At 35.0% G+C, this 144,179-nt stretch overlaps 3 protein-coding genes and 2 long non-coding RNA genes across 9 annotated transcripts in view; 3 read left to right on the forward strand and 2 right to left on the reverse strand.

Moving 5' to 3' along the window:
• The first annotated feature begins 19,706 nt into the window (after positions 1–19,706).
• On the forward strand, positions 19,707–24,972 carry LOC127841822 (toll-like receptor 3). Its single transcript, XM_052370933.1, has one exon. The coding sequence runs from the start codon at positions 20,956–20,958 to the stop codon at positions 23,320–23,322; it is 2,367 nt and encodes a 788-aa protein (XP_052226893.1). The 5' UTR covers positions 19,707–20,955; the 3' UTR covers positions 23,323–24,972.
• A 23,156-nt stretch (positions 24,973–48,128) lies between these two features.
• Positions 48,129–63,561, reverse strand: LOC127841828 (uncharacterized). Of its 3 annotated transcripts, none has more exons than XR_008031344.1 (2): positions 63,418–63,561; positions 48,129–48,315 (listed from the first exon to the last, which is right to left on the reverse strand). It is a non-coding gene; the product is annotated as an uncharacterized LOC127841828 (long non-coding RNA). The 3 variants fall into 3 exon arrangements; XR_008031345.1 differs by lacking the exon at positions 63,418–63,561 and adding an exon at positions 62,887–62,994; XR_008031346.1 differs by lacking the exon at positions 63,418–63,561 and adding an exon at positions 61,894–62,036.
• A 1-nt stretch (position 63,562) lies between these two features.
• LOC127841823 (uncharacterized) lies at positions 63,563–99,526 on the forward strand. 3 transcript variants are annotated; one of them, XM_052370934.1, is made up of 6 exons: positions 63,563–63,679; positions 76,230–78,045; positions 79,918–79,995; positions 80,976–81,067; positions 91,392–91,493; positions 98,443–99,526. In XM_052370934.1, the coding sequence occupies exons 2-6, from the start codon at positions 76,296–76,298 to the stop codon at positions 98,665–98,667; spliced, it is 2,247 nt and encodes a 748-aa protein (XP_052226894.1). In that variant the 5' UTR covers positions 63,563–63,679; positions 76,230–76,295; the 3' UTR covers positions 98,668–99,526. The 3 variants fall into 3 exon arrangements, with proteins under 3 accessions (XP_052226894.1, XP_052226896.1, XP_052226895.1); XM_052370935.1 differs by having other exon boundaries at positions 63,581–63,718; XM_052370936.1 differs by lacking the exon at positions 79,918–79,995.
• An 8,905-nt stretch (positions 99,527–108,431) lies between these two features.
• LOC127841829 (uncharacterized) lies at positions 108,432–109,442 on the forward strand. The gene is made up of 2 exons (XR_008031347.1): positions 108,432–108,927; positions 108,966–109,442. It is a non-coding gene; the product is annotated as an uncharacterized LOC127841829 (long non-coding RNA).
• Positions 109,443–117,106: 7,664 nt separating this feature from the next.
• Positions 117,107–144,179, reverse strand: part of LOC127841821 (espin-like) — a 64,750-nt gene continuing 37,677 nt past the window's right edge. The window contains exons 8-12 of the mRNA XM_052370932.1: positions 141,848–142,403; positions 138,463–138,718; positions 137,095–137,244; positions 136,322–136,401; positions 117,107–118,910 (exon numbers count right to left, since the gene is read on the reverse strand). Coding sequence (XP_052226892.1) covers positions 118,769–118,910; positions 136,322–136,401; positions 137,095–137,244; positions 138,463–138,718; positions 141,848–142,403 — 1,184 coding nt within the window. The 3' untranslated portion in view covers positions 117,107–118,768. The remainder of the gene's footprint in view (positions 118,911–136,321; positions 136,402–137,094; positions 137,245–138,462; positions 138,719–141,847; positions 142,404–144,179) is intronic.

A 144,179-nucleotide genomic window follows, 5' to 3' on the forward strand; every position in this document is an offset into this window, starting at 1 on the left:
CATTGTAGCGCAGAGAACATTGAGTTCTGTTGATTTCGGTTAAAAGTTTCTTTGGTATTTTTAAACCCAATTATATCGCGAATAATTTGACATTTCCTTTAAATTAATTTCAAATCAATATCTTTATCGTTACGGTCTTTTAGATGAGTAATTATTGAAACAGTTATTGTACAGTATACTGATTAAAGAGAACATCTGGAAGAAACTGGATTTGTGTTGGGCGTTATGAACACACGCATAGCACGTCTACTGACCTATTGTGTTGACTGCGGTCTGCGGTGTTTTGACAGAAGGGATTAATATATGTGAATGCAACTGCCGATTTGGTCCATAATTACCGGTAATACATTGTTTTGATGTCATTATTTTGATCAATACATTTTTGTAAATATAATGGAAAAATAAATAAAGTGATGAAATGAATGTAGATGACTAAAACCCTTTCGATTCTATTTATCCTACCGGAAAACGGCAAAAAAAGTTTAGGGTCGCCATGGCCAATAAAAACTTGAGGGTCGGCGTATTTTTTTAGGTAGGGTCGGGTGACCGGAACCACAACATTTTTTTAGGCCATACTGCCTTTAAACTTTGTATATTACTTCTTTCCAAAATCGTTGTTTTTTCTGCTCTTATTTTGTTTTCAAAGTTCATTCAATAAAATTTTCAATAAATATATATATAAATATTTAATCGATAATCTCATATCAACCCAAATGAATTAAAATAATAATTATGCTGGCGAATATTGACGATGACTGTGTTTAAGAATTTCATAAACACTAAAGAATGCCATTTTTCCGAAGTGAATTGTATAGTAAATTACCTTTACTATTATGCTGATAAACTAATGATAAACAATACTTTGACAACACATAAAACAATGAACTTGTATTTCAAGATAAAACGAGTAATTTAATGATAAGCTGATGTAGTCTCTTTGATGTATTAATTTTAAAAGTTGTTTTTCAGGACAAAAGCTCATTACACTGGTAGACGGTATCATCAGGCTACGTGTAGCGGGAATGATTATTTTACATTAAGAAGTCTATTTTACAATCAAGTCTCCAGTCTAATTTTATCATGTAACCAGTCTTTCTAGTGTACTTAATTTGCTGACCATTTATTCCTCGTGGACTTTTTGGTGTTTAGTTACATAAATAGGAGGAGACCAGACGTCTATTTTTGTTTATGTTGAACATAATACATTAAACCTTTGATTATTGTAACTTTGTATTTCAAGTTAGGGCAGGGCCTCCATTGTGTTATTGCCTGTTAGGGTATATAAGCCAGTGATTTTTATGCAACTTTGCTTCTTCTCACACGAAAACTCAAGGCAGCACCTGCCAACATTCAAGGGAACAAGTCAGTTACACATTTTATTAGTTTAGATTATTGTTTTGAGTCAGTTTTATTATTCTTAAAAAGTTAGTTAAAATCATTTATGGTCAATAAGTGTAAATTAATATTTGTTCCGTTCTCTTCTCCAATTAGTCAATTAAAAAATTTAGTCTGTAGATGTGTGCTTTAGTGTAGTATTTGGCATATACTTTCACATAAACTGCATATAGTGGCATTTGTTTTATGTTTTATATTACAAGTGTAATTTAACCTGGGATAACAGGTGGTTAGGGAGAGAACAAATAATAAGCCTGTTACATTTTGGGGGCTCGTCCGTTCAAAAACAAATAAATTATATTGTCATAAAACTTTTTGTTTAATTGGAGGTACATGTAGGTTTACATATGGATACACGCTACAGGCGGGTTAGTGCATTCATATATGCACCGAGCTGTCTTGTTCTGTGTAATAGACACAAGTGAAGCGTAGCATCTGTTATAGATCTTTTGTGAATACAAAAACAACACTGGTTGGTTGATTAGTAAAAGTGAGGGTATACATAATTTGGAGTACCAATTGAAACTAGTAAATATACATAGCTATACAAGTTTATAATTATTAAATTTATACACTCTTAGTGAATTTTACATTTGACCAATAACAATTAAAGGAAGTCTTGCCTTCCTATTACACAAAGTGAATGGCAATGAGAGAGACTCTATGTCATGGAGGATCCCTTTGGGAGAAACAAGGGAAGTTAAATTCTCAGGGCTTACACAGTCAAAGGCGTCAATGAATGATGATAACATATCACTGTGTTCATTCAAGAAACTCCCACACACAATGGCTGCTACGCCGTCAATGCCGACAATGAATAGGCAAACACTAGCGTCAACTACATATCAACAAATACCTGCGTCAGACAATTTCCAACAAACATCGGTGTCAAACACTTACCAACAAACACCTGTGTCCACCACATATCATAGCAGGTTATTACGCCAACACAGCACACCGATTACACACACATATGCTCAAAGCTCTGATGCACACATGGATATGATGCATTACAATACAAACAATCCTCTCAGTAACACACATATGCATCCAATGCCTCACACACAACGCAGTAGACAATCGCATGCGGAACCACACGAAGAAACACAATTTCACCAAATGTATCACAAACAACACAGTGGATAAACACCTCTCATACAAAGCAACACGGTGTCTGATAATATGACATTTGGAAAGCTACACCCCAGGAACGCACATAGCTTACACATGGACACAGACATTGACCATATGTCACATACTCAATACAGTAGATTAAATCTTACTATGAGTGACTGTGGTCCTACTTATGCTACAGCTATGCTGAACAATCATGCACATGAATCAACACCTATCGCAAATCCCCAAATCATGTCTTTTTGCAAAAAAAAACCTCAGCACAAAAGATCAAGATCGCATGTCAAAGCAAACATATCACAGCATGCGAAAAGCTAAGGAACCCGAAAAATTTGATGGACAATCCACAGATTGGCAAAATTATTTTGTTCATTTTGAGAATGTAGCTCGTTAGAAAAATTGGTCAAACATTGAAAAAGCCCAACAACTAGTATTGAGTTTAAAGGGTAATGCACAACGGTTACTCAGTGAGTTCAATCCCATATATTTGGACAACTATGATTATATTGTTCGAGTTTTGAATAGAAGGTTTAATCCAGTTGAAAAAGAAACTGCATTTAGGTGTGAATTTCGAAATAGGAGACAAAATAGGTCTGAATCAGCAACAGAATTTGGTTATGCTCTTCAAAAATTGAGTACGAAGGCTTATCTGAATGTTCAATCTAATGCTAGGGAGATGTATGCAATCGATCAATTTGTGCATGGTCTCACTAGACCAGAACTGCGAAGTCATGTTCAATATAGACATCCTAGTACAATAGATGCTGCTATTGCCCTAGCAACAGAATTTAAAGCGTTTGAGGGTTCACAAGGAATAATGAGAAAACCACGGTTTGATTATGACAATGAGTCTTGTAATCAAATAAAGCAGAACCAACAAGAAGTAACACGGAAGGACATAGCAGATTTATTGAAAAACCTCACTCAAACGTTGAAAGTTAGAAATAGGTCAAATAGTCGTGAACGCACTAACATGTCTGATAGGGAATGCTTCACATGTCATGAAAAGGGAAATATTGCTCCTAATTGTCCAAGTAGAGATAAGGAAAACTAGCTATGACTGATGTTGCGCCCGATCAATCAGTCTGTTCACATCCAGGGCAACAAAACATTGTGATTAACTCTATCAAAAGGTCATGCTTGTTTGCAAAATTGATTATATTAGGTTACACATGCCAAGCGTTAATAGATTCCGGTTCTGCAGTTAGCATTCAGTCTACTGAATTTGTTAGAAAATGTGGTATTGATCTCAATAGTTTGAAAAAAAGCCAAACCTTATCCGCTGCCAATGGCAGTAATATTGTAGTTCATGGTGAAATCACAATTTGTTTTGAATTGGATAATGAGAACATTACATATGATTTCATAGTAGCTGATATTGATGAGGTCACAGCTATCTTAGGTAAGGATTTATTGGAAGATTTTGACGTTCAGCTAAAGTTTGGCAAATCTTTAATGCAAATCGGTAAGCACAAAATCAAGCTAATTAGGCATGAAAGCTCAAAAGTAGCACGCATTCGGCTGGGAAATACATGTACAATTCCCGCTGACTCTGAAATGACAATCAATGCAAATATAGATGGATTATTTTTTGAGCAACAAGGTATAGTTGAACCATACAAACTAGTACAAAACGAGGCTTATTTATGGCAAAAACGGTTATTGATGCTAACCGGGCCGAAATTCCAGTTACTTTTATAAACTTGACTAACAGAAGTATCAAAATGGACCGCAATTTGACAGTTGCCAGCTTACAGCCAATTTTGTCGGTGAATGAGTTAAATGAGCACGATCATACAATTGAAAACTCAATAACCTTGCCTACTCATATTCAGCCATTATTTGCTGATGCTTGCCAAAATCTTAATACTGACCAACACAATCAGCTTAAAAGCCTCCTGAATGAGTATAGTGACATATTTGACGACAACTCTGGAAAGGTCTCGCAGACAGACCTAGTAGAGCATACAATTGATGTTGGAAACGCAAAACCAGTTAAAATTCCACCAAGACGCGTTCCTCTGACTCAGAAAGGTATTATTGAAACTGAAATTAAAAAGATGCTTGATAATGATATCATTGAACCGAGTTCCAGTGCTTGGGCGGCACCAATTGTTTCAGTAAAAAAAAAAGATAACATTGTCCGATTTTGCATTGACTATCGCAAACTAAACGCATTAACGAGGAAAGATGCATATTCTTTACCTTAAATTAAATGATGCCCTTGATACTCTTGCAGGTGCAAAATACTTCTGTACACTAGATCTGACTAGTGGATATTGGCAGGTTAAGATGGCCGATAAACATTAACATATGACCGCATTTACCTCATATTGTGGGTTATATCAATTCAAGGTCATGCCCTTTGGCCTATGCACCGCACCCGCAACATTTGAACGGCTGGTAGAATTAGCTCTGCGTGGCATGCAATGGTCATTGGGTTTATAATGTTTCATTTTATTTATATTTTCTCTCTGATAGGCGTTTCTTGTTTGATTTAATTATTTTTAATTTGTTTAGCAGTCACATAAACAACCAAGCTATGTAATATGGAATTTTTACACCCATTATTGCTGCTTCTTCCTGTATTTGCGCGATGATTATCTGAGATATTAACTCTATGATTCTACATTCTCAAATCTTTTCTATAAAGAAGGAATGTAGTTGACAATTGTTAATAGTTTTATTTGATCGTTCGTCAAAAAGTTGTAATTCTGTTACTCTTGTATCTTCAATGCAATTGAGTAATTAAATAGTAATTAAATTGAATGCGTTTTAATTCCCTTTTATTATTGTTTAATTTGAGTTACAATGCTATGACGTTAAATTTTATTTACACTTAAATGTATTATGAATATTGCTGGGCCAAGTGTGAGGTTGAGCGCTCTATAACCAGGTTTAAACCCCCAATGCTTTGCATTGACCGTTCCAAGGCGGTGACCCCAGCTTTATTCATATTTTGTGTTTATGTTGGTTTGTATTGTGCTGTATTGTGCTGTTTTGTACTGTTTGGGCAATCGGTCACTTGCCTTAAATAAAGGACCAACTAATTGTTTTTAATGAAAATTCAATACTGCTCCAGCAGCTGGAGTTTCACTTCTTTATAATGCAATGGAAACAGTGTCTTTTCTATCTAGATGATATCATTGTGTTTGGAAGTACATTTGAAGCAACGTTTGTCAATTTATCTGAGGTTTTCTCTAGATTTCGTGCTGCAAAGTTATCTCTCAAACCAAAGAAATGCCATTTGTTCAAAAAGCAAGTTGAGTATCTAGGTAACATTGTTTCAGAAGAAGGAATTTCTTGTAACCCTTCAAAAATCGAGGCAGTTCAATCATGGCCTGTGCCCGAAATTAAGACTGAAATTAAAAGCTTCCTAGGTCTTTTGAATTACTACAGAAAAGTTATTCCCGATTGTGCAGAGATTGCTTTTCCATTGAACGAATTAACTCAGAAAAGAAAACTTTTTTTTTGGTCTCAAGAATGCCAATCAAGTTTTGAACAGCTAAAAAAAAGCTGATATCCCCTCCAATTTTAGGCTTTCCACAAAATACTGGGATGTTCATACTTGACACAGATGGGTCACAAACAGGAATTGGTGCAGTTCTTTCTCAAGTCCAGAAAGGTGATGAAAGAGTGATAGCGTATGCCAGTCGGTCACTTAAAGAAGTATTGTACTACAATGATTGAGCATCTAGCTGTAGTAACTTTTGTAAAACAATTTAGCCATTACTTATGGGGAAGGAAGTTTCTTGTTCGCACGAATCATGCTTCACTCACATGGTTACAAAACTTTAAAGAACCAGAGGGCATACTCGCTCGATGGTTAATCTTGTTAGACATCTACGACTTTACAGTTGAATATAGGAAAGGTGGTTTGCATGGTAATGCTGATACAATGTCTGAACATCCTTTTAGAAGCCGTCGGTGTAAATGTGAAAATTGTACTGATTGCCATAATTTAAGCTCAAAAGCCAACACTTTGCCTGGAACATTAGCTCCAGAATCTAGCGTGAGTACTCCATTTAGCCCAGATGATTGCAGTGATGAGTGTTCAGAACTTCGTGCTTTAAATCGTTGTCATTCCAGTAAAAAGGCATACTGATGCCTGAAGCACTCAGTGGAAAGGCACCTGCGGATGATGTACAATGTTCTTCGATTCAGTCTCCTGAGAATAGAATGTCGACGTAGCTCTCGGCAAATATATTTATGGTTCGTGTGAAGGGACTGTAATAATAACGCATAGCAATATATCAAAGATATATGTGATGTTTATGTTCTGGCGGTCAAGTGGCAAATGCCGACATTAATCACCATTATTAATTATACAACAATAACAGTAATAGCATTTATAAAAACATGGCAATATTGTAATACAATGAATACAATAAATACAGTTAATACAATACATACAATAAATATAATAAATACAATAAATACAATAAATACAATAAATACCTTACGTGGCATTAAATAAGAACAGAGATTACAACAATACAAAGGTTAAAGTTTATAAATTGATTTATCACTAACCTGTAATAATAACGCAGAACAATATATCAAAGATATATGTGATGTTTATGTTCTGGCGGTCAAGTGGCAAATGCGCGGTTACTTGCGCTTTCCGCTTGGCAACGCCGCGAACCAATAGGTTTAGGTGATAAAAACTGGTTAGGATTTTAGTTAAACTGTAGTAACTGTTTGGAAAGAATTAAGGTTAACAGTAAAATAGATATATATTGATTTCGTATGTTGAGATTTTGTACAGAAAAAAGGATTTTTAGCTCATCTATTTTTTGAAAAAAAATTATGAGCTATTGTCATCACCTTGGCGTCGGCGTCGGCGTTGGCGTTGGCGTTGGCGTTGGCGTTGGCGTCGGCGTCCGGTTAAGTTTTGCGTTTAGGTCCACTTTTCTCAGAAAGTATCAATGCTATTGCATTCAAACTTGGTACACTTACTTACTATCATGAGGGGACTAGGCAGGCAAAGTTAGATAACTCTGGCGTGCATTTTGACAGAATTATGTGCCCTTTTTATACTTAAAAAATTGCAAATTTTGGTTAAGTTTTGCGTTTAGTTCCACTTTTCTCAGTAAGTATCAATGCTATTGCATTCAAACTTGGTACACTTACTTACTATCATGAGGGGACTGGGCAGGCAAAGTTAGATAACTCTGGCATGCATTTTGACAGAATTATGTGCCCTTTTTATACTTAGAAAATTGACAATTTGGTTAAGTTTTGTGTTTAGGTCCATTTTATTCCTTAAGCATCAAAGCTATTGCTTTCATACTTGCAACACTTACTAACTATCATAAGGGGACTGTGCAGGCAAAGTAATGTAACTCTGACTGGCATTTTGACAGAATTATGTGCCCTTTTTATACTTAGAAAATTGAAAATTTGATTAAGTTTTGTGTTTAGGTCCACTTTATTCCTACAGTATCAAAGCTATTGCTTTCATACTTGCAAGATTTATGAACTATCATAAGGGGACGGTGCAGGCAAAGTTATGTAACTCTGACTGGCATTTGGACGGAATTATGGGCCCTTTATACTTAGAAAATTGAAAATTTGGTTAAGATTTATGTTTTGGTCACTTTACTCCTAAAGTATCATAGATATTGCTTTCATACTTGGAACACTCACAAACTATCATAAGGGTACAGTAAAAGGACAAGTTGCATAACTCTGGTTGTCATTGTTACGGAATTATGGCCCTTTTTTGACTTAGTAACTTTTAATATATGGTTAAATTTTGTGTTTCGATCCACTCGAAGTATCAAGGCTATTGCTTTCAAACTTCAAATACTTACATGCTATCATGAGGTTACTGTACCTGGCAACTTGAATTTTACTTTGACCTTTGAATGACCTTGACTCTCAAGGTCAAATTATTAAATTTTGCTAAAATTGCCATAACTTCTTTATTTATGATTAGATTTGATTGATACTTTGATGAAACTACTCTTACCTGACATACCACAATAGACTTCACCCAAACCATCCCCCGTGCCCTCCCCCCCCTCCCCCCCTCCCCCCCCCCCTAATTTTTTTTTTTTTTTTTTTTTTTTATAAGATCATCTCACAAATGACCACCACACCCTCACACTATACCCCCACCCCACCCCCCCCACCCCCCCCCCCAAATTTTTTTTTTGATTTTTTTTTTTTTTTTTTTTTTTTAAGATCATCTCACAAATTATCACCACACCCTCACACTATAACCCCCCCCCCCCCCCGATTTTTTTTTTTTTTTTTTTTTTTTTTCGCTTTTTTGGAAGATAATGTAATAAATGTCCACAACCCCACACTATACACCCCTCTTCACTCCACTCCTCCCTCCTTTGTGATTGAAAATGAGAGTCCCTTCACCTTTAAAAAGAAAATAGATGAGCGGTCTGCACCCGCAAGGCGGTGCTCTTGTTTAATTTACTCTATGACATACTTCCCCTGCCCATAAAATAAGTCTCCTGACTTATACTTAAACGCAACGCATATACCTCAATACTTCAACGCTAAAATATTATTTATTCATTTTAAATAATATTCATACATGAATAATAACATAACGATGTGTGCATCAATACGGCTACAGAATGCACGGTTAAGAAAGTATGTTTCGCGGTAATATCCTAAATATCACGAACGCTCACGAACATTGGACATTGCGGACTGCATAACAGTTTAACTGCAACATCTATCAAAATTATAATATTTGACTAACGACTACAAAAGCCATGTACTATTGCTACCACTACAGTCTTAACAATAGTAGTAACAATTACCACCTAGTGATATAATACTAATATAATTATACATAAATTTGATGAAAACAGCACTAAACTAATTACACAACTTATATATAAAAATAGAGTAATTTGCAGCTGAGAGCGTGTAATAAAACGATTGACTGGCATCCATAAATAACAACAGTCATAAGAACAATAAAGGCAAGTGGATGAATTCCAATAATGTTTAAAATCACATTAAAAATCGCAGTAAAAATAATTGTTCTTCAGTTATGCCACAAATTCGCCTGTCGTCATCCAAAGCGGCTTCTTCCGTTTCCGCTGTGGTCTGGCAACCTTCCCTTCTTCGACACCAGTGTCTGAACCGGTTCTATCTAGTGTTGACGGCGCCTGTTGCTCTCTTTGGTACGGTTCCGATGGCTCTGACATACTATCGTTTACTGTCATAAACGGTAGTAACAGATTCCGGTGTAGCCTTTTAGTTTTTGTAAATCTTGCTCCTTCCCGCTTAACCTCATAGACAGGGGTGTCTGGGTTGGGTAGCGCTACAATTACGTATGGCTGATGTTCCCAGCGATCGGCCAACTTCTGCTTTCCTCGGAGAGCAACGTTACGCACGAGGACGCCAGGTTAAAGTCGAGTAAATCTAGCTGATTTGTCATAGTGCTTCTTGTTCAACAGCCCCGATGACCTAGCATTCTGGCGCACCCTATCATAAGACTCGCTAAGTCGTTTTCTGAGCTTTGCAACATACTCCGTATGTTGTTTGTCGGCAATGTCCTCCGTAGGAAGCCCTAGAAATGCATCTATGGCCAAGCATGGATGCCTGCCAAACATCAAAAAGTGCGGAGAAAACCCCGTACTTTTGTGATGAGTTGATGAGTGGAATTATAGGCATGCACCAATGTTGGAATATAAGACTTCCGATCAGCTTTTTGATGCTCTTCCAAGGTGCCTAACATGCCTAGTAGAGTCTGGTTGAACCGCTCCGTTTCACCGTTGCCCATTGGATGATAGGGTGTTGTTCTGCTTTTGTCCATACCTGAAATTTGACACAATTCATTGATAAGAGCAGATGTAAAATTTGCGCCTTGGTCAGAATGCAACCTAGCAGGAAAACCATAGTGAACAATAAACTGATCAAACAACACTTTAGCTGTTGTTTTAGCCGTTTGATTGCGTGTTGGATACGCCTGTGCATACCGGCTAAAATGATCAGTAATGACAAGAACGTTTTCAAGCCCGCCTTTTGAACGCTCTAACGACAAATTATCGATGCGTACGATCTCTTATGGTGCTGTCGACTCAATAGGCTGAAGTTCAGCGCACTCTGGACGGCGTTTTCTACGAGTGCAGCAACCACACTGTTTCACCTTTTCGGCAACAAACACATCTAAACCAGGCCAGTAGAATCGCTCCTTCATCAGGCTATTGGTACGATCCCTACCCTGGTTTCCGAGGTCGTCATGGAGACATCTAAACAAATCGTCCCTGAGATGTTCGGGCACAACAATCTGTGTTCGGTCAACAGCATTGACCTTCGCCCTGCGATATAGTACACCGTTTTGTACAACCATTTTGTCCCACTCTCTAGCATAATGTTTGCAACTATCCTTCGAAGAAAGTCTATTGCCACTGAGAATGTGACAGACAAGTTCTTTCAGCTGTAGATCATCCGATTGAGCCTTGATCCAGTCCTTGGTAGAAATACTATATGATTGAAGAAGATCTTCCGGTATATCTTCAGTTGGATCATTCAAAGGTGGCTCATTTCCTGGCGAAACCAAGGTTTGGTAAATCGGAATGTTGACATCGGCAGATGTACATACGGCGTCCATGACCGATGGTGAAATGCGACTTAGTCCGTCCGCATCGTTGTTGTTCTTTCCCTTCCGATAACGAATGTTGAAGTCGTAATTTGCGAGATCCGCGATCCATCGTTGCCCCGTTGCGTCAAGCTTTACCGATGTCGTCACATAGGTGAGAGGGTTGTTATCCGTAACAACCTCAAATTTCCCGCCGTACAAGAAGTCGTGGAATTTTTCACACACGGACCACTTGACAGCAAGGAACTCGAGCCTGTGAGCTGGATAACTGCGCTCGGTCTTAGTGAGACTTCTGCTAGCGTATGCCACTACTCGGTCCTTTCCGTCTTGCTTCTGATACAGCACAGCTCCGAGTCCTGTACCAATGGCGTCTGTGTTCAGCTAGAATGGCAAGGTGTAGTCAGCATACGCAAGGATTGGTGGATTTGACAGCTTCTGTTTTAATGCATCAAACGCGTTTTGTTGGCTGGCTTCCCATCTGAACTTTGGTTTTGGATTTTACTTGACTGTCTTCTTAGTTGAAGTTCCCAGAAGCAAATCGTTCAGTGGTTTGGCAACATTTGAAAATCCTTTGATAAACCGCCGGTAGTAGCCAGCAAAGCCTAGAAATTTTCTGACATCTTTTAAACTTTTAGGGACAGGCCAGTTTTGGACGGCTTCAACTTTTTGTGCATCAGCCTGGATTCCTTCTGCTGACACCACATGACCAAGATAAATTGTTTTGGTCTTGAAAAATTCACACTTTTTAGGGTTAACTTTAAGATTGTATTGTGCAAAACGAGAAAACACGGAATCAAGTCTATCTAGATTGGAGTCTATGTCCGAAGAAAAAACAACGATATCGTCTAGGTAGATTAAGCACTCTTTCAGGTTCAGATCACCCATGCAACGTTCCATTAATCTCTGAAACGTTGCCGGGGCATTACAGAGTCCAAAAGGCATCCTGGTACATTGAAAGAAACCAACTCCTGGAACTTGGAACGCTGTTTTCACCTTATCATCGTCTTCCAATGCAATTTGCCAATATCCAGATATTAAATCAATCTTTGAAAAATATTTCGAGCCAGCAAGCATGTGTAGAGTATCCTTAACTTTTGGAATAGCATATGCATCTTTCTTAGTTCTTGAGTTTAATTTCCTAAAGTCTATACAACATCTTAGGGATCCGTCCTTCTTTCTCACAACAACTATATTCGACGACCAGGGCCTGTTCGATTCTTTGATGGCGCCGATTTCTATCATTTCCTCAAGATGTTCCTTTACTTCGTTGAACAGATGAGGTGGTACCCGCCGGTATGGTTCTTTGAATGGAGTTTCATCTGTCAACTCAATTTTATGTTTTACTTCAGCTGTATGTCCTAGGTCAACTTTCGACTTTGGAAAAATAGTTTCCTATTTTTTGAATAGGTTATACACTTTGCTTTTCTGCTCATCTGTTAAATCTGACTCGTCTATATCTGCCCAAAAATCACGATGTGGTTCGTCGTTTTGAATGTTATAAACGTTCACCTCTTCATTTTCAGCAACACTGTTCTCGCAAAGCGGAACGGACCGTAATACAGTCACCTCTTCAAGGTTACAAAGAACACTTTTACTTCCGATCATGATTGTCTTGGCCGATAAATTACAAACTCTAACAGGTGCCCTTGCTGTTTTTTTTTGGATTCTTTAGGCTCACTACTCTCGGACAAATGCTGAAAGCTGTAGGAAGGTCACCGGTTTCTGTAACCGCTGCTTCAATCGAATCTGACTTCCTTACAAAACCAGTGATGGTCTTAAGCTCCAATGGATGAAGAATGACGGTCTTCGTAGCCTTCACCTGACCTACTATTGGTGATAGCATGGCATCAAATGCTATTTTTCATGGCTTGGGAAACTCCCCTCTCTGTATTTCAAATTCTTGCCTGTACTCTCGCAACAGATTTGTTCCAATAATCGCTGGCACTTTAGCATTAAATTCAGTGTCTTTTACTATCAAAATGAGCATTGGACACTGTCGAAGTGAACACGGTAATTTCACAGCTACTTCTTTATAGCCTGTGTATATTATTGCCGTTCCATTGGCTCCTGTCAACTGGATTTTAAAATCGGTCAACGGTAGAAGTTCTGGCTTTAGATCCATTGTATTGTAATAACTTTCAGACAAAGTAGTGACCATTGTTCCCTAATCAATCAAAGCTTTCGTCTCTTTGCCTTCAATGATTACTACTCCTTCGTTTGAAGCGCCTATCAGCCTTTCTCTAAGGTTACTTGCTACTCTCGTAGGGCTGTTTAATTCTGCTTCGCTTCCATCTTGCCCTGCCGTGAAAGCGATTTCTCGTTTAAATGGCTATGTTTGTTTTCTGCTGTTGATTCATATTCTCGGTTATAATATCGACTCTGTCCTCTATTTGGATATCTACCTTTTTTGTAGCCTCCTCTATAATAACGCCCTCCATTGGTGTGTCTATTCTGTCTCCTTTCCTGGTCACTCGACTTTGTCGCTTCGTATGATTTATATTCTCTCTTCCCTTCCAGATTACGCTTCTTCATATTACTCATTTCAGCTTCAATGGTTTTAAGCCTATCAATCTATCAATGGTTTCAATCTATCATCCGTTGATTGCTGATTAACAAGTGTTTTTCCTGTTGCATTTACTGGATTATTTTCTTCCTCTTTTAGTCTCGTTTTTCTTTTTAACTTTTCAAAACTGTCACTCGATTCGTATGAAACTCTCGTTGCCGATTTCAGTTGTTCCAAGTTCAATCCCCTCCAAAATTTTTCCTTCAACTTGTTATCTCTCTTACGTTCTTCTATTTCCCCTTTGTTAACTGCCTGTTGAAAAAGAGCTTCTAGTCTTATTTCCCCATGCAGAGCATGATTCTGTTTCATGTTGTTTTGCTGAGTAAAAATCTTGTACTATTCTTTGACCAGACTTTACTTCTCCAAAATTCTCAGTCATTTTAGCGATAAGCTCCTCTGCTGACTCAGATGGTTTGATTGTTAATAGTATTCTACGAGTATCACCTTTCAATGAGTTCCTTATGGCTTGTGACACTGCGTAATCCGAATACAGTCCCGTCCTCATCATACAAACAGCTTCAAGCTTCCACTCTTCAAAGTTCTTGCCATCAAAGCTCGGCAATGTTGGAATTCTGGTACTTAACTTAATTCGATCATTTGTTGTAACTTCCCTTATCATATAATTATCATTCTTCTGTTGTACTTTATCTTTAAGCACACTTTCTTTCTGTTTCAACACCTCTAATCTTCTATTCATATCATCATCTTTCATTCTTCTTATAGCTATTTCTCGATCCAGTAGTTCATTTCTGCTCCGCTTGTGAAACAATTCCCTTTCCTGTAACTCATGTTGTTTTATGTTTCGTAGTAACTCTTTCTCAGCCTGACGTTTTCGTTCAAATTCATTTTCTAAAACAAGCCTCTGTTCAAGCATTATTCTGTGGCTCCTTTCCTCATCTTCTCGCATTTTCTGCAGCTGACTATTCTGTCTTTCATACTTCTCAGATTGGCTTCTTATTTCTGCATATTCATCATGTACTATCCTTATATCCTCTTTTAAAACATATGTATGTACACTCCCTGTCTCATTTCTACTCAATCTTTTGTCGATTTCTCTGTTACTAAAACGTTCTTCTATTCTTGAATTTCTATCCGCCACAAATGAAGAATTGTCCCTAATTCTTGTGTGTATGTGGTCTGCACTTGAGACATACGTTTTTATGTTTACCGTGTTCTAATTTCAATTCACGTAATGTTACATCAAGTTTTCTCATGTGCTCATCCAAGTAACGCAAAGAATCTGGCGTGTTACCATTTAATTGTGTTTCAAAACAATCTCTTGACTTTTCATTCATTAACATATGTTCAACGCCATTGATTGACTCTTCATGTAAATAATCATCGATCGTGTTCATATTTGAAACTATGCTGTCCTGTTCATCTGATAATTTACTCCGTAATTCTCTCTCAATCCTCTCTTTTATTCTCCTTTCCTTTAATTCTTGCTCCTCTTTTAAAATTTCTTCCCGTATACGCTCTCTCCTGATGCTGCGTAACTCTTTTTTACTTATTGCTTGTGCCATTCTCAATACAAAATATGTATACGAAGCAAATATTTGTTATATTTATAATGGTAAAACAAAATATAATTTAATGATTATAATATACAAGCAAATAAAAAATCACACAGTGAACAACCACTTTCAATATAACACTTTATTTTAATTCTGTGCTCAATTAAATACACAATATTTATATGGGATAATATGTAAGGGGCATAACCACAATCAATTGAGTCAAGGGAAACAACTGCCGCAAGACGTTCAAATGCACAATCACTCTATGCGCCCTACTCCTATTATACCAATTAATTTTCTTTTAACCAGTCCCGATAATAAACAACTATACTTATCTCACCTACTCGTCCTCTTTAGTAATAAAAATTTGTGACAAAACTAATCGACTTTCTTTTATACTCGATACGAACGACGATTGTAAACTAAATGCCGCACGCACCGATTGTAAACTTTTGAAATACTGCTCAGTATTTCAATTTGCTTGCGAACGCTTTCCGATTAAAATCGCGCGTAACCTTGTAAGGATTTCTTGAGCATAGTTTTTGTTCAATATTCAATGAACAATAGACATACAAACACGGACCAATAAAAACTAGAAATTTTAGAGGGGTTAATAATTAGTTTATGAGTAGTTATTATCGTGCAACACGACTTTATTAGTTGTGATTATACTAAGTTTATATATAGTAAAATATATAACACTTAAAATGACTATACACTTATATCTCTCTCTCTCTCTCTCTCTCTCTCTCTCTCCTCTCTCTCTCTCTCTCTCTCTCTCTCTCTCTCTCTCTCTCTCTCTCTCTCTCCTCTCTCTCTCTCTCTCTCTTCTCTCTCTCTCTCTCTCTCTCTATCTCTCTCTCTCTCTCTCTCTCTCTGATAAAACTAAAATGTATATTTCATTTATAGATCTAGTGAGAATTTTGTTTGCTTATATACTAAATTTTTGAAATTAAAACCAATACAATTTAATCAAAATGGAGTTACTTTAAAGCTGAGTGCAAATAAAATAAACAAAACTCTTACCAGTTCATCCAATTATCCGTCCACATATCTTAACACATGATAAAACAAAACAATAAAACAATGTTAAAACTCACGGCCGGGAACAGTTAGTGTTCACACTTCCAGCTAAGTTGGAAGCACATCAAAGTCACTGTCACAATCGACGGCGATCGACGATGCTGTTTAGGATCCTTTTGAAGAAAAAAAACGTTTAATACACTCGCGAGTGGAAAGTTCAGTTTGGGCCCTGGTAAACGATGTGTACACGTGACAATGTTTGTCAACAACACGGTTTCCCGTGCATGCGTGGATATAATATCCAATCAGACGCGTCTATGCGTGATGACGTAGTTGTACGCTGTAGTTAGGATATCCCGAGGAAATCCGTCCAGCTGGCATATGTGTAAACTAGATTGTTTACAAAGCTGTGTAAGTTAAATCGACAATATGTCGACGTCTGTGTTTAACAGCGGACCTTCACATCCCGAACGTTGGGCGCCATTGTCGACGTAGCTCTCGGCAAATATATTTATGGTTCGTGTGAAGGGACTGTAATAATAACGCATAACAATATATCAAAGATATATGTGATGTTTATGTTCTGGCGGTCAAGTGGCAAATGCCGACATTAATCACCATTATTAATTATACAACAATAACAGTAATAGCATTTATAAAAACATGGCAATATTGTAATACAATGAATACAATAAATACAGTTAATACAATACATACAATAAATATAATAAATACAATAAATACAATAAATACAATAAATACCTTACGTGGCATTTAATTAGAAAAGAGATTACAACAATTCAAAGGTTAAAGTTTATAAATTGATTTATCACTAACCTGTAATAATAACGCAGAACAATATATCAAAGATATATGTGATGTTTATGTTCTGGCGGTCAAGTGGCAAATGCGCGGCTACTTGCGCTTTCCACTTGGCCAACGCCGCGAACCAATCATGCGTGTAATAGGTTTAGGTGATAAAAACTGGTTAGGATGTTAGTTGTACTGTAGTTACTGTTTGGAAAGAATTAAGGTTAACAGTAAAATAGATATTTGTTGATTTCGTATGTTGAGATTTTGTAAAGAAATAAGGATTTGTTAATTTACTCTATGACAAGAATACATAATTCAAAGCAGAATTAAGTAGACAAAAATACTGTGTTGTGTTCCAACTGGATTGAAAATTGGTCATAAGAACAGTTAGAGGAGATGCAAAGTAGTGATTCTGACATTAAAACTTTATTACAGTTCAAGTCCGTTTCTTGTGAAAAAACATCAAAGAATGTGGTCAATGAATATAGCAAAAATGTAAGAATCTTGTGGAGTATATGGGCAACACTGACTGTAAAGGACAATTTGTTATGGAGAACAGGTGAAAACGGCTTAAGACTTGTACTTCCATCAACCTTAAGGTCTGAAATTTTTAAACAGTTGCATGAAAACAGATTGGCTGGACATTTAGGTAGAGACAAAACATTAGCTTCTATCAAGAAACGATTCTATTGGCCAAACAACTGTAGTGATATAAGACGATGGGTTAGTTCATGTGAAATGTGTTCACGCAGGAAACCTGGACCAGGTTGTGGCAAATCAGAACTAAAGCAAGATATCTCGTATCAACCTCTTGATCGCATAGCATTGGACATTTTAGGACCATTACCAATAACAAGTAATGAGAATCAGTATACATGTATTCTTGTGATCTCAGAGTATTACACAAAATTTACAGAAGCGTTCGCTCTCAAAGACCATACAGCACTTACTGTTGCTGATACACTTGTTACTCAGTTCATTTGTAGATATGGCGTTCCCACAATTATACATTCAGATCAAGGTCCCGAATTTGAATCCCGACTTTTTCAGCACATGTGCCTCCTTTTAGGAATACAAAAAACTAGAACTGTTCCTTACAATTCCCGTTCAGATGGTTTAGTGGAGAGGCATAATCGCACAATACAAGCAATGCTGGCCATTTATGTGAACGATAACAGAGATGATTCGGATGACCATTTACCATTAATTATGATGGCTTACAGAGCATCGTGTCACGAAAGTACAAAATGTAGTCCTAATTTACTTTTATTTGGATGGGAAATAACACTCCCTATCGACGTCATGTTAGGAAAAATCCCTGGAACAGTGGAATATTTATGTCCTTCAGAGTATGTAGAATGGCTCAAATTGTCTATGGCTATGTCTTTCAATCAGGTTAACGCTAATTTAAAAATAGCTGCGTGGAGACAAAAGAAATAATATTCTAAAGGCTTCAAACCTAGAACTTTTAGCGAAGGTGAGATGGTTTGGCGATGGAATCCACCTACTGCAAATCAGAAGTTGGGTCTGGCCTGGATAGGACCATATAAGGTGCAAAAAGGTTACATCTGTAACCTATAAAATTAAGCATCAAAGCTTAAACAAAATTTTAGTTGTACATGTAGACCATTTAAAAAAATGTCATTCTCAAATGTTACGTGTAGGTGACAAGTAAGTTTCACAAAATACTGGAATCGTAGGCGAAACAGATATAGAAACTGCAAATTTTCTAGATTCTGACACTGCATGTGAAACAGTACCAAGTCCCGTATTAAACGGACAACCATACCGTACACAAGTTGGACGCACGGTTAAGCCAAAGCAGATATTCGATCCTAGTGATTTGTAAATTTATTATCACATAAGGTAGTTCGGATAGTGTAAATATTATAGTGATGAACTTCAATTTTATTCGATCTTTGTGATTTGAAGATTTATGAGCACATAGGGTAGTTTGGTTAGTGTAAATATTATATTGATGATGTTTCAATTTTATTTGATCCTAACGAACTGTAAATTAAGTAAGAAGAGATGCTGTTTGTAGGTGATCGCAAAAGGAAGTGCTGTTAATGTAAATATATAATACTGACGTATCATTGCAATTACATAATGCAGTGCTATTAGTGTAAATACGTAATCATGATACTCAATTGCGGTTAAATAACGTAGTGGTGTACGTCAAATTCATAATGATGTAGTTGCATTGTGATAAAAAGAAGCATTTATGCATATACATATACACTATTATCTTCCTGTAAATGTACATACATTGACGTTTTATTGTGATCACACAAAATATTGACTTAAGTTTAAATGCTCAGTACAATTGTTACATTCTGATCACATCAGTGTATTACTGAAGTGTAAATATTATAAAGCATTAAATGTCAAACTTCAAAATATGCCACAATCTGTGAATAAGTCCCTTTAAACTAAACGAACACTATTGATGAGTTTTTTTTGGTACCAACGAGCATCAAATAAATGTGACTAGTCAATTCACATCAAAGACGCGGGTGTCTCAAATGTGTTAGTGATATTCATATATCAGTTTAGTATATCTTCAAATACAATATCGGTTTCAGGCGTGCTGCGTATTATAACTAGGACAAGATATTATAATCTTTTACAAACGACACGTTGAGGCGATGACGTGTTTCATCGTTGGGCCCCAAGGCCTTTTTTTGTAGACGCTAGGCATAAATAGGTTAAACAGCTTGCGGTCGTGGATAAAACCGCTGTTAGTTAACATCCGTGGTGATATTATGTCCACTGAAATTAAGGATAAAAGGACATGGGGATTGAAAGAGTTGGTGCTATTAATACATTTACATACATATATGTTTGAAGATGGATATGACAATGTGTGCAAAAACAAATTGTGTATGGATGATGACACATGTGTAGTTGTGCGTGAAACGTGTACCCAAACGATGGCTTTGAAGTGTTCTTAATAAAGTTTAAGTTGGTACACGCGAGTTTACTAACGGACAGTTAATGCTTCGTCGTCTGTAACTTTTTTTATTGATGTTGATGACACGGAAATATATGAACGCTATTTATGTAAACAATGCGTCATTTAGAAACTTGAACTGAATATTTATGCGAATTATTACGGACTTATATTGGATTGACTTAAAACTAGTAATTGGTTTAATCAAGTGAGTGTTCACTTCAAAACGCATGTTCTGCTATTGATGTCTCAATATATTGGATTATATTATACGATTGACAACCTTTACACAATATTAAACGTTTACACATAAACAAACATTTGGAGATCGTCACAAAATATTGACTTTGTATATAAACACACATTATTGAAAAACTCTTCACATACCCAGCGAAGCAAATCTCGCGTGACGCTTTAATTGCAGTCCAATAAAAGAAAACAAAGTTATGAAACCGCATGAAGAAATGCGCAAGCAGATAAGACCAATGTGCGTAGAGGCATTGAACCGGCAGTGTTACGTACGAAAAATATGAAGTCGGAGGTTTATTTAAATTGCTGATACAAAAATCATTTTTGGCGTTCTTAGTTTTGTTACAAATTTGGAGTTTCCATGTTTACCTGGGCGAAGAATTTATAGTGCAATTTGTCAAGTGTCCACATCGCACAGGAAATCTATAAAGTAAGGAAAATACACTCAGTCAAAATTAAATTGAAATGTGTAAGGATTCATACTCAAGAGGACACTCGGTTATTTTTTTAAGTCGGACATATATAATCGAGCCATCATGTATGTTAAATTATTATTCCTCCTCGCATGCTGTGGAAGTCCGCTTGTAGCTGGCAGTCATTGCCAGGTGTGGCCAAAGGACATAAAGACGCTTCCCTGGGCAACTGAAACAGTTTGTTTTGGTGACCTCGAAATACAACAGTGGTCTGCGATGGATATAACCGTGACGCCACATTGGATGACTTGGTGAACATGCCATGGTCTGTGAAAACGCTATATATTTACGGATTCAACTTAAATCTAAGCGCTGACATATTTCCAACAAATAACACACTTGAGAAATTGTACATTTGCAAAACAGTTTTTAACAAGTTAACAAATGACTCATTTACAGCGTTACATCATCTAGAGAAACTGGAGATTCAACAAACAGCGATGACTGACAAGCAGCACATGCAATTGTTCCAGGCTTTAGCTTATATAAATGTTCAAAAGATAAATCTTACATTGTCTGAAATAGGTCTTACGGAAGACACTCTGGGGAATTTTACCTTTATCAGAACCTCTGTATATAAGCTGAATATGGACTTTAATATAATTAGCTCGCTAAACCTGTCGTTGTTTGCTGGAATTCGTAATTTGACAATATTGGAAGCAAGGAATAATAGAATAGAAAATATAAACGGATTTGAAGTAATGGACAATTTATTATCCTTTGATGTTTCGAACAATTCAATCAGCGAACGTACGTTTAATTTCTGCAATGCAAGCAATCAAACGAGTCTCTTTCCGATGCTAACATATCTGGCATTGTCAAGAAACAGAATTGGAGAAATCAAAGATGATACAATGGGATGCTTGACAACACTAGTAGAGCTTAAACTGGACTACAACGTCTTAAAGGAGTTGAACGTTAGAAGCATTACCAATATGGTCAAACTTCACACGTTAAATCTGAGAGGTAACTGGTTACGTGATGTTATTGCTGCAGACTACATCATGTCTCTGGAAAAAATTGATATGAGTAGAAACGAGTTTAGTCCATTCTTGCCAAGGATGTGTAACAGTAGCTGCACAAGGAATAATATCAAGGAGTTGAATTTGGACTACAATCCGATCAGACGCATGACCGATAATTATACCGCATGTCTTACACAACTGGAAAAGTTATCATTGCACAAAACGTCTATACTTGAACTAAACAACAACTCGTTTGTACATTTCTCGGCTCTGCAATTTCTGGATTTGAGTCAGATGACAAGGGGTCTTCAGCGTATCGAAAGGGCTGCGTTTAATAGTTCAACTCTGAAGTACTTGGATCTAAGTAGGAACTACATCCAACTTTACTCAGATGATATGAAGTACATCTTCACGTTTACGCCTGAAATTAGAAATCTGACGTTATCGTACAATTTCAATGGCGAGATGAACGCGTCCGGTCTATGTGAAAATTTTTATCCGTTGGCAAACCTCGAACACTTGAGAATCGAACACATCGGTCTGCAACAGTTTCCATTGGAAATTTTCAACTTATCCATGAGGTTAATTAGTTTGAATGTAGACGATAACATTATCAGAGATACTGGTCAATTTGACGCTCACGTCCGATATAATACCAATATAAGTTATTTATCCGCTGCCAAAAACAAACTTGCATTTCTTTTCAACCAAATCTTTCCCGATGATGTGATGAGGTCGTTAAAAGTTTTGGATATTCAGGACAACGAATTCTCTTGCGACTGCTATGAAAATAGTTCCTGGTTAAGGGAACAAATCACAGAGAGAGACGGCAAGGGTTTCATTGGCAATATTCAACTGGTTGGATGGCCAGAGCACTTCAAGTGCCATTCGCCCGCATTAGAAAAAGCCAAAGGGACGCTATTCCGAGACTTTAACTGGGATCTACAGAAATGTGAGGACCCAGGTCGTTTTAAAATTATAATTGCATATAGCGCAATGGGTAGTATAATATTTGTGCTAGTCGTGTTGTCTACTGTAGGCTACTGGAATAGGTGGTATCTGCAATACTTTTGGCATAATATTAGGAAACGGTCTAAAGCTGGCACGGTGCCAGAGAGTGACTTCTTTGAGCAGTCGGAAGGACAGCCACTTCTGCCCGTGAAATTTGACGGGTACGTACTGTGTGACTCGAAGGGACTAGACAAACATGCGGTTACCAAGGTGATCGACATGTTTGAAAGGGAGCTCAACTACAAGTTACATTACGAACACCGCGACGGGAGCCTAGGTGGATCGGCGATTGACATGACATTCGAAGCAATGGACGAATCGAAAAACATCGTGGTGGTGGTAACAGAGAATCTCATGCGAGACAGCTACTGTAGGTTCCTCGTAGAAATAGCGTGCCTCAGTAAAAAGAAAGGTGGTAAAAACAGGTGGGACGTGGTGTTTATTCTTATGTCAGACATAAATCTTAGGTCCGTCAGCAAGTCGTGGTGTGTGTGGTTTACGAGGTACACAAGCGCAGACTGGACCGAGGAAACGGACAGCATCCAGAGGAAACTCTTAGAGACAAAAATATATTCAGTGTTTGGGGGCCCTATACCACAGAACGTCTTAAGGCGCAGGCATGTTCACGACCAAAATGAGAACGGCTAAGGTGGTTTTGTTTCTAACAAATGTAACATAACAATGGCGGACAGTGCCTTTAAGAGACTATTGAGAAGTTTTATGTTTTCAACAGATATCACATATATCAGAGAAAGCTTAAATATTAAGGACATTTGGCGACGTTGGTCAGATTATTCAAGGATGTCTTTGTTTGAAGCACGTTTGGATTACCGGAGTACAGTACTCATAACAAACTTACTAAGTCAGGGCAGTTGAGCAATGTTACAGTAATAACACAAAATACGTGGCTTAGATGGAAGACAATATTTATTGTTATGGAAATATTCATTTTATATCAACTGGTATGTATTTTAAATGTATTTTGAAGCAATGATTATATGTGGATACATTTATTAAAGCTAATTTATATGAAAAAAAAATCAGAAATTTACATTGGGAAATACAGCAGTCATGTTAAGAAAATTCTGTAAATATGTTCAACTAAAGAAATGAATAATTTCCCCCATTTTTGAAACAGTAAACAGTTTCTCTTACATAATTACCATATTTTAACATTACACTAAGATAACGTTTCTTTGGTTAAAACCTATTTATTTAAGGTCGATTGCATCGGAAGCCTAAGGCTTAATCAAACGCGTTCGAATTCGTTTCCTGGGTCACACCAGTCTTTGGCTTAAGTTTGTTTAAAAAAGATCCTACCACGAAAAGAAATTTGCATATAAATAAGATAAATGCATAGAAAAGTATTAATTCAAAAGGGTGGTCTGCTCAATGATGAATTTTGATGTTGCGTACGTGATTCGCATGATAATTTTTTATACATGTAAACGATGTTGTGTAACTGATATTTTTATTTGGTTGTTCTTTGTTATTTTCTTACATCAACTACCACACTCTGTTATATCAATGCTCACAATTTCATTTAAATTCATATACAATCAATTCAGCGCATTTTAAAAGCACATGCATTATAATCCGAAACGCTGTTTAACCAAAACTTCATATACTACATGCTGTATAATACTTTATGCTACATACACAAGGTACCGCCTACATTGCTAGGTAAAACGCAAAACTGATTTGTTTTAGTAAGTATTTTACTTTTGCTTATCAATAAGTTAACTCATTGATTCATTTTTGGGCTAGGGATTGTTTACTGATATTCTACAGTGTTCATCGAAACCATAAATTTAAATGCTGTTTGAATTGCGTTTGTTTTCAGATTGTTATTCAACTCAATAGCATGTTTTTGTTGTGTTTTTTAAACAATTAAGGAATCTGACATTTTTGGTGTAAGAATGTTTAAGTGTTAGTAAAAGCAACCTTTGCGTTTTTCACGAACTTCAGCATTATGTCTAGCTTGATGAAATGTACGATAATTTTTCATAAATGCCCCCCTCCCCCTCTTTCTTGCCAATCACGTTCTTGCTACTTACACATGTGACTAGTTAGATTACATTTTTCACTGTATTGTGGTGGGAAAAAAATCACTTTACTTTTATACTAGTCTAGTGATCTAGTCATTTGTGTCGTGTTCTGAGAAAACTGGGCATAATGATTGTGCGTAAATTGTCATCCCAGATTAGCTTGTGCAGTCCGCACAGGCTAATCAGGGACGACAATTTCCGTTTTTGTTTAATTTTTCGTTTAAATGATGTCTCTTCGTAGCGAACATCCAGTTAAAGTGGAAAGTGTCGTCCCGAATTAGCCTGTGCGAACTGCACAGGCTAATCTGGGACGACACTTTACGCATATGCATTTTGCCCAGTTTTCTCAGTCCGCAGTCAGCACAGACTAATCTGGGACGACACTTTCCGTCTTAACTGGATTTTTACTCAGAAGAGACATTATTAAAACGAAAAATTCCATTAAGGCAGAAATTTCCGTCCCTGATTAGCCTGTGCGGACTGCACAGGCTAATCTTGGACGACACTTTACGCACAAGCATTAAGCCCCGTTTTCTCAGAACACGACACATATGTTTAAGTATCGCATGGTGTGTAATTACTTCTATGAACCTGATGCAACAATAGTAACGATATCCGTTTAAAGATCCATGTATGCCCAGCGTCTAGAAAAAGGCCTTGGCAAACAGCGTAGAACTAGATGAGACGCCGCATGATGCGGCGTCTCATCAGGGTCTGCGCTGTTTGCTTTAAAGAATTTCTGTAAGAAATATTCTAAATATATAAATAAATATACTAGACATCCCTAATTTCGGAAATAAATTGATCCAATTTTGAAGGATGGGAGAGTCCACTAGGCATAAATGGGTTAACGGGCTCTTGTAATGTTTTAAGTGATGCGTGATTAAGTGATTAGTATTTAAAAGTTCATCAACAAGTGATAGCAAATATACGCTAAGAAGCTTTCCATTAAGGGCATACCCACCACTTCGTTATAGTTCAGGCGAAACCAGCTTATTCAATATATTGATCGAAAAGATAGCTTTATTCATTAAATAATGCGTGATTTTTCGACACCAATATAAACTAATTCACATCAATAAACAAGTTTTTTTACGATTACATCAGGGTGTGCCCTGTGCCACAGGGTGTGCCAGGGTGTGCCAATTTGAACGCGTGCGGGTCGGAGCTTATCCAGCAATCGGCAAATTGCGACAGTATAACTAACAAACCATGTTCATGTACATCGAAGTTGCATTTGAATAAACCCATCTCAAAAGGTCACAGTGACCTGAAACAGAAAGGTTGAATACGTTTGACTGATCTACCTACGGTGAATAAATTTCGAAGACGCTCAGCTACTCAATCACGTTTTAGTCGTTAATTATTTCACTGATCAATGAAATCAAGCGAGCGTGGTATCCACCCGATATACGTCATATCCAGCCCAATCAGAAAGGCAAAGTGCTTAAAGTTCATCTACACTATTGACAATCCATTTTAAGCGAATGTGCGGCACAAATGTGATATTTTAAGCAGATGAAACATTGTTGTGAAACTAATGAAGGCCGCTTCGTGGGGTCATTTGAGCCACGTTCTGGGAAAACTGGGCTTAATTCATCTGCGTAAATTGTTAACCCTTTCAGCGCTGGAACCAAATTTTGAAGGCCTTTGCAAACAGTTTGGATCCAGATGAAACGCCACAGAACGTGGCGTCTCATCAGGATCCAAACTGTTTGCTATTCTGATAATATTTTTTGAAAAAAATCGAAGAAAATGCTAATTTTAGAAATTCAGCAGACGACATTGTAGCAGACGACAAATTTCCCAGCATGCAAAGGGTTAAGCGTCGTCCCAGTCCGCACAAGCTAATCAGGGAGGTAAAGTTGAGCCTAGACTTGATTTTCGTTTAGATAAGACTGCCTTTAAACGAAAAATACCATGAAAGCAGAAAGTGTCGTCTCTGATAAGCCTACGCGGACGGAACAGCTTTCCCAGAACACGGCTTAGTTTTAGAATGATATTGTTTCACATATCATGAAAGATATGGATCCCGTTTTCAGTGTGCAAAATACGATCATAACAAAACGGACAATACGTGAAGATCTAAAAACAATATCACACATTATTGCATATCAAAAGCTATTTTCAGTCACAAAATTCTAAAGGAAAAAAAATAAACTTAACAAAATTGATGTATTGGGAAATATTGATAAATTGTCAATATCGACACCTACTTACGTTTAAGCATTTTCTGTTTTAAAAACGAGTTTGTTTGTTTTTGTATACATTTACAGTGGTCTCTCAGCTTCATTAGAATATCCCGTTTCCTATAGACCGGTATGGGTATAGCATTACCAAAACAGATATATTTAAGCGTATGCATGCACATGTACAGTGCATAATCTTAAACAATCTAGTTAACATGAGCCTCGCTCTGGGAAAACGGGGCTTAATGTACGTGCGAAAAGTGTCGTCCCAGATTAGCCCGTGCATTCCACACAGGCTTATCTGGGACGATACTTTCCGCCTTAACTATGTTCTTTTTGCTGAGCCTGTGCGTACTGTACAATAAATAAAACAAATGAAAATATAACGAACGAGATAACTGGATAATATGATAACATAAAAAATAGGCATTCACAGGATTTCGTTTTCTTCCCAAAAAATAGTTTTAGAGAATTACCCGGAGCACAACCACAATCAAGACTTTATGGCAAATTGTTGCTAACTTAACACACTTATACGGAATCCGGATAGTGCCATCTTTAATCTCGCCCTTCTTTCATCAAGGGCGACACACGAAGCGATACACGATATTTTGCGCGACACACGAAGCGACACACGATATTTTGCGCGATACTCAAAGCGACACACGATATTTTGCACGACACACGATATTTTGAACGATACACGAAGCGACGCGCGAAAATGTACCACGAAATATCGCCCTTGTGTAGGTAGCCCAAAAGGCGATATATCGTTGTAAATATCGCGTGTCGCTTCGTGTATCGCGCAAAATATCGTGTGTCGCTTCGTGTGACGCCCTTGATGAAAGAAAGGCGAGATTTAAGATGGCACTATCCGGATTCCGTACACTTAAATATCGTCGCCGTGGGTTAATGAATTGGCCTCAGATCAGATATCGAAGCGAACGACGCAAACCTAATATTGCCTTGTGGAACTTAAATGAAATAACCGTTTGCTAGTGTTCATGGTGTAACTTTATTGTACATGTTGTATGACAACTGGCAGAATGATTGGGGCATTTCCCCGCAAAGAACGCATGATGTATCATAGTTAAAAATAGATTTAGTGTACATGTATGTCTTTGTATTACAATGTGTACATGTATACCTGTACATTGGGCTATTACAAGGTTTACCCGTCACTAGATCACGTTAGTTAAAGGGACTTGTTCACAGATTTTGGCATGTTTTGAAGTTGTCATTCCATGCTTTCAATTGATAAATGTAAACATTGGAACTAAATAGCTCCATTATAAAAGAAGAATACAATTAAAGAAAGAAAAAAAGGTAATCCACACCGGGGTTCGAATCACTGACCCTTGGAGTAAAAGTCTAGTGCTTAAACCAATCGGCCATCCGTGCTGATAGTGTGAGGTGAATTTTATACTTTATATAAGCAATCCTCGTAATGTCACAAACCATAACGATAACACCAGAACTCTCCAAATTATTCAATCATTGCGAGTTTGTAACGCTTTATTATTTTCAGGTTTTTAAATCGTCAAGATGCATTATATAGATATATTAGAGAGTGGTAAATGTTCAGTATTACTGTTTCCTCGCAAATATCATTATTGCTACGATAATTTGCAAACCTGAAACATTTTTTTATTTTGTCAATTTACCAAAAAAACGTGAACGGGTTCCTTTAAAAAGGGGCGAACATGTATTATCAATTTCAATGTTTGTTCGCTTCAAAAACCATATTTGCATAATAATGGCCTACGCACATGAAAATCCATGTGCGTGAGAAAAACAACATTTAATATCCGAATTTATGTTTAAAAACTTGCATAAACGCCCTATTTCTAGTTATTTTGAAATAGCAAAATACTACGTGCGATTGTTAATTCAGTTTCTAGCTCGTATGCTTTAGGAGATATGTGTCGAGTTCTGAGACAACTGGGCATAATGCATATGCGTAAAGTGTCGTCCCAGATTAGCCTGTGCAGTCCGCACAGGCTAATCAGGGACGACAATTTCCGCTTTATGGATTTTTTTTGTTTAAATGATATCTCATCTTAGCGAAAATCCAGTTTAGGTGGAAAGTTTCGTCCCTGATTAGCCTGTGCGGTCTGCACAGGCTAATCTGGGACGACACTTTAAGCACATGCATTATGCCCAGTTATCTCAGAACGCGACACATATTATAAAAGTGACAACAACGTATGTGAAACTGTCAAATTGTCTATGGCTATGTCTTTCAATCAGGTTAGCGCTAATTTAAAAATAGCTGCGTCGAGACAAAAGAAATATTATTCTTAAGGCTTGAAACCTAGAACTTTTAGCGAAAGTGAGATGGTTTTGCGATGGTATCTACCTACTGCAAATCAGAAGTTGGGTCTGGCCTGGATAGGACCATATAAGGTGCAAAAAGGTTACATCTGTAACCTATAAAATTGAGCATCAAAGCTCAAACACAATTTTAGTTGTACATGTAGACCATTTAAAAAAATGTCATTCTCAAATGTTACGTGTAGGTGACAAGTAAGTTTCACAAAATACTGAAATCGTAGGCGAAACAGATATAGAATCTGCAAATTTTCTAGATTCTGACACTGCATGTGAAACAGTACCAGATCCCGTATTTAACGGACAAACATACCGTACACGAGTTAAGCCAAAGCAGATTTTCGATTCTAGTGATTTGTAAATTTATTATCACATAAGGTAGTTCGGATAGTGTAAATATTATAGTGATGATCTTCAATTTTATTCGATCTTTGTGATTTGAAGATTTATGAGCACATAGGGTAGTTTGGTTAGTGTAAATATTATATTGATGATGTTTGAATTTTATTTGATCCTAACGAACTGTAAATTAAGTTAGAAGAGATGCTGTTTGTAGGTGATCGCAAAAGGAAGTGCTGTTAATGTAAATATATAATACTGACGTATCATTGCAATTACATAATGCAGTGCTATTAGTGTAAATACTTAATCATGATACACAATTGCGGTTAAATAACGTAGTGGTGTACGTACAAATTCATAATGATCTAGTTGCATTGTGATAAAAAGAAGCATTTATACATATACATATACACTATTATCTTCCTGTAAATGTACATACATTGACGTTTTATTGTGATCACACAAAATATTGACTTAAGTTTAAATGCTCAGTACAATTGTTTCATTCTGATCACATAGTGTATTACTGAAGTGTAAATATTATATTGGCTATATTTCAATTCTGATCCCATATTTAAAAATAGTATCAAAAAGAAGGGTGTTTTGTAAATTATATTAACATAATGGTTGTTTGTAAAGCATAGCTGTTTTCGTTGTTGTGATCAAATCGACTATTTGGAATAATACGATGGCGTATTATCTAATATTGATCATCTCATCTGAATGGTCTTCCTATGCAAATAAATAACTAAAATCATTAATTGTAATTACATCATGTTTGATGTAACTGTTTCATTTCATCATGATAAAATTTGCCATTATATCAAAATGGTGTCTTATTATGATTATTTATTAGAAAAATTGGTATGTTAAATGGGCCCCGGCCTTAGGGGGTATAGAAATACTTTGGCTGCATGTTGCATGCAAAGGGATAGAAGTCCTCTAAAATGCATCAAATTTTTGTTTACTAAAAAATACATAAAGCCATTATATGCATGTTTAACATAATATATAATGAGATCATTATTTTGCGGAAAATATCACATATTGTAACTACCGTTTCTCTATCAAATCTAAATATGAGTTATCTATTGCTAGATTTAAACATAACATTTGTTTGTAATCAGGTTTTGTTAAATTTGAGTGTTAATGGATAAGAACGGATGCCATCATATTTCTGTGGAGTCTGTTTTTGCTTTTGAATATCAAATCTTAATGATCTGTGATGCATAAATAGTATTCCAGATATAAAATGCCTAGGAATTACAATTATTTTGTAACTTACCTACGAAAGGAGTTATCATGGAAACTTATGCGCATCCAGACCAGGATGCTTATTTTATTTTCATTTAAATTTAATAAGACATGATTAACGAAACATTTGCTTAAATAAAAAAGGAATACTTATATTCCTAAACCATTATTTGTCTATATATAGTTACTTCAATTTAATTGATAAAGTTATTATTATAGTATTGAATGTTACCTGGGTTAACCTTAGTGCGAGGAGATGTCATCATACATATTTACTGTTTGCGCTTCATTCATCACAGGTTCATTCTAGTATACATATGTGACTTGATTGCCTAGGAATTATATGATATGATAACCTACAATGGAAATAATTCTGGACATCTACGTTTTCTCAGACCAAAATACTATTGTTGCTTGAGATAACATTTAATACGATAAAGAATTTAATTTACCAAGAGACCACATTAATCTTGACTAAAATAAATAAAGATATTACTTTTTATTAATACAATTTAATGTTTATCCTGCGTATATTTTCAGTTCGGAATGGAATCTATTGAGATTTTGGAGGGCATTAGCCAAGAGATTGAAGTCTTTCAGAACCTTGAAAGGCCTTCTTGGCCTAACCAGCCAACGGCGTGAAATATATGCGGAGGCCATGAACATAACAGCTTTCACAGCTACCAGTGTCATTGGTCAGCAAAACATGAGCCCACATTTACGCTCTTTTTCTGCCCTTCATGTAATAAGAAGTATGGGCTGAAAACGGATTTGGTGGGCCACCAAAGAAAGATTCACCATTTGCTGGCAACGCCAATCCAGAAGGAGGTGGATAACAAGCAGTTCGTTGATCCAAAGGGGACCCCTCCATACAGGCTGGACCACAGAGCCAGGTTGAGCCAGAAACGTGCCAGGGAGGCTAAAGAGAACAGTATGTCCTGACAACCGAGCGAGCGGACTGTAGGGATGAATTTTTTTAACTTTCCGAAGACAATCTTGTGGGTGTGAAACATTTTAAACGTTATTAATTTTTTGTGTTGCAGTTATTTGCTACTATTGATGTTCTAATTTCATTAAATAACACTGTTACATGTTTGTTTAAGAGTTCTAAATATGTGTATATTGAAATGATTGGGATTTTACTCGTTATGGTTATCATTCCTGCTGTTTTTGTGTTGAACTGAATTAACATAGCATTTATAATTTAGGTTTTAAGGGGAGGGGAATGTAGCGGTAATGATTATTTTACATTAAGAAGTATATTTTACAATCAAGTCTCCAGTCTTATTTTATCATGAAACCAGTCTTTCTAGTGAACTTAATTTGCTGACCATTTATTCCTCATGGACTTCATGGTGTTTAGTTACATAAATAGGAGGAGGCCAGACATCTCTTTTTGTTTATGTTGAAACTAATGCATTAAACCTTTGATTATTGTAATTTTGTATTTCAAGTTAGCGCAGGGCCTCCATTGTGTTATTGCCTGTTAGGGTATATAAGCCAGTGATTTTTATGCAACTTTGCTTCTTCTCACACGAAAACTCAAGGCAGCTCCTGCCTACGTTCAAGGGAACAAGTCGGTTAGACATTTTATTGGTTTAGATTATTGTTTTGAGTTAGTTTTTATTATTCTTAAAATCATTTATGGACTATTAGTGTAAATTAATATTTATTCCGTTCTCTTCTCAAATTTGTCAATTGAAACATTTCGTCTGTAAATGTGTGCTTTAGTGTAGTATTTGGCATGTACTTTCAAATAAACTGCATATAGTGGCATTTGTTTTATGTTTTATATTACAAGTGTAATTTAACCTGGGATAACAGGTGGTTAGGGAGAGAACAAATAATAAGCCTGTTACATACGTCCGAAAAACAGATGTAGTTCAAAACCCCTGTCCAAACATACACACATTTTTAATATATTCTAAAACAAAAAATGAAAATTGAACAAAGATAAAAGGATACAACTGTTTTTATAACAAATAACCTTAAACTCCAAATAATCAAAAGAAACCTGGGTTATCAAGTGTTGTTTTTGTTCTGTAAAAAATCGCAATTGTTGTTGTAGCTTGTAAGATATGACTTAGAAGTTGGAAGTAAGTTGACGTTGTCGACTCCGCTGATCTTACAAATAAAAAAAATCATCATTCCAATGTTCAATGTGTTTTTGTTTAATCCAGAGACCCAATAAATGCACTGATTTCAATATATATACAAAATAAGTATTGATGCAAAGCATCAAAGGGCGTCGGGAATTTCAGTGTAAAAGGCACTCGATGAAGTTACATGGAACGATTTTTTTTCTACTGTAAATATTAATATATTGGCCGATTATTTTAAACACAATAGAAAAAGATACTGGTATAACCATTATCTATGATTTTGTGTTACATTGTATAACTTCCAAATAACCATTATCTATGGTGTTGTGTTATAACCCCCAAATAACCATTATCTATGATTTTTTTGTTGTAACCCCCATATATTTCATAGTTCATTTTATTTACATTGGTTTCCTTTTTTTACTAACATCCATGTGCAGTTTTCATTAATGGAACAGAACTGTGTAGGTTTTTAAAAATCTGCTTCATCTTGTAAGCGTAATTTCATATTTTTCTCAACTTTAAGGGGAGATGATTCTGAACTTATTCTTACGTTGCTCATTTACGATACTAATTGATATGAAAACACTGTAAAAGTTTTAATGTGTGTACGAAGCGCCCCACCCTCTCACACATATATTTCATGGGCATAATAAAAACAAAGAATGGTTACAATAAAACAGCATATTTATTTAAACTAAAATGTATACATCAAATCAAAAAGTTAACATAGAACACAAATACAATACATTGTAATTTGATTCTACTGGGGCTCGAGCCTTGGGCCTCTCACATGTGAAGCGAGCGTGTTACCACTACACTACGGAACCGCTTGAAACATAACCTTCTAACTAAGATATTAATAAGTGACTTTAGTGTAACGGTTATCAATAAAGCAATAAAACGTGTAATCGCTGTCGTCTTGTGAAATTGAAGAAAATACGCGTTAACCAAAACTCGAACAGCAAAAGTCTGCCCTATTGTTAGAAAAACCACAAAATAAATATATTTTAATTATGTTTTGTTTTTATACACCGGTTCACGTATTTTCCCAGCCCCTGTGATATTTTATTATAATTGCCCAATCCCTGTGATCAGTTATTAATTAAAATAATTAGCTTTGCGTTATTGGCAATAAATGTTGTAGTAAATGTAATAGACATAAATGCAGTACCTATTTACAGTAATTTACACAAACAATCACCACTGTGCGAAATATTCTGAAAACAAAAATATATTCATTCATTAATCCGTAAAATAACTTCTCCTCCCATAAGCGAAAAAAAAACGTATTACATACGAGTCGCCGCACTTCAGTGCGACGCCAATGACATCATTCATTAATTCATTCATTTATTGTACATATATGGCCACCGGCCAAAATACAATATGCGATCTAAATGCATAGCAACAATTGTGTGCACCTGATAAGTGTCACCATACAACCATATGTACTAAACAAGTAGGTCTTAACTTATATTACATATTCTTTTAACGACATTTACGTTATCATATACAAAATACAATTTGTATTGTTCCAATGACTAGCTACTGCTTGATTGACCAATCATATTATGTTGCTTTTTTGCTGACATGACGCTGCAACGTCAAAGACATCAATGTATATAACTTTCAGGCTTTATCAGAATGTGTATGAAGTATTTGCTATATCAACAGAAATTACATTTTTGTTATTGAGTTCATAGTTGATCAAACTCGTCCATAAGATTCGGTAATAAACTTGACAAAAGTCGCATACCTGCAACAATTTCTGAACCGTGACAAACTATATGTCAAATTAATTAAAGATACATCAAAAAGAAATGCTCGTCATTTTGCCTTAATCTAGACTACCTATTCGAAACGAAACAATAGGTAGTCTCAAGGCACAAGCAATAATGTAACTATCAAAAGGAACATTACAAACATCATGTTTGTTTATCAAACGTTTGCTATCGAAAAAAGGTCAACAAAATAGAAAAATCCGCTATTTTACTAGTCATATAAATATAGATATAAACTGTACAGAAAATATGAATTGCCATATATAAGACATAAACTGACGCCTCTCTTCTAATGCATACTATTTACACATAGCAAACTTTTGAATGGTTTTTACATTTCGTATTGATATAAGTCTATTAAATACCTCCTGACTAACATTATTGAAGTAATGAAACGGAAAATACTTTCTTCTTAATTCTGCATATAATAGACATAACAACATGATACTTATCCTCAACACAGACGTCACAATAAACACACGTTCTATATTCACGTTCCAAGTTAAAATTTCTACCTTTCTCAATCATAAGGTAATGTGAGCATTGCTTAAAGTTTGCGAGGCATTTCCTGAACTTATGTATATCAATAGCATTAACATACTGTTCAGTACCAAATTCACCTTTGTAATTGATGTAATGATACAGTTTACTATTTTCAACACACCGTGCTCTCCAATTTACAATGTTTTGATTTTTCAGCTCCCTAACATAACAATCTAAAAAAGCTTATCATTTACAACGGCCTGTGCCTCCCATGCATAACCAAAGCCAATGGAATACAATGAATTTCTAACATCAGTTACCCAGTTACAATAACCTTAACTATCATAATACATGGACATGTTATATGTAAGGCGTGTGTATCTATCATTTGGCATACACAAAAACCTAACCCACATTTTAAACACCTTTTTTGCTGATGATATATATATTTGATATCTTACAAAATCACCAAGTACAGCGTCGTTGCATGCCGATTTATAGGAGCCTAGGAAACGTTTACATGCATACGTGTGTACAGTTTCTACTGCAGGCATAGTTTTAAGACCCCATAATTCGGAACCATACAATAATATTGTTGCAACTTTACTTTCAAACAGCTTAAAGAAAGTTCTATAAGGTAAACACTGAAACTGTTGGAGAGAATCCAAATGACATAAAAGAGCTTTCCTTTTAGCTTTCAAGGACATCGCCTCTGCCATTTTATACATTAATAATTTAGAAGTAAAATATACTCAAACATATGTAAAACCATTTACTATGTCAATAGGTAAATTTTCATAAGACCATCTCTCATTTCTAGAAGGACGTCTGCCTCTCTTGAAACACAATATCTTTGTTTTCTCAATATTTACACTTAACTTATTGTTAGAACAAATCAACTGTATCTGACACAAATGCAATACCATCGGCAAACATAAGTAGAAAATGTTCTATTATATCTGGAAACAATTGTATCCCGCGGATATTGTTTTCAACTAATAATGTATGCAATTCAACAATAAACAAGACGAACAAAATCGTAATAAGCTTACAGCTCTGACGTTATTCTAAAGGACACGAGAAACTTTAGCATGATTTTACAGAGACATAAATTGATTGTATATCAAACAGTTTACCCTTCATACCTTGCTTTTGTAAAATATTATACAGAATAGGACGATTCACAGAATCGAAGGCTTTCTGGAAATCGACAAACGCAACATCTACAGCTTGTCTCTTCCAACAAAAATATTTTTGAATTATTCCATATAACACATATGCATTATCAATGGTTGAGTGCGCCACCCTAAAAGCACTTTGAGATTCGCATATCCTGTCGAACGTTTCAGCAAAGAATGTCAGTCTCGTTGTAATAATCGATATAAACAGTTTACTAACAACATCGAGTTATGAGTACCTCTATAGTTATGTGTATATTGAATCGTTTCTTTCTTATGCAAAGGTACACTGAGTCCAACTTTCTGGAAATTCACCTGTCATATATAATCTATTGAAAAATTTACTAAGAAATGGCAAAAGCACAGTTTTACCATAAGTAAGTTGCTGCGGTATAACATTCCCACCGACAGCCTTCTTAACATAAAGACTTTTAATAGAAGCACATATTTCTTCATAAGTTATACATGAATTAAATATAACGTCTTCGATATCGTCAACAATGACTTGTTTGTCGCCTAACCCTGCCGGTGAGTCATATTTGGGCAGAGTAAAAATACCCTTAAAATGTTCGTACCACTCCTCCAGTAAAATATTTGGTTCGCTGCGTGGCGTATCCGTCAGTCGCCTTATAAACTCCCAAAAGTCTCGGTTACACTTGGATTCTTGCTTGCTTATTGTCCGCTTATTATATAAATAGCGTTTTCTCTTAAAGAACTGTTTAAAATATTGTTTAGAATTGAGATATATTTCTAAATCATTATATGTACAACTACATCTAAAACGTTGTAACAATGCCCTACAGTCACGTTTGGCCACATGACATGTCGCATCAAACCATGGAGTTCGCATATTTACAAAATTTCGTTTTACCCTCTTAAAACGTTCACTGCATTTAACAATAACACCCTCAGAGTCACTAATTATTATATTTATATATTCGTTCACATCTTCCAGCTTATTTTCCAATAGACAAAATATTTCACTCAAAATAGCTTCTGTAAGTCCTTGCACATAACAATCTGCATTTTTATTGTGTATATGGTAATCACTAATTTCCCTTTTGGAATTTGACGTATTCGTACATGGCGCTTTACATTTTACACACAATGACAATGGTCAATGGCAACTCTCTGGATAGTCAAAAATAACAAAGCTGTCTATATTACCAAACAAACTTTGTGACACAATGAAATAGTCAATTGTACTTAGCCCGTTCGAATTTAAAAAAACGTGTAATCAGAACTTGCGGATCCAAATCGACCGTTTATAATATAACACCCATATGCTTTACAAAAGTCAACCAGTTCTCTCCCATATCTATTAACTACGGAGTCGCGTTTTACGCGTACAATACCAATGTCATCATCAAAAATACCAGCAAGATCCTGAAAAATTGGAATATTGCTGTTGCAAAATATATAGTCTAACATATCCGATGTGCGTACGTTTAGATCTCCGCATATAATGTATTCTGCATTCGTTAAATTTAATTAATCTCACTTATAAAATATTCGATTTGTTGCAGAATTGACCTATAGTGATTACTCCGTTCATACAGGGGTGACAACATCATTACTCATAAACATCATACAAACATTAGTTCATCATCGTCCCAACAAGATAACTTAAAAGAGGACTATTATAGCCATGACGCTTTGACGTGAGTTTGAGGTACATTAAGAAATTGTCGAACCCTGACGTGGTGATCATGATTACGGACACGCTTGACATCGCCTCGGAATCGACACAAATAAAATTCTGATGATCGAGTGTCATTAAGATTGAGTCCTCTACTGTAGTAACACAGTTTTGATAAAAGTCGATCAGGTAACCTATTACGTAGTAACATAGTTACATAGTAGATTCTGGTAGAAGGGATTTACTCCTGTGACACCAGCTCTTCGTTTTCGTCAATATAAAGGATGGTCAGCCCAGTAACGACTGTTGACTTGTAATTGTACTTGATCTCTTGATCATTCCACAATCGGTCAAGTCTACTTTCAAAAGCCCTTACTGATTGCGCATTATCTACACTAGGTGGTAAACTATTCCAAATGTCAACTGTTCTGAAAATAAAAGAGTGCTTTTGGGTATTTAATCGTGCTCATTTCTTAAATAGCATTTGTCCATGTCCTCTTGTTCTGTCTGATGTTATATCACTTCTTTTGCTGAAAAGTTCTTCTGGATTATATTTATCAATCAGAATCTTGAATGTTTTAATCATATCTCCACGTATGCGTCTGTAGGTTAATGTTGGCAATCATAGAGTTCTCAGTCTTTCCTCGCACGGCATGCTTTTTTTCAATCCTGGCACAAGCTTCGTGGCACGTTTCTGCACATTTTCAAGCATATCGATATGTTTTCGTTTAAATGGTGCACATACTTTATTCGCATAGTCAATGTGAGGCCTGACTAAACTTTTATATAAGGCCAAAAAGAAAAATAGTTGTGTTTCCGGTCACCCGACCGACCCTTTCTTTTTGGGGCCGACCCAAAAACTTATTATCCAATATTTGCCTTTTTTGTTATTTTTTCCCCGTCGAGTTCCGAGTTCGGCGATTTTTTTCCATCTCCGTCCGGTCGAATTCGGCGATTACCAGAATTATTGTATTGTGACCTGCAAAATAACATCCCGTCGCCGCGAACGCTTTATATTATACACATTGTGCAATCGGGGGACCAGCTTGTTTTTCCCGCAAAATCGATATCCGGCGTTCCGTTTGATTGTGAACATGGCGTCGTCCATTTTGTCCGTCAATTTTAATAAATGTTTTCATCATGCCGGAACAAAGTCTTTGAAATCTTATTCAAACTCCATGACTTTAAAGAATGTATGGCACAGATACCACCCAGCACAGTCGAAGCGATCGAAACTGGAAGTTCGTGGGTTTGCTGCTGATGAAAAGGTTATTTTTTTGTCTGTTGGACAGTCGAGCTTACAATGAGCCTTCCTTCGGAATTGGCCTGCTCCTGTCAACTAATTTGTAGCAACACGTAATTTAGAGATAAACAAAAACAATCGTTTTATTTCTGACGAACAGCGAGGATCAATTTAAATGTAGTCAATGACCTGTATGAAAAATGAAAAGAATTTTAAATAATAATAAGTTTTTCCTACCTACCGACCCTACTTTTTTTCAGGAGGTGACCTAAAACAAAACTATTTGTCTTTTTGGCCTAACATTACACAGGTGTCACTGTTTATGTGTTCAGAAGACCTGCGTATAACGCCCAGCACTGAATTTGCTTTATTGACTTTTCTAAAATATGCTCTTCAAATTTCAGCTTGTCGTCTATGATAACTCCAATGCCCTTCTCGGATTTTGATTTCCCCATGGGTTCAAATTCTTCAGATAAAGTCATATTTCACACTTTCTTTCTTGTGACCTATTGGCATCATTTTACACTTTTGTGGATGGAACATAAGAAGCCATTTTTGAGACCAGTTGTACATGCAATGTATATCTTCTTGAAGTGTTTGACAGTCACTTGTATATTGAATCTCTCTAAAAATGTTGGTATCATCAGCATATAAAAAGATCTCACTTTGATTTTTCAGACAATCTGGTAGGTCGTTGATGTATAGGACGAATAAAATTGGCCCGAGCACGGATCTTTGAGGGATTCCATTTGTAACATCCTTTGAGGAGGAATACTCATTGTTTACTGTTACTTTCTGTTTTCTATCACTCAAGAATGCTTTCACCCAGTTTATAGATTTGACCGAAGCCGTACATATGTAGTTTGTGAATTAGTAGAAGATGACTGACTTTATCGAATGCTTTCATTAAATCACAATACGCGACATCAATTTCTGCTCCTGTATCAAGACTTTCTGTCCACATATCTATGACAGTAAGTAACTGCAGAACTGCTGAGCGTTTTGGTATAAAACCGTATTGCCTGTCACTAAAAAGTTTTGTTTATAATCATGTGTTTAATCATTTGTTCTCTTATTATGGTTTCTAAAAGTTTGCATACTATACAAGTTAAGCTCACTGACCTGTAGTTTCCTGCGACTTTCTTATCACCTTTTTTGAAAAGGGTCGTAATATTGGCGAACTTCCATTCCTCTGGTAATTCAGTGGAAATTATCAATTTGTTGAAAATAATTGCTAAAGGTTTTCATAACACCTTTCTAAGTTCTTTCAATACTCTTGGGCTTATATTGTCAGCTACTGGTAATTTATCTGTCTTTAGCATTTCAAGTTTCTTGCTAACATTTTCGCTAGTTATAACTATGTTATTGGCAAATTCTTAGTTTTCTACATGCATTGTCTCAACGTCTGGTAACGTACTTTCAATGTCATGAGTAAATACTGACGTGAAGAAAACTGCAAGAATTGCTGCTTTTTCATGATCATTTTCAGAAATCTCAGTTTTTTCGTCGTATGTATATAAATCCGGATTAGATTATTTAGTTTTCGTTTTCGATTTAACATATGTCCAAAACTATTGTGGATTGACTTTTACCCGTTCTATGATTTTCTTTTCATGATTTTTCACTGCTTGGCGAGTAAGTCGGCACACTTGGTTTCTAACTCTGTTGTACTCTATCTGTTTTTACCAGATTGCTTGTATTTGTGCCAAAGCCTCTCTTTATTCTTCATGGTTGATTTCAATTTACTGTCAATGTAAAAAGTTTTGTTACGTTTGTTTTTGCGACTAGATTTCACTTCTACTTATGGAGTGCATGTCTCCACAGCTGCTTGTACTTTAACTTTAAAAGCATGCCCTAATCTTGAATATTAGTATGATTCAATATATTTTCCCAATCCAAGTCTGACAATTCTGCCATGGTAATAAAGCCAGCTTTATCGTATTTATAACATATTTTTTCATAGTCTGTGCTTGCGAACGCTATAAACTCAAATATTATCAACGAGTGATCACTCTTTCCTAGAGGTCAACACAAATGTCTGTTATCATTCTTTCTTCATTTGACAAAACTAAGTCAAGCACTGAAGGTTCAGCTGTTCTCCTGCTACGAGTTGGTTCCCTGATATGTTGAAACCAGTAACAGTCCTTGAGAGATTCAACAAATTCATATTTTTCATCTCCAGGTCCTCCTGTGGTCGAAAACAGGCTAATTAAAATCGCCTACAGTAAAAAAATGGTTGTCTTTTTGGCTGATATAGCTTTCGATAAATCATTTAGACTGCCATTGTTTTCATCACTTGAGCTTGGACTCCTGTATATAAAAGTAAATGATAATTTATCCCTCTTTGAAAGTTCAACCTCAACACTTAAGTACTCGCAAAAGTTTTTTTCAAAAGAGATTTGAGAGAATTTCACACTTCGGTGTATATATAAAAGAAAGCCTCTTCCTGGATCACCTTTCTTTAAGATTAAACTCAAAAGTTCGTAGTCATCTAAACTATATTCTGCTTAATCTCTCTCAAATCTTAAGTTGTTTGGTCTTACCTCCTGTAAGGAAATGATAGCAGGTTTAATCTCACAATCTTCCAAATTCATTTTTAATTAAATTTACTTATCATTGGATAACATATCAACTTTTGTACATCAAACAATAAAATTGTCCAACTTATTTACAGTTCTGGTATATACAGGTTTTTTAGTCTTTTTCTGGTACTTGCTTTCATCATTATCTATCCTGGGTGAAGACGACCCTTCTACACGCCCTCGCCTGTTTACTTTCCTTTTCGGATCTGTATTATCTTCCGGTCCCATACCGGACCTCTGACCAGATATTGAACGTTTTCTTTGCCATCTGCCTTTGTTTTTGCCTCTTTCCTGAGTTGAGCATCTTTCAATCTTTCCTCTTTGCTGATATCATGCTTCATTCCAATCTTTTTCAAATACTTTTCCTCTGAAAATTGGAGTTTATTGCATTTTTCATCAAATTGGCTTTGCAGTTCTTGATAAAGTTGCAACAAGATCTCTAGGGAATATCACTTCTTCACCATGAACTTTTTGAATGACATCTTTCTTACCGTGACGATTAACTGATATGATATCAGTATCACACAATGCTGCTCCAATTTCTTTGGCTATAGTTTTCAGTTCGATTTTGTCACTTTCAATTCTCTCATTTTTTAAATTGCCCTCACATTCGTTCACATTATACAAAAAACAATGTTATTTCTTCTGCCAATCCGATCCTGGATTGAATCTAAGATTGCATTTGCCTTCGGGCTTGGGGTATCATTACTAATGTTTATATTATCGCCACTAACCTGTGTGTTCACCGCAGCGTTTGCACTGGTACTGGCTAAACACTCTTTCACTTCACTGACAATTTCTTCTTTCAATGTTTTCATGCTTTCTTTCTTATCTTTGACGTCATCTTCCATCCTGTCCATTATTTCCTCAATTTTTCGCGAATAGGCCAACATAAAATCTTTGCAACGGTCTTCAATGGTTTTTATAACAAGGATAGATTTCATAGATTTCTCAACACATTCAGTACAAAACCGTGGTAAGTCAGCTCTACCATTTATTGCTTCATACACCTTTTAAGTCATTCGTAAACATTTTTGCCTTGTCTGTTGGTTGGTTTGTGTGTTTGTTTGCTCCAACTTAACCATTTTGCCATAACTTTTGCAATATTGAAGATAGCAACTTCATATTTGGCATGCCTGTGTACCTCATGAAGCTGCACATTTTGAGTGGTGAAATGTCATTGTCAAGGTCATCCTTTATGGTCATAGGTCATATATATGGGTCAATATAGCTCATTTAATGTGCACTTTTGCAATATTGAATATAGCAACTTGATATTTGGCATGCATGTGTATCTCATGGAGCTGCACATTTTGAGTTGTGAAAGGTCAAGGTCATCCTTCAAGGTAAAAGGTCAAATATATGGGGAGATAGTGTTTCACAAACACATCTTGTTTTTCTATTGTTTACATTTTGGTCATGAGGGCCGCCATTTTGTTTCTCTTTGTTCTCCTGGGTATCACCCATTTTCCAAGATTCTTGCACTCAATTATTCAAAATTTAATGTTATGTATCAATGTCTAGGGCAAATTAATTGTTCTTACCACCTTTTACCACCTTTCTTACAAATTAACACAGAGCGTTTAACTAAAAAGTTCAAAAACTGTTCACAGTTGTTTTGGCAAGTCCGCCATAAGGTTACACACCCCTAGCACTTCTATTGTTAAAGTTGCAATTGTTAAAGTTATCTGATATCACATACTTGGCATAGAGTTGGCTGTTCCTCGACCATTATGCAATTATCGAATTGTGGAGTTACACGTTTGACATATACGAAGTAGTATTTATCGACGCAGGCCATAAACATAAAACGTAAATAGAAAAGCAAACACAACACGATTGATAAAAAATAACGGATTCCCCAGGACCGGGTCATTAAGTTATAGTTTCTTACATTAACGAAATACAATAGTACAACATTCATAAAGGCATGTTTTAACATAGTGAAGTAGTTTATAGTTATAATAAAACCTAGCATAGCAATCATAAAGTGTTTTAATCATCAGTGCTGTGAACAGTTTTAATCAAAATCGGATGTCGTCTATACTAGTAAGATTTAAATGAAACCGACTATTCATAAGCGAAATGTGTTAGTTTGTTGAAACTTGAAATATTGCGAGGCGTGCATTTTACATTGTTATCATTAATCTTTTTGTGAAAGACCACAGAAATGAAAGTCTCCGACGAATATATTAAATGTGAGTAGTACGGATAGCATCATCGAGGTTTAAATTAGTAAGTGTTTGTGATCGTTATGATATTTGAATATGAAAAGAATTGACGTCTCCGAAGGTACATTCATTTTTATCTCTAATCTCTTTGTAAAAGACTAAAGAAATCAAAGTATCTTAATTTTGCATCCTCGCGGTTTAAATTATTAATTGTTCGTGGTCGCATTGATATTTGAATATAAAAAGCATTAGTGTCTCAAAATGTACATTAAGGGATAATATCAATACAAGCCGAGTGTCTCCGATAGTACATAAAAAGATGCAACCAATAAATGCAGAGTTTCTCCGAGTGTACATAAAAAAGATGCTTTCAATAAAAGCCGAGTGTACATAAAGGGTTGCTGTCAATAAAAGCCGAATGTCTCCGAGTGTACAAAAAAGGATGTTCTTAATTAAAGTTGAGTGTATCCGAGTGTACATAAACAGATGCTATCAATAAAAGCCGAGTGTCTCCGTTTGTACATAAAGAGATGCTATCCATAAAAGCCGAGTGTGTCCCAGTGTACAAAAAAAGAGATACTATCAATATAAGCCAAGTTTCTCTGAGTGTACATACAGAGATTATATAAATAAAAGCCGAGTGTCTTCGATTGTACATAAAGTGCTCTCAACAAAAGTCGAGTGTGTCCGCGTGTACATACAGCGATGCTATCAATAAATGTCAAGTTTCTCCTAGTGATTCTATCAATTAAAGTCACGAGTGAACAAAAATATATGCTATAAAAATGCCGAGGTACATCTGTACATAAACCGAGGGTATCAATAAAAGCGACTGTCTCCGAGTGCACATAACGAGATGCTTTTAATAAACGCCGAGTGTATCCGCTTCTACACGAAAAAATCCTATAAAAAGCCGAGTTTATACGAATGTACATAAAGAGACGCTCTCATTTAATGCCCATTTTAAATAAATGCTAGCGAAAATTAAGTTGATGTGTCTTCTCAAACACTTAGTTGCTTTTCAGAACGTATCTTAGAGAACATTTTTAAATTGTAATTAATGGAACATTCAAGGATCGACGCAGCCTATGTTAATATTTTTTTCTTTTTTGAATATCATATGATATTTTATTGTTCGAGATAATTGGTCTAATTCAAATCCATTGAGCTGTCCTACTTGCTTTTCTATAATTGCATGCGCAATTAGGTAACGGGGTCTTCATTAATTACCGTATGACAAATTATTAAATTCTTAATAATTCTGTCCGTTCTTCGTTTTCAGCCCAAATGCCCTATTCTTAAATTAGAAATAGTATGTATATTATATTTCAAGTTCAATGAGTTTTAACACTCTTTGATGCATGAGAGACGTAAATAACCAAGTCGATGATATAAAACAGCCTATTTTATTCTCTGAAAGTGATATATCACAAACGCTCTTAATAATATATATATATATCCATATAATCCGCGTCTGTGATTGGCCGATTATCTTGTGCGCACAATATAGCGATTGTGTTTTCCGCTCCAAAAAAAAAACACAAAAAAACAGGAATACACAATTTCTGTTTTCCTGTATTTTTATTTTTGGAGCAGAAAATACACTTTCTGTTTTCCTGTCTTTGGTTTTCTTTGGAACGGAAAACACAATTTTTTTCCTGTCTTTTCTTTTTTGAGCGGATAACACAATTTCTTTTTTCCCGTCTTTTTTATTTGTTTTTGGAGCAGAAAACACAATTTCTATTTTCCTGTCTTTTTATTTTTTGGAGCGGAAAACACAATTTCTTTTTTCCTGTCTTTTTTATTTGTTTTTGGACAGCAGATGTCACCTTAGTGCCACCGTATTTAGCTGGCGGTTGTTTAGTTTGCTTTTAATTCATTCATAAGTACACCAAGGTAAGATTCCGAGGTGAAACATGTGGTTGATTTAGTACGATAGAGAAATATTTGTTTGCTCTTATGTTAATTTTACATGTTTCAAGAAGTATCGTAAATTTTGGTTCAGAAGGAACCGTGTTTGGATCATGACGACGGTAAATTGTAGATTTGCACCATTTATTTTTTAGTTTTTATAATTGTAATATATTGTTCAAAACATTGAAGTTGTGTGTAGTAAATACATGTAATGGTTACATCAAATTAGTCGATATGCATTGTTTAATTGTTGCTTTTTATAGAACATTTCACTTGTTGTCTTAATTCTACGATATTATTCAATTTCTTACGAGCAAATATACCCTTATAGATCATCTATAATTTCTTTTCGCATAGCTAGTCGACTTTTGGGTATTGTTACTACTAATGCATACTTAATACATACTTACTACTTGCTAGTGTAGTGTTGTAGATAACATAACTTGATTTATTAATTTTTGAAGACTGTTTCAAAAATTGTGTTTTGGTGTAGTTAACACATTTAATGATAAAATGAGTTTTCAAAAATCCATTATTCGATATTAATCATTTACTATCTACTATTTGTTTAAATATGCTGCTTGTGTATTGTTAATCAGTTATCATATTTAATGAAAATATAAACATGTTTTAATTGTTGTAGCGCTTGTGTAGTGTTGTTGCTAACATTACCTCGTGTTATATTTATTTTAGATAGTTCCAAAATTGGTAGTATTGTGAAGTAAATATATTAAGTGATAACATGAGTTTTCAAAACTTCCCAAATAGGCGATTTCATTTTCATTTTTCTCATGTATTTAAATATATTGTTTTTGTATTGTTAATAAGTAAATAAATAAAAAAAAGAAAACGTCAGTTTTTTAAGTGTTGTATCGCTAGTGTAGTGATGTTGCTTTAGTTGATTTTATAATTATTAAATATTATGACAAATGTAGTATTGTGAAGTTAATACATTTAATGATAAAATGAGTTTTTCATAAACTCAACAAAAAACGCCGATGTCCCACTATTCGATATATACTATTTACTCATTTCTATACATGTGGTGTGTGTGTAGTGTTACTTAGTAAAAAATATTTTAAAAAATTGTTGCTATTGACGGTTACGCTAGTGTTGTTTTGTAGACTACATAACTTGATTCAATAATTATATAAGATTATAAGATTGTTTCAAAAATTGTTGTTTTGTGTAGTTTATAAATAGAATGATGAACTGAATTTTCAAGGAATCGAAAATAGTCAATTCTGCATTATTCGATAATAACTATTCACTATGTACAATATCTTGCTTTCGTATTCAATATGTTGTTTGTTCAACTCGAAAATAATCCTGAATGAATATGCCTTTTATGTTGTATGTTTTATGTATGAACATGTAACTGGTATCAATGTAAATAACATATATGGAAAAATAAATGAGAAAAAAAAAATGTTGTTTGTTCATCGTTCTTGAGTTTACACATTTAAAAGAAAACATAAACTTTGTGTTATTGTTGTACCACTTGTGTAGTGTTGTTGCTAACATTACCTCGTCAGTCGTGATATATTTATGTAAGATATTTCCTAAATCTGTAGTTTTGTGTATATTTTATCATTTAATCAGTTTTCAAAATTGCCCAAATACTCGAAGTCCAATTATTCGATATTGACTCTGTACTATGTATTACAGTTTTCTCTTTTATTAAATATGTTGTTTTTGTATTATTTATGAGTGAATAAATTAAAAAAGAAAATATCAATTGTGTAATTGTTGAACCGTTAGTGTAGTATTGTTGCTTTCTTTTCTTGATTTTATAATTATTTAATATTATTTCAAACGTTGTTATTGTGTGTATTAAATACATTTATTGATTAAGCGAGTTTGTGAAAACTCGAAAATCGGCGAAGTCGCATTATTCGATCTTAACTATGTGCTATGTACTATATTCTGCTCTTGTATTACATATGTTTCGTGTGTGTTGTTTAATAGTGAACACCTTAAAAACATTTTGTAATTGTTGTACCGTGGGATGTTGTCGCTTACATTACATGATTTTATAATTATTAAATATTGTTCCAAACGTTGTAGTTTTGTATAGTTGATATATTTAATGATTAAAAGAATTTAAAAAAAAAACGCATTTTTTCTATATTAACCATTAACTATGTAGCTTACCAAACGAATGTCGAGAATGGTCTGAAAACACAAAGAAAGATTGACGAAATATAAGTTTTTATCTAATGAAACATATTTATTTGTCATGCTTTTTCCTTCTCTCACGGAACTGTAGTCAGCTCCCTGGCTGTATGGGTCATCACTGTTTCAATAAACTTTCGCACATCACTGGAAGACGAAAACGCTTAGCACTCCGGTCCACATCCCATGTACGCACAGTGCAAACCCTAAAAGAAAGTGTGTAAAGTGTGATTAATAGTTCTATATTTACGCATTATGCATTCTAATGCTTGTACTTTGCAACCCATCCTTGATATTGATGTGACTAATATGGTACATTATAAGACATTTATTTATTAAAGAATTATTTTTATAAATCTTTATATATATTCATTATATTTATATTTATAAATCGATATGCTATATTTTAATTGTATTGTTGTTAAAATTATTGTTACCATGTTACTTGCACAATATTGAAATAAATCTATCTATCTAAGTACATCCAGTAATCACAAGTCAATAAATATATGGAAAGGGCGTATCAGCATGGCTACCTGACGAATCTCTGCCCCGATCTCTGGCGCGGAGAGCATAAAAACACTACTCAAATACATTAACACATACATAAAAAATAAGGCACACACAACTTGTTTAAAAACTGGCCGTTTTGCAGCGTATGAAACTTTGCATTTTTGAAATTCCGTGGTTTTAGAATAAGAATGGTATATTCTGACAAGTTCCTGACAATTCTTGAGATGTTTTACCAGTTTGTTTATGCAATAATACTGATACAAAATCATGTCAATGCACCAAGAGCTCCAGATACGGATTTAGTCTAAAGGGTATTTTACCCCCTGAAATTATTGTTAAAAGGTATTTCACTTCTTTGTTTCAGCCATAAAGGGTATTTCGGAATTTTGAGGTGTATTTTCCGTTTCCATAGAAAACTGACATAGTACATGGCGTGTTTAATCTAGAATTACTATTATTTGTTAATTAATAAATGCAAACAGAATAAATTATCAATGCAGATATGAACAGACTTTCTTCAAAATATTCAACTTGCATGTGTTGTATCTCTGTCTTGATTGGGTCTTTCTTGCATATAGTATTCATGTAGTACACCACGAACGCCATTTCGCAATTAAACTAAGTTATGGCACTGCTTAAATGAAAAATAAAGTCACACTATATGTGGTCTATGCCAGATAACAATAAACTTCTTCAACAATGAGATCGCTTAAAATTATTAAAAAAAATTCTAGAAGCATCATAAGATTTATCTCTAATGGTATATTGTAATATACAATTACTTCCTGCAGGAGCCGCTGTTCGATTGAAACGTCCCTTTTTCTAACCTAGAACACAATGGGCCGCCATTTTTATTTCACGGTTCTTTTGATTGACTTACGTTTGATTCAAAGGTTAACTTACACTTCATTGTGTCACACCGGTCTTTACTGACCTGTGTGAATGCGCGCTAAGCATTGTGGGAAACGGACTTTTTCCATCATGGCGTTGGTAAACATAATAAACACGAAGTGAAAAATGGTAATTAATTGTTATCAAAAACAGGCCCCATCAAACCGGGCCAGCTGTAATATATAGTTGGATGCAGTTTGTGCTTCAAAATGAGCCACTTTTCATGTCAGTCTATTGTTTGTAAGAATCACTTAACACGTAACTTAGACTAAACATGTTGCAAGACTGTATCTTCGAAATAGTAAATAAATCTAAATCATATTCATAAATAAATATTTATAATTAAATACCTGATGAAATTTGAGAACGTAAACGATTTAAAATAAACGCTGTGAACATTACAAGGAATCTTACATGTAGGCCTAATGTGTGAGAGGATTAGTCAGGGATAAAATAAAATGGAGTTCGAAGGATCTAACATTTTGAATAAGACGCCATGGTATCTTGGACATTTGGCACTTTCATATATTTATTTAGTAGATACTGAAGATGCTGAATGTGCTAATTGCAACATCAAAGACAAGCAGGTGAGATTTTTACAGCTTTATTTTTCTTGACATAATATTGTATATTTTCCATTTAATTTATATGCCAGTGTTTTTTTTTCACCATTTTGGGAATGGTTTCCGGTCATTTCCCCCCAAGAGGTTTCCTCCCCAAGACGTTTCCCCCCAAAGACGTTTCCTCCCCAGACGTTTCCCCCCCCCCCCCCCATTTTAGTTTTAGTGCAGATGTTCCCCCCCCAATAAATTTATAATTGTTCGGTTGAAGTATAATCTTTGTTTATTATCAAAATTATTATTTTGTTTATGAAGTCTTTAATTAACTTTTAATATCTATGAAGCAGCTTGTATGTTTATTTTGGTTTTAGAATTGTTTTTGGAGGGTTTAACTGTGTAATGATTGCATGTAAATCATTAGTAAGTGCATGTTGGTGTACTAGTGGATTACATGGAATATCCTCAAAATCTTAATGAGTATCTTATACATGTTGCTCAACACAAATGCAACCAAGAATAATGTGTAATCAAGACCCGTTTTGAATACACAATTAACACCTTATTTCAGTTTGAGTGAACCTGGGCAGGGTTATGCAAATGTAGTGTTTGTTGTTTTTTATCCAATTAAATATGGTCAATTGTTGAATTAAAAAATGGTAAAATCAAATTTAAATTAATTTCGAAACTGTTTTCCTTGTAACAGTTAACTATGATAAATAAATATTTACTTTGTAACTGTCAACATTTTTTTCATGAATTCATATGTTTATTATCAAATTATTGGACGTCACTGATATTTTATTTTTTACTAATAACTCATTTAGACTAATTAAAACAGAATTGAATTTTCCTTGCACATTATTTCATTATTAATTATATAATTTATTAGCAAATGTAATAAAAACTTATTGATATAAGAAACACAAAACACAATTACCCGTTTTTATTAAATGAATTTTTGGAGTTAAAGGAAAAATTTATAACTTTATGAATTAAAAAAAGGTTAATTCAAAGCAATTTATTAATAATAATTAAAACAGTGATAGACTATATAAAAATGTTTTTGTATGAAAATGTGCTAATCTCATCTTATGAATGACTATCCCCCTTCAAAGATGTCACCTAATCTCATCAATGCTAAGTAATGGGCCTGTATGTTGCACCATAAGTACCCCTTTATACAATAGCTGTTATCTTGTTATATACACTTGCTAATCCAATTAACGCTTGTATACTTTATATTAGTGAAAACATAATTTCCTATTATTTGCCTGGTTTTGAAAATATTTTCATCGTTGAGTTTCCTTTAATTTTTAAAGAATATTTTTGAGCGGTAACACCTGAGTACTACAAATCAATGTAAAATGTTCATACTAGCTGTATTGGGACATTATAATTTAAATGTTACATAACAATTTTATTTACTTGTCTCAAAATAAATATCCCAATATGATATTTATTTAGTCAAAATAATTTGTGTTTCAGTTAAAACTTGGATATAGTTATTATTCTTCATTAAAAATCACAACTATTCCACTTTAAATGACCATCAAAGAACATCAAAGCTGTGTTTTTACGCAATTTTTCAAGGATCTCAATAAATGAGAGGAAAAAATCAGGTACTTATAAAAACAATTCTAATTAGATCTATTTTATTGGTAAAATTTGTTTGAGGCTTCCCTAAAAACAACAATAATAAATCATTTCACTGATCTATTGATATATCTATTTGATAGGCAGAATGACAAACAGAACTATTGTGGTTTCTAGGGTCATAAATCTGGCCCCTAAGCCTTAATTGGTAATAATATGCATGCAGTGTTATGTCTCTGAAAGTGACAATGAAGCAAATCTGACCTTAGGCTATTTCATTTCACTCACACAAAAGGAAATAACTTGCTATTTATTTAATAGTTACTTCTAACTTGTCTCCTTTCTGTATTAAGAGGGTTTTTTTATTTTAAAGTTCAATTGGTCTTCAAATGAATAAGCAATCAAAGTTCTTGATTTTGCCAACAAATAATGTTTACCAATTGTGGGTCTACTCTACTTTCTTTTAATAATTATTTCTAATTATGTTTTTTTTTAATTTTTATATCAATGGAAAATAAAATATTTTTTCACTATTTTGTTTAAAAAGTACTTAAGGAAATCCAGGCAAGAATACATGAGTAAGGGTTGTGTCAAGAAGGTGCCATTTAAGGCCCTATTATCAGTTTTGGATGCCCTAACCTGTATAGGTGAGAAGACTGTGAGAAGACTGGGGACAGTGGGGCATGAGGAACAACTAATACACAGTAATTGACAGGTTCGTGTTGAATCAAGCACAGAATTTTCTGAGCATTCATGATTCAATAGAATTGAAAAAAAAATCAATCAACCAGAAAAATCCAGTTGACCAACTTTGACTTATTTGCATGAACAGGTATAAAATAGTGGGTATTAATAGCTTAAGTCATTATTGGCAACATGTCTGTTTAATTTATATAATCAATATTGTTAATTAAGCATGGAATATTAATCAAAATTGGGGGTAAAGTTCAATCGACCAGTATTGACCAGTAATGACAAATTTGGGAGTATTGACCGGGGCGGTTTTAACCGGTAAAAACCGCCGGTTAAAACCGGGAGCGGTCGATTGGTGCCAACCCTGGGTGTACTAAAGGAATACTAGAGGAATACATGGGATATTCTCAAAATCTTACACATGTTGTTTTTAATATAATTAAATAGGATCAATTGATGAATTAATTCAGTTTGTGTAAACTTGGGCTGGGTTGTGGAACTATAGTTATTTGTTGTTATACAATTAAATAGGGTACTATGTAACTGTCAAAAAACATATGCATTCACACGCATATAATCCAATTATTGGATGTCACTGATATTTTCAATTTTACTAGTAGCTAATTAAGACTAATTAAAACAGAATTGGACTTTCCTTGCAAAGAATTTCATTATTAATAATATAATACTATAATTAGCTAATGTAATCAAAACATATTGATATTTTAATAATTTAACTCAATGATATTAATAATATTTAAATTTTCCCCCCAAAACTAGGGCAGGAAGATAGGAAGGATTTTTTTGAAAATCAACAGTGTTGTCCGTGTAAAATATTTGTAAAGCTTCTTCTGAGTTTGAACTTCAGTTTTACATTTTATGACCTGCAACATATTATATGCTACTTTATTTCACTATGGTAAGTCATTAAAGTGTTATTAATTTTTTAACTATATAATGTGCTAAACTCGTATAATGAATTACTACCCCATTTAAAAATGACACCTAATCTAAATTCATTAATACAATAGTTATAATTGTTTTATTGTAACATACTATTCCACTAAAAATGACCAAAATCATAGAACATCAATGCTGTGCTTTTACTAAATTGTTCAATGATTTCAATTATTTAAAGAAAGAAATCTATCAGGCACTTATAAAAAATATACAATAAGGGTGTCAAAATTTAACAAACTGAACAAGTCAATTTTAACTTCTCTTGCAATGCAAATGGAGCCACTTGAAATATCAAATTGTTCCCAAACTAGTCGGCAATATAGCTATGACATTGTGTCTTTTCAAAACATGCATCAGACACACCTTCTGAAACTTTTTTAGCGGTTTTGAAAACGCTATTTCATTGCAAACTTTCGTCAATAAAGGATACATGTTGTTATACAACCGAAAGTGAAAGTCCTGTTTTAAAAAAATGAATAAAGAGCGAACTTGTTGAAAACTAACGAAAATTATAATTGATACTAACATAAGACCGTAAGAATGAACAAAATAATACTAAACTTTTAAATCATAACATGAATGTTTAATTATAAAGCAAATTCTTCATTCATCCGCGGACGTCTTTGTGTCGTAGTCATAAATGCCTCCAAATGGAGGTGCGTGATGCGTCTAAGTGTAGAGGTGACAATAACGTAGTGACGTCACCATCTATGTATAGAATGACTTACACTTAATCCCTTAACAGGATTATTTGTTTAACCGGTTACGCACTTTAATCGATCAAAAATGCGTACCGAGATTTGTATTGCGTAATGTTACGCACTGCGCCGATTTTTAAAGCGTTTTTTTTTATTTTTCAATGCGTAAATACGCAGAAACGCATTTTATCTTGAGCTCTGAATGCACCACTAAAATAAATTCGGTAATATAACGATCATGTACTAAATTTATTCCACTATCATTTTTTACATAATAGCGATCCCTGAAAGAGTTAAGAATGTTATACCAGACTTTTTTAAATCAAAATAGTTATAGTGATTGTCGATGCCTCACCGAACAATATTTCACACTGTGCCGACTACCCTGACTAAATGTTTCTTATTTGGAGTTGGTCGTCTTTCAAATACCAGAACTACATGTTCAAGATTATTCTTATATAAAACAAACGTACCATAATATTTAAGTCTCTCTTGATATGTCGAAAGAATGATTCCGTCAGTAGGCATCATCTACATGTATACTATATACAAATTTTTTATGATTGTAGAGATTACATGCATATCGCAAGCAGGCGTTTGACGATATCATAATAGTTTATTTTCATATTTTTTTATATATAATTACAAGTAATGATACTTAAACAAATCTTTCTTAACAACATTACAAATATAGCTTAACTTGAAATATTAACCTAGTATGGTCTGAAATAACTTTAAAAAATAGCATGTTTTCAACATTCTAAATGGACTTTTTACGACAGTTTTGATTAAAATACAAATTATTTTATGTATTTTTTTTCTATATATTTACTTTACCATTTCGATTAGTCTCAACAAAATATAATATCAAACAAAAGTTGTATATAAAAATAGTTTGCTTCCCGCGGGATTTGAACCGGGATTATTCGATGCAAACAAGCAGGCTTTTCCTATACGCAACAGCGGGATTAAATACAGTAAGGTCAATATTAGAAAAATATCTTGTTTTGATTATGACCAAATTATCGCAGTTTTACTCATATAGTCGGAGACCGGTTTGGGGAAATGTACGAAATAAGGCGATATTACACGAAGTTCATTAGAAGTATAATACTTTAGTTTGTTGAAAATTGAGAGAATGCAATGATTCCATGGTAGATTTTTATAACTAATATCTTTGTCAAAGACAAAAGAAATCAAATTATCCGACGAAAATGCATCAGGAAATATTAAATGCGAGTATGTATCCATTAGTTTTGCATCTTCGAGGTTTAAATTATTAATTGTATTGAAGATGAAAAGAATTTGTGTCTCCGAATGATAATAATTTTTATCAATAATCTCTTTGTCAAAGACAAAAGAAATCAAATTATCTTTGTTCTTTTGTTCTTTATTGAAACTGAAAACAGAAACAGGTTTATTTGCTAAAACGCATATTTCTACGTTTAAACATATTCAATGGCGCTGTACATAATCTATATAAATAAAAAATATATAAATGAAAAATAAAGTAATAAATGAAATAAAATAAATACATAATAAAATTCAACAAATTAAAATATAAGAATTATATAAAACTAAAATGTTCATATCACATCTTAAAGTAACATTACTATTCAAAATCAACGAAAATCTCGTACAATTGTTCGCAAAATAAACTTAACCAATTTAAAATCAGTGTTCCTTATGGCAATTGCCGAAATTTCAACGTCAGATGTAGTCTGGTAAAATAGATGTTTGTAGATACAAAATGCTCGTTTTTATTATTGTTTTGCATATCTATGCATACGACACTTGAACACTAAAATGGTGTTCGTGTGTCGTATGAATAGATATATTCGCGGGAATTAATTGTGGCCACGAATAAATAAAAACGAGAATTTCGTATTTACAAAAATCTATGTAATCATACCAAATCAGGCGTTGAAATTTAGGCTATTGCTATAAGAAACACTCATTGTTAAGGTGTTAACTTTATTTTACGAAATACTTCACGAAATTTTCGTTAATTTTGAGCGTTATAAAGACTTTAAAACCAATTAAGATATAAAATAATAATAAAAATACAGATAAATATTAATATTCTAGTAAACTGTCACAAATGTCACTATTTTTAAAGTTCATATACTTGCTTAAACAATGAGAAATAGTCTTTAAAAAAGTGCGTTTTCAGATTTCTTTTAAAACAGTCAATCGAGGAGATTTGTTTCAGACTCAATGGTAGATTATTCCACAGTTTGGGTCCAATTGTGCTAAAACTTCTGTCGCTAAATATTTTCCGTTTATTGAATGGCACGGTGTAACACTTGATGTAGGACTCTGAAGATCTGGTGGAACGTTGTTGAACTTTTGGTGTTAACATTTCAATCATATACGTTGGCGCATTTCCAGTATGACAATTAAACATGTGAGAATCTTAAAGTTAATTCTTGTTTTGATCGGCAGCCAATGTAAATCGTAGAGTGCCTGCTTCTAACTATCTCTTCTTCTACGATTCAAAACTAATTTAGCGCACATGTTTTGAATTCGTTGTAATTTTGCTAAATCACAGTCAGAAATCCCATACAAAACGACGTTACAATAGTTCATGTGCGAAATCACTTAGGAGAGAACGAGTGTTTCGGTTGCATCTTGTGTCAGGTATTTGCGAATACTTTTGCTCTTAAAAAAGCTCAACATTGCGTTTCTACACTTGATTTTTATGTGATCTTTAAAACTCAAAGTGTTATCCAAATATGCCCCTAAGTATCTGATGGTACTCTGTTTTTCGATTTTGTCACCACAAATGTCAATCTCCTGGATGGTTAACTTGTTCAGCTGTAGGGCACTTCCAAATTCTATATGTTCAGTCTTTGAAGAATTCATTTTGAGTTTGTTACCCTTCATCCAATCATAACACTCCGAAGCGAACTCCTCAAGTTCGTGAATGGTTTGAGCCTCAAGTTCTGGCTTGGGTAGAAAACGTTTGCTTGCTGTGTGATCGTCGGCAAAGCCGTATACAGAAATGGAAGGGGGGGGGGGGCAATGTCAAATATGGTTCAAGCGTATGTGAGGTAGAGCCAAGGCCCTAAACAGCTTCCCTGTGGGACACTACATGCTAGTTCACACACCAAAGACATCGTCTGGTTCACACTTACACGGCAGCTCCTTGGCCGAAGGTATGAGTCCAACCAATCTAATGCAACGCCACCGATCCCGTATTGACACTTAAGAACGTCCAAAAGAATGTCGTGGTCCACTGTGTCAAAAGCTGCACTGAGGTGTAATGCTATCAACGCAGTCACTTCCTGATGTTCCATAGCATCCAATAAATCATTTAAAAGTTTAAGGAGAGTCGATTCACACGAATGATTTCGTCTGTACGTCGATTGATTTTTTTGGCAGAAGGTCGTGTTCATTTACATGCTCATTCAATATAATGAACAAAGCTGCTTTTTTCAATCAATTTGGACAAGAACGGTAAGTTACTCACTGGCCTGTAGTTGGAAAATATTAAATCTTGGCCGGCTTTTTTCAACAGAGGTCTAACAATAGCTTGTTTCCACTGCTTTGGGAAAACTCCCCGTGTCAATGAAAGATAAAGTAGTCTAGTAATGATAGGGAGATGGTATTCCAAAAATGATTTCAACAATTTTGTCGGTAAAACATCAATTGCACAGGACTTCGTTGCATTTTATTTATGAGTTTTCTAACTTTATTTTCAGATAGTTCTCTAAATTTTTCAAACTCGGGCATACCATTGGAATATTAATTTGTACGACAATGGTTTGAAAGATGTTTCTTGTTTATAAGCATTACATATATCCAAAATCAAGTACGTAGTGTGCAACTATAAAATCCATGTGTGTACACCCTTAACTATATTTACACGAGAGCATCATATAATAGCGTAATTTCGTTTTTAGGTACATGAATTCTAACTTCTAAATATTTTTAAACCAAAATTGGGTTAAGAGACATTAAATAAATTAATTGCTATTGTTTCACAGAAATCAAACCCTGGGTGAGAATGGGAAGTAAATATAAATATAACTTGAAGAACTAAGAGTGTTTCGCACGTTTAATAGGAATTGATCGACATGACTTTACCTTGGCTAAACTTGTATGACTTCCACCTCTATCGATGCAAATCGGAACTGCTCGGATATGATCAAGCAACATATATACAAGCTTATAAAACAACATAAATGCGAAGGTCTTGTAAGTAACATGTTATTTTTTAGATTTGTGTTGCTTAAATAAATCTTCAAAAGTATTTTACTTTGTGAAGAAACAATTATTCTTTATGATAGTTATTATATTACCAAGTGACGATCGTCATTTAATTGTCAAATTTATTTTAATTTGAAGTGTTAGCATCTCTGACAGATATACCTTTCGGATCTTAGATTTTATTATTTTACTTTATGTAAGCAATCCACGTACTGTCACAAAATATAACCACACGAGAGAAGCCCATATTACTCCTTTACTACTTCTACTGATACTACTACTACTACTAAACCAACACCACCACTACTACTACTACTACTACTACTACTACTACTACTACTACTACTACAACAAACAACAACTACTACTACTACAACTACTTCTTCTACTACTACTTCTACTACTACTACAACTACTACTACTACTACTATACTACTACTACTAACTACTACTACTACTATTACTACTACTACTACAAACAAAAACAACAAAAAACATCCACAACTACTACTACTACTAATTCTTACTACTACTACTACTACTACTACGACTACTACTACTACTACTACTACTAATACTACTACAACTACTACTACTACTACTACTACTACTTCTATCTACTACTACTACTCTACTACTACTACTACTTCTACTACTACTACTACTACTTTCTTCTACTACTACTACTACTACTACTACTACTTCTACTACTACTACTACTACTACTACTACTTACTACTACTACTACTTACTACTACTGCTACTACTACTACTTCTACTACTACTATTTACTACTTGCTACTACTACTACTACTACTACTACTGTACTACTATTACTACTACTTCTACTACTACTACTACCACTACTACTCCTACTACTACTCCTCCTACTACTACTACTACTACTTCTACTACTACTACTACTACTACTACTACTACTACTTCTACTACTACTTCTACTTCTACTACTACTACTACTACTACTACTATTACTACTACTACTTACTACTACTACTTCAACTACTACTACTACTACTACTACTACTACTACTACTACTACTACTACTATTACTACTAACTACTACTACTACTTCTACTATACTACTACTACTACTACTTACTAACTACTACTACTACTACTACTACTGACTACTACTACTACTACTACTAGCTAGCTACTACTACTACTACTACTACTACTACTATACTACTACTACTTACTACTATTACTACTACTACTACTACTACTACTACTACAACTACTACTTCTACTACTACTTCTACTACTACTACCACTACTACTACTACTACTACTACTACTACTACTACTACTACTACTACTACTACTACTACTACTACTACTACTACTAAGTACTTCTACTACTACTACAACAACTCTATTACGTCTTCTACTGCTACAACTACAACTACCACTACCACTACTACGCAATCAACGGGATGATTATTGATTTGTACACCAATTTTTGGGTAAAAGGCCCTCTTTCATTGCGCCATACGCAGTCATGCATTAATATGCACGTCTTGGGGACATCGAGATAACACGCGATTGCAAAAGCAGATAAGACTTGATACTTATGGATCTAGATAAAAGGGCACGTGGCGCTAATTGGCTTTGAAAGGGGCAGTGTGGCGCTCCAAAAAAGGGGCATGGCGGGTCGCCACGCTGATAAGGCCTGGTTAAAACACTTGATATAACAATCCAACTGATATTCCCAATAATAGTTATCAGGCACTGATCCAGGCCCGAGCTTTCTTACCAAACGCATTGCCTCGCCGAAAGACGAGCACCATACAGATATAAAACATATTGACAGTATAAATGGTTCGAAAGCTTTAATGCAATTTTTGTCTTTTATTCATTCGTTTTAAATTAGCCTTTCTAAAACGGCCTCCACGATAATCCGGAATAAGCTAGCGTGATCAATTAGTTTGAGTCCGTTGTTGTTTTTGTTCTTTTGCCAATATGATGCTCTTGCAACGGACATAGTCATAACATACCCGTATGCCGCTTGCTAACAGAGTCTTTGTCCTAAAACACATGTGAGATTAACCCGATTATGCTTAGTGGAATCTCCCATCCTTCTAAATTGGATCAATTTATTTCCAAAATTAGGAGAGCGTTCAATATGATTGTGACGTCATTGAGCAAATCTGATGCACGCTAGTCATAAACATCTGGAAAGTCTAATTTCAGTTTAGAGCTGCCATTTAAAATGTATAAATCCAAGTTTTAAGCTGTGATTAAACGTTTCAACAAGTTGAAAACACCCTATGTGCCCTTTGTAAGAGAATCGCCGTGCGAAATGCCTTTTTTTAAGTCATGCGCCATGCTCCTCTGCCCTTCTAGATTAAATACTATATATCGATTATTGGTTTTTAGAAATGACGTTTAACTTGAATTAATATTATATCGCCTTGGTATGCATGTGAGTAAAAATTAGCCTGTAGAATTGACCGTCAGGGTATGATACAGCAAAATACCAAGAGTGGCAGGACATGCATGCATACACATATACGGTCTTAGATGTCCGGCTGGCGTCCTAAAACATCGGCACTGTGCACATTATCTAGGTGGGATAAGCTCATCACAGGACGCTTTAACCCATTTATGCATATAGTGGACTCTCCCGTCCTTCTAAATTGGATCAATTTATTTACAAAATTAGGGATGTCTAGTATATGTATTTCTATATTTAGAATATTTCTTACAGAAATTCCTTTAAGCAAACAGCGCAGACCCTGATGTGACGACGCATCATGCGGCGTCTCATCTTGGTCTTCGCTGTTTTCCACGGCCTGTTTTTTCTAGACGCTAGGCATAAATGGGTTAATTGCAATTCTTACGGCTTTGAGGTGAGTGGTCACCTTATCTGACCGTTGAATTTCGTTCGGTTTTTCAACTTGTTTAGCACCCTTCAGCATCCACATCACCCTATCACAATTTCATGTAAATCACCTATACAAAATGTAGCAAGGCTTGCGTCGACAATATCGAACTTGTATACATTTTGGTAGGGAATATATTGTGTTCCTGCAATTTCGCCCGTTTAAAAAGTGTACTTAGTTACCGTCTTTACAATGCGTCTCATTTATAAAACCAAACATTTATGAACAAACATGTTAATTTATAGATATTTGACTGGACTATGCGTGTTATAGCCTCCTTTCCTTATATTTAGCAACTTAACATCTAAATTGACAATTTATCAAGAATTGATTCATGTTTAACACCAGTGAGAAGTTCAACTTAAAATATACCGTCTTTGTTTACGACGAAAGATATGTACGGTGATATACATATCAGATATTGTCAAAGTAACTTACATATTCTAGCAAGGCGCCATAGCATGTGTGATTTTTGTACATCTTTCCAGCAATCTGTTCAGTGATCAATTTAATAAGATAACACTGTAATTAAGTTTAGATTTTGATATCATTTAGTGCGCATTTCCTGAAAAGACCTACGATGCTGTCCGGTAATCTTGCGCAGTTAGGGGTCAATTGGTTTAAAAACGTGTTCTTTTATAAATAAACAACATAATATCCACATTAATTATGAAAATAAGAAGTTAATGTGCTTATTAACACAAAATACATTAAGTGAAGAACTGTCCGATTTGATTTCAAAACAAACATGACTAACCTCATGTTCAAACTATCACAGTATCCGGTAATCTTGCGCACTTGGTGTAATGACCTCATGTAGGCGTTGTGTACACACCGGTTTTACTGACCTGTGTACTAACGCGAAAGGAATTGTGGGTAGCACTTCTTTTACGATTGAAAAGTGAAAGCGAAAGAAGGTCAGGTAATCGTTCTTCTGATCATCGCGATCAGTCTTAAAAGAGATTCAAAATCACATTTAAACATAATTAAATAACATTTCCTTCAACTACATTACGTTTTAAACACACAATAAAAAACGATTTTTCTTTAATTATGAACATTTTCATTTCTACGCATAACTACTTTGGCGGAAGCATAATTCCCCAAACAAGGGGAATGTGATGCGTCTTAGTATAGAGGTGACAATAACGTAGTTTCGTCACCATCTATGTATAGAATGCTCCTTTAGGCAAAATTGTAGACATATGATGTTCAATTAGTGACAAAAAACATTCCAGTAAATTATTTTTAAAAATCAGCTTGTAAAACCATTCAAATTTAATGTGGTTACTAGTGCTTTTTTCACTACAAATCAACAAATCTAGTAAAAGTGTACAAATTAGTACAATAAATAAAAAAGTACCGGTATGCATGAACTAAATGTCTATGCATAACAGGTTTAATTTTACCCAGATCATGCTTCCATAATTTACAGAAAATATCAAAACTAGGCCATTGCGCATGCGAAGATCATACCGAATGTGGTTTGACAGAATGGCGGGAAATGACAATGTCGTCTGATGCGATATGTTTTCAATGGCCAAAAATACCATAACTGTTCGGATATTGTGCAATGGAATGCTAAATTACATGTTTGATTTATGAATTCTTAATTTAAAGTATGACAACGCTAAAGATGATTCATTTCGAATGTATCGTAAGAAGGTCAATGTTTACGATACATGTATAGGGATGACGCAACCGGTTTTAAACGGTAATGAACGGTTTTTATTTTGCATGGAATACGTACCTTTTAAATCCATTGATTCTTAAAAATGTGAAATTCCATCTTTCATCACTTAAGAAAACCATAAGTTGTCTGCGAAATTCACAACTGCGAAGTGCGCAAGATTACCGGACGCGCAAGATTACCGGACTTATTTTCCACTAGCAATATGCTTACAAAGAACTGGCGACCCCAAAGAATTGTTGTGTATATGCGTTTTAGGTTTCAGTGTCTAAGCTCAAATGTGCGCATTCATACTGTTTTAAACGGAAGATTAACACACAAAAAATAATAATTTACATTTACACAACATATATTTGGTGCAAATTTTAATAAATAAAAAAAACACGATCATTTCTCAGAAAAAAAGCTTTTAACCAATAACACATAATTTATTTTGGGTTACAATTGTTTAAATGCCTTAAATTAACCCCGGTGTTATGCGAATAATCGCATGAATTAAACATATCCGGGTTACACATCAGTCTTAATGCATGAAATTACATGTTTTTGAAAGATGGTCCAGTTCTCACAAGGCACAGTCACAATTCTTACCTTTTTTCAGAGATTTTACAGAGCCATAACAATAACTTTGTCTTAAGACGTCTGCATGTACCCAAGAAAAACTGACAAACAAAGCTTTTAGGTTTCTGATGTTGTTTTCGTGCCATGGTCATTCCTAATCGAAATACGTACCAGGGGTGATGTGTAACCTAATTATACCGCACTCTGGATCAGCAAACGATTTATTGAATGTTTAATTTGATTCTACCTATGACAACATCTGGCGGTAAATTGGCAGACGTCAACTTCAAATGTAAACAACATTTACAAATAGTTATCAATCGATATATATGTATGTATACAAAACGTGGTTGGGTCAGTTTTACTTAAATGAGTTAATCACTAGCCGTGTTCTTATACTGCTGTGTCCGTGAAAAGAATGACAATAGACACTGCCTGTGATTCTCTTTATATAAACCACAGGTGGAAGTAACGTACCCAGGATAGTGTTTTTCATATATATATTTTTAGGAGCCCAATATATTCAAATAAATATATAAAATCATGTTTAATGAGAAAAAAATTGACAAAGAGCCATGAAAAAAAATCCCCACTCTCTGATATTGAAATCATAACAAGGTCATTAACTAGAATTTATCATAGACCTGTCTTCGCGGGCCGCAAAAATGTCAAAAGTAGCTTTAATCAAAAGCATCCATTGATCCTCCTATGGGCTATTGGACAACCTTTCAAAAAAAGTTCACTTTAAAAAAATCTGTCCAGCCGTTAACTCACAGTCGGTCGAAAACCGAGCAATATTTCGAGTCCGTTTGTCAACCCGAATAAATCTTCTACAGACTTTCAAACAATATTTTTGAGTTTTTGGCCCCTTAATCGATAGCTTGCGTCCTATTCCTTTAAAACAACGAGGCGTGTCAAATAATGCATGCTTATGCAACCACTTACCCCTCAAAACTTATTCCAATACAATCAGAATGATAAGTATTTTTCATTTATTTACATTTATTAAAACATCGTTGTTGTTGTTGATTGGATATTTATGTGCCTGGCTCTGTCAGTGTAATTCACTGCTAAGCCGGGTTCAAGAGTGATGGTTACTTTCGTTTTCAAGTAAATCAAATTTAGACTTAAAACAGTTGTTGCAAAGAAAATATAAACTTTTGGAATTAGTTTTTATGGGTAAGTGGTTGCATATGCATGCATTATTTGACACGCTTCGTTATTTCAAAGGAATAGGACGCGAGCTATCGATTAAGGGGCAAAAACTCAAAAATATTGTTTGAAAGTCTGTAGAAGATTTATTCGGGTTGACAAACGGACTCGAAATATTGCTCGGTTTTCGACCGACTGTGAGTTAACGGCTGGACAGATTTTTTTAAAGTGAACTTTTTTTGAAAGGTTGTCCAATAGCCCATAGGAGGATCAATGGATGCTTTTGATTAAAGCTACTTTTGACATTTTTGCAGCCCGCGAAGACAGGTCTATGATAAATTCTAGTTAATGACCTTGTTATGATTCCAATATCAGAGGATGAGGATTTTTTTTTCATGGCTCTTTGTCAATTTTTTTCTCATTAAACATGATTTTATATATTTATTTCAATATATTGGGCTCCTAAAAATATATATATGAAAAATACTATCCTGGGTACGTTACTTCCACCTGTGATATAAACCTATTGTGTATGGTTTGACTTTTCAACAACGAATATTGACAAAAAGTACACAGTTTGAAAAAGTAACCCTCGTATTATATATACACAAGGTATGAAACATACTATATGTCTATTGCTGAAAGATTGTGGAACACTGGACATGACTTTTTTCACGGAAAACACATATGTTCCCATGCAGTTGCCAACAAAATGCAACTGGATTCGTTAAAAGACAGTAAAAGCAACGTGATTACACAACTAACCAATCTCCTGCTCAGCTTATAACTTTAATATTCAATTAAATTTGACTTTCTCGCTATATGTCATTCGGTGTTTCATCTACACATGTACACCATTTTAATTTTATAACGCGTCATATGCTTGGTTGTTCTCATTGTGTTGGCCAATGATAAGGCGTTTTAAAACCGAACATACGATCGACAAAATATGACAGCAAAACACAGACATTTATGATACTGCTGCCTGTGGCGAAAATACATGACATTTGAGAAAATAAACCTGAAAAATGTAAGTTTCCCGACGAACAAGAAAGAAAATTAGAATATAAGTAAACATCTGAGCTATATGTTTCTTTTAAAAACTTTGTGTAACTGTGATTTTACAGCATAATCTGAATTCTGATGAATTTTCATAATGTGTGGCTAGATTGCACTTTACCGGTATGCAGTTGTTAACCACTATTGACAAAGCGGGGGTTGGGGGGCAGTAGCCCCCGATACTAAGGAAATATATAAAATAAAAAGGATTATAAGGTGTTGCTGGTTAGGGTACGCTTTTTCGTTCTTTTTTTACGTACCGGTAAAGTGCAATTGCCCCTGCAGACTTTCCGAAACTCCGTCGGACCTACGGACATGTCAGACACAAACAGTTAAGGGCCGATCAAAATTCTATATCGTTGGCCAAAATGTCCGACACAAATATTTTCGTTTTTTTTCCCAAGAAATTAAAAGTAGTTATAGAACATCGGCGGAATACGCTCTTTGTCGATTTTGTGAAATACGAGATTTTGTGAAATGCCAATGTATTCGTTGGTCAATTAACCCACTGTTGATTGGTCCAAAGTCTTCATGTCAAAAATCAGAAATAATCTGTCCGTGTTCAGTGAAGAATGCTCTAGAAATACATTTGGTTCCCTGCATATTGTTGACGGGTAAATAAATGCATGCTTCAAGCCGTCATTCGATCTACTTTTAGTTTAAACAAAAGCAAAAGTTAAACAAAGCAACAACTTGCAGTTATTAACAATATCGAGGAACACGCACAGAGTTTAACGGGGATTGATAACCAGGTGATTATTGTTTTCATTTTTCTTCCTTCGAATTAAGTAAATAAATAAGTAAATATACATAATGTGGAAGTTTTTGAATGTCTCAAAGCCTGCAAATCCAAAACAGGTTGCAGATGACAACTTGCAAACGCCTGTGAGCTAGCCCCCCCCCCCCCCCAAGAAGCCCCAGCCTGGAAACTCGCAGAATGATGAAGAAGACTGGGAGCAAGACGACAGTGAAGATGACATTAAGCTTTTAAATAGAAGTACGATACAGATAGTGATTTTATGAGTGACTTTAATAATGAGGAAGTGGATGTTAACAAACTTTGTTACTTTACTTTCTTGCTCAAAGTAATATGATAAAAAAATTAAATGATGATGAAATATTTAAGTGTTTCTAATTATTTACATTTTTCTCAGTTTTGTTTGAAATTTCACGTATATGTTCTTTGGTCTGACAGAATAATCTAAGGTCTGACAGAAAATTCTGACCAGTCAGACCAAATGTCTGACTGAAGGCTGTTGAGTTTCAGGAAGTCTGCCCTAATGTGTCAATTGACAGGAAATGTTATGCCCACTGAGACGGTAGTCTCTATTTTGGATACAAAATAAATTGATACAACAGATCCAACCTAACCCTAACCCTTTATGGCAAACCTTAGTTGTATCCAATATTACAAAAATAAACGGATCCATTCTATAGACTATTTAGTCATATCTATAAGACGTACAAAGAATTTAGAGATACTTTTTATATGCGCTAAATTCTTTGGAACATCTTATCGGCGAAGGACCAATTACGTGGTGGAAACCAGAAAGTTTGAATTTTCATCAATTTGCGTAAAATTGCAAAATAACATTACCAACACATTCAGTTTTAGTTCAGATGTGCATCTTTACCTCAAATATCGTCGAATTGAAGTTAGAAAGGCAATAATTCTTGAGTTAAATGTCTGCTTAAATCACAACACAATTACTAACCTAATGCCATGTTTTGAAACAGATTTAAATATCAACCAATAAGAAAAATGCGGTTTGTTGACACCACAGTGTAACATGTACGCGTCATTTGTCTTTAAATGTCATATAAGTAATTCATCAGCGAGTGAATTCGGCATGAATATGCGCACGTTTGCTATAGTTTTTTACTTGGAACATGTGACAAATAGTTCTAAAAATATATGTTATTCCATAAAACTGAAATGATAATAAATTTTAGTGATTCAACGTACAAAAATTACCAGTCCAACGTGTGTCTGAGATAGATATTACTGAAACACGGACACTGACAAAATTGTTTCAGTAAATAATATACACATGTATATTCAATATATAAAAAATATAAATGCAAGCATATGTTCAAACATATAACGTGCAGTATCTAGTCACTCTTCACAGTTTTATCAACTTTTAACTTCTGTCTTGTTTTTACCTCTTTCTGTGTTGTTATATCTACTTATATTCTACGTTAGATAGGACGGTATACCCCTTCCCAAATAAGTGTGTAAAACTCGAGTTTAACACGGGTTTTATCCGTGTTTAACCAAGCGGTATTGGCAGTTGGTTTTTAGTGGGTTTTGGTATGTTGGTTTTTGTGAGCTTTGGTAAGTTGGATTTTTCTGTGTTTAAAGTGGGTATTTTTACCAACTTGGTTAAAACTGAGTTAAACACAGAAAAAACTCACTTGTAACACATATGTGGGTTTTGGTAAGTTGGTTTTTTGTGAGTTTTGGTATGTTGGTTTTTTGTGAGTTTCGGTATGTTGGTTTTTTGTGAGTTTTGGTTAGTTGGTTTTTTCCGTGTTTAAAGTGGGTATTTTTACCAACTTGGTTAAAACTGAGTTAAACACAGAAAAAACTCACTTGTTACACATATGTGGGTTTTGGTAAGTTGGTTTTTTGTGAGTTTTGGTATGTTGGTTTTTTGTGAGTTTCGGTATGTTGGTTTTTTGTGAGTTTTGGTAAGTTGGTTTTTTCTGTGTTTAAAGTGGGTATTTTTAACAACTTGGTTAAAACTGAGTTAAACACAAAAAAAACTCACTTGTTACACATGTGGGTTTTGGTAAGTTGGTTTTTTGTGAGTTTTGGTAAGTTGGTTTTTTGTGAGTTTCGGTATGTTGGTTTTTTGTGTGTTACAAAGAATCACAAAAACCAACATACCAAAACTCACAAAACACCAACATACCAAAACCCACAAAAATTCAACATACCAAAACTCATAAAAAACCAACATACCAAAACTCACAAAACACCAACATACCAAAACTCACAAAAAAACAACTTAAACACACTTCTGTCTACAAAAGTGTGTTTAAGTTGGTTTTTGTGAGTCTTTTGTTCGCTTAAGGGATCATAAAATTTTGCTTGTCTGACCTGTAACCTTTGTAAAAAAATATATTTACACCTTTATGGTAAAAAGGGTATTTGAGATAAAATCACAACAGATCATTACAAGCCCCATGTGATTAAAAAGAAGACACACACAATTTGCAAAAAAATATGTTTATATTAAAAAAACAAATAATGTGAACATTTTTACAGTGCATTTTTAACAAAACCAGGAAAACATCTATCCAAGATACATTATCACAATATGCGAGCACATTTAACATAATAAATTAAAATAAATAACATTCTCCTCTTAGGGCTACCACAGGTAAAAATGGGAGGAAGGGTATGAACCATGATATATACAGTTTCAGTTCGTGAGGGGTGATACAGAGGATAAAATTAATAATAATTGTTTTTAACTGTATTGGTGGTACCGGATTTATAAAATGACGCCATTAAGGAATCCTTCATCCTATATTTTCCTGGAATAGCCCTTTACACATATTTACACCTATGAACAAAGGAACATATTGCTCAGCACTACACAGTTTATATATTCTCCCCGCAGTACATGACACAAAGCCTCCTCAAGGCCAATCTCATGTTCTCTTCCACTGTTGATATGGGCAGGGCAAACTTTTTGGAGATGACATCTGAAATGTATATGAACAATCAATGCAGGATTTTACTGTACATTACATTATTCAAAAAACATGTAGAAGTTTATTCCACCCAAATCAAGTCTGATCTGAATAACTTGATTTTGGTGGAATAAACTTTTACATCAATATCATCAGTTCAGATATCCCATTTTAACATCATCAACATTAGAAGGATTTCAAAAGAGGTTTTTGAAACAAGAAGGCAAATTACTGTTGCTTTAATTTTTTATAAATGAGAGCTTGATCGTTAACTTTATACTGAGGTTATTTTTGTCTGCCTATGTGTTAAATTCTCAAAACTTTTTTATACGCAAACACAATTTTTAGTAACTCTTAAATTTGAGCAGTAGTATTAAATTAACGCAAGACAGATTATGTGCTGGAGTCAAATTTGAATTAATTGCATTATGTTTGTTTCAAAATGAATATGGAGGCAGTAGAACACCTATATATTTAAATCCCCTTTTTCCCTAAAAAAAGAAACATACCAACCATGGCGTAGTGTTCAGCAATCAGGAGACCCTCTCGAATCTCCCCCTTAGGGTAGGTTGAACAACACTTCATAGAGCAGTCACCAGCTGATCAGGTCTGAAAACTATACTGTCATGGCTTTTGCGAGGTGCGTCTTGTGCATGATCTCATTTGAGATCAGGTCCTGAAAGATATTTTATAATGTAAGTGATAAATATTGCTGTTATGGTATATCTTGTTACTATAAAAATTATTAATTTAAATCAAAACAAGTTTGTTTGCTTGTTGTTTTTGTTTGTTTATTTTTGCAATTTAAATCCTGTGATCACATGTGACTTAACGCTTGTCATAAATAATTAAAAGAAATTACGTGTGGTAGAAAATACTGTTTGAAAATGTACCAAGATATGTGATCTCATTTGGCTGTGTGGACTGGTCGGAAGTGTGACGCCTTTCAAATGCTAAAACCTGTTTAGTTTTACCTCTCAACAAATCCAACTTATCTTGATCAACTTGATCAGGAGTGGGAAAACCGAGCCCTGTCCTTGATTCAAGGACAGGGCTCGGTTTTCCCACTCCTGATCTCACAAGTTGGCCTGCTCGTGCAGGGTAAAATCTGGTGTCAAAATCCATACATCAGTTAGTCCCCCTTCTGCTGTCTTTTGGCAGGAATATTATATCCAAGGAATCTTCCAATCAATGTAAATTTCACCTTGGGAGTTTATCCTTCAAATTTAAAATATAAAAGATTTCATTGAATATGTGGGAAAGAAATCTGTTCATTAATGACCAGAAATCTGTTCATTAATGACCAGAAATAGGTATAAATAACATTTAAGATGACAATAATCATAAAATACAGCCATAATTATTCCAATGGTGTTGTTTTTCCTTATAATTGCATTACATTTATGCTTATCCATTTACATTTCCCAGTGACAATACATAAATTTGATAATGATAATAATTAATTCAATATAAAACTAAATAAAAAAGTGATGTAAAAATGAAAATACAAACCTAAAACAACTGTTCTTCAGTATTCCAATTAACAGGCAGTTGATGAATTATGAGACCATATCACTTTAACCATCCACTTTGAATCTCCTTTGCAACAAACTTATTGTTGATTTACACATTGTAGTAAATACACATTGTTTTCACCACACAATACTTCATGCTGAAAGTTATTCATGACATTTTAAACTAGAATTATAAGTCTTAATGTTACTCAATTATAACTTAAAGCTCAAAGTCAGTTGATGAAAACCCCCTTTGTATTCAAAACATAACTTCCTGTCTCCAGCCAATCAAAGTCGCTTGTTTTCAAATAGATGGTGGCTCAGCCAATCAAAAGTCTATCAACACCCCTTTGTTAGGCCTATAGATGGAGCACTGATACAGTGATAAGGATTAATGTTTATGATTTAATGGGGGGGGGGGGGGAAGGGCTAATCTCTTATGTGTGTCAGCCAATTACTAAATCTGAGAAATATCTACTGATTTCAACACCAACATATATGTATTTATTGAATAATACACAGCACCCTTAGCATATTATATTCAATTGTGAATATTTCAATATAACATGCTGAATGGTGTTAGCAAATAATAATATTATAAATATTATTTATTTGTATTGCCTTTTAAATTGTATCTTAAAGGTCAATGTGGTAGACATTAATTGTATTGGGGTTAAATATCAGTATAAGACAGTTTAAATAGTTATTGTTTTTATGTTGAGGAGATATAATTGATGCTGGCAAGCCCACATAAGTTTCCATATATTAATCAGCACTTTCACACTGAAACTAGTTTTATTTATTATAGAAACAGTGTCACCCTCCCCCTCAAAAAAAAATGAATAAAAAAACTCTGTAAGTCTATTGAATTCTCCAAAGAACATGAATTAAATGGAAGTATTCACATTTTTATAGATGTGTGATTGTTCTTATAATATATTTAATATTTATGTATTGATTCAAAGTGAAAGACAAACAATTTCATATTCAGGTATAAAACTAAGTTTGAACATTTTAACATTTTTATAGTATCTGTGAACCTGTGATGTTCTGAAAGAGCAATTTTTATCCAATATTTCCTTAAAATTATGGGGAACCCACAAAAGTACAACAGGTGCAATGGCAAACAAGCTGTAAAAAAGCCCCTTTACAATTCACCTTGATAATATATGGCTATAAACATGAAACAAAGACCTAGTTGAAGAATTATTGTTTTATTGTTGAGTTATGTTAATAAACAAAAGACCAACTTATTGAAAAGTGTGTTAAAGTGAGTCTTTTAGCCTTGTTGCGGCTTTCAAATTATTTATAAAAAGACCAACTTAAACTCGCTTAAACCCACTTCTGTTTATAAAAAGACCCACTTCTGTTGTAAAAGACTCGCTTATGAAACAAAAAGACACACTTAAACACACATAAACCAACTCATAAATAAAAAGACTCACTTTTGACACATAAAAAACCAACTTCTTACAGCAAAAAAACTCGCTTTAACACACATCTACTTTAAAAAACCAACTTTAAACTCAGTTAAGCACAGTTTAGCTCACATAAAACTCGCTTTTATTAGCAAAAACCAACTTCCGCTCAGAAAAACTTAGAAAAAACACAGTTTTATGTTGGTTTAAGTGTGTTTTGGTATGAAAGTGGGTTAACTTTTTGCAAGGGTCTGTATGATCTGTATCACTATTATTTATGTGCCATATACAAATAAAAGTGGCTATTTATTTGAGTAGTTGCAAATTCTTAATTGTCACTTTAAAAAAATAACAATGCTAAATTATTTCAGAAAAGTACAATAACATCACTTTACTATATAACACCCTCCCCTTACAACAGACGAACGCAAACTGTGTTTTCCACCGTTTATTCTTCACATTTAAACCAGATGGTTTATATGGATGTAATGTTATCGATTAATATATACACAGCGAGTGAAATCGAGAGATATTGAAAATTTGAATAGTGGTTGGATTTAAATTGCTTGGGCGTGCAAAATTCAAAGTGTCATCACATAAGTCTTACGGAACATTATCGAGAAATGAATTATCACCACAGGTATGTAAATATTATTGCAATCCGTTGATATTAATTGTCTAATATCAGGGCTTGAATGTTGCGCACAACATACTTGCGCAACAATATAGGCAAAAAAAGGAAAACTTCCCACCATTGGTTTGGTCTTTCCCCCGTTGTTCACTACAAATATTACTAATATAAGAAGTAGCTTAATATTTTAGAGCATTAACAAGTTGGACTGAGACTCTAAGCTGTAAAAAAAATAAGAGCAAATCAAACGCGAGAAAATAGACGCCGTCAACGCACTAAAAGGAATAATTTACCAGGTATTTCTTAGTTGATGCAATAATTTTCCAAAAATGAAAATATGACTGAAAATATTTTAAGTCATAATAGCCTATTAATGTTATCTATTTAAAGCTTTTGAATAAGCCTGTTCCGTCATTCGCCGATTGGTCACGAATGACAATATTACATCATGCTTTGCGAGGTAAGTGTAAGCACAACTGATTCGATCAATACGCATACCCCTCTAGGAGAATAATATGGGAGGTATTGAAAGGCATATTCAATACGAATACCCCCTCCCCCTAGGAGACTTTTTAAGGCTCTGGGATTTTCCAGCCTAATAGAAGGCTCAACAAGCAGGGTTTTTAACCAGGTTTTCCAAAGGAAAAAACTGGTTAGTAGATTAGCGAATGCGGGCGGGCTGGCGGGCGGGCGGAACAAGCTTGTCTGGGCCATAACTATGTCGTTCATTGTCAGATTTTAAAATCATTTGGCACATTTGTTCACCATCATTGGACGGTGTGTCGCGCGAAATAATTACGTCGATATCTCCAAGGTCAAGGTCACACTTTGAGATCAAAGGTCAAAAGTGGCCATAAATGAGCTTGTCCTGGCAATAACTATGTCATTCATTGTGAGATTTTAAAATCATTTGGCACATTTGTTCACCATCATGGGACGGTGTGTCGCACGAAAGAATCACGTCAATATTTACAATGTCAAGGTCGCCACAACTTAAAATAGATTTTTTTAAAAAACAAACTTACAAAAGGGGTTAATTTTGTTTGTTCATTTCAAAAGTTCAGTTTGAGTTTTCTCCCTTTATCAGATTTTTTTTCACAATGAAAACCTGGTTTTGTGACAATTTTGTCCCTTGTTATCTGATTTGGGGGAAAGGGCCTGGCCTTTTTTGAGGGGAAAAAAATCGCGCGAAATGCTGGAATTTAGGGGAAAGAATCACGCAAAACGCCGAATTTTGGGCAAAATAAGGAAAGTCTTAAATAATCAATTTAACATATTTTATAGTTTTTAAAACAAATTCAAGGCAACAAATAATTTAATTATGCAATATGTTCTATTTTCTACACTGGATCAGGTTAACTTAAGTATTTAAAGTTTAAAAAAAAAATGGTGGGGGAAAAAAATGAAATCTGGGGGAAAATTTACCTGCTGAGGGGGAAAAAAAATCAGAGGGGAAAGGGCTGTTTTTGGGCGGGTCACAAAGAAGGAAAAAAACCTGACAAGTAAACAATGTTCATGTTTATACGAAGTTTAGATATTATTTATGGCGGGGAATTTTTCCAGTATTGGGGAAAATTTTGGATGGGTAAGAGGCAGATATTCGACTTCTTCAAAGAAAGGTTTGTTGGCCCTGTGTATGTCATGACTATTAAACATGAAACTGGTCCCAGTCATTGTGACAATAGAGATTACAAAAAAAAAACAATACATGACAATTGTTGTGTTTTCGCAGTTATTCCATTGATTATCATTTGATTGGTATGTTTGCTTGCAGTAACAGTTTCCTGTGTACAGAATTAATTTGTCAGCCACCTTTACCACCTGAAACATAAGATAAAAATTATGTCTTTAGTTAATTTGCTATCCAAAGGGAGATGTTTGCTTTTGCTTCTTTTAAAGAAGTTTGCACCATATGTTGACCTAGTAATTTGTGGTATTTCACTTAAAACTCACTGTTGTTTTAAACATTGATTTTGTTTGAAGTGCTGATGCATATGTAAATAAGATTTTATTTATTATTAAATATTCAATCCTGAATCATTGGAAAAAGGACTTCTAAATGACGGTTTGAGAAAATAGGAAATTGTTGGTTGACAATTCTAAATTCTAAATTGAAGGTCATGTTTAGTGATGTATACACTAAAAACTCAATATGAATCTTCGCAACTGGTTGCTTTGTACAAAAAAGTATCAGTCTCAAAACAAAAAAATAAAATAAAGGTAGTTGCCTTTCTCACAAACAAAAAAATAAAATAAAGGTTGAACTTTGCCTTTCTCACATTTTTATTAAACAAGCAATGCTTTGAATTTGTTGATAATTTAAGGAAAGGTTTGTAGCTAGAACATATGTGAATTTAAAACAATTAAAATTATTATTGTAAAAGAATTGATGTTTGTTACAGGTCCATTTTAATTCTACACAAAAAATTCAATCAGCCTTCCGCCTCAATGTTGGCCCATACCTGAGGTTGCCAAAGAATCACTTAACATGATTTTTTTTCCATCATTGAGACGCGCAGAATATCTGCCCTTCCCCAAGATGTATTTTTCCCCTCTTACAGAGATTTTCTACAAAACAATACCTGAAAAAATCTTTTTTTTTTGAAACCTTTAATAATATGAGTTAACCTATTGTGTCTCAGTTAATGTCAGATCCACAATCCTTAAAAAAATACAACACCTTCAAAATTGATGGAAAATAAAAACAAAAATGGATTGATTGATCCAGTATGCTATTGTATTTAAGTTGCTTTAATTGAGCAAGATGCAGTTATTTCACACAGCTAATGGATTGTATTTATTCACCTTGGGGTACTCCAATTTTGGATCAAACTTGAAGCAAATTTTCAGTTTTTTGTTTGGGACCAACAATTTTAGAGAATTAAAAAATTTCTCCTTGTTTGGGAAAGTGCTGTTGTCAAGTGCTTTATAAATAAGTAAAGGTAGCTGCCTCAAATAAAATACTTTCTGTTTAAAATAAAATCCCCTCTAAAGCAGAGTTTTTGCATGGTGCAGGGTATGTTCAGTTATGAGGGTTTTAACTGTATTATCTTATCTCAGAATAGTACCGGTGGTTTCATTTGCTTAGCCAGGTGAAATACAATGTACTTACTGTGCATATTAGGTCAGTAGCTTTTAATACGATGTCAGTAACATTTATTATCATCACAACAGTACCTTGTCTTTCACTGAGCTCACACAGAGTGATACAGGTTATTACATTTATATTAGGCTCTAGTATATTGTGCCCGAGCCCAATTTTAATATACTTACCCAGTCTCACTCTGTACAAGATCATCTCTGTTTGTTTATTTTCTTACAACACAGCTTTAATATTCAATATTTGGTTGATTCTCTTTTCAGGCGATGATTCTTGGGAAGAAATGCTTATACCTGATGCTACTAAATGTTAATATACATTAGTTCAACATGGTGCTGGGAACATTCCCCCGTTTTCAAAATAATACAAGACTTGTGCGGTACTTGGACACACTTTACAAACTGAAGGTTACATACAACCAAGAATCTCTAAAAGAGCATGCAGATTATATCAGTCAACTTACGGCCCATCATGAGATTGAGCAGTGCTTTAGGGCCGTGCTGTATATGAACGAGAGGAATGTGAACTTGAGGCCAATCGAGACTCAGCATTTCTTGATTCAAATAAGAAAGGTGATGTGGAGTTTTCCACAGAAGTATACAAGATATGGATTTGAGCAGAATGGGGTACGTTTAAAAACATACGAGTTCATGTTTGAATTCAATGTCAGCCTAAATGAAGGAAGCATGAGGCGCTCTGTGGATGAAACCAAAAAGGTAGAGGGAGATGTGATGCCTATAAGGGAGGCACAATCGGATGGCATGAAGCACAAATCACTGGAGTTGGTTTCTAAAGACAAGGCTCCAGATGTGCCTTTAGGGAGATTTGGTAGAACTAAAGAAGGAACATTGTTCAGAGTTGTTCCCAGCGAAAAGTCGGTAGAAAGGTTTTCAAAAAATAGTGGTACAGACTTACCAGAGAGACAAAAACATTCAAGAAATGATAGTGGAAAGAAGCAGGATTCTGATGTAGAAAATAATTCATATGTTGCCAAAGGTCCATCTAAAAAATCCATAAATGACCGTGGACAATTGCACTTAGCTGAAAACATGACAAAGGACTGCAGCTTTTTACAGGTCTCTACAACAGAAAGTAAACTAAGTGGGAGACAAGTTTCAGAAAAAGTTACTCAGAAGAGGAAGCAAGGTGATGAAAGTTCAGATCCTGATGATGATGATGATTGTCATTGTAAATCTTTGAGAAGGCCTGAATCAAGTAGGCAAAACTCCAATCCAGAAAGATCAGATCTTGATATTCCTAGTAAAAAAGTGACTAGAGTGGCTAAGAATGAGTCCAAAGAGACTGATAACAGTTTTGATTCTGATGTTTTGAAGAATGGAGCTCAGCACCAAAGAAAGAAATCAGGGAAGGAAAGAAAACAAATGTATCAAACTGTTTCAGAAGTTGAAAGTCATGCAAGAAATGTGCATCAAAGTTGTTACGTTTCTATTGAAAAGTGTCAAGATGCAACTGGTAAAAAGAAGAAAGAAAACCAAAAACATCAAAGAGAGGCTAGAACAAGAGAGTTAGCTGTTGACAGCTCTGCTGAGTCTGAAAGTGATGCTCAACTAGAACAATTTGAAGACCAGAATAGAAGACATTCAAAGCGATTAAATAAGTCAGGAGGTGTTCACTCAAAACATGAACAAGTAAAGACTGGACTACTTGGAACAGGCAAAGAAAAAGTGTGTGACGTGTTAAATGATGGGCAGAATGAAAGTAGACAGATACATCATACATTTTCTTCACATGTATACAAAGACAATGTGGCCAGTAATGTGTCTACGGATGATAGTGGAAACGAGTCTTCAAGACAAAGGTCGTTCAGACTTGAGACGAAAGCAAAGGAATCGGATTCTCGAAACACCATGAAAATTCAATCCGGCTTTACTGGAGATGCTGATAGCCAAGGGAGTCCAGAGAGAGGTCGTGTGAGGAGAAGCAGGCGTTTAGAGGTTCAAAACACAAATAACAAGGTTGATTTCAGTCCCAGTAGGCTCAGAACCAAGAACATATCACATGGCGCTGGTACATGGATCCCAACATTTGGTTTCTTGACACCTGGCAATGAAAATGAAGGTAGGTAAATTTGTTCCTGTTGTTAAAACGTTTTGATTCCAGTCCTTTTCTGTATGGTAAGGTGATACAACTTAAGTTTGAACTTACTGACATGTTTATAAAGTTTTGGTTTACTCTGTTAGCTGACACAATTATGTATAGTTAAAAGTTGATTGTGTTAGGTATAGTTACTTTTTTGTTGCTGTGTGTCTAGTTCCCAAAATGTTGCTCACCTAAAGGACTAGTGATTGCCAATCCTTACCAATCCATGGACAATTTGTACTCGCCCTTACAAAAATGTGTAAGTATTTATCACTTGTTTTGTCCAATTAGTGGAAAAAAAGTGCCTCACCCATTGGGAAAATTAGTGCAAAAAAATCCTGAAATCGCGAAAATTTGCATCGTGAAATATTTTGATTGGGAAGTAAGGGCCTTTTAAATTGCTTGCTAAGAACTTGAACAAAGCAATCTAAATATTCATTTACATGCCTTTTTATGCCCTCTGATCGAATGATCGGGGGTATATTGTGTTTGGACTGTCTGTCATTCATTCATTCATTGTGTGTGTCCCTAAACTTTAACCAAAACTTTAACCTTCGTTTAAGTTTGGCCATAACTTTTTACACCCCCGAAGGAGGGCATATAGTGATCGGACTGTCCGTCCGTCTTTCCGTCACACTTTGCGTTTAGGTTTCGAAAAATGCTCATAACCTCTATGTCCCTTGAGATAAAACCTTCATAATTGGTATGCATGTGTATATGGACAAGGCCTTTCCATATGCACAACAATTTTTACCCCTGTGACCTTGATCTTGAACTTCGGGTCCGCGTTTAGGTTTCTAAATCTGTGTTTAGGTTTCAAAAAATGCTCATTACTTCTATGTCCCTTGAGATATAACCTTCATATGTTGTATGCATGTGTATATAGACAAGGCCTTTCCATACGCACAACAAATATTACCCGTGTGACCTTGACCTTGAACTTAGGGTCCGCTTTTAGGTTTCGAAATCTGCGTTAAGGTTTTGAAAAATGCTCATAACTTCTATGTCCCTTGAGATATAGCCTTCATATTTGCTATGCATGTGTATATGGACAAGGCCTTTCCATACGCACACAAATGTTTACCCCTTGACCTTGAACTTAGGGTCCGTGTTTAGGTTTTGAAATCTGTGTTTAGGTTTCGAAAAATTCTCATAACTTCTATGTCCCTTGAGATATAACCTTCATATTTGGTATGCATGTGTATATGGACAAGGCCTTTCCATATGCGCAACTTTTTTTACCCCTGTAACCTTGATCTTGAATTTAGGGTCTGCGTTTAGGTTTCGAAATCTGCGTTTAGGTATCGTAAAATGCTCATAACTTCTATCAAAGCGTTTATAGGGGGCATATGTCATCCTATGATGACAGCTCTTGTTAAATATTGAAGATAGCAACTTGTGATTTGGCATGCATGTGTATCTCATAAAGCTGCACATTTTGAATGGTGAAAGGTCAAGGTCATCCTTCAAGGTCAAAAGTCATAAAATACAATCCAAGGGAAGTAATAAGCTTCAAAAGGGAGATAATTTGTAAACCTGTCAAATGATATATTGAAATTTTATTTCAAAGCTGCGCAATAGGGACCTGTAAATAAACTCTGAAACACACACACAGGGGCAATGTGTTTCTGACAAACACATCTCTTGTTGCTGATGTGTTCAGTTTTAGTGCTCATTTTATTTGTTCACCTGCAGAAAGTGTTCTTTTGGAACAAAATTTGCGCAACATTCCTTGAAATTTTTGGACTGCTTTTTGGATATATTTTTTTTTTATTTTGAAAGTGTCTCTTACAGAGAAATGTATAAATAAGAAAAAATGCTGTGACAGTGATCAATCTGTATCAATTTAAGGTCGTTCCTCTAGTCCAGAAATAAGAAGAAGGAAAGTGAAGTTGTATGCTGCCAGTCGTAGTCCCCCATTGAGTACTGGTATGGAATGATCAATCTTTTAAGCTTGATTGTGCTTTCGTTGTCCCCTAACGGTGAAACCGGAGGGGACTTATAGTTTGCGCTCTGTGCGTCAGTCAGTCAGTCAGTCTGTCTGTCCGTCACATTTTTCTGGATACTGTGATAATTTAAAAGTTCTTAATATTTGATCATGAAACTTGAAACATGGATAGATGGCAATATGGATATTATGCAGGTCATTTCATTTAGTCCTATGTCAAGAATTCTGGTTGCTATGGCAACAAATATATTTATTTTTTAAATCTGACAATGGTGGAGTTTCACCGGTAGTGGACCATTATTGCTTGGCAATCTCTTGTTACATGTCATTCACAAATACTAGTTGAATTATATTCCAAAAATATGTCCTAAATTATAATTGATTCCAAAATTGACATTGTACCATCTATTGTGATCATGTACGTTTTTACAATAAGGAGTCGAAGCTTGATGTTCTGAATGTTTTTTTAACCTGAATTTTTTGTAAATGTTGAAATGAATTTTTTTTTGTACAATAATAATGATGAACAGAGCCCAAAAGACTACATGTATGTACATGTATGATACAAAATTCATAGACATGTCATTATACGATAAAGGCCAACAACCAAATAAGCATGAAACTGACAATCTAATTATTCAATGTTAATATGCTTCCAGTTCAAGTTAAGGCCCACAACTGCAAACCTTCTTAAGCTTTGTAATATTTATAATTGTCAAGGTCAAAGGTCAAATATATGGCTAAAAAGCAGCGCAGTAGGGGGCATTGTGTTTTTGACAAACACATGTCTTGTTTTTCCCTGCGAAAAAAGGCCAGGCCCTTTCCCCAAAACCAGATAAAAAAACATTGTACTAAGTTGAAAGTATATAGTTGTGGGCTACAGCTTCCTAGTACTTATTTGATCTACATGTAGTTTCAAACCTATTTATTTTTGCTTCACAAGTGTTTTCATTCCGTCTAGAACCTGAGATGTCAAGTCCCCAGGTTTTGACAGTGAAGCCTGTGAAAAGAGCAGCTGCAGGAGAATCACATAGACCTCACACAAGGCAAATGGTAAAGTCTGCAGTGTTTGTTTTTTCACCATCACCAGTTCCCTATGAATTGGGAAAATTTGCAGCGTTGTGACTCAAATTTGGAAGTTAGTGTTGCTGCCGTTTTGCTGAAAAATGCTTCAAATGGCGAATAGAAGTGTTTTCAGTATTATTTTTACTTAGGTTGAACTTGTATGGCTAGATGGGAGATGAACAAAATGTTAAAATCGAAAATAACTTCTTCAATTGCAAATTTTTAGGTCCCATTAGGGAAAAATATATACTTTTTATACGCCCATTTTTAAAAACGGGACGTATTATAGTTTCACCCTTGGCAGGTGGGCGGGCGGCGTCCACAGCAGTGTCCGCTCTCTAATTCAAATAGTTTTCATCTGATCTTCACCAAACTTGGTCAGAAGTTGTGTCTAGACAATATCTAGCAGCGATTTTCCTTGTCCAATTGGGAAAAGTACCCGTACCGGTCCGATTGGGAAAAATTGAGTCGTGAAAACCTCAAAATTGGGAAAAATCGAGTCGTGAAATCCTGAAATTGGGAAAATCGCGTCGTGAAGTTTGGGTCTTATTGAATACATCATACAGTTCATACTTAATTGAACATACCCATTTAAATAATCATTTGCAGGCATGCCTTAATGACCATTAAGTTATAAAGTTTATATAAATAACAAAATATTATAAAGAACACACCAAATCAATTACTAGTTGTTTTAATCTCTTTTAAAGCAATGTCTCTCTCTTTCATTTTTGTGAAATTTCAACAATCTTTGATGTTTAATCATCACTCAGTTGCTTGCATCCCTCCCTGCACAGCATCATTATTGCTGTCAATGTGTCCTGTGATTGATGGTTCCGATTGGTTTTTTGGCATAATATTTGCTATTATGACTCATTTCAAACTACGATAAGGTTACAAACCGACGTAAAACAGTACGCTGGCTGCCTGGCAAAAGAACCGGAAACAGTAACAACTCTATTGATTGAATGCGCTGAATAATAAAACCCGAAATTAATCGAGCGCGTGGTTACACACAACTATACGATTTTCTTTGTTCGCTCGCCGAAAGTTGGTTTTTTTACGAAACTTTCTATCGTTTTGAGAAAAAATTCGGACGCTGATTGGGATTTTTCCAGATGCCGATTGGGAATTTGGGAATTTTCGCTCGATTGGGAAAGTACCGTTTTGGGAATTTGGGAATTTTCGTTCGATTGGGAAAGTACCGTTTACCGGTACTTTATAAAGAAGGAGGAAAATCGCTGTCTAGGTCAAGTTCCAATATGGGTCATGCTAGGTCAAAAGCTAGGTCACGGGGTCACTTAGTGCATTTCAATGATTAAGCATGGTGTACGCTCTCTAATTGAAGTAGTTTTCACCCGATCTTCACCAAATTTGGTCAGGAGTTGTGTGTAGGTGATATGTAGATCAAGTTCAAATATGGGTCATGCCGGGTCAAAAACTAGGTCACGAGGACAATAAGTGCATTTCAAGCATTTAGCATGGTGTCCGCTCTCTAATTGAAGTAGTTTTCATCCGATCTTCACCTAATTTGATCAGAAGTTGTGTCTAGGTGATATGTAGGTCAAGTACGAATATGGGTCATGCTGGGTCAAAAACGAGGTCACGAGGTTACTTAGTGCATTTCAAGCATTTAGCATGGTGTCCGCTTTCTAATAGAAGTAGTTTTCATCCGATCTTCTACTTATTTGGTCAGAAGTTGTGTCTAGATGATATGAAGGTCAAGTTCTAATATGGGTCATGTAGGGTCAAAAACATGGTTATGAGGTCACTTAGTCCCTTTCAAGCATTTAGCATGGTGTCCGCTCTCTAATTAAAAGTAGTTTTCATCCGATCTTCACCTTAGTTGGCAGAAGTTGTTTCTAGATGATATGTAGGTCAAGTTCGAATTTTGGTCATGCAGGGTCAAAAACATGGTCATGAGGTCACTTTGTCCATTTCAAGCATTTAGCATGGTGTCCGCTCTCAAATTGAAGTAATTTTCATCTGATCTTGACCTAATTTGGTCAGAAGTTGTGTCTAGGTGATATGTAGGTCAAGTTCAAATATGGGTCATGCAGGGTCAAAAACGAGGTCATGAGATCACTTAGTGCATTTCAAGCATTTAGCATTGTGTCCGCCCTCTAATTGAAGTAGTTTTCATCCAATCTTCACCTAATTTGGTCAGAAGTTGTGTCTAGGTGATATGTAGGTCAAGTTCAAATATGGGTCATGCAGGGTCAAAAACAAGGTCATGAGATCACTTAGTGCATTTCAAGCATTTAGCATGGTGTCCGCCCTCTTATTGAAGTAGTTTTCATCCGATCTTCACCTAATTTGGTCAGAAGTTGTCAGGGGTTGAAGAATACCTACACTCGACCACTTGCATATGGGAGTGAAGTTGACGGTCGGGCGAGTAAAATTTGTTAAATACTCGACCGACCGGGCGAGTGCTGTTTTTCAAGTTGAGAAATATAAATTCAGTTCCAGAACTCCTTCCACATCGTAATAAATTGCGAACACTTTTTCGAACGAACAAAAAATACGTTAATAACACAAAGAAACTGCACTTTCGTTTTGACAATGAAAAATGAGGTCACGGGCACTGTAAAAATATTTCTCGAAATCGGCTGCGCTCTTTTCGTCGGTGTCAGTGCTCTTAGCTAATCGATTAAAAGTGAATTAAACTGTTAAATATATTGGTCATTCCGTGAATATTAATGTAAATATCAATAAAACAATAATACATCACTGGTTAATTATAACACTTCTTATAGTTAATTAAAAATAAACAGAAAAAAATAATTATTAATAAACAGAATAATTCCGAATTTTGTGATCAGAAGTCTAAGGCAAAATTTACCATATTGTAACTATTTGTCAATCAAGTGTGTCTCTCAGTAAAAGTTCGTCTGAAATATTAAAATGGAAAAGGGTTCTATTTTAAAATATCTGCAAGGTGGTGGCGACAGGGAACAGAAAGAATTAGAAAGGTTGTCAAAACGAGAAGCGGAAAGAATTGAGAAAAGGAAAGAGGTGCAGAAAACGTAAGGAAAGCAAATATAATCCATCAGATAATGTAGTTTGCATTTAGTGTCCCTATGTTACGTAGGTTTAAAAGGTTCTGGTTGATCATAACTATTAATATAGATATCTATTTTTTTAAAGCAGGGCGAGTAGATTAAAGTGAAGGGCGAGTGGATTGTCAGGCCTACTCGCTCTGCAGGGCGAGTGGCTCTGGAAAAATTCTTCAATTCCTAGTTGTGTCTAGATGATATATAGGTCAAGTTCAAATATTGGTCATGCTGGGTCAAAAACGAGGTCACGATGTCACTAAGTGCATTTCAAGCATTTTGCATGGTGTCGGCTCGGTTTTCATCTGATCACCCAATTTAGTCAGATGTTACGTCTAAATGATATCTTGTTCAAGTTAAAATATGGGTCATGCCGGGTCATGAATACCGGGTAACTGGGTCTCGAGGTCATTTAGTGCATTTCAAGCATTGAGCATGGTGTCCAAAACCTTCGAAGGGACGTATCTTGTGACAGTTTGGCAATCTTGTTTCCATTGGAAATGGGGCACAATACTGGACCCAATTTTAAACAAAAAAAACACTGTTCTGTAGCATTTATAGTGTTAGCATTTAAATGTGAATTTAAGGAGTAGTTTTCTTCAAGTTTTTGTCACTGGACTTCCTGAAATGGCGCATCAAAACTTTGAAATGAAAGCTCAATACTTGAACCATCCTTTATGTCATTAAACAGATCGCGAATATTTAGATTGTATCATTTCTTCTATATCTGGTTTGTTAAGTTTGTTCTTAAGGGGCAGAAATAGGTCTGGTCACAAAGTCAAAAGAAGGGCATGGCGCAGCTTCCTTGAAATATCACACTTTATTTTATGCTTTCTGATGGTTTATAGAAAAATATCAGTGAATTAAAACTGATACATGTATTTCACTGTCTCAAACAGTGAAAAATAACAGTGAACATTATAGACAAATTTCATTGTTTTACCAGAACTATTTTAAGATATCTTTGGTTTCCCAATTGTGACCCCCAATTTAACCAAGGGCGAAACTATTTTAAGATATCTTTGGTTTCCCAATTGTGAACCCCAATTTAACCAAGGGCGACTGTTCGAATACAAAGACATCCAATGTTTATAAAAAAATTCGGATAAGCTTCCCTTGAACATATGTGTAATAACATTTTAGGGCGTCCAATGGGAAGTGTATTGTCCAGAATGGCAAAAATGCAAAAATAATCATTTGTAAGTATAAAATAAAAAGAAAATTTGTTGGATTTGGTAGAATATTGATTTTTATTCACTCGTGATAATTAAAAAAAAATCAACCATGGTCCATATCATTTTGAGCTCACCTGAGCACAAATTTGCTCATGGTGAGCTTTTTTGTGATCGCTCTTTGTCCGTCGTGCGTCGTCAACATTTGCCTTGTTAACTCTCTAGAGGCCTCATTTATTGCCAATCTTCATGAAATTTGGTCAGAAGATTGGTCTCAATGATATCTTGGATGAGTTCGAAAATGGATACGTTTGCTTGAAAAACATGGCTGCCAAGCGGCGGGGCATTTTTCCTTATATGGCTATATATGGCTATAGTAAAATCTTGTTAACACTATAGAGGCCACATTTATTGTCTGATCTTCATGAAACTTGGTCAGAAGATTCATCTCAATAATATCTTGGACGATTTCGAAAATGATGCCGGTTGGTTGAAAAACATGGCCGCCAGGGGCGGGGCATTTTTCCTTATATGGCTTTAGTAAAACCTTGTGAACACTCTAGAGGCCACATTTATTTTCCGATCTTCATGAAACCTGGTCAAAAGATTTGTCCAAATGATATCTTGGATGAGTTAAGTAATGGTAACCTTTGCTTGAAAAACATGGCCGCCAAGGGGCGGGGCATTTTTCCTGATATGGCCATCTTTGGCTATGGTAAAATCTTGTTAATACTCTAGAGATCACATTTATTGTCCAATCTTCATAAAACTTGGTCAGAAGATTCATCCCAATAATATCTTGGATGAGTTTGAAAATGATGCCCGTTGGTTGAAAAACATGGCCGCCAGGGGACAGGGCATTTTTCCTTATATGGCTTTGTAAAACGTTGTTAACACTCTAAAGGCCACATTTATTTTCCGATCTTCATGAAACTTGGTCAAAAGATTGGTCCCAATGATATCTTGGATGAGTTTGAAAATGGTAACCCTTGCTTGAACAACATGGGTGCCAAGGGATGGGGCATTTTTAGCTCACCTGATTGCTCAGGTGAGCTTTTGTGACTGGTCTTTGTCCGTCGTATGTCCGTCCGTCTGTCCGTTAACATTTGCTCGTAAACACTCTATAGGCCACATTTCTTGTCCCATCTTCATGAAACTTGGTCAGAAGCTTTGTTCCAATGCAATCTCGGCCGAGTTCGAAACTGGGTTGTGCCGGGTCAAAAACTAGGTCACTAGGTTGAAAAAAAAGAAAAACCTTGTAAAGACTGTAGAAGTCACATTTCATGCCCAATCTTCATGTAACTTTGTCAAAATGTTTGTCTTAATGATATCTTGTTGAGTTCAAAAGTGTTTCCAATCCGTTGAAAAACATGGGGCAGTTTTCCTTATTTGGCTATAGAGAAACCTTGTAAACACTCTAGAAGTCACAATTTTTGCCCAATCATCATAAAAGTTGGTCAAAACATTGGTTCAATTGATGTCTCAGACGAGTTCGAAAATGGTCAAGATCGGTGAAAAAACATGGCCCCCAGTGGGTGGGGCATTTTTCTCTATATGTATATAGTGGCAGTTTTCCCTATTTGGCTATAGAGAAACCTTGTAAACACTCTAGACGTCACAATTTTTGCCCAATCATCATGAAAGTTGGTCAAAACATTGGTTTTATTGATATCTCGGACGAGTTCGAAAATGGTCCAGATCGGTGACAAAACATGGCCGCCAGTGGGTGGGGCATTTTTCTCTATATGTATAGTGAAAACATGTGAACACAGTAGAAGTCACATTTTTGGCCCAATTTTCATGAAGTTTGCTCAGAACTTTTGTTTCCTAGATATGTGAGTTAAGTTTGAAAATGGTTCCCGTCCGTTGAAAAACATGGTTGCCAGGGGGAGGTGGCTGTTTTCTTTATATTTATATAGTAAAAGGGCTTGTAAACTATCGTGAATTAAGGTCATGTAACATGCGAGACAACGTTTCTAAATATTGCATTTAAGGTTACAGTAGTTACTCCCCTTTGATTGTTAATGTTTTGATAATAATACCGTGTAGTTGTGTCATTTATGTGTTAATTGTTATTCGAGGTTAGATGCTTTTATGCCCCCTTTCGAAGGGGGCAAAAAGTGATCGAACTGTCCGCCTGTCTGTCCGTATGTCCGTCTTTCCGTCACACTTTGCTTTTAGGTTTCGAAAAATGCTCATAACTTACATGTCCCTTGAGATATAACCTTCATATTTGGTATGAATGTGTATATGGACAAGGCCTTTCCATGTGCACAAAATTTGGTACCATTGTGACCTTGACCTTGAACTTAGGGTCCGCATTTAAGTTTTTTAATTTGCGTTAAGGTTTCGAAAAATGCTCATAACTTCTATGCCCCTTGAGATATGACTTTCATATTTGGTATGCATGTGTAGATTCATCTCAATAATATCTTGGACGATTTCGAAAATGATGCCGGTTGGTTGAAAAACATGGCCGCCAGGGGCGGGGCATTTTTCCTTATATGGCTTTAGTAAAACCTTGTGAACACTCTAGAGGCCACATTTATTTTCCGATCTTCATGAAACCTGGTCAAAAGATTTGTCCAAATGATATCTTGGATGAGTTAAGTAATGGTAACCTTTGCTTGAAAAACATGGCCGCCAAGGGGCGGGGCATTTTTCCTGATATGGCCATCTTTGGCTATGGTAAAATCTTGTTAATACTCTAGAGATCACATTTATTGTCCAATCTTCATAAAACTTGGTCAGAAGATTCATCCCAATAATATCTTGGATGAGTTTGAAAATGATGCCCGTTGGTTGAAAAACATGGCCGCCAGGGGACAGGGCATTTTTCCTTATATGGCTTTGTAAAACGTTGTTAACACTCTAAAGGCCACATTTATTTTCCGATCTTCATGAAACTTGGTCAAAAGATTGGTCCCAATGATATCTTGGATGAGTTTGAAAATGGTAACCCTTGCTTGAACAACATGGGTGCCAAGGGATGGGGCATTTTTAGCTCACCTGATTGCTCAGGTGAGCTTTTGTGACTGGTCTTTGTCCGTCGTATGTCCGTCCGTCTGTCCGTTAACATTTGCTCGTAAACACTCTATAGGCCACATTTCTTGTCCCATCTTCATGAAACTTGGTCAGAAGCTTTGTTCCAATGCAATCTCGGCCGAGTTCGAAACTGGGTTGTGCCGGGTCAAAAACTAGGTCACTAGGTTGAAAAAAAAGAAAAACCTTGTAAAGACTGTAGAAGTCACATTTCATGCCCAATCTTCATGTAACTTTGTCAAAATGTTTGTCTTAATGATATCTTGTTGAGTTCAAAAGTGGTTCCAATCCGTTGAAAAACATGGGGCAGTTTTCCTTATTTGGCTATAGAGAAACCTTGTAAACACTCTAGAAGTCACAATTTTTGCCCAATCATCATAAAAGTTGGTCAAAACATTGGTTCAATTGATGTCTCAGACGAGTTCGAAAATGGTCAAGATCGGTGAAAAAACATGGCCCCCAGTGGGTGGGGCATTTTTCTCTATATGTATATAGTGGCAGTTTTCCCTATTTGGCTATAGAGAAACCTTGTAAACACTCTAGACGTCACAATTTTTGCCCAATCATCATGAAAGTTGGTCAAAACATTGGTTTTATTGATATCTCGGACGAGTTCGAAAATGGTCCAGATCGGTGACAAAACATGGCCGCCAGTGGGTGGGGCATTTTTCTCTATATGTATAGTGAAAACATGTGAACACAGTAGAAGTCACATTTTTGGCCCAATTTTCATGAAGTTTGCTCAGAACTTTTGTTTCCTAGATATGTGAGTTAAGTTTGAAAATGGTTCCCGTCCGTTGAAAAACATGGTTGCCAGGGGGAGGTGGCAGTTTTCCTTATATTTATATAGTAAAAGGGCTTGTAAACCATCGTGAATTAAGGTCATGTAACATGCGAGACAACGTTTCTAAATATTGCATTTAAGGTTACAGTAGTTACTCCCCTTTGATTGTTAATGTTTTGATAATAATACCGTGTAGTTGTGTCATTTATGTGTTAATTGTTATTCGAGGTTAGATGCTTTTATGCCCCCTTTCGAAGGGGGCAAAAAGTGATCGAACTGTCCGCCTGTCTGTCCGTCTGTCCGTCTTTCCGTCACACTTTGCTTTTAGGTTTCGAAAAATGCTCATAACTTACATGTCCCTTGAGATATAACCTTCATATTTGGTATGAATGTGTATATGGACAAGGCCTTTCCATGTGCACAAAATTTGGTACCATTGTGACCTTGACCTTGAACTTAGGGTCCGCATTTAAGTTTTTTAATTTGCGTTAAGGTTTCGAAAAATGCTCATAACTTCTATGCCCCTTGAGATATGACTTTCATATTTGGTATGCATGTGTATATGGACAAGGCCTTTCCATACGCTAAAAATTATTTACCCCTGTGACCTTGACCTTGAACTTAGGGTCCCCGTTAAGGATTCGAAATTTGCGTTTAGGTTTTGAAAATGCTATAACTTCTATCAAAGCGTTTATAGGGGGCATATGTCATCCTATAGTTACAGCTCTTGTTCCTTATATGTCTATATATGGCTTTAGTAAAACCTTGTTAACACTCTAGAGGCCACATTTATTGTCCAATCTTCATGAAATTTGGTCAGAAGAATGGTCTCAATGATATCTTGGATGAGTTTGAAAATAATTATGTTTGCTTGAAAAACATGGCTTACAAGGGGCGGGGCATTTTTCCTTATATGGCTTTAGTAAAATCTTGTTAATACTCTAGAGGCCACATTTACTGTCCGACTTCATGAAACTTGGTCAGAAGATTCATCCCGATAATATCTTAGAAGAGTAAAAAAAGATGCTGGTTGGTTGAAAAACATGGCTGTCAGGGGGTGGGGCATTTTCCTTATATGGCTATAGTAAAACCTTGTTAACACTCTAGAGGCCACATTTATTTTCCGATCTTCATGGAACTTGGTCAAAAGATTTGTCCCAATAATATCTTGTTATCTTAGGTGAGTGACTTTGGGCCTTTTAGGCCCTCTTGTCTATGATAACTCGTGAATTAAAATCGATATTCCACCAAATGTAACAAATATCCTCTCTTTATCTTTCACTGAAACCTTGCATTTATAATGTTTGAGAATTTTATCATTGCAGGGCAAGAACAATTGACTGTAAACCTGTCAAATTTATTTCAGCACTGATTTCATAGCTTTTGAAAACCAAGGGTCAAATTACCCAGTGCTTGAAATTTTCACAGGTCAAATAACATGTTCAGGGGTCAAAATACTGAAGTCTAGATATTTTGTTTCTGGATATTTGTTGATTGCTTTACACATTTTTTTGTTTTTATAACTAAGCGTCACTGTATACTGCTTAAATAAAGACATCATTTTGTGTAATATAAAATACAAAAATGTATTTAGTTTCAAAATAACGTTTGAATCAAAAGGATGATAATTTAGAGGAGTCAAAAGTGATTATATTTGCAGGAACAAAAAAAGCAAGATTTTATTTGAATTTGGTCGCTGTGGCATAGTAGATATGGTGTGGGCCCAGCATCCTAGAGGTCACAGGTTCTATCCCCACTGTGGGAGCATTTTTATGCCCCCAGTAGGGTGGAATATAGCAGTTGAACTGTCCTTGAGTCCGTCTGTCAGTTCATCAGTCTGTCAGTCTGTGCGTCCGTCCAAAAACGTTATCATTGGCCATAACTTTTGCAATATTGAAGATAGCAACTTGATATTTGGCATACATGTGTATCTTATGAAGCTGCACATTTTGAGTGGTGAAAGGTCAAGGTCACCCTTCAAGGTCAAAAGTCATAAAATACAATCCAATGTAAGTAATAAGCTTTAAAAGGGAGATAATTTCTAAACCTGCCAAATGATATATTGAAATTTTATTTCAAAGCGGTGCAATAGGGGGCATTGTGTTTCTGACCAACACATCTCTTGTTGTTATCTCCATCAAAGACACAAAGTGCTCATTCTGCCCAGAAGACAGACTTGCAAGTGTTTCAAAAAGCTTTCGTCTTTAGATGCAATCAAGCTTAAATGAATAGGTTTAAAATTATCGCAATGCATGTTTCAGGATGAGGAGTCACGGCGTATAGAGGAGTTAAGGCAGCAGCAGGCCCACAGGGTGTACAGGGACTTCATGGCCAAACGCCGGGACAGGCATGCCGTGGAACAGGTCAGGGGCTACGGTTCAGGTCTTTTCTTGGCCATTAAAAAAAAATGCAATTACGGGATTGGGAATTTTTTGTGCAAAAGTCCGCAGATTTGGGTAAAAAAAATTGATATTAATTTTTAGCTCACCTGATTGCTCAGGTGAGCTTTTATGACCGGTCTTTGTCCGTCGTCTTTCTGTCCGTCCACATTTGTTCGTAAACACTAGAGGCCACATTTATTGTCCGATCTTCATGAAACTTGGTCAGAAGCTTTGTCCCAATGAAATCTCGGTCGAGTTCGAAACTGGGTCGTGCCGGGTCAAAAACTAGGTCAGTAGGTCAAAAAAAGAAAAAAGAAAACACTGCAGAAGTCTTATTTCATGCCTAATCTTCATGTAACTTTGTCAAAATGTTGATTGAGTTCAAAAGTGGTTCCGGTCCGTTGAAAAACATTGCCGCCAGTGGGCGGGGCAGTTTCCTTATTTGGCTATAGAGAAACCTTGTCAACTCTAGAAGTCACAATTTTTGCCCAATCATCATGAAAGTTGGTTAAAACATTGGTTTTATTGATTTCTCGGACGAGTTCTAAAATGGTCCAGATAGGTGAAAAAACATGGCCGCCAGTGGGCATTTTTCTCTATATGTATTTAGTGAAAACATATGAACACTCTAGAAGTCACTTTTTTGGCCCAATTTTCATGAAATTAGGTCAGAACATTTGTTTGCTTGATATGAGAGTTGAGTTTGAAAATTGTTCCGGTCAGTTGAATAACATGGCTGCTGGGGGGCAGTTTTCCTTATTTGGCTATAGAGAAACCTTGTAAACACTCTAGAAGTCACAATTTTTGCCCATCATCATGAAAGTTTGTCAAAACATTGTTTTTATTGATATCTCGGACGAGTTCGAAAATGGTCCAGATTGGTGAAAAAACATGGCCGCCAGTGGGCGGGGCATTTTTCTCTATGTGTATACATGTATAGTGAAAACATGTGAATACACTATAAGTCACATTTTTGGCCCTATTTTCATGAAATTTGGTCAGAACATTTGTTTCCTTGATATGAGAGTTGTGTTAAAAAATGGTTCCGGTCAGTTGAATAACATGGCTGGCGGGGGGGGGGGGGGGGGGGGGGGGGGGGGGGGGGGGCAGGCTTCCTAAAAAGTCCCAAACAGTGCCTGTGTCAACCGGACAGGCTGATGGAAAAGTAAGCCTGTCCGGACAAAAATTCACCTGACCGAACAGCGTGAGTTTATATCTGAAGAATTTAGTAAAGTTTAACTCATATTTATTGCAATGTGCAGCCTGTGTATAAGTTTTGGACAGTTATAAGAAATTGATTTTGGAACATATAACATCAAATCATTATGTGTTCCAATGCAAATGTAACACACTGTAATTTAAAAATATGGGATTCATTCAATATAATATGTAATTATGTAGTCAACTTGTACAAAATATACTCTTATATATTCTCCGTACAATATCAATCTTTTACAAAACTATCTGTTTTATATTATCAAAAATAAAATGATAATGGCATTATGGGATATTACACTGATATAAGCACATTTCCGTGTTATTTCAAGCGTTCTGACGATACATAAAGCAAAACATTGCTTATATATGATGATGACAACTTCAAATTTGACAATTTCGATCATTTGTATAAGCATTTTTTTCATGTGTAGTTTTTTGTTACAGCCTTTGTAATTGGATAGATGGTAAAATGTCGGAACAATGGAATTGACGTTTTCGAAAAAACAACAACAAAGGGAGAGTACTCTTAAGAACTAGTAATGCGTCAGTGTTCTTAATGACAAAAAGGCTCGAAATTCACGAAAAGAGTGATTCCAATTGGGTGTAATCGTTCTTTTGGCAAGTATTAGACTTTTCTGTATTTAGTCATATTTCGTTTGGCCTGTCACAAGGACCGGCAATATTAGAAACTTCGCCGGACCGTAAAGAATTTTGCCTGACAAGACAGGGGTTTTTCAGCACTGTCTGCGCCTCCGGACAACGGAGGCACTCCCAAAGCAAACGGACCCGATCCCAAACCGAAATTATAAAAAAAAAATCCCAATTTCCAAAAATAAAAAAAAATAAAAAAATATGAAGTATCTTATAACTTGTGTGACTAACCAGTGTTTTTTTTGGTCAAAAATATTTGCTATAAGGTTTTGACTGTTCAGTTCTTATCACAGAGTGTAACTGTAACTGAAAAACAATACTGCAGTACTTGAATTAACGTTGAACATGCCCAATATTGCATCTGTTTACATAAAGAAGACAAAATAACCAAATAAAAACAAATTTATTTGTTAAACCACTGAATTATTTAAGCATGATTAATTCACAATTTTTTCCCAAATGAGCCATTTCATCGAAGCAAAAATTCCCAAAATTACCAATTTTGTCGATAAAAAATTCCCAATTTGGTCAGACTCCTTTTCCCAAAATAGACAGAAAAACCCCTGCAAGACCGGCGGTCCGGCCTTTTCAGGAAGCTTGGGGGGGGGGGCAGTTTTCTTATATTTATACATAGTAAAAAAAGCTTGTGAACACTCTAGAAGTCACATTTTTTGCCCAATCATCATGAAACTTGGTGAAAAAATTGGTATTATATATACACATGTATCACATAATTAATGCCATAATAATTGCCCTTAGATTGTCCAAATTTTCATTATATTATACAAAATCCTTGTAGACACTTTAGAGGTCACAATTTTGTTTCAGATTTTATGAATCTCATAATACTGTAAGGTTTCTACGTATAGCGCCCAGTGTTTTACCTCCAAAAATCAATTTAAAAAGCTAATGCGCGCTAGACATTGATATAACGCTATCCTGGCTGCTAAATTTGTAAAAAATATGTTTTGTAATCGTAAATAATCAAAATGGCCGTCATGTTTTTTTCTAGAAAACTACCACCCAATTAATCATACAGACTGAGGGGCCATTGTTGAAACAACAAGAAGTCGCTATTGGTAGATATAAACGCGGTAGAAGAAGTTTTGGTCAAAAATAAATTTGTTTGAATAAACTTGCGGACATTTCTTTGTGTTTTTACACTTCTTTATTGATGAATTCCGATGGGGTTTGTTGTCGACATTCCGGAGAGCAGGCAAGGGTAGGTGCGAAGGAGGTCTTTTTTTGCGGGTAACGGTAGGTGTGAAAGGGGGTCATTTTGCACTTCGTAAATGGCAGATGTTATTGAGTAATATGTGCCACAACTTGTTAAGAATAGTCTTAACAATTGTCAAAAATATAGTGCTACACCCGCATACGTCAACAACTGTATCCCTGTCTCCCATGCGACATTCAAATTTACCGGTAATGCCCATGCTTTTCCCGAGGAAAAATCACATGATGTACACTAATTCTTATTTTCTCACGTTTTTCACGAAAGGCATGTGGACTGTTAATCTTTTGCTAGAAAATTACAAAATTGTCAGATAAGTATAGTGCTATTCAACCCATGATCCTTATCATAATGACGCTTCCTATTTTGAACGCTTGATTAAGCTTTCCAATGCCCCGGATTATTGGATTGTGCAATAGTAAAATGGCGGTTATTTCCGGTCCGATTTGGTGGTTTTATTGTCTTTAAATATTTTTTTCTCCATTTTTACATTTAAAAAACAGCCTTTGCACTATACACAGGAGCGCGCTATACATGTATGTGAAAACCTACGGTATTTATTTTTGTAAGCAAAGTTTGATGTTTGGTAAGGGGGGACAACTCAAAATATAGGTCACCAGGTCAAATCTTACAAAAACAAAAAAACTCCATATGCCAGAGTTTTGGTTTAATAATAATGAAACTTGACCAGGATGTTTGTCTGGACAATATCAAGGTCAAATTTGACGTTTGGTAAAGATTGAATGAACTGACTCCTCTCAGGTGAGCGAACTAGGGCTATCTTGGCCTTCTTGTTATAATAATCAGGGATGTGAGTTTTCTGCGGTTTTCCGCAGATCAGGTTGTCCCTGGGGTCTCTTAATGTGGAGGAGAGGGTTTTCCACCGATTCCGCGGACGTATTTCATAAGCGGCCCGAAATAACCGCGGCCCGCAAAATCACTCCGCATTTTACACTGGTAAATTCTGCCTTAGCATTTTTAAAATGAGCAATATAATTGGCTGTTGTTTCCAAATCTTCCAATTAAATTGGTTTCTTAAATTATGTTTGGTATTTTTAAGCTGATTCGTTTGCAAATGGCGCCGTTGTGAAGCGAAAATTAAGATTATTGAAATGACAAATAGCAATGGAATTAATGACTGGCATCATATAGTTCGATAGGAATAATGAAATGTGTTTGTTAACGAAAAAGACTACGTTTTAAATACAAGCAACACATATTTTGTGTAGAAATGTGCACAGTGAATTGGTGTCATGGAAACCAGTGTTTGCAAATTGGAGTTCAGTCTACTCGCGAAGTAAAACAATTTAGAAGATTATCTTTCGTACATGGAAATAGACAAACATTATTTGATTTATATGTTAGTGGATCTGTGTATAATCAGATTCATATGCATATTCTGCTTTATTATGTTTGTCACCCTGTTTAGTTATCTGAAATAGCATTGAACTGAAGATGTGAAATGCAAGATATTGAAAGGTAAACAAATTAAATATATTAATTTAACTCAGTTTAATATATCATTAACACTCAAGTGTGTTTGTTTTTAATAAGTCCATTTACTGTAATTCAATACATTGAAAAACTTATTGTGATCAATAGCAGCAGTTTTTCAATGTAGTTTAACAGGTTTTTATAAAGAAATATTGTTATAAAGTTCAAGAGGTTGTTTATTAGTCCCCTACCCGTTTCACCGGAGGGGACTTATCACTGCCCCAGATAATTATTTGGGAAATAGGGTTTTCACCCATTGATTTTAAAAATAGGGTGATTCCATTCTTCAAATAGAGTGAAATGAGTAATAAAAATGCATAGCTTAAAATAATTGCTGATTTACTTCTGTTGACGCTGCACACTTGTATTGATTCAATAGAACTGTAAACTATCATCATAAATTTTAATAATCTTATGTTTCGTAATATCTTTAATCCGTAAAACTGTCCATGATATAAACTTAAAAAAATGTCGACAATTTCTTACCAAGGACTTTTGACAGGTTTGTTCAGTAACAGACTTTCCATCATGTTTTTTGGATGTCAACTCAACTGCTGTATACACAGTTTCTAACAAAATCGATAACACGAATGATTCTGCACTTATTGGCTCTTGCTTTCTTGATTCAAAAAAGTTTGTGATCGGCTGATATTTTTGCGCAATAATCTCCGACGTCTTTCGACCTCTCTTAGCAATTTTTATTTCGCATCGTAATAGAAAATAAAAGTACAGACGCTTCACAAATACATGCACACTGAGCGACGAATTAAGTCAGATTGAAAACGCATGTTTGTCGTCGTAAATAATTTGGTCAGACGCTTAATTTAACTATGAAATCCAGTCCGCATAGCGTTTGAATAACTATGACCGTTTGCTGAGCTTGCTGAATGTAAGCGTCACCGCGTTACGATAATAATTCCAAAGAGAAAATACCTAAAATGAGCAAAGCATTTTTGATCATAGATTTTGTATCGTACGCATCAAATTTGACGAATTTGCGTAAAAGTCAAATTGGTTGCTTTTTCAATACGCATGATATTGCATTTATTTGCATTTTTAAACATTTTAATAGGGTGAAAGACGCAGATACGCAGCTTATCTGGGGCACTGGACTTATGGTTTGCGCTCTGTCTGTCTGTCAGTCAGTCTTCTGGATCCTGCGATAACTTTAAAATTTCTTAATATTTTTTTCATGAAACTTGGAACATGGATAGATGGCAATATGGACATTATGCACGTCATTTCATTTTGTTCCTACGTCAAGAATTCTGGTTGCTATGGCAACAAATAGACTAGAAATACTGCTGAAAATGGTGTGTTTTTCTGGATCCTGCGATAACTTTAAAAGTTCTTAATATTTTTTCATGAAACTTAAAAAATGGATAGATGGCAATATGGACATTATGCACGTCATTTCATTTTGTTCCTACGTCAAGAATTCTGGTTGCTATGGCAACAAATAGACTGGAAATACTGCTGAAAATGGTGTTTTTTCTGGATCCTGTGATAACTTTAAAAGTTTTTAATATTTTGTCATGAAACTTGAAACATGGATAGATGGCAATATGGACATTATGCACGTCACTTTATTTTGTTCCTATGTCAAAAATTCTGGTTGCTATGGCAACAAATATAAAAAAAGTAAAAAATTCTGACGATGGTGGAGCAGGTAGGGGACATGTATTGCTTGGCAATAGTCTTGTTTTAATGTCTGTTTTTAGGTTTGTCATTGCGTTATGCGTGCCATTGGCGTAGTCAAAATCAGTCGACAGAATTTTCCTCCCCTCTTACTTTGCCTCAATCACAATCCTGATCATTCAAATTATAAGCACATATCATATGAATAATAGATATATTCATCATTATGATGCCATTATAATAAAATTGAGATGTTATAATCATAAGACACTTATTTCAATAAAAAAACAATGGGTTTGTTAATTACATGTACTGTTAAATACAAAGTTACCATACATTTCATGGGGTGGCATGATTTACCCAAATACATCCAAATACGCTCAAAATACCCAAATATGCTCAAAATACCCTAACCTGCCAAAATTATGAGTATTTGGGTATTTAAGCGTACATGTATTTGGGGTGTATTTGGGTGTATTTGCCCCATTTCATGCTTAAAAGGAAGCACTTACCAAATACGCTCAAAATACCCAAATACGCTCAAAATAGCCTAACCATAACCCTAACCTAACCCTAACCTGCCAAAATTATGAGTACATTATGTATTTGAGTATTTTAAGTGTATTTGGGGGTATATTTGCCCCATTACCTGTAATAAAGGAAGCACTTGTGTTGTTCTCTTTTAAAAAAAAACAGGCGGAGAGAGCAGAAACAAACAAACTGCGGCAGTTGTATGAGCCGACAGTGCCAAGGTCTCCACAGAAACCAGGGTCAAGTTCTCAGGACCAAAGGTCACAGGGTCAAGAAGTGGAACAACAGAGGGTGACCCGTAAAAGAAACTCTGGCTTCTTGGGTGCCCTTATGGACAACCTGGTTACACCCACAAAGAAATTTTTGTTTGGCAGCAAGAATAAGGAATGACTCTCACATGTTTGTTATTGTTAAAGGGACCTTTTCACAATTGACAAAATTGAAAGAAATTGTTTCAGATTTGCAAGTTTTCGTTGTAGTAATGATATTTGTGAGGAAACAATAATACTGAACGTTTACCATGCTCTAAAATATCAATTATATGCATCTTTTTACGATTTAAAAACTTGAAAATTATAAAGCGTTGCAGCAGGAAACGATTGAATAATTTGGAGAGTTTTGTTGTTGTCGTTATATTTTATGACACTTCAAGGATTGCTTATATAAAGTTTAAAATACATAGCACAAATGGCCGAGTGGTCTAAGTGTAGACTTTTTACTCCAGTGGTCAGTGGTTCAAGTCCAGTTGAGGGTTACTTTTTTTCTTCATTAATTTTATTCTTATTTTTTGCTGGAGCTTTTTAGATCCAATGTTCACATTTATCAATATAAAGCATATAATAACAAACTTCAATACATGCCCAAATCTGTGAAAAGGTCCCTTTAAGTTAAGGCTACATTTCTTGAATTTTGAAAGATATGCATGCCTTTTCATTTGGTGAAATTGTATTGTAATAAAACAATGAATTATGATATTAATGACAGAGAATCAGTTGTAAAGTTAGTTGTATGAATACAAAGATGGATAAATCTTCATATTATTGCCAAAATTAATTTTGGACAATTAACATGAACAACTATGACGAAACATTTCACTGGGAAGAGTAATACAACAAATTGATGGAAAACAAAGAATATGGCTGCCATTCCATTTGCTTGTTGTACCTTTTTGCATGTAATTAAAAAAAAAGATTCCTTTTTTTGCTAATTTGATGTAGAAATACAACATGTATTTGTTCTTGCTATTCTTGAGTGACTCATATAAATGATTTAGATTCATTTACTAGAAACTAATAGCTGTGCAGTCCCATCATAATGTCTCTGTTGACATTTAAACTTGGTACTGCAGTTCAGGAGTTTTGTTACACATATTCAATATAGATGTTTTCTCACACCTGTTAAGTAAAACACATTGCCAATGTGTTTTGTTACAAATGTACATAAACAAGGATGTTTAAATATTTAGCTGCATTTTAAGATACAAAGTGGTGCAGAACAATCTTTGCATATTGCCTATTTTATATAGTTACTGATGTGAAGTATGTTTGTAAAAGATGCACCATGTGAGTTATTATTATGTTATTTATAACTGGTATTTTTATGCCCCCGAAGGAGGGCATATAGTCATTGGACTGTCCGTCCATCTGTCCGTAACACTTTGCGTTTAGGTTTCGAAAAATGTCTATGTCCCTTGAGATATAACCTTCATATTTGGTATGCATGTGTATATGGACAAGGCCTTTCCATACACACACACATTTTGACCCCTGTGACCTTGACCTTGAACTTAGGGTCAGCGTTTAGGTTTCGAAATCTGCGTTTAGGTTTTGAAAAATGCTCATAACTTCTATGTCCCTTGAGATATAACCTTCATATTTGGTATGCATGGACAGGCATGCCCCGGAACAGGTCAGGGGCTACGGTTCAGGTTTTTTCTTGGCCATTTTTGAAAAAATGCAATTACGGGATTGGGAATTTTTTGTGCGAAAAGTCCGCAGATTTGGGTAAAAAAATTGATATTAAGCTTTTGTGACCGGTCTTTGTCCGTCGTCTTTCCGTCCGTCCACATTTGTTCGTAAACACTCTAGAGGCCACATTTATTGTCCGATCTTCATGAAACTTGGTCAGAAGCTTCGTCCCAATAAAATCTCGGTCAAGTTCGAAACTGGGTCGTGCCGGGTCAAAAACTAGGTCACTAGGTCAAAAAAAAGAAAAAACTTGTAAACAGTGTAGAAGTCACATTTCATGTCCAATCTTCATGTAACTTTGTCAAAAATTTTGTCTTAATTATATGTTGGTTGAGTTCAAAAGTGGTTCATGTCCGTTGAAAAACATGGCCGCCAGTGGGCAGGGCAGTATTCCTTATTTGGCTATTGAGAAACCTTGTAAACTCTCTAGAAGTCACAATTTTTTGCCCAATCATCATGAAAAATGGTCAAAATATTGGTTTAATTGATTTCTCGGACGAGTTCGAAAATGGTCCAGATCGGTGAAAAAACATGGCGGCCAGTGGGCGGGGCATTTTTCTCTATATGTATATAGTGAAAACATGTGAACACTCTAGAAGTCACATTTTTGGCTCAATTTTCATGAAATTTGGTCAGAACATTTGTTTCCTTGATACTAGAGTTGAGTTCGAAAATGGTTCTGGTCAGTTGAATAACATGGCTGCCGGGGGGGGGGGGCAGTTAGCCTTATTTTGCTATAGAGAAAACTTGTAAACACTAGAAGTCACAATATTTGCCCAATCATCATGAAAATTGGTCAAAACATTGGTTTTATTGATTTCTCGGACGAGTTTGAAAATGGTCCAGATCGGTGAAAAAACATGGCTGCCAGTGGGTGGGGCATTTTTCTCTATATGTATATTGTGAAAACATGTGAACACTCTAGAAGTCACATTTTTGGCCCTATTTTCATGAAAATTGGTCAGAACATTTGTTTCCTTGATATGAGAGTTAAGTTTGAAAATGGTTCCGGTCAGTTGAATAACATGGCTGCCGGGGGTGGGGGTGGGGGTGGGGGGAGTTTTCCTTATTTGGCTCTAGAGAAACCTTGTAAACACTCTAGAAGTCACAATTTTTGCCCAATCATCATGAAAGTTTGTCAAAACATTGTTTTTATTGATTTCTCGGACGAGTTAGAAAATGGTCCAGATCGGTGAAAATACATGGCTGCCAGTGGGTGGGGCATTTTTCTCTATATGTATATAGTGAAAACATGTGAGCACTCTAGAAGTCACATTTTTGGCCCAATTTTCATGAAATTTGGTCAGAACATTTGTTTCCTTGATATGAGAGTTGAGTTAAAAAATGGTTCCGGTCAGTTGAATAACAAGCTGCCAGGGGGGGGGGCAGTTTTCTTATATTTATACATTGTAAAAAAAGCTTGTGAAAACTCTAGAAGTCACATTTTTTGCCCAATCCTCATGAAACTTGGTGAAAAAATTGGTGTTATAAATATCACATAATTAATGCCATAATTATTGCCCTTAGATTGTCCAAATTTTCATTATATAATACAAAATCCTTGTAAACACTCTAGAGGTCACAATTTTGTTTCAGATTTTATGAATCTTGGTCATATTACCGGGTAGGTTTCGAAAAAGCCTCAACTTCTATCAAGCGTTTATAGGGGGCATAAGTCATCCTATGGTGACAGCTCTTGTTATCCCCCGCCATAGGGGGAGGGATATTGTTTTGGCTTTGTCCTTCCGTCTGTCTTTCCGTCCTTCCGGCACTTTTGTTTCCGAAGTAGGGCTGCAACGAATCTAAAAAATGTGTTCGAATCCGAATCCAAATATCGTTTCTTGCAGTTTTTTTCGGATCCGGATCCCTCATATAAGAGCAGATTAGAATTGTCTTTCTAAATTAAAGAAATCAAAGTTGTAGATGTATAATTTGACTAATAAACATTACATATTTATAAACAAAAAACTTAACACATTTTTCGTTTAACATTTTAGCAATATCAAAATAAAAAGAGACCTTAAGACTTATTCACGTTATAGTTTGCTCGTTTACATACACTTTTCACTGTTCATACAGATTACAGTTTGATGTTTGTTTTCACAAAAATTTACATATCAACATTGTCCTGGTTCAGGCAAGCCCTATGAGCACTGACAAGGTCTCCTGCTGTGGAGATTTTCTCACTGGGTTTTAAGGTTCCTTGCATCACAAGATAGCATTTAAACTTATGATATGACGAAATATGCTTTCAAGCCAATACAATTCATTAAGCAGGATTACAATTTGACAGGTCGCGAATTTATGCAAAATTTATCTGAATAACATTCCAGCCACACTGGCTCCACTACCGCTGTTTTTAATACAACTCAGAAAGACAATATATATATATAAGGATTGAAAACTTACTTATCTATAAAAATTGCATTTGTAATGTGTAAATCCTCCATGATTTTGATTTAGTTTTGCTCATTACGTAATGTCCAATGACACTCTTATACAATAAAAGCAGAATGATCTGCTATTTGACTGTCACACGGTAATAAATATCGACTATTATATGTATCTTTTATCCTTTAAACATAACCAGTCTGTATAAAAAACAATACTGGTGAAAACAGCGTTAGGTTACATACAACTATGAACATAAATAATCGGAACCAAAATATCCAGGGGTGGATCCGTACCCGCTATTCCGAAGTTGGATCCGATATCATCGGATATTTCGGGTACCCGTTGCAGCCCTAGTCCGGAGCCATATCTTGGACGTGCTTTGGCGGATTTCAATGAAACTTGGTATGAGTATGTATATGGATAAGAGGATGATGCATGCCTAATGGCTTGTACACCATCTGTTAATAACAGAGTTATGGCCCTTTGTATCTTGAAAAAATGCTTTTTTGTGTCCAGAGCCATATCTTGGACGTGCTTTGGCAGATTTCAATGAAACTTGGTATGAGTATGTATATGGATAAGAGGATGATGCATGCCTAATGGCTTGTACACCATCTGTTAATAACAGAGTTATGGCCCTTTGTATCTTGAAAAAATGCTTTTTTGTGTCCAGAGCCATATCTTGGAAGTGCTTTGGCGGATTTCATTGAAACTTGTTGAATATATATATGGATAAGAGGATGATGAAAGCTCAATGGCATTGTACACCTTTGGATAATAAAGGAGTTATAGCTCTTTGTATCTTGAAAAAAATGCTTTTTTGAGTGTCAAATATAACACTCTTGTGTCCAGAAGCATATTGGCAGGGGATATCAATTCAACGAATTTGCTTGTTTAAATTATTTCTGAGTGAAGCAATAGTTAGCTCTTGTGAATTAACGTTGCCTCCAATTTTGAAATTATATGATGAGCTTTTACTTGGGCCCTTCTGATTCCTTGTTGTTATGTCCCGCTTAAAATCTACAAATCTAGTCTATGTTTTGCGTTTTTGTGAACCAAAGAATTTATATGCCTGCATGTACTGTACTTACATACTTGTGAAGTTTGATTTCTGTGCAAATGTATTAAATTTTATTGTTCTTTAGAAGAAGGGTTGAACAGTAGAAATGATGATCCGTGATGAATATGTTGATGACTTTTGTATGTACATTTTTATCTTTTACCTATATATTTATTGGCAATATAGTTTTTAAAGTAAAATATATAAATAGTTTGGCCAGTGATTGTGCATAGTGATGTTGCAATTTGAGTTTTATATAACTGGGGATGCAACAGGTTCATTGGTTAATCCCATTATTTACTTTTTTCAGCAAATGCAATTTTGCATGGGTCATACTGCTGTGGTGGATCTTTCTGTTAAGAATATAATCTAAATTACGCTAGAAGAGCTTACCTTCATTATTTAGTCTATAACTGCAAGAATAAGCTGAACAAAATTAAATTACATTACAGCACTTAAATATTTTTGATGGAGTACTTTGTCAATTGATTTTTAAACATTTGACATTTCAAACAAATACAAAATAGAAACATAATCGACTAATATTTAAAATGACAGTGTTCCACAGGTGTGTGTGAAAAAACTTCAACCTTACTGAAAAGCCCATAAACACTAAGAAATCAACAAATATTTTGTACAATATTTCGAAAAATAAAGTTAACACATAAAGAATTAATGTTCCTTATAACAAAAGCCAAAATATCAACGCTAGATGTGGTCTGGTAACATAGATGTAACGCGATACAAAAGGCTCGTTTTAATTGATTGTGTCACAATATACTACATGTGACTTTCCAGATATGATATTGGAACATTTACGAGGGAACGCCAAATTGGCTTTGGGCAGCTTCGGAAGCCTGGCGTGGTTCTCATGAATTCTTCAGTCTTCCAACTTTATTTTACGAAATACTTTTTGAAATAATCGTTGAATTTGAGTATTTATGATACTTTCATTGGCCCATCCAAGACAAATTAATTACTTATAATTGTTATACCTTTATTTATTATCAACATGCTTTTACGAATCAAAATTAAATATAAATTAAATTACAAAATATTCAAATAAACACAAACATGATGTGGCTGATTACTGTATTAAACAAAGGTAAGAGCCATAAATATTCTTTAATTATGGCCCCCTTCAAAGAAGAGGGGGTATATTGCTTTGCACATGTCGGTCTGTCGGTACGTCCACCAGGTGGTTTCCGGATGATAACTAAAGAACGCTTATGCCTAGGATCATGAAACTTCATAGGTACATTGATCATGACTCACAGATGACCCCTATTGATTTTCAGGTCACTAGGTCAAAGCTCAAGGTCACGGTGACCCGAAATAGTAAAATGGTTTACGGATGATAACTCAAGAACGCTTATGCCTAGGATCATGACACTTATTAGGTACATTGATCATGACTCGCAGATGACCCCTATTGATTTTCAGGTCACTAGGTCTAAGGTCAAGGTCACAGTAACCTGAAATAGTAAAATGGTTTTCAGATGATAACTCAAGAACGCTTATGCCTAGGATCATGAAACTTGATAGGTAGATTGATCATGACTCGCAGTTGACCCCTATCGATTTTCAGGTAACTATATCAAAGGTCACGGTGACCTGAAATAGTAAAATGGTTTCCGGATGATAACTCAAGAAGGCTAATGGCTACAATCATGAAACTTCATAGGTACATTGATCATGACTCACAGATGACCCCTATTGATTTTCAGGTCACTAGGTCAAGGTCATGGTGACCCGATATAGTAAAATGGTTTCTGGATGATAACTCAAGAACGCTTATGCCTAGGATCATGAAACTTCAAAGGTACATTGATCATGACTCGCAGATGAGCCCTATCGATTTTGAGGTCACTAGGTCAAAGGTCAAGTTCACCATGACCCAAAATAGTAAAATGGTTTCCGGATGATAACTGAAGAACACTTATTCCCAGATCATGATCATGAAACTTGATAGGTAGATTGATCATGACTCGCAGATGACCCCTATTGATTTTCAGGTCACAAGGTCAAAGGTCAAGGTCACGGTGACCCGAAATAGTAAAATGGTTTCCGGATGATAATCAAGAACGCCTATGGCTAGGATCATGAAACTTCATAGGTACATTGATCATGACTGGCAGATGACCCCTATTGATTTTCAGGTCACTAGGTCAAAGGTCAAGGTCACAGTGACAAAAAACATATTCACACAATGGCTGTTACTACAACGGAGAGCCTATATGGGGGGCATGCATGTTTTACAAACAGCCCTTGTTTTGTAAGGGTTTTCATAATATTGCTAAATGTTATAAACGGTTTGTTTACGGTTAACCTCTTAATGTTTTTGTACCCCCCGCAAACAAAGTTTAGAGGGAAATATAGGAGTGAGCTTGTCTGTTGGTCCATACTAAGTGTCTGCTCTCTAATTCAAGTTGTTTTCATCTGATCTTCACCAAATTGGTCAGATGTTGTATCTAGATGATGTGTAGGTCAAGTTGGAATACCGGTATGGGTCATGCCGGGTCAAAAACGAGGTCATGGTGTCACTTAGTGCGTTTTAAACATTGAGCATGGTGTCCGCTCTTAAATTCAAGTAGTTTTCATCCGAGCTTCACCACACTTGGTCAGAAGTTGTATCTAGATGATGTCTAGGCCAAGTTCGAACATGGGTCATGGTAGGTCAAAAACTAGGTCACGGGGTCACTTTGTGCGTTTTAAACATTGTGCATGGTGTCCGCTCTCTAATTCAAGTAGTTTTCATCCTATCTTCACCACACTTGGTCAGAAGTTGTATCTAGATGATGCGTAGGTTAAGTTCGAACATGGGCCATGCCGTGTCAAAAACTAGGTCATGGGGTCACTAAGTATATTTTAAATATTGAGCATGGTGTCTGCTGTTTTTGTGAAGATTACATGCAAAATATTCTGATTCAATGCGGCATGTGGTGGTATTTGTCACATCTGTGACAAAGTTCTAGTTGTAACCTGTTGCATCCTTGGATATATTGACAATTTGTACAACTTATTTAAAATTAAATATGTCACATTACTGTGGTTGTATATCATTAAAGCTCAGCTAGTATTAAAGCTCAGCTAGTCATTGTCGGCTAGGGTACTACTTAAATTTACCCCGTGTACTCTTAAGTATACTTAAATGTACCATGGGTATAGAAAATATTATAATACGTACCCTTCCAATTTTGACTACTTGAGTTTTATTCTTGCTTTAAATCCGATGTCATAAAACTCACTACTAATACAAAACACAATCCTGCTTCAACAAAAGCTGCCTCAACATTCTTTATTGAGTATGAGTTTTGATAATATAGAGGCCATTTTACAAAAAATTTACATAAATAATTGGGGAAAAAAAAGCAGACAACTACAAATATGCGTTAGAAATCTCAGGTACATCTTTCCTTACCCAGGGTACATTTTAGTATACTTAAGAGTACCCAGGGTACTTTTATGTAGTACACGAGCAGACAATGACCAAGCCAGCATTATTTAACAACCTTTTGATTAGAGTTCCTATTTTTGCATACAAATTGTTTGACCAGTAAAGATGCATATATGCTAGGTGCTTGTTGAGTCGTGGGTTCTTTTTGAGTCGGGGGTATGGAGATCGCGTTAAATCCCTCGATAGAGCTTTCCCATATGATGCGGAACGTTAGGGAAAATGTTTTGACAATGTCACCATTGTTTTGCTGATCAAAATTGCAACAAAACAGGTCCATATTTGTTCATATAGTGTGCCTAACTAACACAAAATAGTTCAATTATGAGTATTTTACATACTACATCGTCTGTTGACATTTGTTCACAAGATTTAACTCCCCTTCAATGTCAGTTTTAAGACTATTTATAGAATAAAAATCATTAAATTGGAATAGCCAATCAGAATGCATGGCTCAACAAGAACCTATTTCCAAGATGGCGGTTTGACACATCAACATGATTATTTATTGTTATTACAGACAATTAATATTTCAAATGTCAAATGTAAAGATAAATGGTTAATACATTTTGTAATTATCTTTCTGATTCATAGTCATGTATTTATCAAATATTTGTGATGTAACAACTTGATAAAAATTACCCACGACTCAACAAGCAGATAGCATACAAATCTATATATGTGAACAGTTGTTTAGGGATTTATTAACTGTTTTAGCCACATAATATTTATCTTTCTCTGTTTTACATGAAGGTTAATAATTAAAATTTTATGAAGTTCTCTATGTTAAAGTTTTACCTTATGTCCATTAATATGTACATATTTGTTAATGACTGTTACATTTCTGAGTTAATAACTGTTACATTTCTGAATTAAGTTATGTCTTTTGCGTGAATAAATGATTGTTTTAATGCAATTTTCTTTTCCCTGCGAAATAACAATAGGAAATTGGTAGAAGTGGTGACTATTATCACAATCATGCTTTAATGAAAATATGGAAAGGGCTTATATGATTGTGCACAATAGTGTGCCCTTTTGACAAAAAAGAACCCTGCGTTTTCCAAGTCCTAGCTGCAGGGCTGCAAAATGACAAAATACTAAAAATGTGAGCTCAAAAAGGGTGAGAAATTCGAGCTCCTAACAAGGGGAGAAATGTTAGTTTCGAAAAGGATTAGAAATTTGAGGTAAAGCATATAATTTGCAATATTAATGAATAATCACAGCTTTTATTCAGGCTTTGATATGAAATGTAAGGGTCAGAACCTTTTTACTGAAACGGGTTTGAAGGCAATTTTCTGACAACTTGTTTCATTTACTAAGATGAACAAGAGATGTGTTTGTCAGAAACACAATGCTCCGCTTTGAATTTAACCTTGAAGGTCGACCTTGACCTTTCACCACTCAAAATGTGCAGCTCTATCAGATACACATGCATGCCAAATATCAAGTTGCTATCATCAATATTGCAAAAGTTATGACCAAAGTTAAAGTTTTGTGACACATGCACATGTGACAGACAGGCCAAAAATGTGGGGATGGTTTAAAATGATAACAATTGCAATAATAATTAAACAAGAGATTTTTATAGTACTTAGTCATGAATAAGCCCAATGTTGCATGTCATGATCGGATGTAAGTTGTAATTATCATAGTTATAATACAAATTAATGAAATATGGGCATAATTAAGGCAATTTGTAGGTAGGATTAATTAAAATTGCGCATGCACAACAGGCAGGTTTGAATGATGTATGTTTACTTGTGCACAACAAGCAGGTTTGAATGAAGTATGTTTACTTGTGCACAAAAGGCAGGTTTGAATGATGTATGTTTACTTGTGCACAACAAGCAGGTTTGAATGAAGTATGTTTACTTGTGCACAAAAGGCAGGTTTGAATGATGTATGTTTACTTGTGTATGAATTTTTTGTTGTAAAAGTTATGTTTAAGGAGAGAAAGATGGTCAGAGCTGGAGAATCAATTATGTCACCTTATTCATTGTGGGGGTGTAATAAAAAAGATGCAGATACTATGCAGTATCATCACTTGCAGAAGATTACACAAATCAAGACTTGAATAATTGTATGATATTCAAAATCACAGAAAACATGCACAATGTATGATCATAAAGAAATTACAACTTGGGTTGTATAGAGAAATAACAATAATAATGCAATTTAAAATAAATATACAGTCTTTTGAAATAACAATGAACTTGCTTTTACATAGGCAAAATGAAACATGTAATGCATTTACTTATTAAAAAAAAGATTAGATTGGAATGGGCCCATGGTCTCTTTAAAATAGACTTATATGATACAGAACTGCTTGGGAGATAGCTTAATATGGAAAACAGACGTTCAATCGAGTAAACTAGCAATCTTGGAGATGTCCTTATCACAGCAATTGGAAGCATTTTCAGTGCGGAAAAAAAATACACTCCCATTTCTTAAATACAATCTATACTGCTAACAAAAGATCAGTTCATCTTAATTTCAATGCAGATGAGGGCGCATTTCTATGCAGGGATCTAGGCAAAAGCTTAGAGATATTAAAACTTCGAACCAAACAAATCCAATTTCGTCCACGACTATTTGTCAGCAAAGGATTCCAATCTCACCTAAAAAGCCATACAACTACAGATTATATAAATCTATAAGCATTAAATCTCTGTTCCTCCAAGAGACTTCGTGCCAACTGTAAGTTGGAGACAGGCTTGTTTGAGCAATCGTGAGTTGATTGTTACAAATATATTCGGTACATAAAAGGCACTTATTCGACTGCAATTTTTTGTCATGTGATGTAAGATGGTTTATATAAGTACGTTTATCCATTTCAATATGATGGTATAAAAACAAATTGCATGCATTACTTTTAACTTGTGACTTATGCATTTCCAGTTGAATTTTTAAAATAATCAAATCTAAAGTTTCCAGTTTTGTGTTGCATGGCTTTTTTAGTGTATATATACAGGTAGGGTATGCGTTTTTTCAACATGTGTTTTTCAGACAAAGGATGCAAGTATTATTAACAACAATAAGTTTTTCCCAAAATATTTTTGCATAATTTCTCAGTGGATTAAAAAACAACAACAACCTTGGTGTCGGAACCAATGTTTAATAATTAATTAAATGCTTCATGATCCACCGTTGGAGATAGGTCACAGAATAGTTTGTATTCACAAATAATTAATGATACATCACATTGGTTGCCGAGTCCTGATCTGCAGGTAAGCCCGACCAATCAAATGATGCCTTTAAAATAGTCACATTGCTAGCCCTGCTATGTTGTCATATTAACCATTATCCTTTTCCTTTTTGTGGCATTTACCTTAAGTCACTCAAATGATAATTGCTTTCCACCTTTCATTTAAAGAGTATCGAAAAGTGTGAATCAATATTTATGAAAAAAATAATTGTCCAGCCAGTTCTGCCACAATCTTTAATAGTAGTGGAAAGGGAAAAGAGGAGTATAACATGGTCTCTAACAATGTAATTGTATTACCTTAGGATCGTGGTATGTGTGCTGTAGACAAAGAGGCACACACTAATCAGCTGATATTAAATGCTTATGTACATAAATAAGGAATTAACTATTTTACTTATGTTTGAGTACATAAAAAATCATTTAAACGTGTTTTATTCAGCAAATCATACATATTTGAAAATCAAGCACTTTTGCATTAAAATTTCGGGTAAAACATTTATGATACATATACTCATAGATTAAAATCTACTAAAAATACAAAAAAACATGTTCACTGTTTTGAACATATATAGAAAAGAAAAAAACACCATTCACCAGAATAACATTATGTAAATATAAAGTTTGAACAAGTTGTTGGATTTCAAAGTTGGAAAAAGCTTTTTGGAAAAAGCTTTTTATAAAACAAAGATAAAACCAATGGAATGACAAGGTCTACAAATAAATTATATCTACAGTTTCCCCGAATGTAAAGATACAATAATTCATTTTTATAGTTTATAAATAAGACATTTGCTCAAAATTTGCATTTCTTTCCTCATTCATTTCAGAAATACGAAATAAAAGCTACTTATACTAAAGGGTTGATGAAGAATTGAATCAATGGAAATACTTAACTTGCCTGTGTTCCCAATTATAACGCCATGAAGATTCTGTATCATTAACAAAACTATAATATTGTGACAAGACTGACGGAACTGCGATTTTTGATTTACAAAGGCAAACAATGGAAAATTGTTAACCCTTTCAGCACTGGAACCAAATTTTAAAAGCCTTTGCAAACAGTTTGGATCCAGATGATGGAACATGGCGTCTCATCAGGATTCAAACTGTGCTATTCTAATAGTATTCTTTGAAAAAAAATCTAAGAAAATGCTTATTTTAGAAATTCAGCAGATGACATTTTAGCAGACGACAAATTTCCCAGCATGCAAAGGGTTAAAGCCTTTGGCTAAGACTATACGTTACTTGGGCAGACATATGAAACTGAAATTTTGAAATCTTAAATAGAAAGAATGCTACAGTGCAGTAATAACAGATTTGCATATCCTTGATTTATATTGATATTGTAACTTAAAAAAACTCCACCCCCTTACTGTAGAAGAAATAATTTACAATTTGGAATGTTTATAGTCTCTAGCGCAAAAAAAGTCTTCTGTCTTGTCCATGAAAGCAATGTTGTCACTTCAACCTTTGACCGATGCAAACCTCATAATACAACTGAAATGATTGGATAATAGAGTAATTTGTATTACCTGACAGTGGACATTTCTAAACAAGAGCACCGCCTTGCGGGTGCAGACCGCTCATCTATTTTCTTTTTAAAGGTGAAGGGACTCTCATTTTCAATCACAAAGGAGGGAGGAGTGGAGTGAAGAGGGGTGTATAGTGTGGGGTTGTGGACATTTATTACATTATCTTCCAAAAAAGCGAAAAAAAAAAAAATCGGGGGGGGGGGGGGGGGGGGTGGGGGGCGATGGGGGGGGGGGGGTTTGGGTGCGATGGTTGGACGGTATTTCAAACATAACAGTTAAAAAAAAAAATGGGAGGGGGGGGGTATAGTGTGAGTGTGTGGTGGTAATTTGTGAGATGATCTTAACAAAAAAAAAAAAAAAAAATTGGGGGGGGAGTGGGGTTGGGGGGTGGGGTGGGGGTATAGTGTGAGGGTGTGGTGGTCATTTGTGAAATGATCTTAAAAAAAAAAAAATATATATAAAAAAAATAGGGGGGGGGGGAAGGGGGAGGGGGGGGAGGGCACAGGGGATGGTTTGGGTGGAGTCTATTGTGGTATGTCAGGTAAGAGTAGTTTCATCAAAGTATCAATCAAATCTAATCATAAATAAAGAAGTTATGGCAATTTTAGCAAAATTTAATAATTTGACCTTGAGAGTCAAGGTCATTCAAAGGTCAAAGTAAAATTCAAGTTGCCAGGTACAGTAACCTCATTATAGCATGTAAGTATTTGAAGTTTGAAAGCAATAGCCTTGATACTTAAGAAGTAAAGTTGATCGAAACACAAAATTTAACCATATATTAAAAGTTACTAAGTCAAAAAAGGGCCATAATTCCGTAACAATGACAACCAGAGTTATGCAACTTGTCCTTTTACTGTACCCTTATGATAGTTTGTGAGTGTTCCAAGTATGAAAGCAATATCTATGATACTTTAGGGGTAAAGTAGACCAAAACATAAATCTTAACCAAATTTTCAATTTTCTAAGTATAAAGGGCCCATAATTCCGTCCAAATGCCAGTCAGAGTTACATAACTTTGCCTGCACGGTCCGCTTATGATAGTTCATAAATCTTGCAAGTATGAAAGCAATAGCTTTGATACTGTAGGAATAAAGTGGACCTAAACAAAAAAACTTGATCAAATTTTCAATTTTCTAAGTATAAAAAGGGCACATAATTCTGTCAAAATGCCAGTCAGAGTCACATTACTTTGCCTGCACAGTCCCCTTATGATAGTTAGTAAGTGTTGCAAGTATGAAAGCAATAGCTTTGATGCTTAAGGAATAAAATGGACCTAAACACAAAACTTAACCAAAATTGTCAATTTTCTAAGTATAAAAAGGGCACATAATTCTGTCAAAATGCATGCCAGAGTTATCTAACTTTGCCTGCCCAGTCCCCTCATGATAGTAAGTAAGTGTACCAAGTTTGAATGCAATAGCATTGATACTAACTGAGAAAAGTGGAACTAAACGCAAAACTTAACCAAAATTTTCAATTTTTTAAGTATAAAAAGGGCACATAATTCTGTCAAAATGCATGCCAGAGTTATCTAACTTTGCCTGCCCAGTCCCCTCATGATAGTAAGTAAGTGTACCAAGTTTGAATGCAATAGCATTGATACTTTCTGAGAAAAGTGGACCTAAACGCAAAACTTAACCGGACGCCAACGCCGATGCCAAGGTGATGACAATAGCTCATAATTTTTTTTCAAAAAATAGATGAGCTAAAAATGTTAACAGGGAAAGTTGTAGGCAATAAGTTTGTATTGTAGAATGGAACTATGGTACACAGTACTTTTAAACGGATTCAGATTAAGAGGGCAGAATGGTGTATGACGCTGATTGAATTGGCTAAGAGTTGAGAATTAAAACCCTTAAAGTCACTCTGTTTAAAGTATTACATAAACTGCTTTTGCACACACTACTATTTTCAGACAAAACTCATATGTTTGCTTGTACTGGTTAACATTGCTAAGTATATTATGCATAAATGTATCGATTATATGTGCTGAAAATCTCTTAAACATTTTTAAGAATTTATGCACAAAACACCTATTTAATACTAGTAAAAGGAACAGACAGGTAACTATGTATAACCATCTAGACAATATATACAATAAGTAGAAAGGAAGATAATCACCTTAAAGGCAAGTAATGGCTAATCATACTTAAATGCATAAATTCTTCCAGCAAATGACTGTAACGAGCCTGTCATCCAAATCAACTGAAGGCAATATGGCACCCAGTCGTGCCCCCGTCCCTCTAGTAAGTGAATATTTTTGACGAAATTTTCTATAAAGTCAAATCTACTTAATATGTATATAAATACAAAATGCTAAAAAAATAAAATAAACATGAATGAAATGTTATACAGTCTCAATATATATTTTAATCACCAGATGACAGAAATGCAGTAATTGCCCCTAAGAATAAGTGATCACACTACAATCATACTTTACAACTATCCAATTATATTGGTGAAATAATAATCAAACAAGAAACACGTCAACACCACAAAACAAGATGTTCATAATGTTCTAGCCCTTTTCCCCATAAAAAGCAAAGCAAAAATGACTTGCAACCAGCATCAAACCAGAACAGCCTACGAGTAATTTGCAGTCTGTTCAGGTTTTATGCCGTTTTCTGCTCATTAGTAACTAAGGGTTGGAAATGAAGCCTTTAAAACTTAAATTAAGTAAGAAAGGTATTTATTTTATGCTTTCCGGTGGTTTATAGAGAAATATCAGTAAAATAAAAATGATAGTTTAAACAGTGAAAAATAACAGTCATTGTTTTACTGTGAAATGACGTCATTTTTTTGACGTCAAAATTATCCAGTTAAACTCTTTTGCAATGTCAGTGGTTCAAGCCCCGTTAGGGGTTACTTTTTTAAATTTTATTTTTGAATTTTTACTGGAGCTTTTTAGATCCAATGTTTACATTTATCATTTTAAAGCATTTTATGACAAACTTCAATACATGCCGAAATCTGTGAAAAGGCCCCTTTAAAGCCATTTGCCCCAAAAGAACTTCAATTCTAGGTCTGTGAATAAGCAACCTATGTGAAAAATTTAAGAGCAATATTTTCATCCAAATGTTTGGCAATACATTTAAGGGTGTACATTGTAGAAAACATTTTCTACCTGATATGAATTAATTAAACTGATCTTTAATATCAGTTTGTTAACACCTATTTATTTTGCTCTATTTCATCAAAAACCTAAAACTCATTTAAACATTTATAATTCCATATTCTGGATAGAACCAGTTCTTTGTAATACGTGTATATCTAAAGAATTCTCCCAGACTTTGTATCCAACCATGGACCTCCTGATCATTAGGAAGACACCACATCCATTATGCCATTGCGACCTTAACTTTTATAGATCAGTTAAAGTTTACACATCACTTGATACAAATATGGCATAAATTCATTATATATAAAAATTAAATTTAAATGTAATCTCACAACTTTTCAAGTTAAAGTTTCATGAAAAGATGTTAAATGGTCTGTTCATGTATATCCTTTTCCCTTGTAATGTATATTATTTTCACTTATATATACATGTAACAAGTCATACAATCAACAAATTCATCAACATACATCACATACTAAAATAATAACTCTTGAGTATAGTTTAAAATAAAACATCATCAAATAAACTGTATAGTGAAACATACAAAACATGCAGCAATACTTCACGTTATCAAAATATTTTATGTCATAGTTTCAATAAGCATACAGCCATTAATCACAATTTGCATTCACAACAGTACTTTTCAAGAAATAAAACATGAGCACAATACTGATTAAAAATATCAGCAATACTAACAAAGTTCTTTGGGATATTTAATAGTCAACAGTTAACTCACATAGCATTTTACATTCATACAAAACAAACATACTGTAACTGAAAACCTCTTAATATATGTATTGTATCCCCATGGGAATGACGGCAGCACATGTTTTTAACAAGAGAACCGCCTTGCGGGTGCAGACCGCTCATCTATTTTTCTTTTTAAAGGTGAAGGGACCTATCTCAATTCAATCACAAAGGAGGGAGGGGTGGAGTGGAGAGGGGTGTACAGTGTGGGGGTGTGGTCATTTATTACATTATCTTCCAAAAATGCAAAAATAAAAGCAAGAACAAAACAAAAAATTGGGTGGAGGGATTCTTGGGTGGGATGGTTGGACGGTATTTCAAAAATAAAATAATAAATTTAAATTTGTCAGAAACACAATGCCCTCTATTGCACCGCTATGGAAAAAAAAATGTTGTTTTTTTTTTACCATTGACCTTGAAGAATGACCTTGACCTTGAACTTCCACCACTCAAAATGTGCAGCTTTATGAGAACGCCGCTTTGAAATATTTTTTTGACCTTTGCCCTTGCAGGATGACCTTGACCTTGAAGGAAGACCTTGACCTTGAACTTCCACCACTCAAAATGTGCAGTTTCATGATAACCCCGCTTTGAATTTTTTATATATTTTTTTGACCTTTGACCTTGAAGGATGACCTTGACCTTGAAGGATGACCTTGACCTTGAACTTCCACCACTCAAAATGTGCAGCTTCATGATAACGCCGCTTTGAATTTTTTTTACCTTTGACCTTGAAGTATGACCTTGACCTTGAAGAATGACCTTGACCTTGAACTTCCACCACTCAAAATGTTCAGCTTCATGAGAACACCGCTTTGAAATTTTATTTTATTTTTTTGACCTTGAAGGATGACCTTGACCTTGAACTTCCACCACTCAAAATGTGCAGCTTTATGAGATACACATGCATGCCAAATATCAAGTTGCTATCTTCAATATTAAAAAAGTTATGGCCTATGTTAAAGTTTTCGGACCGACAGATGCCATTTATTTGACCTTGAAGGATGACCTTGACCTTCACCTTTCACCTTTCAAAATGTTCAACTCCATAAGATACACATGCATGCCAAATATCAAGTTGCTATCTTCAATATTGAAAAAGTTATGGCCAATGTTAAAGTTTTCGGACGGACAGACACCATAAATTTGACATTTGACCTTGAAGGATGACCTTCACCTTTCACCACTCAAAATGTGCTGCTCCATGAGATGCATGCCAAATATCAAGTTGCTATCTTTAAAAGTGAAGGGGTGGGGAATGGGGGGTATAGTGTGAGGGTGTGGTGGTCATTTATTAGATAATATTTAATTTTAAAAAAATAATCGGGGGATTGAGGGGGGATTCCGGGGGGGGGGGGGGGGGGGGGGGATTCAGGGCGTGGGGGATGGTTTGGTTTGAGTCTATTGTGGTATGTCAGGTAAGAGTTGTTTTGTCCAAGTGTCAATCGAATCTAATCATTAATAAAGAAGTGATGGCAATTTTAGCAAAATTTAATAATTTGACCTTGAGAGTCAAGGTCATTTAAAGGTCAAGGTAAAATTCAACTTGCCAGGTACAGTAAGTACCCACATGATAGCATGAAAGTATTTGAAGTTTGAAAGCAATAGCCTTGATACTTTAGAAGTAAAGTGGATCTAAACACAAAATGTAACCATATATTCAAAGTAACTAAGTAAAAAAAAAGGGCCATAATTCCGTAAAAATGACAACCAGAGTTATGCAACTTGTCCTTAACTGTCCCTTTATGATAGTTTGCGAGTGTTCCAAGTATAAAAGCAATATCTATGATACTTAAGGGGTAAAGTGGACCAAAACACAAAACTTAACCAAATTTTAAAGTATAAAGGGCCCATAATTCCGTCAAAATGCCAACCAGAGTTACATAACTTTGCCTGCACAGTCCCCTTACGATAGTTAGTAAGTGTTGCAAGTATGAAAGCAAAAGCTTTGATACTTTATAAAAAAAGTGGACCTAAACACAAAACTTAACCAAATTTTCAAGTATAAAGGGCCCATAATTCTGTCAAAATGCCAGTCAGAGTTACATAACTTTGCCTTCACAATTCCCTTATGATAGTTAGTAAGTGCTGCAAGTATGAATGCAATAGCTTTGATACTTAATGAATAAAATGGACCTAAACACAAAACTTAACCAAAATTTTCAATTTTCTAAGTATAAAAAGGGCACATAATTCTGTAAAATGCAAGCCAGAGTTATCTAACTTTGCCTGCCTAGTCCCCTCATGATAGTTAGTAAGTGTACCAAGTTTGAATGAATTGCATTGATATTTTATGTGAAAAGTGGACCTGTACGCAAAACTTAACCGGACGCGGACACCAACGCCAACACGCTGACGCCAAGGTGATGACAATAGCTCATAATTTTTTTTCAAAAAAAGATGAGCTAAAAATGCAATCGTCTAATTTTCAAAACATTATTTTTTCAGATAAATGCTCTGGTCCAGCAAATATAGCAAAATAATTTCTTAAGTCTGTTGTTAAAAGATTAATAAAGCTCAGTATAGTAATTGTTATGAAGTATCCATTGATTATGCTTTAGTCTTTGCAGTTATTTATAGCGGTCAAACAACAAATATTGATATATTGATGATGGTTTTACATCTGAAAAAATCATTTCATTTTATCAATTTTATAAAATAACATAATTGGGAAAATACTTAAGAAACAATACAAAAATCAGGGCCTAGGACAAGTTCTGCAATTTCAACAACTGGAGTGCATCTTTTGAAGAATGGTACAACAAATTTAAGTAACAATACAAATAATGACATAAAATTGACTATTATCACTTTATTTTAGAAACTCTTTTTATTGAAATTCTTCATTGTGTTCTTTATTTATGTAAAACATCAAGCATAAACATCTATAGGTCTGAGCTAAAAATTCAGTACTAACTTAAATTTTACACAAGACCCTTGCTTAAAAAGGGCCCTGATATTTTCGACCCCAGTAGCACACCATAAATGATGAAGTTTGTTGCCATGGCAACCCACTACTTGTGCTGCAGCTCCAGCTGCCAGGGTGCGAGGGACTTGTCTCCAGATTTTGGCATGACCTGCACATGAGGCACCCGCTTGTTTGAGCTATGCTGCGCTCGCTGTTGCTCCTCCGCCTGTCTTTTCTCTTCCGCAGACCTAGAAATGCAAAGAACATGTGTAAAGTGTGGTCCAAGACTAGTCTGGCTAATCAGGAACAGTTTCAGATTAAAAAGATTTGTTGAAAGGAAGTCTCTTCTTTGCAAAAATCAAGTTTAGATGGAATTTGTCATCCCCCAGAAGCCTATGCAGACTGCACTGGCTAATCTGGGACAACACTTTATGCACTTGCATTTAGCACCATTTTCCTACATTGTGGCTGAATTATATGTGTTTGGGTAAATGGCAAATTTAAATTAAGTGTATATTTAGAGGTTTATGATCCTTCAATGTCTTTTGATGTTTTATGTGAGAACCCAAAATGTGTCCCAGCAATCCTGCCTAATTAACTCACTAGACTCAAGAAAGCTGGTACAAAGTTATTAACCATAGCTGCCATTTCCAGATTAAAAACAAGATACATGTATGTGCTTGTCAGAAACACTATGTCCCCTGCTGCGCCTCTTTGATTTATTATATTTGTTTTTATCCTTTGGCAGGTACAGATAATTATCTCCCTTTAAAGCTTATTACTTCCCTTGGATTTTTTTTACCTTTGACCCTCAAGAATGACCTTGACCTTTCACCACTCAAAATGTGCAGCTCCATGAGATACACATGCATGCCAAATATGAAGTTGCTATTTTCAAAATAGCAAATGTTATGGCAAAAGGTTAAAGTTGGAGCAAACAAACAAAGCAACCAACCAACAGACAGGGCAAAAACAATATGTTCCCCACTATAGTGGTGGGGGACATATAAATATACAGGGTTGCCACAAACCTGGTGAAATAAAATTCCCTGACTTTTCACTGACTTTTCCCTGACCAAATCTTGGTTTTCACTGACTAATTTCGCGACATATTCCGCATCCTCCTCTACATACTGCTGACCAAATCCACCGAATGTAATGTTCATTTTATTATTTAACATAAAACAAACCAGTACTACTTGTACACTAAACTATGCATGATGCAAGGATTTATAGTAAATACCACAAAACAAAAGATAAAAAAGTTATGCATGTACAACCACCACATATGATTATGTCTCAAAATCTATGAACAAAACATACTTCTATTTAGGTAGATACATATGATGTAAGTTATGGCAATACAGTAGTAGCACAACACCTATGACACAAAAAACTGTCCATATACAATGTCAATTACATACTATGATCATACTTTAACATCTAGACACACTCATAGGTGAATATATATGAGTATGGGTAATGGGAAATGTTAATAGAAATAAATCTATTTAGAAATGTACATAACTGTTAGAACTTAGAACCAATGATTATTTCAGCTAGCCATGGTCTTTGGCAAACATTATTGTGCAACAAAAAATAGATAAATTTACATTTTTGAACATGCTTTACACATATTAATGTTTTATGTAGATAGAAATTGTCAAAACATTTTTAATAAAAAATATACTGTTGAATCTACTAAACCAAATGATACCGCTAAACTGCCATAGCCACTAAATAACTAAAGCATCAACCCACAATTTTATTTTTCCCTGACTTTTCACTGACTTTTCTGAAGTTTCATTTTTCACTGATCACTTTAAAATTCCCTGACTTTTCACTGACCTTGAAAAAAAATCCAATTTCCCTGACTTTTCAAGTTGAGTGGCATCCCTGAATTATATATTCCAATTTGGTGTTGTCTTGTGGTTTGTGTGTGTGAGGGAAGGGGGGGGGGCGAAACAGAACTGAATGCAAAGGCAATTGTCAAGTATGATGGCATGAAAAAGCTCTCTTACACCGGGAGTAGTAACTGTACCAGAGAAGCATAATTATGTACCAACCACTAAGAAAACTGGAGAATGTCTGATATATTGGAAAAAGACCAATGTCTATTCACTCCAATATGCCTATTTTTTCACTGGAAAGAAAATGAATGCACTGTTACACTGAAGTGGTATCATGTTTTCATATAATGAAAAATATTTAACAAGAGCACCGCCTAGCGGGTGCAGACCGCTCATCCATTTTTCTTTTTAAAGGTGAAGGGACCTATCTCAATACTACAATCAAAAAGGAGGGAGGGGTGGGGATGTCATACATGCCAGACGTTCCGATCTTGGCGGGACAGTCCTGCTTTTGGGGTGTTTGTCCCGGTGTCCCGATGTGACACTATTTGTCCCGACATTCGTACAAAACGATATATGCTCTATAAGTTCACAATAAAATTCCCTATTCAAGCTCGGTCTGGCTTTAAATACCATAGCTTATCCCTTTATTGCCCCGTATTAACAAACCATATCTACTAGTTGAGTGATCCGGTGTTGTTATATGTCAAACAAATCGAGCGCTGACCGATACCAGAGACATAAAATTACTTTCATTTTGACTGATTTTCAGAAAATAATGTGTACATATTGAATCAATCTAAATTAAGAATTAATGGATGATTTGTTGAATAAAAACAAAGCTCGATGTTTGACGTACCATTTGGGTCAAAAGTCAACAAGATCTACTAGGTAAAATGAGAAATGTACGTCTACGTACAATATGTACGTCGACGTACATTTTTTTTGTACGTTGACCTACAAAATTGTACGTCGACGTACAATTTTTACCAACCCTTGAGTGTTGGCCAATCAGAAGATGCCTTACATCTTTTGTTTTGATCCACATGTTTAAGGTTACAATATACTAAATAATTTTGGCTATACCCTCTAAAAACAAAATCTTCATTTATTTGAAGACACAATTCTGTGTACAGGCACTTGCCATGACTTTATTTTTGAATATTTCTGTGTCCATGTGGTTGGGAAAACATTGTTGTATACTACAAATTCACTGTTTTGCTTTTAGGTTGGATACTACATGAGACTTTGGCAGTTGGTGGGAAACCATCATCAACTGGAGAGATGCCAGAAAAAAGATGGCCATAAAACAGTGACCGCTGATTGGAATTGAGTTCTTTTTTACATACTGGATGACCTATCTTTTTTATTGTTTAAATCATTGCGGTTTGGAATGCTCTTTACGAAAAGGTATGGTTATGGGGGTGTCTACGCGCTAAAATTTGACTTAGGTTTATTTTTTGTTAAAGTTATTGCTTTTACATTGAATTTGTGTAGGAAATCTTTTAGTAGCTAACTTTTAGGTAAAAATGAAATATCATCTGCAAGTGCAAAATATGACTGGGAAAGCTGATTGTTGGTCATTTCTAAGCAAAAGAGAAAATAAATGCATTAAATGCATGAATTCAGATTATTTGACCTGGAATAGTTGTATTTCAAGTTGACCCCCCACTTAATATAGCCGAATAAGAGCTAAATTGCTTTCCGACTTAAATTCAACGACATATTGGTTGACCCTGTAGCGTTAATGTGCTACATAAAGTCAGAATTCAACGCCAGGGACTCTGTGATCCATTAACGCAACAATAGCTTGTGTGAAAAGCATGAACATTCAAACAGAGCCCCATTTCACCGACATGGAATGGCAGGCATTTTTAAAGTATGGACAGCGCAGCAGATGCTTAACTGAGCCAGCCTTCATATTTAGTACAAAATCATGAATTTAACAAGCTTTATCACTTCATATTATTCATAAAATACACTTAAAATACAAAAATGCATGTTTTTGTGTCATTTTATATCTATTTCTATTGGGTATTTTGACCTTTTCAGTTACAGGAATGTCTGCAACTAAGACAAGGGCCACTGGATAAGGGTTGTTGATGGCAAAACAGGTAATAATATTAATTTATTATCATGTACACAAGCAAATAAGCATATTTATGATGCTTAAGGTGTGAAAGACTGTCATAATCAGGTTTGTGGTCACTCAAACCCTTGCCGTCATGTAATTCCCAGAGCAGTTTGTATCGATAGTTCCGCGTCCCGACAGGTAAAGCTCGTGCTTTGTTGGCACTTAACAGGTTTATCCTTGTTCCTGAGCATGTAGTGCAGCTGATTTGATTTGCTACTTGTAAACCCTTCAATTAGCTTGTTTTTGGTACTGTCTTCTCACAATATGCTTACAGTCATGTTTCCGACTTAAAAGGGTGTCGCGCCTGACTTAAACATAGGATTGATGTGGCAAGTGTCCCCTTCATCATTTACATTAGAGGGATCTTATTGAAAAATTTGGCACTTTCAGCAACTTGTTTTGTTTTTTATTTGGCACATGCTTCTCTCATTCAGTGATTTAAGGGCAGTATTGACCTTATTCGCTTGTCTTTGCATAGAAAGGTGACATGGATCAATGATATTTGTTGTGTTGAGAATTCTGCAGGAAGCTGTGTCCCCAAAAGAAGTACTCGAAACCCCTTTCAGGATGCCTGCATTGATCTGAATTGCCTTTCTACCCATGTTACTTCATGGAACCTCATTGCTAAGCTTATAATGCTTGCCTACATATGTTATCTTGTGTAACTTTTCCTTCCAGCCTAAACCCTCCAAATGAGCATTTCTTTCTTTCTCTTGGTTACAAACCCCCATTTTGACCAGTTTGCCACCATAAAAATAGCCAAAAGTACTTATTTTGTGCCCAAAATATGAAATTTTGTATTCTCTTGAACCTCTAAATAAGAGCTGGCAATGCATATTGACCATCTGCTGCAGTTTAAAGGCACCCATGACATTATATGCTAGAATTTATCAATGGCGGCTGGTAAATAAATGGGCAGCGATCGACAAGGCGCTTTCAAGATTTCACGCTTTTATTGGTGTGAAATAACAAGGTATTGGAAGATTATTGATTTCTACACTTCAAAGTATCTTTGATCTCTCATTTTGACTAATGTGTTTATTGTCTTGGATGACATTGGATTTTTTTTTTTTGAAATTGACATTTTTGGGGTGATTAAAAAAAAAAGAAAAAAAAAAGACATTATCAAAGTGAAAATATCTAACAAATTCATTCTTTGCCCACCACGCATAAGCCCCACGTGCATGTCTATTTGGTTTGTTTTGGTATTTTGTTGCAGATATTGAACACAACAGCTTTAAATCTAAAAGGGGCATTTAAGCTTTAACAGGCCTAATATCGCCTTAAGTCCCAGAGCTTCAAATTTTATTAGGTATCGTATTGTCTAGTGGTCCTCTACAAAAGTGATATAAATAATGCCCCTGGGGTAAAAAAGGCCCCGCCCCGGGGTTACTGATTGAGTGATTCTCTTACATAGACTTATATAGGATAAACTTTAAAAATCTTTTTTTTAGAAACTGAAAATCCCAGAGCTTAGATATTTGGTATTGTTTTGTCTAGTGGTCCTCTACAAAAGTGATATAAATAATGCCCCTGGGGTCAAAATAGGCCCTGCCCCATGATCACTGATTCTCTTACATTGACTTTCATAGGAAAAACTTAAAAAATATGCTTTTTCAGTGAAAAATGTCCATAATTTCACTTAAAGTATAGTATTATATTATAATGTTTCAAAAACATAATGATAATAATAATAATAATAATTAATGATTAAAAAACCAATATATTCACCTAAAATTATAATATAATTATATATTAGCAGCACACTGCTCACAAATAAATAAATAAATAAATATTGCTGAAGTGCTTATATATAAAGGTAAACATTAAATTTTATGAGCTCAATTTTATCAGTTAATATTTTATGTATATAATTGAGTAAGAAAGTGGGTATTGGATGTATTAAGCATCTTTGTGCCTAAATTACTGTTTGTTTCCAGTAACCTTTGATGCTAAAATTAAAATAGAAAATATTTTTTTAAATATATTGGTATGCAGGGGAACCTTTTAACAATTCATGTTTTTTGTGTGATAATATGTATGGAATAATGGGTAAAGTGTCAGATTTTGAAGGCAATAATTATCAATATAAAAAGGGCAATGTTAACAAATGTTCAAAAATGATTATTCCATGTGTTGCTTTAATGCATGGATTATAAATTGTTAATGCTTTTGCTTTTGAAGATTTTTTAAATAATATTTACTGTTAAGTGCAAAGATTTAACTTTGACCTGACCTTGTATTAGAACGTTTGAAATGTAGCCAGGTTCTTAGCAAAAAGGGGACTTCCAAAAAGGAAATGTTTTGATAACATGAGTTTGTGTTTCGTGTCAACACTTTCACTTTTAATACCCGCCCGCTGTATTTCAATGAATCGAATTGGCTGAAGTATCATTCAAACAGAAAACTGAAGTAAACTTTTATCATTAATATTTTTTGTTTCAATTTCCACATTACTAATCGCACAACTTTTTATGTCTGAGGAGAGGTAACTTTGATTCAATATGTATATATTTTCTTTCATGATTTATAGAATTGATATCAGACAAATTTTAGGGATCTTAGCTATGAATTACATAATTTATTCATATAAAACATCTATACTATAAATTGTTGGAAAATGATACTTTCCAGTCATATATGTGCTGATGGTTTCCTTTAAATACCTAAGTTAAATACATTCTTTTAGGCTAAATTCACATATATTCAACAATTACAGGATGGTTCTGTCATACACCCATGAAGTTTCATGTTAAAATCTTGTATAGTATCTGAGATATAGCCCTAGTTACATCATACAAAAACAACAAAGAGCAATAATTGTTATTTCAGAAAGTGACAGGTTATGGTTCTTGTGCATTCATCTCTACTCAGCGATATTTATACACACATAAAGTTTCATGTCAAAAACTTATATTGAGTTTCTGAGATAAAGCCCTGAAAAGTTTGTGAGAGACTGCACTGGCAGATAGACCGATGGTATGTTTTAGTATATTAAGCGTACCCGGTGTACATTAAAGTATACTTATGAGTACCGGGGGTACTTTTAAGCAGTACCAGAGCCAAACCGAAAATGACCAATTGAGCTTATTGACAGACTAAAAAATGATGATAGTGGTAACTATGATTGTGTGAAATATATTGATTATAATACAACAAGGGCTGTTTGTAAAACATGCATGCCCCCCATAATGGGCTGTCCATTGTAGTGGCAGCCATTGTGTGAGTACGATTTTTGTCACTGTGACCTTGACCTTTGACCTAGTGACCTGAAAATCAATAGGGGTCATCTGCGAGTCACGATCAATGTACCTATGAAGTGTCATGATCCTAGGCAAAAGCGTTCTTGAGTTATCATCCGAAAATCATTTTACTATTTCGGGTCACCGTTACCTTGACCTTTGACCTTGTGACCTCAAAATCAATAGGGGTCATCTGCGAGTCATGATCAATCTACCTATGAAGTTTCATGATCCTAGGCGTATGCGTTCTTGAGTTATCATCCGAAAACCATTTTACTATTTCAGGTCACCGTGACCTTGACCTTTGACCTAGTGACCTCAAAAACAATAGGGGTCATCTGCAAGTCATGATCAATCTACCCATGAAGTTTCATGATCCTAGGCGTATGCGTTCTTGAGTTATAATCCGGAAACCATTTTACTATTTCGGGTCACCGTGACCTTGACCTTTGACCTAGTGACATCAAAATTGATAGGGGTCATCTGCGAGTCATAATCAATCTACCCATGAAGTTTCATGATCCTAGGCGTATGCGTTCTTGAGTTATCATCCGGAAACCATTTTACTATTTCGGGTCACCGTGACCTTGACCTATGACCTAGTGACCTCAAAATTGATAGGGGTCATCTGCGAGTCATGATCAATCTACCCATGAAGTTTCATGATCCTAGGCGAATGCGTTCTTGAGTTATCATCCGGAAACCATTTTACTATTTCGGGTCACCGTGACCTTGACCTTTGATCTAGTAACCTCAAAATCAATAGGGGTCATCTGCGAGTCATGATCAATCTACCCATGAAGTTTCATGATCCTAAGCGTATGCGTTCTTGAGTTATCATCCGGAAACCATTTTACTATTTCGGGTCACTGTGACCTTGACCTTTGACCTAGTGACCTCAAAATCAATAGGGGTCATCTGCGAGTCATGATCAATGTACCTATGAAGTTTCATGATCCTAGCCCCAAGCGTTCTTGAGTTATCATACGACAACCACCTGGTGGACGGACCGACCGACCGACCTACCGACCGACCGACCGACCGACCGACCGACCGACATAAGCAAAGCAATATACCCCCTCTTCTTCGAAGGGGGGCATAATAATTTTCCTGAATTGAGTGTACATGTGAATTAGCTAAAATAAAGATAAAAACAGCGATTGGGATTATACATTTCTGGAACTGAATTTTGTTTATAATCAGTTTTTTGAAATAATATATATATCCTAAAAATATTTTCTTAAATCAATCTTGTATCTTTGTATTAAAACACGTACTGCAACACTGTAAATTACGCATTACCATATTTATTTCAAACGTAATGTATGTACATCATCGATATATAACATTTGAAATGAAAATCGTTTTAAAATTCAAATGTTTGCATGGTGTTAGAACTACTGTTTTGATATCTTTGTTGTAACTACCGGTACGTGTTTACGTTCAAAGTCCGAAAAAAAGATGTCCGAAAATAACTGCAAGGTGTTAAAACGCGCAATGAAGTTTAATTGGAACAACCATGCATTAAATATTACTTGTCATCAATCTGACATTTTTCATGGCAACTGATCTGAGCAATCTCAAGGTGGGTACTGCAAGAATCGTCAGATTTCCGGTTTATCTGACAGATTTCACGATCTGACAATATTTACCCTACAACGGTCTCAGCAGTTAATAATATTTATTACTTAAAACGATTTTTAGACTAAATACCGTCAAGTAAATACTTATTTTTAATATTATTTTTTTCAATTTTGATATATTTAATTCATTCTTTTCCTCAATTAAAAAAGAGATTTTCAACATTGATTATGAATAAATCTGAAGGAAAAGCGGCTCACGAGACGAGTGTTTTGATTGGCTGTTCAGAAAATGTGTACGTCAACGTGTATTTCATATTTGTACGTCGACGATTTTTGTACATACATTCCTCATTTTACCTAGTAGGCCTTGTTGACTTTGGACCCAAATGGTACGCCATATCGATGTGCGCACAATTCGTTGAACGTTGCCTTAGTCCCAAATGGATTGATCCGCATAGTGCACATGTTTGTTTACTTCCCAAAATGGAGAACGTCTGTGTTCATGCAATTATTAACACATTTATCGTCAATATTTGCCCGAAATTATGAGGTTTTGTAAGTAATTAGCTGATTACTGACTTCAGTAAAGGTGGCATGATTGATCGTTTCAGTTGTCCTGCCTTTTTGTCAAATGTCCCGACTTTTTTTTATGGACTGTCCCGATTTGGACCCGAAAATTCTGGCATGTATGGGGGGTGCAGAGGTTTGTATAGTGTGGGAGTGTGGTCATTTTTTATATTATCTTCCAAAAATGCAAAAAAATGCAAAAAAAAAAGTCTTTCCAAAATAAAACTAGAGCTTTGTCACAGACGTGACGTATATCCCCACATGCCGCATTGACAGACTATTTTGCATGCTGTCTTCACAAAACAAGAGAATCTAATTTATGGCGATTTTTAAGTATTATTATGCCATTCCCATGCAATTTTGACCTTTGAACTCTTGAATTCTTTCACATGACACGCCGTCCAATGACTGTGAACCAAATTAATGTACAGAGTCATTTTAAAATCTCACAATGAATGACATACTTATGGCCCAGACAAGATCATTTATTGCCATTTTTAACCAAACAATTTTTTGAACAAAAAGTGTGACCTTGGAGATATCGACCTAATTCTTTCGCGCGTAACATCGTCCAATGATGGTGAACAAATTTGCCAGATGATTTTAAAAATCTCACAATAAACGACATAGTTATGGCCCGGACAAGCTCATTTATTGCCGTTTTTGACATTTGAACTCAAAGTGTGATTTTGACCTTGGAGATATTGATGTAATTCTTTCGCATGACACACCGTCCAATGATGGTAAACAAATGTGCCAAATGATTTTAAATTCTCACAATGAACGACATAGTTATGGCCTGGACAAGCTCATTTATGGCCATTTTTGACCTTTGAACTCAAAGTGTGACCTTGACCTTGGAGATATCGATGTAATTCTTTCGCATGACACACCATCCAATGATGGTGAACAAATGCGCCATATGATTTTAAATTCTCACAACGAACAACATAGTTATGGCCTGGACAAGCTCATTTATGGCTATTTTTGACCTTTGAACTTTAAGTGTGACCTTGACCTTGGAGATATCAACGTAATTCTTTCGCGCAACACACCGTTCAATGATGGTGAACACATTTGCCAAATGATTTTAAAATCTCACAATAAATGATAAAATTATGGCCCAGAAGAGCATTTGACCTTTGAACTCCAAGTGTGACCTTGACCTTTAAGATAAATGTACTTTTTTCACACGACACACCAACCTATGATGGTGAACAAATGTACCAAGTCATTTTAAAATCTAACGATAAATGACAAAGTTATTGTACGGACAAACTTTCAGTTTAAAACACACTAAGTGACCCTGTGACCTAGTTTTTGACCTGGAATGACCCATATTCAAACTTGACCTAGACTTCATCTAGATACAACTTCTGACCAAGTTTTGTGACGATCGGATGAAATTCCGACCGACAGACCGACAAAGTGACTCCTTTATAGCCCCCATTACCAATGGTAATGGGGATATAATAATAAAATAAATATTTGTGTATTTTTCAACAATGTTTAAAAAAAGAAGAAGAAAAATTTGTGTGTGGGGGGGGGGTTCTGGGATGGTGTTGGGGAGGTGGGGGGTTGAGAAGGGGGTATAGTGTGAGGATGTGGTCATTCATTACATAATCTTTCAAAAATAAGAAAAAATGGAAAAAAAACTTTCTTTTTTTTTGGGGGGGGGGGGTCATAGAGTGGGGCCTGGTGGATGGTTTGGGTGGAGTCTCTTGTGGTATGTAAGGTAAGTGTTGTTTTGTCAAAGTATGAATCAAATCTGATCATAAATAAAGAAGTTATGGCAATTTTAGAAAAAATAATAATTTGACCTTAAGAGTAAAAGTCATTTTTTAATCAAGGTCAAATTCAACTTTGAAGTTTGAAAGCAATAGCCCTGATACTTTAGAAGTAAAGTGGATCTAAACACAAAATTTAACCAAATATTCAAAGTAACTAAATTCAAAAAAGGACCATAATTCTGTCAAAATGCCAACCAGAGTTATGCAACTTGTCCTGTACAGTCCCCCCCATGATAGTTAGCGAGTGTTCCAAGTCTGAAAGCAGCTATGATACTTTAGGAGTAAAGTGGACCAAAACTTAACGAAGTGTAAAGGGGCCATAATTCTGTCAAAATGCCAGTCAGAGTTACATAACTTTGCCTGCACAGTCCCCTTATGATATTTAGTAAGTGTTGCAAGTATGAAAGCAATAGCTTTGATACTTTAGGAATGAAGTGGACCTAAACACAAAACTTAACTAAATTTTAAATTTTCTAAGTAACAAAAAGGGCACATAATTCTGTCAAAATGCCAGCCAGAGTTATCTTACTTTGCCTGCCCAGTTCCCTCATGATAGTAAGTAAGTGTACCAAGTTTGAATGCAATAGCTTTAATACTTTATGAGAAAAGTGGACCTAAACACAAAACTTAACCGGACGCCGACGCTGACGCTCATTTTTTTTTTCTTTTTTTTTTCAAAAAATAGATGAGCTAAAAAGTGTGAATTGATGTGGTCTCTGAAAGCTTTTTTCATGTATACTGTACACAGCACTTTCTTTCATAAAAAATCATTAATTCTGTTCCTTTATTGTTTAAGTTCTAAAATGTTGTGACAGTCATTGGATACTTTATCTTTTCTGAACGCTCAAACTGCATGTTAAACAATGAAAACAGCTAAGGACAACAACTGCGTACTACATAATTACAGTCAAATAAGTTAAAATCAGTCAAAACAATGGCCAATTAATATTTATCAGAAATAAATACTATAGTATACAGTTAAAAGTATTCTTAGCAATTGCATAAACATCTTTCTTTACTCAAAGAAAATCAATACTTCTCTATCAAACAGATTTTATTGACTAATTTAAACCTTTAAGCAAAACAGTATGGCATGAATCGGAAATTTCCATGGCGATTGCAGTGAACATTTGCTCATGTTACTAAAGACTACAATGTAAAAGTGTGTCTCATTAATTTCAGAATTCTGTTGTTCCATGGAAACCATTGAAGTAATGGGCTTCAAGTCGTAAAAGCATTTTAACTTCAAGCTCTTATTTCATATATGGTAAAAAAATTAAAATGAGTTATAATAGTTTATATAAAAGATAGCATCTCTTTTGTACGTAGACATGATTTAGAAAGTGACGATATTGAATCTATTTGGCTACAAATCAATATTGTAAAGTACAAACCATATCTAATTAACTTTGTTTATCGCCCACCAAATAGCCTTCAATCTTGGATTGACTCATTTGAATTACAGATAAATAAGGCAGACATGGAAGATTGTAATATGTATTCAACCGAGGATTTTAATTTTCACTGTTTAAGCCAAAACATATTTAACAATAAGAAATGGGAAAAACTTATCACTGATTTTAATTTGAAACAACACGTATCTTTTCCAACAAGGGTTACGGAACGTTCATCATCAATATTAGACCATTTTTATTCAAAATATGACAACATTTCTGAGGTAATCATACCAAAAATAGGCATAAGTGACCATTACCCAGTAGTTTTTACATTAAGCGTCAAAGATAAAATTGTTAAAACAGATGATCATAAAATTATTAAGTACAGATGTTTTAACAAATTTAATGAAATCAATTTTCAAAATGACTTAGCAAATGCTAATTTTGATATGGTTGAAACAATAGAGGATGCTAATGAGGCATTTGAAGTATTTTATAACATATTAAACTCAGTCCTTAATAAGAATGCCCCTATCAAATATAAAAAAGTGAAGAGATTACAACAACCTGGTTGGTACAACGAAAACATAAAACAAGCAAGGTCTTTAAGGGATAAATATAAACGTGAATCTAGTTGGCCACAATATAAGTTGTAATAAATGTAACAGTGCAATCAAAATGGCTAAAAAAGAATATTTTTTGAATGCGGTACAAAACAAAACAAGTGCGAAATCGCTCTGGAAAACTATTAAATTAGCATCAAATGAACACACAGAATCCTCTATTTTGCCAAATGTAATAAGGAAGGATGATCGGATAATATCTGGTAAAACAAATGTAGCTAATGCTCTTAATGATCACTTTGTTGACATCTCAAAACTTATTAAAAAGACTAAATTTGCTGAACACGATTTCAACTCACTAAAAACATATCTAGATGCTAAGCTAGAGTCTAAGCATTTCTCTGTTCAATTTATTACCACATCAGAAGTTAGTACTTTAATTAATCAACTTCATTCAAACAAATCTGCTGGGGCTGATGGTATAGGACCCAGCATTATTAAACTTTGCAAAGATTTCATTATACAACCAATCACTGCTCTTATAAATAACTGTATATCACATGGAACTTTTCCCGACATGCTTAAAATTGCAATCGTAATACCTTTATATAAGGGTGGATCGGTAAAAGATCCCAATAATTATAGACCAATATCACTTTTACCTACTATATATAAAATATTTGAAAAGCATATAGCTAAACAATTGCATATATATCTAGAATCTACAAGTCTATTAAACAAAACCCAGTCGGGTTTTCGCAAATATCATTCTTGTCAAACAGCATTGATTAATATAGTTGATTCATGGCTTAAACAAATTGATAATGGAAATCTGGTAGGTACAATTTTCTTGGATTTTAAAAAAGCATTTGATCTTGTGGACCATAGGGTTCTTTTACACAAAATCATTTTAATGATAGGTCATGCGACCTATTTTCTTCATATCTCCGCAATCGATTTCAGTTTATCAAAGCAGAAAAAACACTACCTCTACTTGTAAAAGCATCATTGCTGGTGTTCCCCAAGGATCTATTTTAGGACCTCTTCTATTTCTTATTTACGTTAATGATCTTACGCTAGATCTTACATGTGATTCTGCAATGTATGCTTATGATACAACATTGCACACTGTGGGAACAAATATTCAAACACTTCAAAATAAGCTACAAACAAATCTTTCAATTGTAAGTGATTGGTGCCAAACTAATAACATGATTATTAATCCGCTAAAAACTACTTGTATGGTATTAGGGTCAAAACGGAAAGCTCAAAACATGACAGATCTAAAACTTAAAATTTCAGATACGGTGATCAAAACAGTAAATTGTCAAAAACTTCTTGGCCTTTATATTGACAATACTCTATCTTGGAAACTACACATTAACAGCGTTTGTTCAAAAATGTCATCACGAATGTTTCTTTTGCAAAAAATAAAACCATATTTAACCCTTGAAATGCGTAAGCTCTTCTATAATGGTTATATCTCACCTATATCCGACTATGCATGTGTTACCTGGGGTTCAGCGGCCAAAACGGAAATTAATAGAATAGTCAAAATACAAAAGCGTTGTGGTGCACATATTTTAAATAAAAGTACAACACTAATTCAAAAACACTATTTAAAGATCTAAAATGGTTGACTTTTGAACAGCGTAATCACTATTTCATGTCAGTTATTGTATTTAAAGCATTTCACAATCAAACCCCAACATACATACGTGACCTTTTGACACCTTCACAAAATATTCACTATAACTTGCGATCTTGCGAAAAGGGGGATTTAAAGCTAGTGCGAATACCCAAAACAAACTATTTCAAACAATCGTTTGAATTTTCTAGCAAAACAATTTGGAATTCGTTACCCCAATCTATACGTCAAACAAACAAGTTAATTACATTTAAGAAAAAATTAAAAGCTTATCTTTCTTCCACACTTTATGAAATAAACTAAAACATGCTTCATGTTGTTTTAGTAAATAACATTAGTTTAATGTTTAAATACTGTTCTTGCATAAATGGTTATTGTAGTTTTATGTCTGTCATTTGTTTTTAATTATAATATATATCATTATATGTGTATGCATATATGATTCTTTATGTTTTGTTCTTATTGCTCAAGATGAAATATGATGTATTTGTTGTAAATTGTATCTTGTTAGAAGACCTTGTTGAAAATAAGAAATGTATTATATAAATTGCATATTATGGAATTTCATCTGATGTATTTCTTAACAAGTCTATCTTCTTTAAATAAAGATTTTATTATTATTATTATTATTAGTTAGTGTTTGTCTTAAATATCTTTAACTATTAAAGGTTGTATTTGTTACATACATAATTTAAGCTGCATCATGAAAACATGTTTCTTATGCCATATGTATAGCCAGTGAAGCTCCAGACTGTGGACTGTGCAGCTCCAGACCATCTTAGTGCAGACTGCACAGGCTAATCTGGGCTAACACTTTACGCACAGGCATTATGCCCAGTTTTCTCAGAACACGACTCATTTAATCACAAACGAATTTGTGAAGGTACAATTGTTGTATATTTGGAGAAATTAACTATAATAAAGAAATTGAAACAGAAATCAAATTAGACTTGAATTCATCAATTACTTTGTTGTTGTATATTTCAACACACTTAATTATATGGATTAATTGACATTAATAGAATGGAAACAACTTGCCAAATTCATCATTTAATAAACTCCATTTACTCATTTAACATCATTGACGTCGTTACGGCAAATTGCGAATAAGGTTGTTAATCAAACGACTATGCAGCAGACTCATTTTTGCATGACACGGGCTTATTGTACAGTTTAAGACTTTGCATGTACCCTCTGATGAATGAGGATTGCTGAGGAGGATTGTATCCAGTGGAAATATGCATTAACCCTTTACCACTTAGATACGTCTCTTCATGCATCTGTAGTCCCTCAGAAAGTTATATTGAATTTTAGACCATTCTTACTAGATTAAAGTTTTGAAGGCTTCATTTCCAACTCTTATATACTGATGAGCAGCACACAGCATAAAATCTGAACAGACTGCGAGTTACTTACAGGATGTTCTGGTTTTATGCTGATTGCAAAAGCCATTTTCACTTTGCATCTTATGGGGGAAAGCTTTAAATGATTTCTGGTAAATTTCAAGCACACTAGTATGTATTATGTCATGCATTATCATAAACAACACATTTTCAGCACAAGGTTTAGAATTAAATATTTGAAAAATAAATGGAAACTATTTTTAATTGTTACCAAAAAAAACACTTTTATCTTAACACTTAAAAAAACAAAAACATCCTCATTCAGGTCCATTCCTTATGTACTTCCATTAGTTCGCAGACGTCCATGATATAAAACACTATTTTGAAATCTGCATACATTTCTGACTCAGTAGACAATTGTAATATGTGCAACCTCAATTTAAAGTGTCATTGTAAGTTTCATGCTAAGTTTCCTTACACATTGCACTCAACTTAAATTAACACCATTGGCACAGATGTTATTTTTCGTCAAGGTTAACAGAAGTTCTGTGTCTGTTAACTATATACTGTACTCTGTGTCTGTTAACTATATACGGTACTCTGTGTCTGTTAACTATATACGGTACTCTGTGTCTGTTTACTATATACTGTACTCTGTGTCTGTTAACTATATACGGTACTCTGTGTCTGTTAAATATATACGGTACTCTTTGTCTGTTAACTATATACTGTACTCTGTGTCTGTTAACTATATACGGTACTCTGTGTCTGTTAACTATATACGGTACTCTGTGTCTGTTAACTATATACGGTACTCTGTGTCTGTTAACTATATACGGTACTCTGTGTCTGTTAACTATATACGGTACTCTGTGTCTGTTAACTATATACGGTACTCTGTGTCTGTTTACTATATACGGTACTCTGTGTCTGTTAACTATATACGGTACTCTGTGTCTGTTAACTATACGGTACTCTGTGTCTGTTAACTATATACGGTACTCTGTGTCTGTTAACTATATACGGTACTCTGTGTCTGTTAACTATATACGGTACTCTGTGTCTGTTTACTATATACGGTACTCTGTGTCTGTTAACTATATACGGTACTCTATGTCTGTTAATTATATACGGTACTCATTTCATAGCTGATTGGTAAAGACTGATATACCCCCAAATATTTCCATAAAACAATCATACAAATTTTCCAATTGGTCTCAGGCTTGTTGTGTGCACGAATGTTCAAATATATTTCCTAGACGAAAGTTCAAATCATAAATAAGCTCTATGTTTTCTTGCCACTAAACACTCAAATACCATGCACATGTAAAGGCTATTTGGACAGAGGAACACATGAGTAGCGTTCTGAGAAAACTGGGCTTAATGCATGTGCGTAAAGTGTCGTCCCAGATTAGCCTGTGCAGTCTGCACAGGCAAATCAGGGACAACACTTTCCGCTTTTATGACATTTTTCATTTAAATGAAGTCTCTTCTTAGCAAAAATCCAATCTCAGAACGCGACACAAATAATCTAATTTGTACCTCGCTTCAGCCTCTTTTCTCTCCACAATTGCTCTCTTCCAGGCAGGCATATCCTTGAACCTCGCTTCCCTCTCCTCTACCTGAAATAATGATCAAAGCTTAATTAATAATTTCAAGGTCAACATGTACATGTATATTTTTGTAGATGATTTGTGAATTTTGATGTAGACATAAATGTTTTCATACACTTCATTATTCTTTAGCTGATTATTAATATTTTTATGAGCACATTTTAATCAATCATCTATTTTAATCATCCAGTATCAAAACTGAGAAGCGAGCAAACACATATTATTAAAATTTCTTCTTCAAATACAATATGATATTACTAAAATAACCAACACCTGTTATTATGCAGATATATTTCTCAAAGGAAGTAATAAATCAGGTCACTGTTATTGTCTTTTAAATGACTCAGCAACAACTTATAATTAAACCAATTAACCTTTTATCTTAAAATGATTATTCAAGAAACAATAAAAATTCTGTTAGCAAGGTATCATTGGTGAATTGCATCTGAATATTAGTGAAAAGTAAATGTTGTTAAGTTTTCTTTAAATGAGTATTCAGAATGGTAAAACACAGCATAGTTGCACAAATACTTGAATGTTCAGTAATTTATCTACGAACAATTAGAATTTACAAAAAATTGCTTTACAAATAAGAACAGCAACTTTTTTTTATTTAAAGGGCAAATAAATAATTTGATAATTTCCCACCTGTAAACATTAAAGTATTAGATACAGTTTTGATAACATTTTCTCTTTACTAACTTTTCTCTTCTCCAGTGTTTCCTTCATTGCCTTCTCGGCAATCTGTTTGGCAGCCAGCTGCACCTTCCATGCTGGCAGATCACCTCTGTTGGGCACTTGGTCAATAAAATTCTTTGGGTCCCATTCTCCTTTAAGCTCCATCTTTGGCTCCTTTTAAATAGGTTACATACAAGAAAATATTAAATCTGTTTTCTGGACACTTACAAAGAAAATACTTTAAAGATATCTTTGACAACACAATTAACCCTGTTATGCCTAGCGTCTAGAAAAAAGGCCTTGGCAAACAGTGTAGACCCAGATGAGATGCTGCATGATGCGGTGTCTCATCAGGGTCTGCGCTGTTTTCTTTAAGGAATTTCTGTAAGAAATATTCTAAATATAGAAATAAATATACCAGACATCTCTAATTTTCGAAATAAACTGATCCAATTTAGAAGGATGGGAGAGTCAACTAGGCATAAATGGGTTAAGAATTGATTGATGAGGATTGTTCACAATTATGGCAAGTAGAAAATTTGCATTTTGTACCTGTATGCCTCTGTTTGACATGACTAAGCGAAGGAATACCTTTATCTTTTGTCTGTAGTTGCTTTCACAAACTTATGTAATAAAATAGCTGTAAAATCTGCGAAAAAAAATGCAAAAAAAATAAAAATAATTGGGGGTTGGGGGGGGGGGACGGGTGGGGGGGGGGAGGGGATTCTTGGGTGCGATGGTTGGACGGTATTTCAAAAATAAAATAATACAAATAAATATTTGTGTTTTTTAACCGTTTCAAAAAAAATAAAAAATTTTGGGGGGTGGGGGGGGGGGGGGGGTATAGTATGAGGGTGTGGTGGTCATTTGTGTGATGATCTAAAAAAAAAAAAAAAAAATTAGGGGGGGGGGGGGGTTTGGGGAGGGGGGGGGGGGCATGGGGGATGGTTTGGGTGGACTCTATTGTGGTATGTCAGGTAAGAGTAGTTTTGTAAAAGTATCAATCAAATCTAATCATAAATAAAGAAGTTATGGCAATTTTAGCAAAATTTAATAATTTGACCTTGAGAGTCAAGGTCATTCAAAGGTTAAGGTAAAATTCAACTTGCCAGGTACAGTTACCTCATGATAGCATGAAAGTATTTGAAGTTTGAAAGCAATAGCCTTGATACTTTATAAGTGAAGTGGATCGAAACACAAAATTTAACCATATATTCAAAGTTACTAAGCTAAAAAAGGGCCATAATTCCGTAAAAATTACTACCAGAGTTATGCAACTTGTCCTTTTACTGTACCTTTATGACAACGCCAACGCCAAGGTGATGACAATAGTTCATAATTTTTTTTCAAAAAATAGATGAGCTAAAAATAAAAAAGAAGAACACATCTCACCGTTTCATGTGACACACCACCATTCACAATGTCTATTTTCTGCCCTGAAGAGAATACTGTTATTGGGGTAGGCGACAATTTATCTTCCAGTCTCGTGTTTTTTGACATCTTTTTTAGGGCACCCCCTTTGGTGGCCTCTTTCAGTTCACTTATGAAGTCAGAATTGGCGCTGTTGTCGATGGCCATCCGAGTGTTGGTCGGGCTCAGAGCCCCGTACTGGGCTTGCATCATTTCTGGAGTTAATAATGCTGCAGGCCTAAAACAAAGAAAAATAACCTTCTATAAATAATAATTACTATTGCTGTAATTTGAATGAATATATGAATAATATTTAACACTAGAATAAAACCTTATATTTAAATATGATAATATTTAACAAATGTTTCACTACATGGAGAAAGAGTGGGTACTTTTAATGACATATATACAAAATTAGGTAGGCTGCATACTCATTCAAGAATATATTTTAATACAAGTATAAAACTAGGTCACAAAACAATTTCATATCCATTAAAAACACCAAAATGCTAGTCTTTGACCCAAAACAACATAATTCAAAATAATGTGTGTAGGTCTAAGAATATTATATAACCTAGCTCTAATATTAACTAATAATAATTTCTATTTAAAGAAGTACAGGAAAATAATATTGAATAAACTTCATGCACTTTAGCATGGGGGAAAAATTCACAAGGAGGTAAATTTGGGGATTCCCAACAGCTGTCAGTTTTGTTACTACTTTTAAGATTTCTTTCGCTACACAACAACATCGGTTCTTATGTGAAAAAGACGCATATTGACTTGAAAATATTGTTTTATGACAATATTTAATGATCAAGGACTTGAAACAAAATAAAAGTACATAAAAAATGTTTGACTGCATCAAAATGTTTTGTATTATATGCACTTTTTGGATAGACAGAAATATTACAATTTAACTACAAATACAGGTGTCTGGCTTGTATGTAATGTTTGTAATAAGAGTAATTTGTTTTTAGATAACAATAACAAAAAGGAGCATTCTTTTTCCTCCAACTTGCATCTTAAAAAATGCTTAGAATAAATTAAACCAATTTGAAAGAAACCACCATATGTTCCATACAAGAATAACAAGCAAATTCCTTGAATTGATATCCCCCGCCAATATGCTTCTGGACACACAAGTGTTATATTTGGCACTCAAAAAAGCATTTTTTTGAAGATACAAAGGGCCATAACTCCATTATTAACAGATGGTGTACAATGCCATTTGGCATGCATCATCATCTTATCCATATATATACTCATACCAACTTTCAATGAAATCTGCCAAAGCACTTCCTAGATATGGCTCCGGACGGATGAAAGGAAAGATGGACGGACAATGCCAAAACATCCCTCCACCTATGGTGGGGGATAATAAACATACAGGCATACATTAATCATTAATAATTATAAGGTAAATACCTGCTTCAAGCTTTATTGTTCTTGCTACATAATAAACAGATCTGTAAAGGTATGTTTTTTAATTAATTTTATAAAAAAAATATGTATTTTTTGTAGTAAGAAAAGAACACTAGACTTTCCAAATGGGTACTTAGATTTCAAATTTGGGAGACAAGTCACTGTGTTGTATTTTGTGTGAAAATGAAGACACAGCGTACTTGAAGATGGTACAATACACTGAAAATAATAACAAAATCGACAACTTAAACAAATCCTCAAATTTCCCGTTCTGGGGAAATTTAGCCCCACAGCTGAAGGTAATGAGGGTATATGATAGAAATTGCATGTGGGCTGCCATGCTAATTGCTAAATTACAATATTTGCTTACTGCCAATATGCACAAATGTCCAAGTGTTATTTATTTAAGCATACACCGTTTTGGAAAAACAAACAGTTTATGTGTCTTAATAGTAACTAACTGTTAGGTGATAACCAGTTATCGTTTAGCAATTGGAAAAAAAATAAATAAGGAAAATAACATTTGACAATAAGGAAAGAAAGAGAGCTTTAAAAAGACACAGCCCAGTCAAATTTGTATACATTACCAGCACATTGTAATTTGGCAAAATCACAGCAAATCAGCCTCCCAATTTTAACAGACAAAGTACACGTACATCATGCATCCCTAAATGGGACACAGTAAACCAATTATCACAGTGAAGTACATATAAGCAGAAGGGAATCAGAGCAACAAAATGGCATTGAATATACAGAAACTTAACCTCTGTGCTCTTGCAACATTAACATATTAAGCAAATAACGCTGCAAAAAAGACCATTCACAATATTTTGTGTCTTGACCGTTGCGTTCTCTAATTTATTCAAATTGGCTTAAATTTGTCCTCAATAGGTATCAGATAACTCCATGCAATGCAGAAGAGTTTTGCCCTTTGGAGAAGACCTGGCCTTTATTGATCATGAAATAAATGTTTAATTCCTTAACATCAGAAATACATTTTAACCAATGACACTCAAAGATGATTATAAATTCTATTATACTTGGTATATAATTGGAATATATTGTTAATGTTGCTGTTAAGCTTGCAATTTGAAAGAGTCTTGGAAATTACCATCGTAAGATATCAACAGAGGAATCATTCAACTTATCTACGTTAATCTTATGGCTTGACCGTAACCAAATCATTAATCATAGGTATTCAACAATGGTGCAAAACTCATTGAACATTTTGTGGGAATATATTCAGTGCCATTTGTTGCCATGAACAAACCTAGCAGGGAGGTAAGCAGGGTTTCCTTTAGTTTCCGCTGCTGATGCGTTCTGGGTAATGTTGCTCATGGAATGGTTCCTATTCACCAACGAAGGAGGTAATGGTGGCGGAGGTGGTGGAAGGGCAACAAGAAGTTGAGGTTTAGACTGGTTAATTGTGTTTTCGTATACATCATTGTCTAAATCTGGATGCTTATAAGATGAATCCATATGCCTCGATGGATTGTCCACATCATTGAATTTGGTTCTGTCATTGGAAATGTTGGAACCAGATTTTGAAGTCAGTAGAAAGTGGTTGGATTCAGGTCTCATTTGCAAAGCTGTGGGTCTTGTGGCTTGAGTGGTGTCTGTGACATTCCGACGTGTCGGAATTGTTGATAATGGTGGAGCTGGAGGAACATAATAAGAAGCTTCACCTAGAGTGTTCTGGCTGTTGCTGTCATGTCTGTGTTCATCAACTGTAATGATTGTAGTCAGATAACCGTGCTTGAACGAAGGATGGGAACCGGAGGAATGGGGATGGGGAGCAGGCAACAATTCTGCACGACCAATGGAGTTTACATAGGAGGGTTGGGATTGGTAACCAAAATTGTCTGACAGGACAGCCGACTGGTTCCCAATAAGTGCTACATAAGGCTGGGTACCAGGACTATCAATACTAATTATTACAGACCCATCTTCCGCCAATGCTGTCCTAGAAAAGTGACCTGTTATCTTCTCCATGTTAGTTCCAGTGCCATGCTGACCACCTTTAATACCTCCATTTTCAAACGCTTTGGTTTGATTCTTGACATTTACTTTCTGCTGGCCTAGGATATGAGTTTCAGGGGGTTTGGAAAATGCATCATCATACAGAGCGTCATCTGTGTCATTTATGTGCTCAGTGGCTTCACTAAATGTCACACCTTTCTTTGCCTGTTGACTGACACTATCCACTTTGACTGTCCTTAAATTCTGAACCTTTGGCTTAAATTGTTCACTTTCCCCTTCAATACCAAAATTTGCTCTATCCATCTTTTCTTTTACTAGCTCATAATTCTTTTTGGTTTCTTTAGCAACTGTTTTTTCTGCAAAGGCTATAACATCATCTAGCTGCGACAAGGAACTATGAGATGCATCCGACTCACTATTGCTCAAGCTAAATCTCCGTCTAGGTTCGTTACTGGGGCCTGTCACATCTGAGTGAACTCCACTGTGACCCAGATCAAGCCTGGGTATAAAACTATCATCTGAAATGTGATTTTGGTTGCATTATTCATCTTAAGTTACTATGTTTGCAATGATCTACTTAAACACATGCTGGTAGAAAAAAATGAAAAGTCTGGACAAAAAGCATTCAAAAAGACTTAAGATTCAAAAAGGTTAAACAGGTGACACACACAAAAGCATGCGCAAATGTCATCACAGCTTCAGTTTTACTTTCTTCTGTTTTTTGTTTTTTTAAATTGCTAAAGTGATTAACACAAGCGGAACAGTTAAACTGAAAACTTGTTCCTGCTTTCACTGAACCAAAATGTTTTTTCAAAAAGCTCTTATAATTAATTTTATTAAAGTCTTTATTTGGTAATACTGAATGTTGTATTTTGTTATTAAATTAATTAAATGCTTTTAATTATTTAATCATTATATGTGCATCATTTTGATAGGCAAAATATGAACTGATGTAATTTTGGCAAATATTGGTTAGAAAACTATTTTATATAAATCTTCAAAATATGCACAAGTTACAGTAAAACAATTATTACCAGAATCACTTTCAAATGAAGACATTTTGTATTCCATCCTCAACACCCAGTATTTGTAATTCTAATTTAATAATCCTTTCAAATTCATGATTTTTCTGTCTTGTTAAATAAAGTCTTAAATTAAATTACCGGTATGCAATAATTTATTCTGAATAAAAGTTATCAATTTGTCACAAATAGCGTAAATAATCTAATGAAATATCAATAGTTGTCATGAATTTATCTGCATTCCAAACACCTGGTGTTTTCTCCTTTCCAATGAGACAGTTGATAAATTTTACATTGAAATTTCCTTTAAAGGTGCCCATATATTTATATTCACAGTATATTGCAGGAGGATGGGGGGAGGTACATGCAATGATACCATATACATAGCATAATTGATTAATCTGGTATTTTGTCTTTTAGCTACAGTGCAGCCAAGTCATGTTGATGCTGTGCACCTATTAGTGTAATCTGGCCCCAAAAATAGCACATTAGTCATGTGACAGATGCAAAGTGAGTTTGACCTCAAGTGTACATACAGTAGACCACAAATCAAGTGAGGAAGTGGCTTTAACCAGTTAAAGGGCAGCCAGTAGCAAGACAAATATAATGCCTGCGCTTTGTTATCAATATTCCACTTTAAAGAAAAACTGTAAAGGCGTTGCAAGGAGACACCAACAGTAGTGGAAAGAATATTGAGAAAAATAATCAAAAACAAATGAATTGCAGAAGTAACCAGTCGATGAATGTATATTAACAAAGTAAATCATCCTTACAGTGTGTGATACCAGTAAATTTCATTAGACCACAAGTACAACACGCAACAGAAAGTAAAAAATTGTTTATCTGGAAATACCAGCAACATACAACTACACTTGTAATTTGGCAGGAAAAACAACAACAAATTAAGGGATGAAATGGAATTTAAGATTGACATTTACCTGAAAACAAAAGGAAGACCTGGTATCGCCCTTCTGTCACATAAATCAGATAAGAATCCCTATGGTATCATTGCTAACAGACACATGAAGATTAGACTAGTTCTATCATTTACTATCTCTTACAATGCAGGTGGTAACATACATAAATATTGGAATTATTGATCAGACAGTTGCATGATGACGTTAATAGTGAACGAAGACAATTTATGTCATACAGCCTATACACCCCAGGAAACCTGATACCTTGCGGATCGTGTAATACCATAGGGGACAGTGCTGTGCATTTTGGCATGAACTTACATAGGGTAAGTAAATTCGAAAAATTAAATTTTTC

Source organism: Dreissena polymorpha, chromosome 8 (assembly GCF_020536995.1).
Source record: "Dreissena polymorpha isolate Duluth1 chromosome 8, UMN_Dpol_1.0, whole genome shotgun sequence".
Taxonomy (NCBI): domain Eukaryota; kingdom Metazoa; phylum Mollusca; class Bivalvia; order Myida; family Dreissenidae; genus Dreissena; species Dreissena polymorpha.

Excerpts from the sequence above, each read along its gene's own strand:
- LOC127841822 (XM_052370933.1), top strand. The coding sequence starts at position 20,956 with ATGCCATGGTCTGTGAAAACGCTATATATTTACGGATTCAACTTAAAT.
- LOC127841823 (XM_052370934.1), top strand. The coding sequence starts at position 76,296 with ATGGTGCTGGGAACATTCCCCCGTTTTCAAAATAATACAAGACTTGTG. Across the intron at positions 79,996-80,975 it reads TAGTCCCCCATTGAGTACTG|AACCTGAGATGTCAAGTCCC; the intron begins GTATGGAATGAT and ends CATTCCGTCTAG. Across the intron at positions 91,494-98,442 it reads ACAGGCATGCCGTGGAACAG|GCGGAGAGAGCAGAAACAAA; the intron begins GTCAGGGGCTAC and ends AAAAAAAAACAG.